Source organism: Salvelinus namaycush, chromosome 8 (genome assembly GCF_016432855.1).
Source record: "Salvelinus namaycush isolate Seneca chromosome 8, SaNama_1.0, whole genome shotgun sequence".
NCBI lineage: Eukaryota > Metazoa > Chordata > Actinopteri > Salmoniformes > Salmonidae > Salvelinus > Salvelinus namaycush.
Window position 1 is genome coordinate 11,831,526 of NC_052314.1, and position 144,179 is coordinate 11,975,704.

General features: G+C 43.7%; 5 protein-coding genes and 1 non-coding gene across 11 annotated transcripts; 2 read left to right on the forward strand and 4 right to left on the reverse strand.

Moving 5' to 3' along the window:
- Positions 1-19,255: 19,255 nt before the first annotated feature.
- On the reverse strand, positions 19,256-52,851 carry LOC120052393 (Golgi apparatus protein 1-like). Of its 3 annotated transcripts, XM_038999270.1 has the most exons (25): positions 52,487-52,851; positions 34,235-34,264; positions 33,940-34,026; positions 33,113-33,328; positions 31,834-32,037; positions 31,565-31,636; positions 31,137-31,323; positions 30,718-30,932; positions 28,837-28,958; positions 28,607-28,708; positions 27,683-27,836; positions 25,709-25,846; positions 25,378-25,464; positions 25,183-25,245; positions 24,899-25,012; positions 24,579-24,667; positions 24,272-24,482; positions 24,017-24,154; positions 23,494-23,617; positions 22,938-23,080; positions 21,926-22,027; positions 21,544-21,651; positions 21,299-21,419; positions 21,061-21,167; positions 19,256-20,791 (listed from the first exon to the last, which is right to left on the reverse strand). In XM_038999270.1, exons 1-25 carry the CDS (start codon positions 52,808-52,810, stop codon positions 20,624-20,626), a joined length of 3,426 nt encoding a protein of 1,141 aa, XP_038855198.1. In that variant the 5' UTR covers positions 52,811-52,851; the 3' UTR covers positions 19,256-20,623. The 3 variants fall into 3 exon arrangements, with proteins under 3 accessions (XP_038855198.1, XP_038855196.1, XP_038855197.1); XM_038999268.1 differs by lacking the exons at positions 19,256-20,791; positions 21,061-21,167; positions 21,299-21,419; positions 21,544-21,651; positions 21,926-22,027 and adding an exon at positions 27,452-27,490 and having other exon boundaries at positions 22,723-23,080; positions 23,494-23,737; XM_038999269.1 differs by lacking the exons at positions 19,256-20,791; positions 21,061-21,167; positions 21,299-21,419; positions 21,544-21,651; positions 21,926-22,027 and adding an exon at positions 27,452-27,490 and having other exon boundaries at positions 22,725-23,080.
- A 518-nt stretch (positions 52,852-53,369) lies between these two features.
- On the reverse strand, positions 53,370-69,321 carry LOC120052395 (E3 ubiquitin-protein ligase RFWD3-like). Its single transcript, XM_038999271.1, has 13 exons — positions 69,160-69,321; positions 66,291-66,593; positions 65,920-66,167; positions 65,765-65,823; positions 65,432-65,641; positions 64,968-65,059; positions 60,982-61,096; positions 60,542-60,767; positions 60,168-60,318; positions 59,768-59,944; positions 57,202-57,416; positions 55,788-56,005; positions 53,370-55,384 (listed from the first exon to the last, which is right to left on the reverse strand). Exons 2-13 carry the CDS (start codon positions 66,581-66,583, stop codon positions 55,241-55,243), a joined length of 2,148 nt encoding a protein of 715 aa, XP_038855199.1. The 5' UTR covers positions 66,584-66,593; positions 69,160-69,321; the 3' UTR covers positions 53,370-55,240.
- Positions 69,322-69,456: 135 nt separating this feature from the next.
- On the reverse strand, positions 69,457-78,509 carry LOC120051767 (mixed lineage kinase domain-like protein). 3 transcript variants are annotated; one of them, XM_038998658.1, is made up of 11 exons: positions 78,461-78,509; positions 74,485-74,934; positions 72,646-72,753; positions 71,942-72,119; positions 71,743-71,843; positions 71,442-71,577; positions 70,792-70,876; positions 70,538-70,692; positions 70,340-70,389; positions 70,024-70,164; positions 69,457-69,826 (listed from the first exon to the last, which is right to left on the reverse strand). In XM_038998658.1, the coding sequence occupies exons 2-11, from the start codon at positions 74,930-74,932 to the stop codon at positions 69,777-69,779; spliced, it is 1,452 nt and encodes a 483-aa protein (XP_038854586.1). In that variant the 5' UTR covers positions 74,933-74,934; positions 78,461-78,509; the 3' UTR covers positions 69,457-69,776. The 3 variants fall into 3 exon arrangements, with proteins under 3 accessions (XP_038854586.1, XP_038854587.1, XP_038854585.1); XM_038998659.1 differs by lacking the exon at positions 78,461-78,509 and adding an exon at positions 75,044-75,112 and having other exon boundaries at positions 70,136-70,164; XM_038998657.1 differs by lacking the exon at positions 78,461-78,509 and adding an exon at positions 75,044-75,112.
- A 2,413-nt stretch (positions 78,510-80,922) lies between these two features.
- etfbkmt (electron transfer flavoprotein subunit beta lysine methyltransferase) lies at positions 80,923-83,494 on the forward strand. Its single transcript, XM_038998660.1, has 3 exons — positions 80,923-81,504; positions 81,601-81,731; positions 81,816-83,494. Exons 1-3 carry the CDS (start codon positions 81,230-81,232, stop codon positions 82,163-82,165), a joined length of 756 nt encoding a protein of 251 aa, XP_038854588.1. The 5' UTR covers positions 80,923-81,229; the 3' UTR covers positions 82,166-83,494.
- Positions 83,495-83,990: 496 nt separating this feature from the next.
- amn1 (antagonist of mitotic exit network 1 homolog (S. cerevisiae)) lies at positions 83,991-89,572 on the reverse strand. 2 transcript variants are annotated; one of them, XM_038999274.1, is made up of 7 exons: positions 89,457-89,572; positions 89,157-89,289; positions 87,549-87,678; positions 86,902-87,119; positions 86,069-86,125; positions 85,609-85,720; positions 83,991-84,669 (listed from the first exon to the last, which is right to left on the reverse strand). In XM_038999274.1, the coding sequence occupies exons 1-7, from the start codon at positions 89,474-89,476 to the stop codon at positions 84,602-84,604; spliced, it is 738 nt and encodes a 245-aa protein (XP_038855202.1). In that variant the 5' UTR covers positions 89,477-89,572; the 3' UTR covers positions 83,991-84,601. The 2 variants fall into 2 exon arrangements, with proteins under 2 accessions (XP_038855202.1, XP_038855200.1); XM_038999272.1 differs by having other exon boundaries at positions 87,549-87,717.
- A 34,683-nt stretch (positions 89,573-124,255) lies between these two features.
- On the forward strand, positions 124,256-124,331 carry trnaa-cgc. The gene has a single exon. It is a non-coding gene; the product is annotated as a tRNA-Ala (tRNA).
- Positions 124,332-144,179: the final 19,848 nt, after the last annotated feature.

Sequence of the window (144,179 nt, forward strand, 5' to 3'; positions counted from 1 at the left end):
AGCAAGGAGGCCTACAAACCTGACTCAGTTACACCAGCTCTGTCAGGAGGAATGGGCCAAAATTCACCCAACTTATTGTGGGAAGCTTGTGGAAGGCTACCCAAAACGTTTGACCCAAGTTAAACAATTTAAAGGCAATGCTACCAAATACTAATTGAGTGTATGTAAACTTCTGACCCACTGGGAATGTGATGAAATAAATAAAAGCTGAAATAAATCATTTTCTCCACTATTATTCTGACATTTCACATTCATAAAATAAAGTGGTGATCCTAACTGACCTAAGACAGGGAATATTTTACTTGGATTAAATGTCAGGAATTGTGAAAAACTGAGTTTAAATGTATTTGACTAAGGTGTATGTAAACTTCTGACTTCAATTGTATGTACATGCCCTCAGTACCATGCCTATATACATTTAAAAACTGTTCAGTTACATACATACAGTACCAGTCAAAAGTTTGGACAGACCTACTCATTCAAGGATTGTTCTTTATTTTTACTATTTTATACATTGTAGAATAAAAGTGAAGACATAAACTATGAAATAACTATGATGTCTCACTATTATTCTACAATGTAGAAAATAGAAAGAAAAAAAACCTGGAATGAGTAGGTGTGTCCAAACGTTTGACTTGTACTGTACATACATCTCAAAGTTAAGAAACACACAACTACACTTTAGACACACACACACACTAAGATCAATGACTGCACACTGTCGAGCCAATGAGATCAACCACCAGCTAACTCCATTTTAATTAGAAAATCTATTTAATGATTACATTTTAATTAAACTCGTCCTATCTAATTAAGATATGATATTGAGTGGATTGTGGTCTCTTGAGTTTATTTATTTATCTGTGACGTTTACCCCTGTCAGCCAGTCCTTATCACTACTACTGCACATACAATGCATTCCACTGAGGATATGCTGCTATCAACTGAAAAACATAGCATCTCTGGTTTAAAACGAGGTTGAAAGTTCAAATGAATACAAACTGGAAAACATAGTGGAGATCACCTTGTTCTCACTTTTTTGGGTGCTACGCATTTCCTCAAGGACTGCCGTGCTGAAGAAATGCCATGCAGAGACCCAATAGATTACATTTCATAGTTCGCCCCTTTAGTTTGTACTATATAGATCGATGTTTTTTTGTGATCGAATCAACATTATATCATACCCTTTTCAATGCAACAAATCAAAACAAATCTAACTTTGCAAGATTTAGTCTGTGATTTTGTTATACGCAGAACCAGAGCGAAACGGAGTACAATTCTATTGGCGGGGGTAGCAGACCAGCGCGTTTGCACATTTGTTGATATTATGTGCTAGTTAGCGAGTTATTAGCCCAGTTATAGATACGTATAGGTCAGCAATGGGGAAATAATGCTTCCTAGAAGAGCACAAAACCTGTAGGCTACATTTCAACCTGTCTTTGAAAAGCCAGTCAGTTAAAAAGCTTATTTTAATTAAAGGGGCAGTGTTGTATTTTGAGACAGGCTTCAATGTGCAAATAATGTAGGCCTGCATTGAACACCACATATATGCTACTGAAGGCTATATCATAGAAATCAAAAGCTATTTCCATGTGAAAATGTTATGGGATTTGCTCCATTGGTATTGTTGGTAGACCTACATTATGCTTAAATAGCCGCAATAGCCTTTTGGCTACTGTCTAAAACTGTAAGGATACAGCCTTAGTATTCACTGTAAACGCGAACCGGATGTTCTTCGAAGTTTCTGATCACAAGACCTAAAATTTGCTCAGTGCCCCCGAAAGTTAGACGGAACATTGTCTACAAACTCTTTGTACAATGATTGATACAGTTTCAGAAGAAGAGACAGTCTTCAGCCAATCATCACCTGTGAGAAATGACACAACACCACAAAGCTACTTCAGTTATAGTAACACCCCCCAAATTACCACACAATATAATAGAGAACATACATCCTCATCATGGGTTTGAATGAAGAGAACCGGAAGAAACCGGTTTGTGGCTGCAAGCACTGGATCAGGATCAGTGAACTCCAGGAGGGTTCTGTCATTCTCTTCCCTAATTAATACAGCCTTCAAACAGAGCTGAGCTGCTCACCATTAATAGCTTGTCAGAGGTAGTAGGCCAGGGAGCCAGCTAGCTAACACTGTGGGTGATGATAGTTCACTGGGATGGAGAAAGAGGGCTAACTCAGCTCTATGGTCCTCTCCTTTGGAGGGAATCGTTAGTTTATACATCTGACCAGCTGTATCACGCAATCTCCATATTATCTCGGTCTTTCTTTTTTTTGTGTGTGTGTGTGTGTGTGTGTGTGGGTGTGAGTGAGTGAGTGAGTGAGTGAGTGAGTGAGTGAGTGAGTGAGTGAGTGAGTGAGTGAGTGAGTGAGTGAGTGAGTGAGTGAGTGAGTGAGTGAGTGAGTGAGTGAGTGAGTGAGTGAGTGAGTGAGTGAGAGAGAAGGTCTGTGTGTGAGAGACAGAGAAGGCCTGATAAAGGTATTGTGTGTGTAATTGGTAGTGGCTTCCTCCTCTACCCTGAAGTGAAAGTAATTAAGATACAGCGGTTTTTAGAAGAGGATTGTAACTGTAATCCCTTCCTCCAATTCTAGTTTGCCATACAATGCAGCAACCAAGAAAAAATATTGCTTGAGTTAGCCTGAAAGTTAATCCCAATGTCATTGTTCCTGTAAGGCTGTTTCCAATCATGTCCTTTTTTAATCCTCCGTTTTATGCAAGTTTACAGGTTCTCTATGCTCTGGAGAGGAGCAGCGCACGCGCACACACACGCCATCCCTGTAGACTACACTACACAGATGCCTTCTCCACATCACAGACTAGAGTGGTTGAAATGAACCTCCAACCTTCTTCGAGTTGCTAAACCGGTGTACCTATGTTTGTCCTCTGCATGCCTATCTTTGTTTGCTGAAATACATACTTTTAATAAAACGTTAATCAAATACAACCACTGACTGTTTCCTCGTTGCTGTTGCTCTAATGGCAACTCAGTGTGAATGTGCATGTGCCAATTGAATCTCAACAAGGAAACAGTCAGTGGTTGTATTTGATCAAAGTTTTATTTTAAAAAAGTATGGTTTTCAGCAAACAAAAAAAGGCATGCAGAGGACAAACATAGGTACCCGGTAAGAGTTTAAGAATTTACATTTTTGAAGTATTGATGCATAGTGACTTGAAGGAGTCTGAGGTTCATTTAAAAAACTCTAGTCTGCAAACAACTCCGGAGCAGTTGAGGTACTTGGCTAGAGCTGTTGTTTGTAAAATTGTAAAATCAAAATATCATAGCAACTATTCACAATAATGTAAGCAGTCTGTAAATCATATTATGACACGGTCCTCTAATTACAAAATGCCCAGACAAGTTTTTTGTGACTACTTCAAATCTTCCAAAAACAGAGCCAAGACAGGAGAATTCAGAGCCATGGGTGTAGTGGATATGGGTGTAGTCTAGACTCTAGTCTGGAGGAATCCAAACAAAAGGAGTCACCTTGTGGACATCTAGCAAGCTGCACCTATAAACAGGGGGGAGACTTTAAGCATGAAAGAGAGAGACTACTCAGCTTGTGGTAGATTCAGGTCCTCATTTTGACTTTAAACTGGTCGTCTGTTAAGCATGGAGAAATGTGGCATCTGCTCTCGAGGCTGCAACCAGGACTCAGCGGTGGGTGTAAGATAGTAAAAATAAATCTGGGACATGCCAATTAATTAATGTTACATGGTATGGTATATATTCATTTGTGGATGTCCATCATCCATTTTGTATGATATGTTATGAATTACAATTCGTATGATGTGTTACAAATTACAATTTGTACAATATGTTACGAATTGCAATTCATACAATATGTTATGAATTTTCAAACGGTATGATATCTTACGAATTTACTGCAAAATGGACTCAGTGGTAGGTGGCTAACGTTAACCAGGCTAGGGGTTAGGGGTTAAGGTTAGGGTAAAGGTTATGGTTATAAGTTAAACGGTTAAGGTTAGGGGAAGGGTTAGCTAACATGGTAAGTAGTTGCAAAGTAGCAAGTAGTTGCAGAGTTGCTAATTAGTTTAAATGCTAAAGTTGTCCGTGATGAGATTCGAACAATCAACCTTTGGGTTGCTAGACGCTCGCGTTATACACTGAGTGTACAAAACAAGCATTTCACTACACCCGCAGTAACATATGTGAAATATGTGTATGCGAACCTTAACATTTGATTTGATTAGGAAAACCTTCCTAATATTGAGTTCCACCCCATTTTGCCCTCAGAACAGCCTCAATTCGTCTGGGAATGGACTCTACAAGGTGTCGAAAATGTTCTACAGGAATGCTACCCCATGTTGACTCCAATGCTTCCACAGTTGTGTCAAGTTGTCTGGATGTCCTTTGGGTGGAGGACCATTCTTGATACACATGGGAAACTGTTGAGCGTGAAAAACCCAGCAGTGTTGCAGTTCTTGACACAAACCACCAGTGCGCCTGGCACCGACTACCATACCCCTTTCAAAGGCAAAATCTACACTGATTGAAGTGGATTTAACAGGTGACATCAATAACGGATCATAGCTTTCACCTGGTCAGTCTATGTCATGGAAAGAGCAGGTGTTCACCTAATACCTTTTTTGCACTATTGGTTAGAGCCTGTAAGTAAGGATTTCACTGTAAGGTCTACACCTGTTGTATTCAGCGCACGTGACAAATAATCTGATTTAATCTTAATATTTTGTGCACTCAGCGTACAGTCGCCCACCCATCCACCCCAACCAACCATCCTACTTTCATTTTTAACTTAACTAGTTAAATATAACTAAATGTAATCGAAAATGTTCTACATAGTCCCCAAAAGTAATTATTTATCATGAGAGGGCCATAAACAATAATTAGTAATACTGCATACTCAAAGAAAGGTTACAATCTCAACTTTCTGGTAAAAAAAATAGTTTGACATTGCTGAGCTGTAGTCACGTTTGAGGACACAAGGACAAGTAACACAATACAAAAATGATGAAGATATGAAAATATTTCATATGATGTATTTCATATTCAACAAAACTGTATGAATAAGGATTGAAATGACGTATATGCTTTCTAAATATAACATAATAAAATTATAAAACAACCTATAAGAATTCACCTTCCTTATATCTGTAAAATACATATTTGTATGTTTAGTGTTAGAAAAAAATGTGCATATTTTCTAAAGGTCTCCCTTGATCAAAACGGCTGACCCCATCGCTGTGTCTCACAGAGCTCTAGCTTGGCTTCCTGAACTCATTAGGAATTTGCCTTTCATCTCATATTAGTCCGTCTATAACAAATAGAAAGTGTTTTTTGATTAAAATCGACTAATTATTTTAGATTTATGGCTATAATTTGATCTCTGAATGTGTTACCATGATGAAACCACTTTCTCCTGCTGCACTACAATTGGAAGCATGTGCTTTCTCAGTGGCTGTGACGTAGGTTTCAGCCAGGAGTTGATGGACAGTCAGAAAAGTGAATGAAATGGTAGTAGGGACATCCCATCTTCAAGTGGTTTCAGATTTCACATTCTAAATCACATAAACTCAGAAAAAATATTACTGTGTCTATGGGAACCAGGGTTATAGCTCAATGCAAGCCATTTCGACCTACGGTGTCCACTGATCGATTTGAGGGAAAATGACGACCGGAACTAGTACCAGAACCACGCAGGTCCCCTAAACAGGGGACTTTACATCTAAGAGGTTTTTAAAGCTGCAATATGTAACTTTTCGGGGCGATCCGACCAAATCCACATAGATGTTATAGATCTGTCATTCTCATTAAAAGCAAGTCTAAGTGGTAGATACAGTATGTTATATGTGCATATTTCTATGCTTCCCGTTCTTAAGTCACATTTTTGCGTCTTTTACTTTCGGCATTGTACACTAGCTTCAAACAGCTGAAAATACAATATTTTCAGTTATTGAAAATATATTTCACAGCAGTTTAGATGGTACAATGTTTCTCTTGCTTGTTTTGTCACATCATCTGAAATTAGGCAAACTATTAGAATTTTGGTGATTTTTGCATACTGTACAGTGGAGGTGTCAAAATACCCATAAAACCTAGCGGTCAAACAGGGAAATTGTTCTAATAATTTTTCCAGCACTCATTTTTCCCATAGGGGATTTTAGAAACAATTAAAATAAGGGCTGTGTTTCATGTAGGCTTACCCTGGAATTATGTTTTGATAACCATGTAAATCTCTCTCGGACAAGGTGACATATCAATATATTCGTCTCAAGGAGGACTCCTACCTACAGAGCCTTCGCCCTCTGAGGAAGAGACTGAGCGCCCTGCAGAACAGCAGCACTGTCACCATCAGACACACCACCAAGGCCCACAACTGTGAGAGAGATAGATACAGTGCCTGTTTAGTTTGCATTTGCACATGACTGTTTCTTCTCTTTTACAATAATATATACTATTGCACTAGCACTTTGATAATTACTGGACTTGCCAATGTCTTGTGTTATGCTTTTCTGTCTGAATGTCTCATGATTGTCTTACTGTTTGTATGTCTCTCCCGCTCCCTCCCCAGCTACCGGTCCTGAGCCTGAGAGCCTGTCCTATTGTGGGAGGCTGGTGAGGTTGTTTGGTGTGGGGCAGGAGGTGCACTTTGTTTGTAAGGCTGGTTGTGAGCTGCTGGAGCCCCAGACCAGAGTGTTACTGGCGTCTCTGAAGTGGAGCAGCCAGCAGCCCACATGCAGGGGTGAGTCAGAGCCCTGAGCCTTTGCCGACCTCTGTCTGTGACTACTCTCCCTCCGTGCCTGGAAGGATAACATGGTGTTATTCTACTGTTATATTACCTTATTCAATATTCATGAGTGAGGAATCCCTTTTACTACTGTATGTAGACTGTATCTTATTGCTTTTACTTGCTCTGCTGTGTGGTGTAACCTTTTAGGTCTCTTTCTGTTCCCCAGTCTTAAACCCCCTGCCGCCCTACCCACGCCCTCCTACCTCTCTTCGTCCTCCCGCGTCACTTCATCCTCCTCCACAGCTCCTCCCACTGCACGTATGACACAGGCTTCAGCATAAGCTGCCGCGACAGCAACATCTGCACAGGTCAGTACGGACAAATCTTACCTGAAAGAAGAAAGAAGAGTCAACCACCAAAATGGTCAAACACCACAGGCTCCTCTACTTCAAATGTGTTTCACTTTTAAGAACCAATCGGTTCTTAGATCCACACAATCTTAGAACTGTGTGTATGTCATGGGATCTTTATATAGGAGTGAGGTCAGTGCACTGTTGGGACACACCACCAAGGCCACCAGGGGTCTTTTCACAGTCCCGAAATCCATAACAAATTCAAGAAAGCGTACAGTATTATATAGAGCCCTTATCGCATGGAACTTCCTTACATCTCATATTACTCAAATAAACAGCAAACCTGTTTTCAAAAAAGAGATAAAGCAACACCTCACGACACAACGCCTCTCCTATTTGACCTAGATAGATTGTGTGTGTGCATTGATATGTAGGCTACGTGTACCTTTAACATTTTTTTTATGTAGTTCTGTCCTTGAGCTGTTCTTGTCTAATGATATAATGTATTATATTTCATGTTTTGTGTGGACCCCGGGAAGAGTAGCTGCTGCTTTTGCAACAGCTAATGGAGATCCTAATAAAATACCAAATATTGGAAGAGGCCTTACAAAATACTGTATGTAAACTAAAGTACTATCTATATCAGTGACATATTGACAAACTGTGTTTCAGACATTGGCGAGTGTCAGTTGTTCCCACTGGCCCAGCCTGGGCGCCTGTGTACGCACACCTGTATCAACACCCCTGGTAGCTACCACTGTGTGAGTAGTGCTAATCTAGGATCAGTTTTGCTTTTTAGATCATAATGAATAATGTTATATGGACAGATCTTAGATCAGACCATTCTATTGGCAAACATGCAATCATTGGAAAGTAAAATTGATGACCAACGAGCAAGATTAAACTACCAAAGGACATAAAAAACTGTAATATCTTATGTTTCACCGAGTCATGGCTGAACGATGACATGAACATCATACAGCTGGCGGGTTTTACACTGTATCGGCAGGATAGAACGGCAACCTCTGGTAAGAAAAGCGGTGGCGGTCTATGTATATTTGTAAACAACAGCTGCTGCACGATATCTAAGGAAGTCTCAAGGTTTTGCTCGCCTGAGGTAGAGTATCTCATGATAAGCTCTAGACTACACTATTTACCTAGAGAGTTTTCATCTGTATTTTTCGTAGCTGTCTACATACTACCACAGACTGATGCTGGCACTAAGACCACACTCAATGAGCTGTGTACCGCCATAAGCCATCAGGAAAACACTCATCCAGAGGCGGCACTCCTAGTGGCCAGGGACTTTAATGCAGGGAAACTTATATTTGTTTTAACAAATTTCCACCAGCATGTTAAATGTGCAACTAAAGGGAAAAAATCTCTAGACCACCTTTACTCCACACACAAAGCTCTCTCTCTCCCTAAATTTGGCAAATCTGACCATAATTCTATCCTCCTGATTCCTGCTTACATGCAAAAATGAAGGCAGGAAGAACCAGTGACTTGATCAATAAAAAAGTGGTCAGATGAAGCAGATGCTAAGCTACAGGACTGTTTTGCTAGCACAGACTGGCTTCATCAATAAGTGCATTGAGGACGTCGTCTCCATAGTGACTGTACGTACATATGTAACGGGGTTGGTTATGTTTCCACTTGCCTCTAAGAAATGTGTATTTAATGTTCAAGCATTCTTATTGGTTAGTTCAACTCTGATGACAATAAGGTGTGTTGTGATTGGCCCCGCTTGCAGATAGGGGGAGATCGCGAACGTCAGGTCTTCCCAGTAGGAACATGTGATGCAAGGGGTAGGTCACGTTCTGAATACTGTTTTCTATTTTCTATTTTACAATGTGTACAAGTTTGCTGTACGTTACTGATTTATACATGTGTGGGTATATGGTACCTGTTAGGGATTGAGGGGCTTTCTGGGATGTGCTTTGGCATATGATTGCTGTAAATAAGTGTGTTAGCTAGCATACACCGATGTCATGGTCACATAAGCCACTGCTAACACAGTTGTCTTCATGCTACAGATTTTGCCATCGACAGCCATCAATACTGTTAAGCCCTGCACAACTAACGTGTTGTTTCCCATTTAATAACAGGTATTTACACATGTTATATTTTGTATTGTATTTTTGTATTTTGTTCGCCCAGTAGGAAAATGTGATGCAAGGGATTTTGCCATCGACAGCCATCAATACTGTTAAGCCCTGCACAACTAACGTGCTGTTTCCCATTTAACAACAGAAATAAATGATGCTCAACTGGGACCACTGGCCGAAGTGATTTATTTTGAGAAAACACAACGCATGGAGAGTACATTATACATCTGTTACACATACCCCAATCAGGCGCCATGGATTACAGGCAACATACACACTGAGCTAAAGGGACTGTAACCCGGAAGCTTATAAGTAATCCTGCTATGCCCTCTGACGAACCATCAAACAGGCAAAGCATCAATACAGGACTTACAGTGGGGAGAACAAGTATTTGATACACTGCCGATTTTGCAGGTTTTCCTACTTACAAAGCATGTAGAGGTCTGTAATTTTTATCATATGTACACTTCAACTGTGAGAGACAGTCTAGAAAATCACATTGTATGATTTTTAAGTAATTCATTTGCATTTTATTGCATGACATAAGTATTTGATCACCTACCAACCAGTAAGAATTCCGGCTCTCACAGACCTGTTAGTTTTTCTTTAAGAAGCCCTCCTGTTCTCCACTCATTACCTGTATTAACTGCACCTGTTTGAACTTGTTATCTGTATAAAAGACACCTGTCCACACACTCAATCAAACAGACTCCAACCTCTCCACAATGGCCAAGACCAGAGAGCTGTGTAAGGACATCAGGGATAAAATTGTAGACCTGCACAAGGCTGGGATGGGCTACAGGACAATAGGCAAGCAGCTTGGTGAGAAGGCAACAACTGTTGGTGCAATTATTAGAAAATGGAAGAAGTTCAAGATGACGGTCAATCACCCTCGGTCTGGGGCTCCATGCAAGATCTCACCTCGTGGGGCATCAATGATCATGAGGAAGGTGAGGGATCAGCCCAGAACTACACAGCAGGACCTGGTCAATGACCTGAAGAGAGCTGGGACCATAGTCTCAAAGAAAAAACCATTAGTAACACACTACGCCGTCATGGATTAAAATCCTGCAGCGCACGCAAGGTCCCCCTGCTCAAGCAAGCGCATGTCCAGGCCCGTCTGACGTTTGCCAATGACCATCTGGATGATCCAGAGGAGGAATGGGAGAAGGTCATGTGGTCTGATGAGACAAAAATAGAGCTTTTTGGTCTAAACTCCACTCGCCGTGTTTGGAGGAAGAAGAACGATGAGTACAACCCCAAGAACACCATCCCAACCGTGAAGCATGGAGGTGGAAACATCATTCTTTGGGGATGCTTTTCTGCAAAGGGGACAGGACGACTGCACCGTATTGAGGGGAGGATGGATGGGGCCATGTATCGCGAGATCTTGGCCAACAACCTCCTTCCCTCAGTAAGAGCATTGAAGATGGGTCGTGGCTGGGTCTTCCAGCATGACAATGACCCGAAACACACAGCCAGGGCAACTAAGGAGTGGCTCCGTAAGAAGCATCTCTAGGTCCTGGAGTGGCCTAGACAGTCTCCAGACCTGAACCCAATAGAACATCTTTGGAGGTAGCTGAAAGTCCGTATTGCCCAGCGACAGCCCCGAAACCTGAAGGATCTGGAGAAGGTCTGTATGGAGGAGTGGGCCAAAATCCCTGCTGCAGTGTGTGCAAACCTGGTCAAGAACTACAGGAAACGTATGATCTCTGTAATTGCAAACAAAGGTTTCTGTACCAAATATTAAGTTCTGCTTTTCTGATGTATCAAATACTTATGTCATGCAATAAAATGCAAATGAATTACTTAAAAATCATACAATGTGATTTTCTGGATTTTTGTTTTAGATTCCGTCTCTCACAGTTGAAGTGTACCTATGATAAAAATTACAGACCTCTACATGCTTTGTAAGTAGGAAAACCTGCAAAATCGGCAGTGTTTCAAATACTTGTTCTCCCCACTGTAGATCGAATCGTACTACTCCTGCTCCGACGCTCTACGGATGTGGCAGGGCTTGCAAACTATTACAGACTACAAAGGGAAGCACAGCCGAGAGCTGCCCAGTGACACAAGCCTACCAGACGAGCTAAATTACATCTGTGCTGGCTTCGAGGCAAGTAACACTGAAACATGCATGAGAGCATCAGCTGTTCCGGACGACTGTGTGATCACGCTCTCCGCAGCCGATGTAAGACCTTTAAACAGGTCAACATTCACAAGGCCGCAGGGCCAGACGGATGACCAGGACGTGTACGCCGAGCATGCGCTGACCAAGTGTCTTCACTGACATTTTCAACCTCTCCCTGTACGAGTCTGTAATACCAACTATGTTCCAAGCAGACCACCATAGTCCCTGTGCCCAAGAACACTAAGGTAACCTGCCTAAATGTCTACCAACCCGTAGCACTCACGTCTGTAGCCATGAAGTCCTTTGAAATGCTGGTCATGGCTCACATCAACACCATTATCCCAGAAACCCTAGACCCACTCCAATTTACATAACGCCATAACAGATCCACAGACGATGCAATCTCTATTGCACTCCACACTGCCCTTTCCCACCTGGATAAAAGGAACACCTATGTGAGAATGCTATTCATTGACTTCAGCTCAGCGTTCAACACCATTGTGCCCTCAAAGCTCATCACTAAGGTAAGGACCCTGGGACTAAACACCTCCCTCTGAAACTGGATCCTGGACTTCCTGACGGGCCACACTCAGGTGGTTAGGGTAGGTAACAACACATCCGCTACGCTGATCCTCAAAACCGGGGCCCTTCAGGGGTGCGTGCTCAGTCCCCTCCTGTACCCCCTGTTCACTCATGACTGCACGACCAGGCACGACTCCAACACCATCATTAAGTTTGCCGAAGACACAATAGTGGTATGGCTGATCACCGACAACGTCGAGACAGCCTACAGGGAGGAGGTCAGAGACCTGGCCGTGTGGTGCCAGGACAACAACATCTCCCTCAACGTGATCAAGACTAAGGAGATGATTGTTGACTACAGGAAAAGGAGGACCGGGCACACCCCCATTCTCATCGACCGGGCTGTAGTGGAGCAGGATGAGAGCTTCAAGTTCCTTGGTGTCCACATCACCAACAAACTAACATGGACCAGCACACCATGACAGTCGTGAAGAGGGCACGACATAACCTATTCCCCCCCAGGAGACTGAAAAGATTTGGCATGGGTCCTCAGATCCTCAAAAGGTTCTACAGCTGCAACATCGAGAGCATCCTGACTGGTTGCATCACTGCCTGGTACGGCAATTGCTTGGCCTCCGACCGCAAGGCACTACAGAGGATAGTGCGTACGGCCCAGTACATCCCTCGGGCCAACCTTCCTGCCATCCAGGACCTCTATACCAGGCGATGTCACAGGAAGGCCCTAAAAATTGTCAAAGACTCCAGCCACCCTAGTCATAGACTGTTCTCTCTGCAACCACATGGCAAGCAGTACCGGAGCACCAAGTCTAGGTCCAAGAGGCTTCTAAACAGCTTCTACCCTCAAGCCATAAGACTCCTCAACATCTAATCAAATGGCTACCCAGACTATTTGCATTGCCGCCCCCCCCCCCCCCCCCCCCCCCTTTTACACTGCTGATACTCTGTTATTATCTATGAATATTCACTTTAATAACTCTACCTACATGTACATATTACCTCAATTAACCTGTGTCCCCGCACATTGACTCTGTACCGGTGCCCCCTGTATATAGCCTCACTATTGATATTTTACTGCTGCTCTTTAATTATTATTTTTATTTATTTTTTCTTACATTTTTTTACTGCATTTTTGGTTAGGGCTTGTAAGTAAGCATTTCACTGTACAGTCTACACCTGTTGTATTCGGCACATGTGACAAAATCGATTTGATTTGATCCACCAACAAGAGCGACTATAGTACCCTGGTCTGAGCCACGGTTTGTTACAGAGGGATTATACTTGATACCACCTCTGATATTTAGCACTACTAGCGTCCATGGATTTTTGATGGAACAGTGCTACTTTGTAATCGTAATGGAAACTAATGGTGACTCTGTATTATATTATAAAGCCTTTCCAGTTAAACTGACGCTTTGGGAGATGTGACTTAGGCTCATTGGGGACCAGTCTTGATTACTTGTGTTTCTTGTCTTCCCCCTCCGCCTCTGGGTAGATATTGATGAGTGTGAGAGGAAACACCACAACCACACCCAAGACCAGGCGTGTGTGAAAACATACAGGGACTCCCACTGTGTGCACATGGAGGGTCCTCACATAAAAAATGCCAGGCGTATCAAGACCTCTCTTATGTAAGTAACTGGTGTAACAAAAACACCACTGGTGTCAACACACTTTCTGTTGTAACCAAACCATATCGCGGTTGCACCAGGACGGATATTCCCAAACTGGGGTACGGTTTTATATGTAACATGGTTAAATAAAGAACTAAATTATTGATTATTATATTATTATTTGTGCCCTGGTCCTAAAAGAGCTCTTTGTCACTTCCCACGAGCCGGGTTGTGACAAAAACTCACACTCATTCTTATGTTTAATAAATGTATTGTATAGTGTGTGTGTGTGGCAGGCTTACAATGATGGCAAAAAGCAACATTTGAGAGTGTGCTGACCGTGGTGCTAGAGGTGGTACGCAGCTGTAGGTTGAATGTTTGGGAACCACTGCACTATGAGATTAAAAGCTACACTGATTCAATGCAGAAAGAGATTCTCTACACTCTCAATCATTTTGAAACAAACTAACAATTTAGCTGTTTCTGTGGAGAGAGAGAAAAATATATATTTTTGAAATGTCATTGTCATCACTGTGCAGCTCCACCCATAATTTGGCTCACAACCTCATTCACCTAAATTAGCCCTTGCTCTGAACAATATTTTTTTTATTGAGCATATAAATAACTACTGAAATTAAGACAGATACACAATACCACAATAGAAAACATTTACAGGGGTTTAAGGATGTGAGTTTGGATATATTTTTTTTGTTAAGTTATATTTCCTGGGTGAAACAAGAAGAACCCTCCTCACCCTATCCCTGCCTCCTTGTACTCTGTCCCAGGCGGTGAAAGAGGAACCCGTGAGTGGTGTGGGACAAGGCCTGCTCCCAGGCTCCCAACTTTGTCTCCTTCCACTTCCTGCCTGTGGTCTCCAACATGTCCGCCCCACGGGTGCCTGCAGGCGACACGCTGTGCTTCGGCCTGCTTCGGAGTCACGGCCGCTACGCTCGGGCAGGCAGACGGGCACTCTGCTCCGGTGAGCCCCATGCAGTGCCCTCTACTCTGGAGGCAGAGGTGGAGATGAGCGATTCTAGAGTGAAGAAGAGCGAGAAGGGAGAATGAGGGGGACAGTGGGAGAGAAGAGGAGAGAGCACTGTCTGGTGTGGTGGAGAGAGATTTGAACTACTGCGAGAGCATTGGGGGTAATGGTGAGGGAGAGGCCTCTGTGTAGATGGCTATGCTGTGTTCTACAGGAAGTCCTGAACTAACCATACTGTTGTTTTTTCTCACTGGTCTGTCAATACAGGGATCATATTGTAAATCTTTTTTATTTTTTATTAGGCTTTAGGCTGCTCTCATTATCACCTTGGAGAATTTGAGGTATTTTTATGAATGAACCTCAGAGGTTGTGCATTTAATACAATGTTGTTTCTTTGGGCTATGGAATTAGTAGCTTTAGTATTACAGGCAGAGCACCTCAGGTGTAATGCATACTATAAATGAGAGGTCATTAGTATTGAGAATTACCATACTTAAGTGGTATTTGTCTATATTTGTTTTGTATGTGTTTTCTTTTTTTTAAGGCATGTGTGATTTGAGGTCCTCTTCAAACTATATGTTCTGTACTTTGTTTTCGCAATTTCTAAATGTTTATCATTTTGCTTAATTGGATATTCTCTGAAGTTGTAGGAATACGTTCATATAATAAAAATCTATCCATTTAACTACTAGTCCCTGTAAAGCTTCACTGTGCATGTAATAACACTAATATCGTTGGCCAGGGCGACTTGGCTGAGGCACTCGTCCCACTCACCAGGCTATTGGAGCTGTGTCTTGGCCAGCTGATTGCGGAGTGTTCAATTAAATCGTTCCACCATTCCATCACATTGCAAATGAAAGGAGCTGGTCCTGGTCTTCTTAACACCCAGCAACGGTCTCCAGACACTATCTAAAGAACATTCAAATGACAATATTATCAAAACGTAAATCGTTTTCTAAATGTTGTCTACTATCCAGTGCACCTGGTCCTTACAGGGAGAGTACACTATCTATCCATCTGCCCATGTATGCACTGGAAGGCAGACAAACAGGATCTATCAATCCAGCCATCCATCTGACAATGACCGGATGTGCACACACACACCAGAATGTCACAGGTCAATTCTTCAGATGGTCATGAGGCTTATCTGCCTGGTGAATAGAAAGTGTTCGTTTTTCTACAAATAAGGGTCTTATGCAAGGTTTGCCAAATTCAGTCCTGGGGACCCCAAGGTGTGCACGTTTTGGTTTTTGCCCTAGCACGACACAGCTGATTCAAATAATCAACTAATCATCAAGCTTTGATGATTTGAATCAGCTGTGTAGCATTAGGGCAAAAACCAAAACGTGCACGCCTTGGGGTCCCAAGGACTGTGTTTGGGAAACGCTGAACTAGCGGTTAGTGTTGGGCCAGTAAGGTTGCTGATTCAAATCCCAGAGCAGACTAGGTGGGAGAAGAAAAAATGTAAATGTGCCCTTGAGCAAAGCACTTTACCCTAATTGCCCCTGTAAGTCAGTCTGGATAAGAGCTTCTGCTAAATGAATAAATAAAACAAATATAAGACTTACTGGGGCCGGTCGAGCACATGAAAGGTTAAACCCCATGCAAACAGCAAGGCAGTGTGTTCCCTACAAACAGATAGGTAATTCACTACTCGTGGCCCGAGAGGACCTCTGGCATGAGTACTCATACTGAATGTAAGTTAAACTACCATGGATGGTAGTGCCTAGCACAGCCTGGCATCATCGCCAACCAGGCTACCCTAAAAAGGCATGGCAACGAAGTGAATTTAGAGGTATGGCAACGTGACTATGTACAGCCAGGCACACAGAGTAGGATGTCATGCATCCACTCTCTTGTGGAGCTGGAGAAAAAAGTTGACTGAAGTTGTGACCACTGGGTATGCTTCAGAATGTACTAAAATCAACAAGAATCTACAAATTTATGTCCATGTGTCAATACTGACTACTTTTATCCCTAGACTAGATGAACTGTGTGCAGAGGGCTGGAATGAATACCCTCCTGGCTTGGACCCTAAACTGAGGTGGTAGGTGAGTTAGTGTAGATGAACAAAAAGCTGTCCCAAGTGGGTTTTGAGGCTCTGCCTGGCACTACAACCTCCATCCTCCCAGTGTCCCAACACCTCTCTCAATAGACATTATGCTGGTACTGGTCATTCTATTCACAGTGGACAACAGTATAAAAACCTGCAGTCTTTATTATTAACAAATTGTCCAATTTCATCTGTACAGAACAAAAATCTAAACCAGGGAAATACATTATTCTGTTACATCTCAAGTACATGGCATAATCAGAGATGAAAGCAAATGGACCTCCGTAAATTTAAACACATTACAAAACATTTTTCATCAATCTTAAATCAGATGTTATAGACATTGTTAACGTTATCATTTCATTTTGACTTGATGAAAGCTTTTGACAGACAGAAATAACAGTAAGCAACAGTAGAACGACTCAACAGTATTTAATGCAGTCTGGATAGCACAAGAGAGGAGTGCTGGTAAAAAAAAAAGCCATGAGATCTCTTAGGTTACCCCTCTCCCAAGTTGGGGTATGACCGCTTTGAGGGGTGCACATACACACCTTTGCTCAGTTTGAAGGGGTGTTAGGAGTGGGCCAGGGGCCTGTGGTATATGTATATATACACACACACACTATGTACATACATGAAGGATCCCTATCTTACACACACACTTTATGTACATACATGGAGGAACACTATCTGGGATTGTCAGAGTAGGCACGCATTGACAAATCTACCTTTTGGATCGTTACAGCAGAGTCCATTTCACAAGTCAAATTATCAACTGTTTTTACAAGCAAGGAAGGAAGGACTCACACCAATTCAAGAACAAGGCAATGACATAGTAGCAATAGGAGAAAAACTACTAAAATCCCATTTACATGGCATGAGTTTGTTTTGCGAAAACGATTGTTGAATCGTCATGAAAATGCCTTTGAACTCTTCTCGTTGAGAGGGCTTTCCTCTGACTGGATTGGTTAAAGTCCCATCTGAATCAGTACTTTTGAGTAATAACTGAAACAAAAATGGCAACAGACGGAATTCATTCCCGCACTGAGGAAAGAAACTCCTGGAGTGATAACACCAAGCCCCTCCCCCCCACCACCACCCTCAGCTCCCAGGCTTCACTCGAAGGCGAAAGCCTTTGGCTATACAGGCAAGAGAGTACCACAGTATGTGTCGTAATACCTATAAAACCTAGTGGTCAAACAGGGAAATGGTTCCAATCGTTTCCCCACCATCCGCTTTTTCTATTCTATTGCATGATGTCGACTTTTATGCTAATTTGCATTTTCGAATCAGAGTAAATAGAGCCGAATATATTTATAAAAGTTACCTTGTCGGATTGAGATTTATATGGTTATCCAAACGTCACGCCAGGGTAAGCCTACATGAAACACAGCCCTCAAGTTTTTCTAAAATCCCCTGTGAAAAACTAATTGGAACCATTTCTCTGTTTGACCACTAGGTTTTACGATTATTTTGACACCACTGTGGGGCTCTGGAGAAAAGGCAACAAGAGAACATTCAAATCAAAAAAGGACTCAAACTTTGACCATTAGTAAACAAATAAATAAGGCTAGGACCAAACAATATACAGTACCAGTCAAAAGTTTGGACAAACCTACTCATTCAAGAATTTCTCTTTATTTCTTTAATATTTTCTACGTTGTAGAATAATAGTGAAGACATCAAAAATGAAATAACACATATAGAATCATGTAGTAACCAAAAAAAGTGTTAAATAAATCAATATATTTGAGATTCTTCAAAGTAGCCACCATTTGCCTTTATGACTGCCTTGCACACTTGGCATTCTCTCAACCAGCTTCATGAGGTAGTCACCTGGAATGCATTTCAATTAACAGGTGTGCTTTGCGGTCAAATTCCTGCAAAGAAACTACTACTAAAGGACACCAATAAGAAGAGGCTTCCTTGGGCCAAGAAACACGAGTAATGGACATTAGACCAGTGGAAATTTGTCCTTTGGTCTGTACAAATGTGAGATTTTTGGTTCCAACCGCCGTGTCTTTGTGAGACGCAGAGTAGGGGAACAGGTGTGCGGTTCCCACCGTGAAGCATGGAGGAAGTGTGATGGTGCTTTCTGGTGACACTGTCAGTGATTTATTTAGAATTCAAAGGCACACTTAACCAGCATGGCTACCACAGCATTATGCAACGAAACGCCATCCATTCTGGTTTGCGCTTAGTGGGACTATCATTTGTTTTTCAAAAGGACAATTACCAAACACCACCAGGATGTGTAAGGGCTATTTGACCAAGGAAAGTGATGGAGTGCTGCATCAGATGACCTGGCCTCCACAATCACCCAACCTCAACCCAATTGAGATCGTTTGGGATGAGTTGGACCAGAGTGAAGGAAAAGCACTCAACAAGTGCTCAGCATATGTGGGAACTCCTTCAAGACTGTTGGAAAAGCATTCCAGGTGAAGCTGGTTGAGAAAATGCCAAGAGTGCGCAAAGCTGTCGTCAAAGCAAAGGGTAGCTATTTGAAGAATCTCAAATATATAATTTGATTTGTTTAACACTTTTTTGGGGTTACTACATGATTCCATATGTGATATTTCATAGTTGATGTCTTCACTATTATTCTACAACGTAGAAAATAGTAAAAATAAAGAAAAATCCTTGAATGAGTAGGTTTCCAAACATTTGACTGGTACTGTGTGTATATAACTAAAATAACATACAAATGTGCAATGGTTCCAGTATAATTTCAAAACAAAAACTTCTCTATAAGCACTTGTCTTTATTTTTTTTTTTCATTGTTCTTGACCCCTTCTACCACCATTCTAACGCCGCTACAGATACCCTTGGCTTAAACTTGCTACATGGGAAGCTTTGGAAATGTTAGTGTTCAAAATTAGACTCATCTTTCTGCACCGTCTGTCACCAGTGTTGTGTCCAATCAGACCACCTAGACCCAGCTCTCCCAACTTTGAAATGCCCATTGTTAACTCTGAGTACCTTGAGAGAAATGTGTGTGACTACTCGCCTGGATGTCCAGCCATCTAGTCAATGCTAACCGTTTCTCCACCATACCACCCATTCGGTTAGCATTGGCACTGGAGCCATCTATGATACACTGCCAGGTCTGTCAGTATAATCACAAATTGAGGAATCAATAATATTTATCATCAGTTATTATAAGTGTACGACTGATCTAATATGCTGTAGGCTGTTGACTCCTCTCCTATGTGGCTCAGTCGGTGGAGGACAGTTCACACCTGGCAGTCTCATGGCAAATCAGTGAATGTAATAAACATGGGTAACCTGAAGTAAGTCAACCCCCCCACCGCCCTCTCAGGAGAATAACAATATACTAGAAAAACAGTTAACACTCCCATTTCACACACACTTTCATTCTCACAAACACTCACACTAAAAGCAATTTATCAGTACTGAAATCATTGAAAGCCTCTCAGGAAGAACATAAGTACGGAGACGTTCTTTCGGTCTCTCTCACATAACTCTTACTGTTTATTGTGAATCCACCTCCCCTTCTACCCCACTGACCCCCCCCACCCACAGAAAACATCTGTAAAGAAATATTACCTCTAAATGAGATAAAGCAAAAAAAGAAAACCACTGCAAGAGAAACCAAAAGCAGAATCCAGAATTTTAGCTTATGCCCCATCAGGCTGGCCTAACTGGGCCGCTCGACGGTATAGGTCTGTTAGCGTTAGCTGGTTAGCAGTGGAGCGATGGTGGACAAACAGGTGGCGGCAGCGTCCTTCTAGAAGTCTCCTGTATAACTTCAGAACATCAGTCAGACACTGGAGTGGAGATGGTGAAGGGGTTATGAGTCGGTCTCACAGTCAGGGCATGTCCACTCTCACACCAGTGAAACCAACTATTATAGGGTAGACTGGGTAATCTAGGCCAGGCCCGCACCCTATGTGGCCCTCAGACAGCATAGCAATGATGACAGAAGCTCGAATGGCTGGCTCCCCCTAGAAGCCAGTCTCGGGGAGGGATGTGGAAGGGGCTGGGGGGGTAGAAGAGGAGGATAAAAAGGAGATGGTTTGTACATGGAGCCAGGCTAAGGTCAGGGCAGCTGGGGCTATGTTGAGTGAGGGCCCTGTCCTGGTTCTGTGGCCCCTCTCTCTACCTGTCCTTCTGCTCCTGCATTAATCGCTTGGTGATGCGGCCACACAGCAGTCCAAACAGGAAGAGAATGCACACACTCAGGCCAATCATAGCCAGGATGTAGGTCTTGGAGGGTGAGGTCATCACCTGCATGGCCAGGTCTGAGAAGCCTTCGGCCGGGGCCACCTTGGAGGGACATAGGGGGAGGGGAGCAGGTGTGGGTGTCAAAGTATGAAACGGTAGAGATTGTTCAATGTGATATTGTGTGAGTTGAATCCTAGGCAATAAGAGGGTAGCATCCACTGATAGCTCAATTCCTGACAAAAAACATACACGCATTAAAAAGTGTGGTGGTAATGTTTGGTAGGTTCGCACTTGTTTTGAAGGGACTCAGGTGTGAGTGTTTAGGCAAGCTAGTGACGTCTTGTGGGTGTGTGTGTGTGCGTCTTGTTCACCTTGGCTGCGTAGCTCCACATGTCGATGCGGTCCTGCAGTCTCTTCTTACACTCTGGCTGCAGACGCACCCTCTTGTCCTGCAGAGCCTCCATCAGACAGGACATCTCTGACGAGAAACACAAGCAAAAAGGAAAGGCCATTCAGCACAGAGAAAAAGGCCTTTCAGGGACAGGGATGTATGTACGAAGGACAGAGGTGTTTGTACAAATGTGCAGGTGGTGTGTGTGTACTACTCACGCCGTCCTCGTCCTGGTGGAATGGCAGCACACTGGTGCTTGATGTCCAAAGCGCAGGCCGTGTGGAGGACAGGGTCCACAAAGATGTCTGCCTTACTCTCCTTCAGAATGTTCAGAACCTCCTGCAGAGAGGAGGGGGGGGGGGAGAAATAAAAGGATGTTTCTCAGACTCTTGGCTCTTAAGAAGGCTGAACATTGTCAGTTTCTGTTTACCAAGAGGAGAGGGAAGAGAACAGAACCACCCACCTTCTTGCAGCCCTCCACTTTGATCTTGAGGAGGTTGACTTTAAGACACTCCTCTACTTGACCGGTCTGCTCCTGGGCCGCAGCCTCCTCTGGACACAGCCGAGAGATCTGACACGCAGAAGTGTAATGTATAACCACCATTTCTTAACTGTGTTACAGAGCGTGTGTGTTTGTAATAGTTCTGGGGTGTATTCATTGCGACGATTCTGTAGCGAAATATTTCAACTGTTTACTCCACACGGAAAACGATTTGCAACAAAACAGAGTTTCTATTTGGCAAATTCAGGAAGGTCCCTCCCCATTTCGTTCCGTTTGGTTCTTAAAAACTGTATACGGTTTCCATTGCAAGACAATGAATACACCCCTGTTTAGACCCACTCACCTCCTCAGCACAGTGGATCTGTAGCTGGGGGTCCAGTCTGTAGTCCAGCGCCGACTCGTGAAGGATCACTCTGATCTGGTCCTCACAGTCCGGAGAGAGACGCTGTGGACACACACGTAAGAGAATGGTCTAAGTACACCCACACAGACAGTACGTGTAACCTACCTACCAATCCCTCAAACATGGTCGACTATACTGAACAAACATATAAACATGTAAAAAGTGGGTCCCATGAGCTGAAAAAAAAGATCCCAGAAATGTTCAATACCCACCAAAAGCATATTGCTCTCAAAAGTTGTGCACAAATTGGTTTACATCCCTGTTAGTGAGCAGTTCTCCTTTGCCAAGATAATCTATCCACCTGACAGGTGTGGCATATCAAGAAGCTGATTAAACAGCTACACCCTGTGCTGGGGACAATAAAAGGCCACTAAAATGTGATGTTTCGTCACACGACATGGATGTCTCAAGTTAAGGGAGCATGCAATTGGCATGCTGACTGCAGGAATGTCCACCAGAGCTGTTGACAGACAATTGAATGTTAATTTCTTTTCCATAAGCTGCCTCCAATGTCGTTTTAGAGCATTAGGCAGTACATTCAACCGGCCTCACAGCCACAGACCACGTGTAACCACGCTAGCCCAGGACCTCCACATCTGGCTTCTTCACCTGCAGGATCATCTGAGACCAGTCAGCCGTACAGCAGATGAAACTGAGGAGTATTTCTGTCTGTAATAAAGCCCTTTTGTGGGGGGAAAACTCATTCTGATTGGCTGGGCTTGGCTCCCCAGTGGGTGGGCCTTGCTCCCAAGTGGGTGGGCCTATGCCCTCCCAGGCCCACCAATGGCTGCACCACTGCCTAGCCGGGTAAATTACATATATTAGGCCTAATGAATTCATTTCAATTGACTGATTTCCTTATATGAACTGTAACTCAGTAAAAATAGTTGAAATTGTTGAGTTAATATTTCTGGTCCGTATAAGGAGACACAGTAAACATGTGTAGCCTGACCTGGTCTGCGTATTTGAGTTTGAGGCAGGAGACAACCTGTCCCTCCAGCTCACTGTCTCCTGTAGCCTTGTTCAGGATGTTCTGGCAGAATTTAGGGATGTCAGCCTTACACGACTTCCTCAGCACTGGGTTCAACCTGTAGTCTGGACAGAACACAAAAGAAGACGGGGTGAACCATAGGGGTTAGATTGGGGAGACAGGGTGAGAACCATAGGGGTTAGATTGGGGAGACAGGGTGAGAACCATAGGGGTTAGATTGGGGAGACAGGGTGAGAACCATAGGGGTTAGATTGGGGAGACAGGGTGAGAACCATAGGGGTTAGATTGGGGAGACAGGGTGAGAACCATAGGGGTTAGATTGGGGAGACAGGGTGAGAACCATAGGGGTTAGATTGGGGAGACAGGGTGAGAACCATAGGGGTTAGATTGGGGAGACAGGGTGAGAACCATAGGGGTAGGGTAATACTACAGAGGTGTTGTGTACTGTATGTTTGATGGAAGCCATAATCTCTGCTCATATTGTGAGCTATAGTGTGTGTGTATATTCAGTATCCACCTGTATTCTGTGTGATCTGTCTCTTGGTGATCATCTGTTTACACTTGGGGTCCATCAGCTCGCTGTTCTTGTTCTGCTTCAGGCACTGCAGCATGTTCTTGGCATCAGCCTCAGTACAGAACCGCTGGCAGACACAGACAACACTAGGACACTCAGAAACACAGATGAAGGCAGCGTAGCTGGTGAAACGTTGCTCTTCATTATCGATTAAATGTATTGCATCTATGCAGATGAAATACACACACTGGGAGAGAAGACACAGGGGAGAGACCAACAGACAACAAGCCAGTCATCATGTCTGTCTGGGACAGTCTTAGTAGCAGCCAGGGATCTCTCCTTCAGAAAAGTACTCTGAAATGTAACTTCATACGGACACAACGTAATCAGCAATCATGGTTTGACTGAGGCACCTTTGAGCATAGCTACATTGTTGAAAAGTTCCTTACATTCCTTGCTTTGGGTTTGGACCAGGGTCCTTGTGTTATGCATTCGGTGCTAAAATGACTCTGTGAAAAGTACATACCCGAATCATCTGCTTGCAGACCCTCATGAGTTGGAAGTCCAGCTCTGGGTCCATCATCTCTACCTCCTGCAGCTTGAACACCCTGTGGTGACAGCGCTGGGTCAGCTGCCTCTTGTTCTCCTTCAGACATTCTATCACCTATTACAAACGTCAAAGTCATCAATAGTTGCCATCAGCGTAATCAATAGTTATGAAAAATATTGTTTACACTAAATGCTTTTTCAAGGCACACAAACAGTTGTCAGTGGGCCTTACCTGGGCATTCCCGAAGGCCACGTTCTGGCACAGCCTCCCGATGTCCTGCTTACAGGAGTCGTAGAGCTCAGGCTCCAGACGGACATCCTCAGACATCTCCAGCTCCTCCACCCTCAGCTGCTTACGACACTTGACAGACACACGCTGCTCCTTGACGTCCTGAAGAGTGTCGTTCCTCACCGTGGTGCTTAGACAGAGCACTACATCCACCCTAGAGAGACAGCAAGAGAGACAACGTTTGGGTCCGTTTAAAGTTTGACTGTAGTTGGGTCAACTATGCCCAGGTTCTCTCTCAGACGAGACTCACTTCTTCTTGATGTTGGGGCAGAGTTTGAGCACATCCTCTTTGCAGGCCATCTTAAACTTGTAGGAGAAACGGAAGTCCTTAATCTGGACCTGAAAGGGAGGAGAAGGGAAGCGCAGAGAAATGGGAGTGAAGCAGCTGTCAAAGTCGTGGGTTCAAATCTCACATACTATCAAACTGGATGAACTCACTCAGTAAGTTGCTTTGGATGAAAGCGTTGGTTTAGATGCATATTGTATGTTTCTCACTTCCATCTATCCAATCATTTCAGATCGACACCAGTGTTGGGAGTTTATTTGGAATTGGGCGACAGACAGACTCACCAGTTGGAAATGTGTGACTCCCACAGCACACTTGTCGTTCATCTCCTTCTGGTGTTTGTTTTGCACCAGACACTCCATCAGATCCCCCGTGTCGATCTGGTTATCTGCCACCTCCTGGGAGAAAGAAGGGGAGAAATGGTCAGGATAACCTGATCAGTTAATGGATAATTTTACATTCTTGACAGGAGAGATATCCCAGTCATTGTTAGTGGAGTTAAAATGGGGGTTGGTGGTATGAGAAACCCTGAGAGGGCGCTCGGGGCTGTGGTAGAGGTAGGACTCACGTGACAGTGCGACTGGATGACTGGCTCACAGGCTCTCATCAGCAGGGTCTCAATCTGAATGTCCTGGTGGGAAAAGAGAAGAACGCCCTTTTACCATGTGACAAACCATAGTTTACCACAGCCAGTTCTTCTTACAGAGCAGTCAGTCGGTCAACCAGTTAGTCAGCGTGTCCCTGGTACACCTGTCTCTCTCACCTCAGACGCCAGTTCAGTCAGGTTCCCCACCACATCCCTGCACTCTGACACCAGCTCCTCTAGGTGATCCTGTAGACACTCCAGTTCCTGGAACACCAAAAAAATTCCATGTCAAACTTTTTACACCCTGGTTGTGCAATTACTGTCCCCCTGATCTAACCCCAATATGTACAGCCATATTCTATAGTAAAGGACTGTCTGCATCCAGCATTTTAAAGCAAAACCATCACGTCAGCAGTTACAGGCTACAATTCAATGAATGGATGAGATAGCTTATTATGCAAGTCATCTGAATTTGCTGTGACAGACAGCAAGCGGTCTCCTCCAGTACCTGTCCAGACTCAGTCTTCTCACTGCACCACTTCCCCAGGTCAGTCATACAGCGTCTCTGCAGCTCGGGGTCCAGCTTCACATCCAACGCCCTCTGGTGGAGGATACGCTGCACCTCCACTTTACAGTCCCGGGACAGCTAAAGAATATCAAAAGAATAGCACTCAACATTATAAAAAAAACGCAGGATCTGGATCAATTCCATTTCAATCCAGTCAATTGGACTTTCAGGAACTTCCTAAATTTACTGATTTGAAATGGAATTGAGGCCAACCCTGTTTAAGATGCAGGACAAGAGAACTAGACAGTAGGGGAGATAGGAGCCCCCAAGACAGACAAGTGTCAACACTTATGGAAGGTCCCATCAGAATTATATGTTTGCTTGTAGTGTACCTTCAGTATATTGAATGGGCATTCACAATAAATAATCCCACTGTTAACGTCACCAATCAACCATTCCAGTCAAATATTAAAAAGGCCCAATGCAGATATTATATCAATATCAAATAATTTCTGGTAAAGACGATTTACTCAGAGAATTTAGAATGATTAGAGAGATTAGAATGTGATTACAGCCATGGTCAAAAAGTGGTCACTGCTCAATAGAACTCGGACACTGCTCCGTGAGCAGAACGGCGCCAAAGTCGAGCGTCATCTGACAAGCTAACTAGTGCCTGCAGGTTCATGTGTGATAACATGGGCTTTTTATAAATGAAAAACACAGAATAAAAGAAAAACACTTGCACACACAATTAATTTACAAAGCGAACAAACAGAATCAGTATCTACCCTCCCCCATTTTTTGTTTATTTCTGAGTTTCCCCTTTATAAATCACCATAGAAACAGGCCCTCTCAAAGTTGATTGACCAGGGTTTGAGGAATAGAAAGCCATTGATCTCGAGATGAAAATGACAAAGGGTATCAAGTTGATTGGTCCAAAGCGCGGAAACGCCTCCAAATGTTACCACCTCGCAACGTCTAAATATGGAAGCGATACAACCAAGACCAGTGTGGTCTAAACTAGCAACGTTCACAACAAACAATCTTATTTAATCAACACTGTACAAGCATATTAATGTTATAATATTGTAGAGAACAATCTAATGATTCACTGCATGTGATTCATACTGACATAGGCAAAAACATAACTAGGTTTAGACACTAATTTAGTAGCACCCTCTTGAATTGGCCCGTATTTCACGTCATTCTAGAGCAAGAATTTTGCTAGGACTGTCTGGGAGTGGTTATTGGTAGACAGGTTTGGAACTCTGTTATTGATCTATTAACCAATTTACCGCCTGGTGATATCACCAGGCAAGCCGAAACTCACGCCAATCGGGCTGATGAGGTCTTGCGTAGATTGCATTTTCAACCAGCAACTACCAGGAAATACCACGGATTCCATTTCTTAACACTTTTACAGTGTTAGTTACTGCAGGAAAACATAACTTTGACTGCACTGGGCCTTTAAGGTAGTCATTCTCAAGACCATTTCGAGGAGTATAGTGATCATTACATCACATAATCCCACTGCTGATACCAATGACACATTCAACATGTAGAGGTGCATCCACTCATACTTTAAGTCGTTGGCTAAATCATTTCATTATCAAAAACGTAATCGAATTGACATTCTCCAACAAGCAAAATCTATAATATGCCCTCATTTTGACCAGAATCAACTTCAGGAATCAGAACCCAATCAAATCGTGATAATCATCCCAAACAAAACACTGAACTTACAATGAAAACACGTCTTCCTGTTTCTTCCCCTGCATTTCCCTTTTAAAAAGGACAACACCTTCAGAATGTACTGAGGACAGATGCATTTCTAAAAAGGTCCTAGATCACTTCAGACAATATTTAGGTTTTCTGTGAAAATTTTACATTTAGCTACATCTATATTGATGTTCTTCTAAATTAGCCACTGATAGCTACGTTTTGTGCAGTGCACTGCGGTGAAATCAGTCCTACCCGCCGTCCCTGCTCCTCTGTGCGGTAAGCGTGGCGGTACAGACAGGAGAAGATGGCACCAGGTGGCATCATCTCACTTGTCTCGTTCCAGCCGTGGGTGTGGCACAGACGGGAGGCATCGCCCTGGCACTTCTTATAGAGGATGGGGTCCAGTCTGGCAGACAATAAGAGGAGTGTGTGTGAGGATTAAGCAAATACATTTATAACATCCTTTTACATCAGCAATTGCCACAAAGTGATTTTACAGTAACCTGGCCTAGACCCAAAAGAGCAAGCAAAAGCACAGTGTAGGAAACCATACCAGGGCACACTGACCAGGCATACTAAAAACCCTTAATATGGAGTCTGATCAGGCCCCTAATAGGCTTTGAATGTGTGAAGCATGTGAGAGAAAAATTACAAGATTGTTTAATACTGTTTATGCGTCGAAAAGCTATTATGAGTATTCTCTCATCTGTGTCTGTGGGGCTGAGTTGGGCCTCTGGAGCTTGAGCTGACAATTGAGTTGCAGCCTGACATTCCATAGACAACATGTGGTGGGTGTAACTGAGATAGCCTGGAGGAGTAGAAGAAAACCCCTCAGTTTCTAATCATCCTGGAATCTGGGAAACTAAACCGGGGTTGGGTTAAAACAGCACCAGGTGCAGATAACCATAAGATGAACCCAAGATGGCTGATCTGCATGGGAGGTGTGGAACCAGCCATGACTAAGCATTCTTAGTGTCAGCTATATGAGAAACAGGATTCCTCTGTAAAGGTTAAGCTCTCGGCAACACACTTTAAAGTGTGCGGTCGACCAGCCTCATTATTGCAATATTTAATCAATATTGAATAAAGATGATTGTTTGAAGAAATGACAGTCTCTTACTTGATTAGAATATTCCACGACAAGCATCACCATAAACTAGTAGCATTGCTACTTACTTCCAGTCCCGTGCTATGAAGTACTGCAGCTCCAGCAGCCTGTGTTCACAGTCCTCCACCATCTTCTCGGTGTACAGGTGCTCCATCAGACAAGACAGGATCCTACACAAAAGCATGTTAGAGCTTAACAATTCCACAGATATACAAAGTACTGCATACAATTTGACATACAAATGTTCTGCTAGCTTTGTGTCAATCAAGCAGGAGAGAGTAACAATTCTGTGACTCACATGGGGTCTCCGTTGCGGATGTGTTTACAGGCGGTCTGGATGACAGACTCACAAGCCTCGTTCAGGGCCCGGTCGATACGGTAGTCTGCCCCAGGATCAGCCTCCTGGATCAGGGTCTGGAGCTAAGAGAAAGAGACCCAAACCTTCAACAACCACTGTCTGGTAATGGGAGGGTTACACAGCTAGATGACTAGGCAAACTGCACGTGTAGTAAAACTTGACAGTGGTTCTCTTTTCTGTTTGACCTCAGTGGTGGAATGTCCTAAATTAAACTAATTTTATGATGAATTCCTGGTGATTTTACAGGCATTTTTTTTTTTACTACAAAAATTTTAAATAAATTAACTTCTTATGGCTGCAATCCCGTTAACGGGATGATATGACAACAGCCAGTGAAAGTGCAGGGCGCCAAATTCAAACAACAGAAATCTCATAATTAAAATTCCTCAAACATACATGTATCTTATACCATTTTAAAGGTAATCTTGTTGTTAATCCCACCAAAGTGTCCGATTTCAAACAGGCTTTACAGCGAAAGCACCACAAACGATTATGTTAAGTCACCAACAACTCACAGAAAAATTCAGCCATTTTTCCAGCCAAAGAGAGGAGTCACAAAAAGCACAAATAGAGATAAGACTAATCACTAACCTTTGATGATCTTCATCAGATGACACGCATAGGACTTCATGTTACACAATACATATATGTCTTGTTCGATTAAGTTCATATTTATATCCAAAAACCTCAGTTTACATTGGCGCCATGTTCAGAAATGCCTCCAAAATATCCGGAGAAATTGCAGAGAGCCACGTCAAATAACATAAATACTCATCATAAACTTTGATGAAAGATACATGTTTTACATAGAATTAAAAGATAAACTTGTTCTTAATGCAACCGCTGTGTCAGATTTCAAAAAGCTTTACGGCAAAACACATTATTCAATAATCTGAAAACAGCGTTCAGCCACAAAAGCAAGCCATACAGTTACCCGCCAAATTGTGCAGTCAACAAAACTCATAAAAAGCATTATAAATCTTCACTTACCTTTGCTGATCTTCGTCGGAATGCACTCCCAGGACTGCCACAAGAAATGTTTGTTTTGTTCGGTAATGTCCATCATTTATGTCCAAATAGCTATTTTTGTAGCGTGTTTGGTAAGCAAATCCAACGTCAGGAAGCACGTTCACTAAAAGCTGACAATGTCCAAAGGTTCCGTAACAGTCAGTAGAAACATGTCAAACGATTGATTCAATCAATCTTTAGAATGTTTTTAACATAAATCTTGAATAACTTTACATCCAGAGAATTACATTGACTTCAGATGAGCGATGGAACAGAGCTCCCTCTCATGTGAACGCGCATGGTCAAAGAATCGTCAGGTCATGGCAGACCTGACTAATTCCCCTCTCATTCGGCCCCCCTTCACAGTAGAGGCATCAGACAAGGTTCTACAGACTGTTGACATCTACTGGAAGCCGTAGGAAGTGCAAACTCATCCATATCTCGCTGTGATTTCAATAGGATATTGGTTGAAAATCGACCAGCCTCAGAATTTCCACTTCCTGTTTGGATTTTTTCTCAGGTTTTTGCCTGCCATATGAGTTCTGTTATACTCACAGACATCATTCAAACAGTTTTAGAAACTTCAGAGTGTTTTCTATCCTATACTAATAATAATATGCATATATTAGCAACTATGACTGAGGAGCAGGCTGTTTACTTTGGGCACCTCTGTGCACCTTTCATCCAAACTACTCAATACTGCCCCTTCAGCCATAAGAAGTTAAACAAAACTCTGAACACCGCCCCCTTCCAGACCTCCCCCGCCCACCTTACACAGCAGCACCACTCCTGGGGAGAACCCTGTGAACTCACAGCTTTCTGGCAGAGGTTGTCGATGGTGCCCATGTCTCCTCGGCCCACCCTCATGAGGCAGTGCAGGGTGCGTCCCTTGCGGTGGAGGCCGGAGCAATGGGCCTCGATCTCCCCACGGCAGTGCAGCACGATCTCAGGGCTCAGAGAGAAGTCCTCCATCAACATCCTCCTGTAGTCCAACATCTCCCCCTGACACTCACCGCTCACCGTACGACCTGGAACACACACGTCAGGAAAAGTCACATAGGAACTACAAGTGGGGCACTAGAAAGCCATTTCATTTCATTAAGTGGAAAGAAAAATCCTCAAAGTAACAGCAGTGTGACACCGTATGAGAGAAAGACGAATACAGATTGACCAAACAGGTTGACAGGGAGAGACACAGATATAGATTAGGAAGAAGAGACAGCCAGCCTAACCTCTGTGTACGGCAGACTCCAGACAGAGCAGCAGGTAGGAGAGGCGGGCCTCGCGTGCACGGGGCATGTTGGTGTCCACACTGCAGCGGTACTTCCTCAGGTCTGTCTTGCAGGCCTTGGCCAGGGAGTAGCTCACCTTGTAGTCCTGGGTAATCAGCTTCTGACGCGTGGTCAGAGCCTCTCTGCACTGTGGAGGTCAACCAAAACACAGGGCGGGTCACAATCTCCATCTGACTCACTGACTAATAGAATGGAATTACCAGAACAGATATTCCCATTCAATGGTGTTCTCTACATTTTAGACAACCTTGCTGACAAAATGCCTTGCAATAACAGCATTATTCATATGGACAAATGACAAGTAGCAGAAGATATGATTATTTTGGCGATGACTCCGTTCCAACCAGGCTGTAGAGCAGAACACGTACCTTTTCAGACATGGCCTCCTCAAACTTGTGGTTGAAGAGACACTTGTAGACTCTGCCCTCTCCGGCTGGAGTCTAGAAATCAAAGAAAATAGAATTGGGATTCAATGATGAATTCATTTTCACATTCCCAAAGTTAGTGACAAAAACACCTTTGCAAGGAGCTTGGATTCAACTCGGATAAAAGTCTGAATGTATCTGACCCCGAATCTCAATATTTAGCCTCTAAAGAAAAGAAAGAGACGAGAAGGGAACAGGAAGAAGGTACTCACATTTTCACAGAAGCGCTCACGGTCCTCCCGGCAGGAAAAGTAGAGGTACCTGTCCAGGTGGAAGTCGTCTGAGGAGAGTTCGGCCACACGCATGATGGCCTTCTTACAGTCAGGCCTGATGGCATGGGCCCCGGGCTGCTCCTCTGCCTCCCTGACCAGACCCTTCTCCAGGCATGCTATCACCTCACCTTGGGAGTGCACGTCCTGAGGGACAGACAGGGTGGCATGGGGACAGTGAGATGGATACGTTCAAGTTGGCTACAGCACTGACAAGCCTTTGTGTACTGATGCGTCTCTGTGTGAGACCAGAAGTGTTAACACCCAGAGTTGCGCTTTGGATCCGATGTTATCAAATATTGTTTTTCAAAGGATTTCTTTTAGCAATTTAATAGAACACACAACCACAAAAACAGCCAGAGAGGGGAGGAAATACACTAGTAAATACAGAGAAGTTAAATATTTTAAAAAAGGACCAACATTTTTTTATTTATTCAGCGTCAGTAGTTATTGCCGTTGTGTTGCCCTGACAACTGGCTTTTGATTCCTGAAGGCATGGTCATTAATCATCCTGTAGAAATGAATAATTCAGAGGATGCCAGGATGAAAATATAAATTGTTTAACACTGGGAGTTTTGGGAGCGTGGAAGCTAAATTCGTCATAAATCATGACTGAAGTAGCTAAGTTACTGACTGTAGTGAGTGCAAACTCAGGAGGACTCATAGCCAGGAAAACCACACTGGATCTCTGAGCAGCACAGAGGCAGTAACTCAAGCCTGACTACATTATGCCCAAAGCAGGAAACCTCATGTAGTCATAAGCCATGGTGGAACACAAAGTGTCAAATAAAAAGGAAAACCAAACAAATTAGAAACCAGCACAAACAAAATGGGTATATCCTGCGCCTGTCCGTTTTTTTTGTTACCTCTAGAGACAGAGACCGATTCATACAAATCTAATGCTATATAAAGCCCTCATGACAAATTCCTGATTTAAAACGTGAGCAAGTTTTCCATCTTTACAGATGTGTAGGCTACTGAGTCGCCAGTGAAATGAGTTGAGAGTAGACAGTAAGAAGAGACAGGTGTGTATGAGAGTTAGACAAGGTTAGAGCTATGCCTATAGATGTGGTCCCCTGTAACTCAGCTGTTAAAGCATGGCCAGGATAGTGGGTTCGATTCCTGGGACCAAATGGATGTAAAGCGTCTGCTAAATAGCATGTACTCTGATATATCACAGAGCAATAACAGACAGGCGAGAGAAGGCCACGAGAGCAGTCACCTTCTCGCCGGTGGATATGCTGCCACAGTGCAGGCTGTTGATGTCCTCGCGGCAATTGTCCATGAAGCCACAGATGAGGCGGTAGTCGCTGAACACAATGCTGGTCATCTTGGTGATGTACTGGTTGCACTGGTACTCCGTGATGTTGCCGCGGTGATCCACCAGGCAGGACACCAGGTAGCCCTTTCCTCTCTCCTCCGCCGCACATTCTTTTATCTGAGAGGAAGGAGAGGAAAATTATGGTTAGCGTATGTCACAATATATCTTTCTTACACAATTAGTTTGCATGGGCATCAAAGGCCTGTGCACGTAGGGATTAAGCCAAAACCAATCCATGATTAAAGAATGGAAGAAACTACTATAGGCAGGCCACTTTTAACTGTAATTGAAGCTTTTCCAGTTGAGCATGGGTGTGTTAGGCCAACTTACAAACGGTGTGTTGGTACTAGGTGTTGCTAGGTGCCAGGGACAGTGACAGCATGAGGACAGGACCTAACGGTAGCTGCAGGTAGCCTAATGGTTAGAGCATTGGGCCAGTAACCGAAAGGTCGCTAGTTCAAATCCCCGAGTCGACAAGGTGAACAATCTGTCAATGTGCCCTGGAGCAATTAGGGTTGCCGTTGATAATGGCTGACCCTGGCCGCTCGCCGAGGGTGTCTCAGGGGGAGTTGGGATATGCAAAAAGCCCATTTCATGCATGTGTATAATACACACACAAGGCCATTGAGGAGAGGATATGTGAAACAGGACAAATAAGCACGCAAATAATAATAATTATTACCTATAGTCAGATGCATAAAGCTCTGCAAGCTAGCTATCCAACTTACGTCGGTGATGGTGGTCTTGCACACCTCCACAGCCACAGACTCAAACTTGGGGTCAGTCGTCAGGTTCAGCTTGTAGTTCCACAGGAGCTGGAGAAAGAAGACATTAAACAAGTCTATTGATAGCTCAGAGAAAACAGTACAGGTCCACTGTGAGTGGGAAATGGAAGCAGGGGTGTGATAGCAGGTCAGACCACAAGTGGGGCTAACAACGCTGTATTAAATCGTTATTCACATTCAGTTACACAAATTGAAAGGACGGTTTAATGATGTGAGGGAGGGAGTTCAAAACACTTACATGGTTGCAGTCAGCAGCGATCTCGGTTTCCTGGAGAGAAAAAAAGGGTCAAACTATGATTCGAACCGTAAAGAGAAGCAGGAAAATGCTGGGCAGTGAGCAATTAAGAGCACAAGGCCAAACAAACACAGTGATGCAGCACTTCAGTTGTCAGTGTGGAGTAGAGAAGAGCTGAACACAACACTTAGCCACCAGTAAGATGTAATGACTCAACAACTTGTAGGGCTGTAGAAACATACGAGTGTCACCTGTCAATATCAGTCCCATTTCACTTTATACCGTTAGTGGGCCTGTGCTTAATATAGCTACTGTCCTGACTGAGCCCACCTCCTAAATTATCACAAGGCCATTGAGGAGAGGAATGTCTGCATGCCTCTCCTTAGCACCTCTCAGGCCAGGCTGACTGATGTATGGCCTCCCTATGGGAGCTGAGCCGCAGGAGACTGACTGTAAGCAATGCAGTCCAACTAAGCACTAATCATCGCTTTAGTGTTAAAATAACACTCTACAAAATGGCCTACTACAATCTACAGGAGGGCAGGGCCACATGGAAGCCAAATCTTGTGTTAGCATTTGAAATAATGTCACTATTTGAATATCATGCATTTTTCCCCCAGTCAAAATAAAAAATACTTTGATTAAACTTTGGAACTGATTTGTTGTGCAACTTGGGAGGTGTCTCACTGCTTGCAGCAGTTCGGGGGATGGGCAGAGGTCAGTGTGTGTGTTTGACGAGCGAGCATACGGACTCTTGCTAGTTAGACAAACTTGTAGACGCCATATATCATCATCATCATCATCCCATCTGGTAGTGCCCGTCTAATGCATCAAATCGATGGAAAGAAACTAGCTAAGATAGCCAGCTATGTTAGCCAGCTAGCTAACGTTAGGCTAATTGAGGCTACTGTATTTTGCTGTGCTTCCCGTCCTTATCTACAGCAAATCCATTCAGATTCCACAGCCTACCTGATGGTTGCTCGTTGTAGCGGACTCCTCATTTAGCTAACTAAATTCCGTAACGTTAATTCCATTTAGCTTTGATTAGAGATCTCCCACTTCACTTGCTACACATGGAGCCACTTACTAGTGCCACCTTGATTGGCCAACAATAACAAACGCGTTAACTCCGTGTAGGCTACCGTAGGTCTTTATGGGGCGCAAGTCATGAAAATTCAATAAAAACAAACCTGAATGTAGTTAATAAGAATGTCATGAAATATCCTTCTGTTTAGCAATTTCATAAATATATTTAATATCGATAAAGCCTTTTCCATTGATAAAATAGGCCTGTTTTTTCCTTACTTTTTGAAGTATTCGAATACTAACGTCCGTTTGGATATTCGAATAACCCCTCCCTAGTGAGTGAGTACACACACGGGTTGCAAAGGGTCGGAAACTTACCGGTAAATTTCTGGACATTTGCCATGGGAAGTTAAGCCCGGGAATGTTGCTTAAATTCATTTTAAAAAGTTAGCTTATTAAACAGTGAAACTTTTTTTGTGGGATACACAAGGCAATTCTAGATCTTGTGGCATATTTTGGTTAAACGATCCCCAATTCAATGGAATTGCAACCTTCTGCATGCACAGTGCTTTCTTCCATCACATGTACAGCTGATTCTCAAGATCTTGCACACTAACGAGATGCTATTGAGCTAAGGACTACATGCTTTCTGATAAGTTTTGATCACAATACTGGGTGGGTTGAATATATTTTATATGACATTATTTTTTTGTTAACTAGAAAATAGTAGCCTACAGCAAAGTGTGTTTTAAATCATTTCTAACTTCCTAACAATTTCTGCTAGTTAGTTTTTGCTACCATGTGGGTTTTAGCTTGCTTAAGCCGGCTAACTGAGTGGTAATTCACTTGTTTCCATACACATTTTATTTTAAAACATGTATCTTACAAAGGAGTTGTTTAATCTAACTGCTTAACCATTTATCTGTACTTGGAATTGTATTTGTTTTTTTACTAATCTTTACAAGAAAATGCCACGGGCACTATCTGATGTGTGGAGACATTTCACTGCAGAAGGAAAATGTAGTTGGAAAAGCTGTGTACATTTGCAAATACTGTGCCAAATCATATGTGAATAATGCAACAAAGATACAGAATCATCTGGTCTAAAGTTCCCTCAGAGCTCACAATAAGCTACCTCTGACAAAAGTCCCTCTACTTCTATTCGAGGTGAAAATGATGAATCAGACACCTTAACGATAGCAACAGCTCATGGTCCTCCTGGAATCAAGTTTACTCAATGGAGGAACGTAGTCAGAGAAATGCTGATGAATGTCTTGCTCGAGCTGTGTATGCAACTGGTTCACCTCTGACGCTCACAGGCAATGTGCATTGGAAGAGATTTCTGAATGTTCTTCGTCCAACATACACCCCTCCAACCAGACATGCTTTATCTACTCATTTGCTGGATACAGAGTTCAAGTGAAGGTCAAGCAAATCATAGAGAAAGCAGACTGTATTGCAATCATCTCTGATGGGTGGTCGAACGATCGTGGGCAAGGAATAATTAACTACATCATCTCCACCCCTCAACCAGTATTCTACAAGAGCACAGACACAAGGGACACCAGACACAGAGGTCACTTCATTGCAGATGGGCTGAAGGCAATAATCAATGACCTTGGACCACAGAAGGTATACTTGCACTGGTGACAGACAATGCTGCGAACATGAAGGTTGCTTGGTCTAAAGTAGAGGAGTCCTACCCTCACATCACACCCATTGGCTGTGCTGCTCATGCATCTAATCTGCTTCTCAAGGACATCATGGCACTGAAAACAATGGATACACTCTACAAGAAACGGTTAGGTATGTGAAGGGTCATCAAGTTATAGCAAAGTGAGAAGAATAAGAGCACCACATTGAAGCTGCCCAGCAACACCCGTTTTTTTATTTTTTTATTTCACCTTTATTTAACCAGGTAGGCTAGTTGAGAACAAGTTCTCATTTACAACTGTGACCTGGCCAAAATAAAGCAAAGCAGTTCGACACATGGAATAAACAAACATTGTCAATAATAGGGTAGGGAAAAAAGTATATACAGTGTGTGCAAATGAGGTAAGATAAGGGAGGTAAGGCAATAAATAGGCCATGGTGGCGAGGTAATTACAATATAGCAATTAAACATTGGAGTGATAGATGTGCAAAAGATGAATGTGCAAGTAGAGATACTGGGGTGCAAAGGAGCAAGATAAATAAATACAGTATGGGGATGAGGTAGATTGGATGGGGTATTTACAGATGGGCTATGTACAGGTGCAGTGATCTGTGAGCTGCTGACAGCTGGTGCTTAAAGTTAGTGAGGGAGATATGAGTCTCCAGCTTCAGTGATTTTTGCAGTTCATTCCAGTCATTGGCAGCAGAGAACTGGAAGGAAAGGCGGCCAAAGGAGGAATTGGCTTTGGGGGTGACCAGTGAGATATACCTGCTGGAGCGCGTGGTACGGGTAGGTGCTGCTATGGTGACCAGTGAGCTGAGATAAGGCGGGGCTTTACCTAGCAAAGACTTGTAGATGACCTGAAGCCAGTGGGTTTGGTGACAAGTATGAAGCGAGGGCCAGCCAACGAGAGCGTACAGGTCGCAGGGATGGGTAGTATATGGGGCTTTGGTGACAAAACGGATGGCACTGTGATAGACTGCATCCAATTTGCTGAGTAGAATGTTGGAGGCTATTTTGTAAATGACATCGCCGAAATCGAGGATCGGTGGATGGTCAGTTTTACGACGGTATGTTTGGCAGCATGAGTGAAGGAGACTTTGTTGCAAAATAGGAAGCAGATTCCAGATTTAATTTTGGATTGGAGATGCTTAATGTGAGTCTGGAAGGAGAGTTTACAGTCTAACTAGACACCTAGGTATTTGTAGTTGTCCACCTAGGTATTTGTAGTTGTCCACATATTCTAAGTCAGAACAGGGCAGCGATCAGTTGAAGAGCATGCATTTAGTTCTACTTGCATTTAAGAGCAGTTGGAGGCCACGGAAGGAGAGTTGTATGGCATTGAAGCGCGTCTGAAGGTTAGATAAGTGTCCAAAGAAGGGCCAGAAGTATACAGAATGGTGTCGTCTGCGTAGAGGTGGATCAGAGAATCACCAGCAGCAAGAGCAACATCATTGATGTATATAGAGAAGAGAGCCGGCCCGAGAATTGAACCCTGTGGCACCCCCAGACTGCCAGAGGTTCAGACAACAGGCCCTCTGAATGAGTTCAGTGTGTCAAATCGGAGAAGTAGTTGGTGAACCAGACGAGGCAGTCATTTGAGAAACCAAGGCTGTTGAGTCTGCCGATAAGAATGTGGTGATTGACAGAGTCGAAAGCCTTGGCCAGGTCAATGAATACGGCTGCACAGTAATGTCTCTTATCGATGGCGGTTATGATACCGTTTAGGACCTTGAGCGTGGCTGAGGTGCACCCATGACCAGCTCTGAAACCAGATTGCATAGTGGAGAAGGTACGGTGGGATTCGAAATGGTCGGTAATCTGTTTGTTAACTTGGCTTTCGAAGACCTTAGAAAGACAGGGTAGGATAGATATAGGTTTGTAGCAGTTTGGGTCTAGAGTGTCTCTCTTTGAAGAGGGGGATGACTCCGCAGCTTTCCAATCTTTGGGAATCTCAGACGATATGAAAGAGGTTGAACAAGCTAGTAATAGGGGTTGCAACAATTTCTGCAGATCATTTTAGAAAGAGGGTCCAGATTGTCTAGCCCGGCTGATTTGTAGGGGTCCAGATTTTGCAGCTCTTTCAGAACATCAGCTATCTGGATTTAGGTGAAGGAGAAATGGGGGGGTGCAGGGCTGTTGACCGGGGTAGGGGTAGCCGGGTGGAAAGCATGGCCAGCTGTAGAAAAATGCTTATTGAAATTCTCAATTATTGTGGATTTATCGGTGGTGATTGTTTCCTAGCCTCAGTGCAGTGGGCAGCTGGGAGGAGGTGCTCTTATTCTCCATGGACTTTAGTGTCCCAGAAATGTTTTGTGTTTGTGCTGCAGGATGCAAATTTCTGTTTGAAAAAGCTAGCCTTTGCATATTGGTTCCTAACTTCCTTGAAAAGTTGCATATCGCGGGGGCTATTTGATGCTAATGCAGTACGCCACAGGATGTTTTTGTGCTGGTCAAGGGCAGACAGGTCTGGAGTGAACCAAGGGCTATATCTGTTCCTGGTTCTCCATTTTTTGAATGTGGCATGCTTATTTAAGATGGTGAGGAAAGCACTTTTAAAGAATAACCAGGCATCCTCTATTGACGGGATGAGGTCAATATACTTCCAGGATACCCGGGCCAGGTCGATTAGAAAGGCCTGCTCGCTGAAGTGTGTTTTAGGGAGCGTTTGACCGTGATGAGGGGTGGTCGCTTGACCGCAGACCCATTACGGATGCAGGCAATGAGGCAGTGATCGCTGAGCTCTTGGTTAAAGACAGCAGAGGTGTATTTGGAGGGCAAGTTAGTTAGGATGATATCTATGAGGGTGCCCGTGTTTACAGATTTGGGGTTGTACCTGGTAGGTTCATTGATAATTTGTGTGAGATTGAGGGCATCAAGCTTAGATTGTAGGATGGCCGGGGAGTTATGCATGTCCCAGTTTAGGTCACCTAGCAGCACGAGCTCTGAATATATGGGGTGGGGCGATCAATTCACATATGGTGTCCAGGGCACAGCTGGGGGCAGAGGGTGGTCTATAGCAAGCAGCAACGGTGAGAGACTTGTTTCTGGAGAGGTGGATTTTTAAAAGAAGAAGTTCAAATTGTTTGGGTACAGACCTTGATAGTAAGACAGCCTGCAGGGTTCTAACTCCGCCCCCTTTGGCAGTTCTATCTTGTCGGAAAATGTTATAGTTAGTGGATGGAAATTTCAGGGTTTTTGGTGGTCTTCCTAAGCTAGGATTCAGACACGGCTAGGACATCCGGGTTGGCAGTGTGCTAAAGCAGTGAATAAAACAAACTTAGGGAGGAGGCTTCTAATGTTAACTTCTCTAGGGTAGGGGGCAGCATTTTCACGTTTGGATGAAAAGCATACCCAAATTCAACTGCCAATTACTCATCCCCAGGAGATAATATATGCATATTATTAGTAGATTTGGATAGAAAACACTCAAGTTTCTAAAACTGTTTGAATCATGCCTGTGAGTATAACATAACTTATTTAGCAGGCCAAACCCCAGAGGACAAACTATTCAGATTTCTTTTTTTTGGAGGTCACTGTCTTTTCAATGAGTTTATTGGGAAACCAGATTTCTAAGCGAATTGCTTGCAGTTCTTACGGCTTCCACTGGATGTCAACAGTCTTGAGAAAGGTTATTCCTTGAGGTTGAGGTTATTCCTTTGTGTAATGAAGAAATACGGCCATCTTGAAGTCGAGGCACTCCAGGTGTCCTGGACATGCGCTTCAATCAAACAGAACGCATGCTACATATCGTTTTAATCCTGTATTGAACACATATCATTCCGTCTTCAATTTTATCGATTATTAACGTTAAAAAATACTTAGTTGTATTACAAAAGTAGTTTGACATTTTTTGGCAACTGTTACAGGTAACCTTTGAGATATTTTGTCGTCACGTTTGGAACCGGTCTTTTTCCTGGATCAAACGCGCCAAATAAATGGACATATATAGACGGAATTAATCGAACAAAAGGACAATTTGTGATGTTTATGGAACATATTGGAGTGCCAACAACAGAAGCTCGTCAAAGGTAAGGCATGGATTATATTTTTATTTCTGTGTTTTGTGTCGCGCCTGCTGGGTTGAAATCTCTCTTTTGTTTACTATAAGTGCTATGCTCAGATAATAGCATCGTATGCTTTCGCTGAAAAGCCTATTTGAATTCTGACATGTTGGCTGGATTCACAACCAGTGTAGTTTGGTAATTTGGTATCTTTCATGTGTGATTTAATGAAAGTTTGATTTTATAGTAATTTTCATAGTAAATCATTTTAATTTGGCGCTCTGCATTTTGCCAAGTGATACAGTAGCGTCTTGCCTAAACTCAGATTTTTGGATACAAATATGAACTTTACCGAACAAAAAAATACATGTATTGTGTAACATGAAGTCCTATGAGTGTCATCTGATGAAGATTATCAAAGGTTAGTGATTAATTTTCTCTATTTACGCATTTTGTTACTGCTCTCTTTAGCTGGAAAAATGGCTGTCTTTTTCTGCGACTTGGCTCATACCTAACAATCGTTTGGTGTGCTTTCGTCGTAAAACCTTTTTGAAAATCAGACACTTTGGCTGGATTTACAACAAGTGTAGCTTTACAATGGTGTAAAATACTTGTACGCTTGAGGAATTACAATTATGGGATTTCTGTTTTGAATTTGGCGCCCTGCAGTTTCACTGGCTGTTGACGAGGTGGGACGCTACCGTCCCACATACCCTAGAGAGGTTAACATGCATGAAACCAAGGCTTTTACGGTTACAGAAGTCAACAAATGAGAGCACCTGGGAAATAGGAGTGGAGCTAGGCACTGCAAGGCCTGGATTAACCTCTACATCACCAGAGGAACAGAGGAGGAGTAGGATAAGGGTATGGCTAAAGGCTATAAGAACTGGTCGTCTAGTACGTTTGGAACAGAGTAAAAGGAGCAGGTTTCTGGGCGCGATAGAATAGATTCAAGGCATAATATACAGACAAAGGTATGGTAGGATGTGAATAGTGGAGGTAAACCTAGGCATTGAGTGACGATGAGATATTGGCTCTAGAAATATCATTTAAACCAGGTGATGTCACCGCATGTGTGGGATGTGGAACTAAAGGGTTAGCTAATGCATACTGAGCAGGGCTAGAGGCTCTACAGTGAAATAAGACAATCACTAACCAGAACAGCAATGGACAAGGCATATTGACATTAGGGCGAGGCATGCGTAGCCGAGTGATCATAGGGATCCAGTGAGTAGTTAGGCTGGCTAGAGACACAGCTGACGGGGCTAGCAAGCTATCAGAAGGGCCATAGAGGGACGTCGCAACGGAAGAAGTCTTATAGCCTCCATGTGCGGAGCCTCCTCGTGCGGTTACGTCGGCAGACCAGTCGTGATGGATTAGTAGTGTTCTGTGTAGTAAAGGGGGTCCAGTCCAATTGGCAAAAATAGGTATAGTGGCCCAAGAAATTGGTCAATGGATCTCTTCAGCCAACAGTCCTATATGCTCTAGACAGCTAGCGGGCCGCGGCTAGCAGATGGGCATTCAGGGGACGTCGCGACGTTGTAGCCAGTTGAAGAACCCCCTCGAGCAGATTACGTCGGTAGTCCAGTCGTGAAGGATTGGTGGGGCTCCGAACAGGCAGTTAAAGGGGTCCAGGCCAATTGGCAAAATAGGTATTGTAGCCCAGGAGTGGCTGATGGACCTCTTCAGCTAGCCGGGAGATGGGCCTAGCATGGGCTAGCTCCAGGCTAATTGGTGCTTGCTTCGGGACAGAGACGTTAGCCAGGAGTAGCCATTCGGATTGCAGCTAGCTAGCTGCGATGATCCAGGTGAAAAGGTTCAGAGCTTGCGGTAGGAATCCGGGGATATGGAGAGAAAATAAGTCCGGTATGCTCTGGTTTGAATCGCGTCGTGCAAACTGGCGAGAGTTTTCCGAGCTTAAGGTTAGCTGACTACTAGTTAGTTAGCTGGCTAGCTTCTGTTGGGGTTCCGGTTCAAAAGCAAAGAAAAATACTTTAGAAAAAAGCAGATCCACAGCACATTGGGTGAGGCGGGTTGCAGGAGAGTATTCTGAAGTTCAGGTTTAGAAAAATATAAAAAAGATATGCGAAGAAAAAAGATACATACATGGGACACGACAAGACGAGGACAAAGACGTCTGACTGCGACGCCATCTTGGATAGAGTTCTATCCGTTGGGGTGGTGTTGTCATCATGTTTGACAGTCTCCTGGATGGGAAATAGTCTCTCCAAGAAATGGCCATAATCACAGTATGCCGATATGAACAGCCCCATCAAGAGGATCCTCCTGGATGATGTATTTTGGGAGAGAGTGGTAAGCAGCCTGAAACCTATAGCAGTAGCCATTGCACGGATTGAGGGAGACAATGCCATCCTGTCTGATGTTTAGACTCTGCTTGCAGATGTAAGAGAAGAAATCCGTACTGCCCTGCTCACTTCACTGTTTCTCCAAGCAGAGGAAACTGCAGTTCTGAAATCCATCAAAAAGCATGAAGACTTCTGCCTGAAGCCCATACACGCCACAGCGTACATGTTGGACCCCATGTATGCTGGCAAGAGCATCCTGTCTGGTGCAGAGATCAACAAGGCTTATGGTGTCATCACTACCATGTCTCGCCACCTTGGCCTGGATGAGGTCATGGTTCTTGGCAGTCTGGCGAAGAACACTTCCAAGCAAGGGCTTTGGAATGGAGATGCAATATGGCAGTCGTGCCAACATATATCTCATCAGCCACCTGGTGGAAGGGACTTTGTGGGTCTGAGGTTATTTCCCGTTGCCGCCATCATCCCCCAAATCCCACCAACATCAGCCGCCTCAGAGCGCAACTGGTCCTTGTTTGGGAACAAACACCAAAGCACGGAACAGGCTGACCAATACAACGATTGAACAATTGGTGGCCATCCGGGCAAATTTGAGGCTTTTTGAGCCTGACAACGAGCCATCCTCAACAAGGTTGGAAAGTGACAGTGAAAATGAGGCCTCAGAGTCTGATGTTCAAGAGGTGGACAATGAGGAGGTCCAGGGAGAAGACATGGAAGCCTGAGAGGAAGACAGTCTAGAAACTAAAGCTTTGGTTATCATTTTACAGATGCTGAAAATATTTTGGGAGATGCGATGGATCATTGGGGATCATTCAATATTCCCTTTTGTTGTTCAGTGAAATCATCCCATGTGAAGTCAACTCACTAATTAAAGTTAAATTCGTAACCAAGTAGTTTTTATTTTTATTGGTAGGATTGAATCATTTGCAATTACATCTACTTATGGCAAGGTACATGTTTATGTTTGTCTTCATATGATATGGTAAATATATCCAATGCAAAAAACTACATTTAAATGGTATTAATATAAATTTGCATATATTACCATTAATTCCCACAGAAAGTTTCCACCTCTGAATATTCCCCAAAATGTGGAACCCTAATACAGACTACAAGTTTTCACAAACTGCATTTCATCTCCCTCTGTAAAGCTGGTAAAGTGACAACCAATTCACCCCACGTAGAATCCTCTTTCTCATCTATCTACCCCTGGCAGAGATCAACTGTGAAGTAATGTGTGCGAGAAGAGCTTGAGTACCGTTATCATGCTAATCACACATTAGCTCTGCGGTCCATCTGCTATCTTCAGTTGCTGCAGCATGTTCTTTGTCTCACCCATTCATAAGGAGTGATTCACACCCTCACTAGCAGAGCAGAGTCTAGTCAGAGAGCACCGATAAAAACACTGACACATTGTGCCTAAACTGTCTAAGTAAATAGTAGGCTACACCTAACCCACACTGTTTTGGGGATAGGATAAATGGAGCAGCCACGACACCATATATGTAGGCTATACTGACACCCAGGCGAATGAAATTTCAAATCAAAATGTTTTGTCACATGCTTCGTTAACAGGCGTATACCAACAGTGAAATGCAAACTTACAGGCCTTTTCCAAAATTGCAGATTTTTTAATATATTTTTTTACAAACAATAGTAACACGAGGAATAAATACACAATGAGCAATGCTAGCTTGGCTATGTACAGAGTCGATTTGCAGGGGTATTTCCGTTATCTTCCTCAATTAAATGGGAATTATGTACATATATTAGGTATGGGTAAACTGACTAGGCAACAGGATAGAATAGATAAGACAGTAGCAGCAGCATATGTGAGTGGTGTGGAAGTGTGTGTGTGGGCGAATGTGTGCCTGTGTGTAAGTGTTGGAGTGTCAATATAAGTACAGTACCAGTCAAAAGTTGACACCTACTCATTCAAGTTTTTTTATTTTACTATTTTCTACATTGTAAAATAGACAAGATATTAAAACTATTAAATAACACATGTGGAATCATGTAGTAACCCCAAAAAAAGTGTTAAATCAAAATATATTTTATATTTGATTCTTCAAAGTAGACACCCTTTGCCTTGACAGCTTGGCATTCTCTCAACCAGCTTCACCAGGAATGCTTTTCTAACAGTGTTGAAGGAGTTCCCACATATACTGAGCACTTGTTGACTGCTTTTCCTTCACTCTGGTCCAACTCATCCCAAACGATCTCAATTGGGTTGAGGCCAGGTGATTGTGGAGGCCAGGTCATCTGATGCAGCACTCCACTCTCCTTGGTCAAATATCCCTTACACAGCCTGGAGTTGTGTTGGGTCATTGTCCTGTTGAAAAACATATTGAGTGGGCCTAAACCCAAACCAGATCGTGCAAGAATGCTGTGGTAGCCATGCTGGTTAGGTGTGCCTTGATATAAATCACTGACAGTGTCACCAGCAAAGCACCCCCACATCATCACACTAACTCTTCCATGCTTCACGGTGGGAGCCACACATGCAGAGATCATCCTTTCATGTACTCTGTCTCACAAAGACAGCGGTTAAAACCAAAAATCTCAAATTTGGACTCGGACCAAAAAGACAGATTAGACTGGTGGTAATGTCCATTGCTCGTGTTTCTTGGCCCAAGCAAGTCCCTTCTTATTGGTGTCCTTTAGAAGTGGTTTCTTTGCAGCAATTTGACCACGAAGACCTGATTCACGCAGTCTCCTCTGAACAGTTGATGTTAAGATGTCTGTTACTTTTTATTTGGGCTGCAATCTGAGGTGCAGCTAATTGCTGATTTCTGAGGTTGGTAACTCCAATTAACTTATTCTCTGCAGCAGAGGTAACTCTGGGTCTTCCATTCCTGTGGCGGTCCTCGTGAGAGGCAGTTTCATCATAGCGGTTTTTGTAACTGCACTTGAACTTGAAGTTCTTGAAATTTTCCGTATTGACTGACCATGTCTTAAAGTATTGATGGAGTGTCATTTCTCTTCGCTTATTTGAGCTGTTCTTGCCATAATATGGACTTGGTCTTTCACCAAATAGGGCCATTTTCTGTATACCACCCCTACCTTGTCCTTACAACTGATTGGCAAAAGAAAAGAAAAGAAAAGAAGAGAAACTCCACAAATGTACTTTTACCAAGGCACACCTGTTAATTGCAATGCATTCCAGGTGACTACCTCACGAAGCTGCTTGAGAAAATGCCAAGAGTGTGCAAAGCTGTCAGAGGCAAAGGGTGGCCACTTTGAAGAATCTCAAATATATTTTGAACATTTTTGGGGGTTAGTACATGATTCCATTAGTTATTTCATAGTATTGATGTCTTCACTACTATTCTTCAATGTAGAAAATAGTAAAAACTAAAGAAAGACCCTTGAATGAGTAGGTGTGTCCAAATGTTTGACTGGTAGTATTAATGCTGCAATAGTTTGTGTCGGGGGGCTAGGGTCAGTCTGTTATATTTGGAGTATTTCTCCTGTCTTATCCGGTGTCCTTTGTGAATTTAAGTATGCTCTCTCTTTCTCGGAGGACCTGAGCCCTAGGACCATGCCTCAGGACTCCTTGCTGTCCCCAGTCCACCTGGTCGTGCTGCTGCTCCAGATTCAACTGTTCTGCTTGCGGCTCTGGAACCCTGACCTGTTCACCAGACGTGCTACCTGTCCCAGACCTGCTGTTTTCAACTCTCTATAGACAGCAGGAGCGGTAGAGATACTCTGAATGATCGGCTATGAAAAGCCAACTGACATTTACTCCTAAGGTGCTGACCTGTTGCACCATCTACAACCACTGTGATTATTATTATTTGACCCTGCTGGTCATCTATGAACATTTGAACATCTTGGCCGTGTTCTGTTATAATCTCCACCCAGCACAGCCAGAAGAGGACTGGCCACCCCTCATGGCCTGGTTCCTATCTAGGTTTCTTCCTAGGTTCTGGCCTTCCTAGGGAGTTTTTCCTAGCCACCATGCTTCTACACCTGCATTGCTTGCTGTTTGGGGTTTTAGGCTGGGTTTCTGTACAGCACTTTGTGACATCAGCTGATGTAAGGGCTTTATAAATACATTTGATTGATTGACTGGTACAGTATGTGTGAGTATGTGGGTAGAGTCCAGTGTGTGCAGAGTCAAAAAGAGTTAGTGCAAAAATTGTCATTGCAGATAGTCTGGGTAGCTATTTTAACTAGGGATGCACAATATACATAAAAATAATAATAATAATAATTAAATAAATGCCAACATTGGTATCGGCCGATGTCTAGTTTAACGCCGATGTGCAAAACTGACGTGCATACCTATATAACGTAGGTACATGACGTAACAGCACGTAAAATGTTGCGCTGTATGTGCAACACAGCATTACTAAACTTGCCCACAATGTCTGCTATGTGGATCGAGCAGTCAACAAAACAACATTTCAGCGAGACAACTCAAAGGCAAAATCCACTAAAGCCAAGATAATGGAATTCATTGCCCTTGACAATCTACTATTCTCTGTCGTGGGTGATGTTGGCTTTCACCGACTGGTCGAGCACCGGTACACACTAACGTTACCAAGTGGGCTATTTTTCAGATGTTGCCCTACCGGAGTTACACAGTAATAGTGTCACTGCTATTAGCTTCACGACATATATAGTATGGAACGCCGTTTGGGTCTTCGCATGTCAAAAATTATTCTGACATTTCACATTCTTAAAATCAAGTGGTGATCCTAACTGACCTAAGACAGGGAATTTTTACTAGGAATAAATGTCAGGAATTGTGAAAAACTGAGTTTAAATGTCTTTGGTTAACCTCTCTGGGGTAGGTGGGACGCAATCGTCCCACCTGGCCAATAGCCAGGGAAAATACAGAGCGCCATATTCAAATAAAATGATATACAAATCAAACTTTCATTAAATCACACATGTAAGATACCAAATTAAAGCTACACTCGTTGTGAATCCAGCCAACATGTCAGATTTCAAAAAGGCTTTTCTGACGAAAGCATAAGATGCTTTCATCTGATGATAGCACAACAGTAAACAAAGAGAGTAGCATATTTCAACATTTACATTTAAGTCATTTAGCAGACGCTCTTATACAGAGCGACTTACAAATTGGAAAGTTCATACATATTCATCCTGGTCCCCCTGTGGGAATTGAACCCTGGTCCCCCCGTGGGAATTGAACCCACAACCCTGGCGTTGCAAGCGCCATGCTCTACCAACTGAGCCACACGGGACCACAACACTGCAGGCACGACACAAAACGCAGAAATAAAAATATAATTCATGCCTTAGACCAGGGGTGTCAAACTCAAATACCCAGTGGGCCAAAATGTAAAACCTGAACAAAGTCGCGGGCCAACATTGAACAAATGAACCTTTTAATATGGACCCAAACAAGTTTTGCTTTAACATTGAATATGGAACAAGCATCGCTTATTACCATACAATATATTATTTAATAGTGGAGACATGCAAAATCGAATTTCAAATGAAAAAACACATCAATGGCATTCATTTATTAAATAAATAAAATTTAAATAAAAATCGTATGCCTCTTTTCTATTTGCAGCCTTCTGATTTAAATACCAAAATAAACTTTTTCCACTGGCTAATAATTTTACAAATAAAATGATAATAAATCAATCAACCATTCAAGCCCATGCCTTGTAGCAAGAAAAAGTGCACAAAGAAAACGTTAATTATTGCACACTGATCTAATCTGATGTGCCCAAGCCAGATACCTGGCATCTCTTCTTGGATGCTAGTTCATCAATGTCTGGGCTCAGGCTCTGAGCTGAAGAAATCCTCAGTATCGAGCGAAGGTGTTCATCAGTCAGACGTCTCCTGTGAGTTGTTTTGGTCATCTTCATCGAGGAAAAAAGTTGCTCGCATAGATAAGTGCTGCCGAACATGGAGAGCATCTGAACAGCTTGGGTGCGGAGCTGAGGCATTGTGTCAGGGATGAACCGTGGAAACTGTGCGGCGCCCACAGCATCATACTTTGACTTCAGCGTGTCGTTGCACTGGAGTTCAATCAGCTCCATTTGGATGTTGGTTGGTGCATTTTCCACATCAACTGCGAAGGGATTACTAAGCAGTTCAAACCTACATTTCTGGACATCGAAGTCGGCAAATCGCCGGCTAAACTCAGCGGAGAGAACACTGAGTTTTTCAGCAAACTGCGCATGGGAACACGGCGGTAGAGATCTGCGCTTTTATGGTTTGGCAGCAGGGATTGATTGGCACGCGAAAACAACAGCAGAGCATTATGGGATTCGTAGTATTAGCGGTGAATGCGCTGTATAATACCGGCGGGCCAGCTCTAGTAGTAATTTGGTATTGTCTCGCGGGCCAAATATAAATTACCCCGCGGGCCGTTTGACACCCATGCCTTAGACGAACTTCTTTTGTTGACACTCCAATATGTCCCATAAACATCACAAATTGTCCTTTTGTTCGATTAATTCCGTCGATATTTATCAAAAATGTCAATTTATTTGGCGCGTTTCATCCAGAAAAACACAGCTTCCAACTTGTGCAACGTCACTACAAAATATCTCAAAAGTTGTAAACTTTACCAAAAGATTTCAAACTACTTTTGTAATACAACATTAGGTATTTTTAAACGTTAATAAATCAATCAAATTGAAGACGGGGTGATCTGTGTTCAATACAAAAAGAAAACAAACTGACGCAACTTTTCTGGTAATGTGCCTCTCTCAAACAATTTACTTCAAGTGACTCATTTAAGATGGCCGTACTTCTTCATTACACAAAGGAAAGACCTCAACCAATTTCCAAAGACTGGTGACATCCAGTGCAAGCGGTAGGAACTGCAAACAAGTCCCTTAGAAATCTTGTGTCCCAATGAACTCATTGAACTCATTGAAAAGACAGTGACCTCAAAAAAAAAAAATCTGAATGGCTTGTCCTCTGGGTTTTGCCTGGATTTTTGCCTCACATTCTAGTTCAGGTTTTATCCGTACTACGACAGTGGATATCGCTCATCCGCCTGCAGCAAACTCTAGCAGGCTTGTAACTGCGCGTGCATGTCGCACATGGCTAGTCGATTGCCAAACTCTTCTTAGATCCATGGCCAAGTTAGTGCCACATTTTCATTTGTGCCGAAATCAAAATGAAAGAAAAGTTATTGGAAAATTAGGCCTAGGCTTTTAGAAATGTCTTTATTTCATTACGTATAATTAATGCTGTCTTTGGTGTGCTTATCGCTCCTATCTGTGGAACAGGAAGTTGTCATAGACATAATCCATAGTAGGGTTTTGGAACCTCTAACCCTGGCAATTTGACGATTAAACCCATTGGGTACACTAGCAATGGCAGCCAGTCTTAACTTGAATGGGAACTGCCATATATGGATTATACAGTATGTCTATGGTTGATTACAGCTGTCTGTTTGCCTTTCACAAATAATCTGAATCCAATAGTGCAAAAGAAAATGCTGTAATTTCTAAAATGTGTTGTGATAGGAAATTAGGTATTTTAACATTAAATATTTTATTAATCAAATGTTTTAATCTGTTGTCTTACTCAAATGACGGGGATGATCTTTGCAAGGTTAGGCACATCTGATTTCATTGGTCCTCAACTCATGGCTTAGACACGTCATTCAGGGTTAATGGAGTCCTGAGTTCGCCTGCTCCGGAGCAGGTTAGTTCTGAAGGATTCGTTGCTATAGAAATGTTCCTGGCTAAAAGGTGAGCCACTTTCGTGGTACCGGTTACCCTAAGTTGAACTCAGAGTTGACCAAAGTTACCTCGCCAACACCTCAAACTGCATTTGTAGTTTAGGGCTCTGAAGCTGAAGACGTGTTCCAAAATTCCAAACCAGAACTTTCAGAACTAAACGAGTCAATCCACAAAGCCTGAAAGTAAAGCCACACTGCCATGGCCTCCTCCCTACTCTGTGAATGGACCACGTAAACAAAACCACAACTACCAGGGAGGCTGACAGTGAGAGGAGTAGCCTGGAGACAGGCAAAACACTGTGTGCCTCAAAAACTACCCACAGCCAAGAGAGCTAAGCCAAGACTGCATGACTCTCCAGCCTCCTCAATGAACAGGCCACAGAAATAGGCTCAACATCTGGTGAAAATAAATAAAAGAATACATTTCACAATGAAGAGGACTGAGATGAGAAACTACCTGTCATTAACATTAGACAAGCTCCTTGTCTCCCCCCCCCAAAAAAATCAAGGCTTAACATGTTCTAGAATAGATAGTCTAGAGTCTATGTCTAACGATCAAGGAAAGCAAACCAAAGGGACTGATGATCATCACACCAGAAAACTGCAGGTACTAGCCCCTGGAGCTCTCAGGGCCATTGTCTTGAGGCTCAGGTGCTTATACAAATCTGCCTTCTGCAAACACCGGATATGGACTGAACCAATACATGGGCTTGAAGAGACGATGAACATGACATGACCTCCTCTGATGTTCAGGATCCGTCAATTCAAATCCCAGCTCTGCAAATGTTTGAAAATAAGTTCAGTACTCACCAAAATATGAAGTTTCGCAGAGACACTATCGCCATTACAGTCGTTACGCAAGGCTGTAATACAGTTACGTTTGCAGAGCTGGCTAATGGGATCCTGGGCGTCAGAGGAGATCTCGTCATATTAATTGTCTCCTCAAGACCAGGTTGTACTGGTTCAGATTAGGATAGAGCGTCTCACCTCTAGCTTTCTGGCCCCAGGCAGAGGTGGTCCCTCAACACAGATTACTGTAGATATTGCCTTTCCCAAGCCTATCCATAACCATTGGCTGGAAGCTTAAAAACCGTCACTGAATCGCCTCCTACATCCGCCTATTCTTCCTCTGAACAGGACATTGATGTAAATGTTGGCTCTGATAGACAGTAAATATGTGTTAGACATGATTCCCAACATATCATTAGAGGATCAAGCTAGCCATTGCTAATTTAGCAATGGTCATAGCTTGGCACATCTGTAGATATTAGCTAAGTGACTTGGTAAATAACGTTAGTTCACGTGATGAAGACTTCACTTCACTAGTTAACACGGTCCTAAATGGCTGGTAAAAAAACAAAAATTCAGTATTTTCAGTACATTTCTCAAATGATGAAGTTCTCGAAGCATGTTGAATAATAAATGACCATACTTTCTTTACATATTTTTGCACCCAAGTAGCCAGCTGGCTAAAAGTTAGCATCGGATAGCTAACGATAACGTTATAGTTTGAGTAAAGCCCACACCCAAGCTCTGGACACAATATCGCTCACTCCACCATACCTCTTTCCTATCCTGGAGGCACTCAAGCACAGCCAGGTTATTGTTCCAGGAATGTTTTGGACAAAGCCTGGTCAAGTCCTCCCGACAAGCCCCCTCTTCGGCCAGCTTCCAGACGCTGGTGCGTCTACGAGGTGGCGAGGCCGCGACGACTGGAGAACCTCCATTTACAGCAGCCGGAACTGCGGCTTGATTTTGAGCCTGGATATTAACCCTAACTGCAGTATTGGCGATTACACTGTTCGCAGATTTCTGTCCTCGAATGGGATGCATATACAAAAGGACAGACATCAAAAGCAGAAGAGGAACACGTCTACAAGCCGCCATCTTCGGATAACTAGCTAGCTTGGATTGCTAGCTGCAAATTATGACTACAGTGGGATGGGACGTTTTCGTGCATACGTCGGCGTGTGCGTTGTTGGCAACCTCAAATCATAGAGCTACATTTTCTAGACTGAACATCTAATTGAGAACATTGATATGGCCCGACTCGTTAGTTTCTCTGTATCACAATCACCCTTCTAACTTGCAATAAACACAAGTAGATATAGTTTGGGACTCTGGACGGCTGCGTTTACACTGGAAACCAAATTCTGATATTTTTCCCACTAATTGATCTTTTGACCACATCAGATCTTTTCACGTAGGCTCTTTTTCAGCTGGTCTGATTTGCCAACAGACCAATTAGTGGAAAAAGATCAGAATTGAGCTGCCTGTGTAAATTCGCTATCGCAATGGGGAAATCTAATAATTTTGTTTCTATAATCTGACTTCTGTCTGCTCTCATTTGTTCCCGACATAACCCATGATACTGATATTTAATCTATGAAAATACAAAATCATTGATTACTGATCTTTAAAAGAGCACTATAGACAATGCTCATTGTTGAAGACAATGTTTATTATTGAAAAAATATGATTTATGAAAATAGCGAGCTAGCTAACCGTTTGCAGCTAGCAATCTGCAGTATGAATCACACACCAGGATAGGATTGGTCAGTACACTGTATATACCGTACAACAAGGTATTTGGAAAAAGCCACAGGAGGGTTTTTCAATGCCGCCAATACCATTGAAACAGTTACGTTTTTTAATAAATGTGAATATTTTTAAGTACATACCTGCAGTCAACTTGTGCAATATGTTAGGAGATAAAGAACATTGCATTCTTCATCTCACCTGTCACATTATTATGAAGCTTACAGGCAGTACCCAGTCACGTCACGTGGTCTTTGTTTACAAGCACACAATGAGAGACCAGAGCCTTGAGTGTCACTCACTGTTGTGCAGCATGCGCCAGGTGATGTAATTACAATATGGAACTCACAACTAAATATCTTATAACTATGAAGTCAGTCTGTTTTGTGCATGCAGCAAACTGTGTAGCATTTTTAGTTACTTGTATAGTGTAGGTCAGAAACTGTACAAAATGTTCACAATGCGGTTGTTAGTATTTAGTTAGCATTTTCTATGGTATTTTACATGTACTTGTTAGCATTGCTAACCTTTGGATTACAGCACATCAGTGGGGTTTGAAAACAGCGCCCCTTGTGTTCAGTGTCAGTATTACAAACTATCCTGGTATGGCACAAGGTCAGTATAAAGTTTAGACACTCTGGATATCACCCCAACCTACATCAGGATGAACAATAACCAATTATTTATATTTTATTACATTTGAAATTGTATAAACATTTGGTATAAAATATACATGTATATATCATTTCCTCTGGATCTAAAATAAGCAAATAATTTTTAGTACACTAAGATTTTATAGATGTCCTATAGATAATCCTACTGATTTTCATCCATGGATCCATCTCAAAGATTTCGTTTAGACAGGCAGCCCATTTCTGATATTTTCTTCACTAAATGTGTATTTTGACCAACCAGATCAACTCTGAAAAAGATATGAAAAGATCTGATATGATTGGGCTTTTGACCAATTAGTGGAACAAAGATTAGGGCCACGTTCAGTTGCCAAACGTTCTCGAACGTTGCAGATAGAAAATGTAATTTAGAGCCGATGGCATTCCTTATTCTACATATCAGAGAGACATGTTTAATCTACATAGCTTTCCTATCTAAACGTTCCAAAACGTTCAATCCTGTTGAACGTGCCACACAATTGGGCTGCCTGTGTGAACGCAGCCTAAGACCAGGAGCACATTCCGCAGGATTTAACATTTTGTAACATTCAGATAGAAATAAGCAATGTAGCTCAAACATGCCTCTGATATGTACAGAAAGGACTCACATCGGCTCTATTCATGGAATTTCTATCTGCAACGTTCAAGAACGTTTGGCAGCTGAACATGGCCCAGTGAAGAAACACAACATTGCAAAATTAAAACAAACATCAGCAGCATGGCTGACAAAAACAGATTCATCTTCACATCCAGAGGAAAAGCTACAGAGCAAAACGCTGGGTAGTGGTGAGTGGGTAGGAAACCCTTGTCTTGCTGTACTATATCTGCTGTGTCATTTTTGTTCATTTTGATGGGATGTTTTCAGTTATCCTCAAATGTAAACATTTAGGACAGTGGTGTAGCTGTACTGGCACTGCAGCTATCAGTTTGTTGATAACAGTGCAGCAGTGTGATATCTCTCCAGTCCCTCCACTGAGCATACCCAACAAAGGCTCCTCTGTAGTCTAAGAAAAGGCTGTTTTAAATGGATGCCATTTATACAGTGCAGCAGCTGCGCTACTCATACATGCTCTATGCTGATGGTGTGTGTGTTTTCCATAATCTCTCCTTATTCCCACTTGTAGATTTTGAGCATCTTCTCAGTGAGCGAGGCCAGGTAACTGCCCTGATTCACCTCAAACGGGCAGATGTCCAACACTGGGAGGTCAGCAGGCAACTTCTGAATCAGGGATCCACTCCCTGCATCCCACACCTGGAACAAAATGACATGATTAGAATCAATAGATCAATGTGAAGCTCTTGATGCCGTTTCATATTTTTCAAACAGCCTCAAATCAGTCATATGTCTCTCAGTATTATTGAGTTCTTTCAACTACAAAACAGTTGAACCATTGATTCTTCCCTAATCGCAGCAGTGGGTGAAAGTTTAGGGCTCTATCTGTAATGACTGACACAATGTGCTCCCTGTCTCCACAGTGGACCATGATTTCCTTGACCCTGTTTTCAGTGCTGCATACAGATGTTCACAAAACAATTATTATTGCCAATGCCCACGATTCTGTACACAAGTGATACACAGAATGGAAATCATTGCCAATCAATGCTCACCATTGAATACGTGTGAATACACACACACACACAAGCCAGTGGCTCACCATGGTGGAGTTAGTGGACTCGTCCCCGGCACAGACCAAAGTGGAGCCCTTCCCGGCCGGGCTTCTGAACACAGCGTTCTTGGTGAGCACTTTGCAAGAGGAGCCGGCGCTGAAGGTCTGGACAGGGTAGCAGGAACACAAGGGCTCCTGGGCCGCATCCTGCTGTAGAGTCCTGTTCAGCTCCATCAGAACACAACGCAGAGACGGGTTGGAGCGCCCTGGGGTCACACGGGGTCAAACACAGAGACTGTCAGTCAAAATACTGGTGCTAGTGGTCAACACCGACCCCGGTCCTAGAGAGCTACTGGGGAATTCAGGCTTTAGTTCATGCCGAGCTTAGAGATATTAGAATCAATCCTGCAGCCAGAAGCCAGGACTAGTGTGAGAGTGGGCAGATTTCCTAGATCCAACAAAGACTCTGGCAGCAGTATCAAGCAGAATTCTATCAGACAAAAGATTATACATTTTATTTTTAACACACATTTTTATCCACAGTTAAGTAAAGTCATACTGTATATAAAATAAAATAAATCACAACAGCTGTGATGGAAACAGGAAGTTTCAGTACAATTTTATAAATGCCAACAGAATTCGTTCATTCGACATGGGATCTTTTTGTGTCGGTAACATTAATTACGTGAGAAATGGCTATAAAAACACCGTTATGCGACATATTGATATAATAACCATCATATCAGAGTAAACTTGGAGTCACGCGATGATATGGTGTGTAGTCCTCCCACTACTACAACTCAGGAAACCATGCAATTTTAGGTTACAGATAAAATAAGTAATGATGAACATAACAGGGTGGTGAAAGTGCACGGTGATGAGCTTGATGCTGCTTCCTAATAAATATCGAGGGTCTTATTCTGGTGACATGATGATGATGGTTGCCATTTGACAAATAAAAATAATCTTGCTCTTTTGTCTATAATAATCTCATCATGTAGTAGGCTATACTTGCACTGTATCAGCACGCTGTTGGCTAGAGCACATGTGCCAAGACCAGAGTGGGCACATTCGCTATACAACGCAAACATTTTTGAAAATGCAATGAAAACCCATTTAAATAGTATTTCCTATTTGGTACATGGGAATTAAACTGCAAAAGTTGTACACTACTTCATCACGCACAACCTTTTATAACCAACAAAAAAATCTCTGGTGGAAAAATGCCCATATTGTTTTTATGCATATTTTTGGATATTCACATGAAAATCTGTTGCCAATTGGATGGAAACCTAGCCACACACACACACACACACAGTGATTCTGCTAGCACTTCGTGTTCGATTAGCTCTGAGTAGAGAAGAGCTGAACACAACCGGTTGCCAACAGTAAAATGTTATGATGACACTTCAGCTCCTTCTCTTTACTACAGACAGTGCTTCATTGTCCCTCAGTCTCTCACCTGGTCTGTAGGTGACCAGACAGTGTCTGCTCTCTGGCTCCACCTGGATGTCTGTGCAGCCTCCTGTCTCCAGGGGCAAAATGTGGGGTCTGTAAGTGGTGCTGTCCACCTGCTCCCAGAAGCAGCCCCCCTCCAGAGAACCTGCGATGAGGCCGCCACACGGGAACGAGCTGGAGGAGGCGCGAGGCACGTAGGACAGGGAGGCCACGGGACACCTGGGAGGAGCCAGAGGTCATGGTTTGGCCTTGTGGTTTTAAATCACACACTGTATATGTATTACACCATGTGAATGACATTTCACACACCATGTACATATTTCAGTTAACCATCTTTGAGAATGAGTAGCAAAACCCAACTGCTGAAAATAAAATACCAAATCTAACTTTTTCTGGTCAGATCCTGTGGTCAGGGAGGAAAATCTTTGGGCCCTAGCTACAGTGACTTCAGAAAGTACTCATACCCATTGACTTATTCCACATACTGTTGTGTTACAGCCTAAATTCAAAATGTATTTAAAATATTTTTTCCTCACCCATCTACACACAATAATGACAAAGTGAAAACATGTTTTTTAGATTCCCTCAAATGACTAGAGGTCGACCGATTATGATTTTTCAACGCCAATACCGATTATTGGAGGACCAATAAAAGCCGATACCGATTAATCGGACGATTTTTTCTCTTTTATTTGTAATAATGACAATTACAACAATACTGAATGAACACTTATTTTAACTTAATATAATACATCAATAAAATCAATTTAGCCTCAATAAATAATGAAACATATTCAATTTGGTTTAAAGAATGCAAATACAAAGTGTTGGAGAAGAAAGTAAAAGTGCAATATGTGCCATGTAAGAAAGCTAACGTTTAAGTTCCTTGCTCAGAACATGAGAACATATGAAAGCTGGTGGTTCCTTTTAACATGAGTCTTCAATATTCCCAGGTAAGAAGTTTTAGGTTGTAGTTATTATAGGACTATTTCTCTCTATACGATTTGTATTTCATATACCTTTGACTATTGGATGTTCTTATAGGTACTTTAGTATTGCCATGTGTAACAGTATAGCTTCCATCCCTCTCCTCGCCGCTACCTGGGCTCGAACCAGGAACACATCGACAACAGCCACCCTCGAAGCAGCGTTGCCCATGCAGAGCAAGGGGAACAACTACTCCAAGTCTCAGAGCGAGGGACGTTTGAAACGCTATTAGCGCGCACCCACTCGGTTACACCAGCCTAATCTCGGGAGTTGATAGGCTTGAATTCATAAACAGCAGAGCTGCTGGCAAAACGCACGAAAGACTGCTCTATCAAATCATAGACTTAATTATAACATAATAACACACAGAAATACAAGCCTTAGGTCATTAATATGGTAGAATCCGGAAACTATAATCTCGAAAACAAAACGTTTATTCTTTCAGTGAAATACGGAACCGTTCCGTATTTTATCTAACGGGTGGCATCCATCAGTCTAAATATTCCTGTTACATTGCACAACCTTCAATGTTATGTCATAATTACCTAAAATTCTGGCAAATTAGTTCGCAATGAGCCAGGCGGCCCAAACTGTTGCATATACCCTGACTCTGCGTGCAATGAACACAAGTGAAGTGACACAATTTCACCTGGTTAATATTGCTTGCTAACCTGGATTTCTATATATGCAGGTTTAAAAATATATACTTCTGTGTATTGATTTTAAGAAAGGCATTGATGTTTATGGTTAGGTACACGTTGGAGAAACGATAGTCCTTTTTCGCGAATGCGCACTGCATCGATTATATGCAACGCAGGACACGCTAGATAAACTAGTAATATCATCAACCATGTGTAGTTATAACTAGTGATTATGGTTGATTGATTGTTTTTTATAAGATAAGTTTAACGCTAGCTAGCAACTTACCGTGGTTTCTTACTGCATTCGAGTAACAGGCAGGCTCCTCGTGGAGTGCAATGAGAGGCAGGTGGTTAGAGCGTTGGACTAGTTAACCGTAAGGTTGCAAGATTGAATCCCTGAGCTGACAAGGTAAAACATCTGTCGTTCTGCCCCTGAACAAGGCAGTTAACACACCGTTCCTAGGCCATCATTGAAAATAAGAATGTGTTCTTAACTGACTTGCCTAGTTAAATAAAGGTGTAAAGAAAATATTTTAAAAAATATTTTAAAATTCGGCAAAATCGGCATCCAAAATTACCGATTTCCGATTGTTATGAAAACTTGAAATCGGACCCAATTAATCAGCCATTCCAAATTATTGGTCGACCTCTACTTCTGACCCAAAGAAATTGTGATACAGTGAATTATAAGTGAAATAATCTGTCTGTAAACAATTGTTGGAAAAATTACTTGTGTCATGCACAAAGTAGATGTCCTAACCGACTTGCCAAAACTATAGTTTGTTAACAAGAAATTTGTGGAGTGGTTGAAAAACGAGTTTTAATGTCTCCAACCTAAGTGTATGTAAACTTCCGACTTCAACTGTAGGTGTAGTGGGACAAACTGTGGTTGAGAATATAGACAAGCTGACCAATAACCCCTGGTCTGGCTGTCAGACTTACCTAGAGCGTAGTGGCTGCAGCTCCTGGACGTGTGTGCTGGTGTCTCTGGTGTCATACACCAGCACAGAGCCGTTACTGAGACCAGCGTACACATAGTTGTTGTTGTCCAGGCACCAGCAACAGCTCCACACTGGCTTACCCGTGTTGTACGTCTGCACCACTGTGTTGGTCATTAGACTGCAGGAGAGAAATAAATAAATACTGTCCTTTTAACCATCAGCGTTTTGTTTTCAATCTAGGTCTGACTGATTCTTGCAATCAAAGAATGTTCTACCTTAGCAAGTGCAATGTTCTTCTCCATCAGAGCCTGGGGATATTAAGTCAACACCATTCTGAAATAAACTGTCCTGATAAAACTCTCTGCTTGGACACTGACTGATTATCTGTCTCTTGTGGTTACCTGGTGAGTTTGATGGTGTTGTCCAGGGCAGCAGAGAGCAGGAGGCTGTCAGCTTGTCTGTTGAATGCCAGGCCTCTGATCTGTTTGACATGGATGGGAACGTACTGGCATGCCTTCAGATTCACCGTACTCACCTTCTTCACACCGTAGCCTGGCGGGTAGACACAGAGAGAGGAAGAGTGTGAGGGAAGGAGAGAAATGATTCCAAGAAATGGCTTTCATGTCTTACAAAACTCAGAAATGCTTCTTGGGAGGTAGCAAATATTTCAGACGGTTGAAAATATGCCCTCTGATATTTTCATATCTATGCAAAAATACAAAAATTCACAGTTATTCCGTACTGAAAGCATATCAAAGCTGATCAAAGGTCTTACCGGGCACCAGGGTGGTGTGTGGGGAGGGAAGGGAGGCCAGCAGGCAGCTGAGGGGTTCACAGTAGGACAGCACCCTGCAGCCCCCCGCCTGGGACACTAGCACGGCCTTGGAGAAGACGTAGTGGCCCCCCTGGGTGCTGTCCTGTCTCTGTGAGAGCCCGGAGAGAGAGGCCCCTGAGTTCTTAGAGGGCCTACAGCCAGGCTGGGCCATCAGCGTCTTCAACTCCTGGGAGAGAAGGTAGAGAGTGATCCAACTGTTCAATGGAAGTCCGTGTTCAAGCATAACAGATGTGATCAACAAAACCTTGAAATTCAAGATATGATTAATATCAATGATTATAGCATGTTGTTCTAATCTACCTGATAAACGGATGGGGGAGATAGAGGGGGGAAGGGGAATTACAGATAAATCAATAACAACATCAAAAGGAACAAAGTACCTGTATCTGCTTGCGTAGTTTCCCACATTCGTCTGTCATCACCTGCAGTTGTAGCCGGCACTGGGCTGACTCTAGTTCAGCATTCCTACGCATTGACTGCTCCTGCTCCAATGACCTGCACATATAACAAAACAACACATTCAGACTCACTGGCTGTGTCCGAATACCCATACCAGTGTACTACATCCTTAAACTGCATAATATGCACTCATCGTGGTATACTCATCGTCGTATAGTAAAAAGTATGTAGTACGCCAAGGCCACAACGCAGTAGCGGCTCCTGACTGGTTGAGAAGGTGGGGCGGGGCTGAGTGCGGGTGGATTTCTCCCAATTCAACAGACATGCATCACAGTAACCAGGCTGATAATAGATAATTTCCAATGTTATTAATTTCTCTAAGCTCTGAATAAAAAAGGAATGGAGTTACAGGCCTACTCAGGCTGGTTATAGGCAAACTATCACATTAGACCTACAGTGCATTTGGGAAGTATTCACACCCCTTCACACTTTTCCCACATTTTGTTATGTTACAACCTTAATCTAAAATGTATTGAATTATTTGTTTTCATCAATCTACACAGACAATACCCCATAAAGCAAAATAATTAAAGTACCTTTACATAAGTATTTAGAACCTTTGCTATGAGACTCGAAATTGAGCTCAGGTGCATCATGTTTCCATTGATCATCCTTGAGATGTTTCTACAACTTGGAGTCCATCTGTGCAAAATTAAATTGATTGGACATGATTTGGAAAGTCACACCTGTCTATATAGGATCCCACAGTTGACAGTGCATGTCAAAGCAAAAACCAAGCCATGAGTTTGAAGGAATTGTCCGTAGAGCACTGAGACATAATTGTGTCGAGGCACAGATCCGGGGAACAGCACCAAAAAATATCTGCAGCATTGAAGGTCCCGAAGAACACAGTGGCCTCCATCATTCTTAAATGGAAGAAGTTTGGAACCACCGAGACTCTTCCCAGAGCTGTCCGCCCGGCCAAACTGTGCAATCGGTGGAGAAGGGCCTTGGTCAGGGAGGTGACCAAGTACCCGATGGTCACTGAAAGAGCTCCAGAGGGGGAGAACCTTCCAGGAGGACAACTATCTCTGCAGCACTCCACCACAGTCAGGCCTTTATGGTAGAGTGGCCAGACAGAAGTCACTCCTCAGTAAAAAGCACGACAGCCCGGTTGGAGTTTGCCAAAATGCACCTAAAGACTCTCAGACCACGAGAAACAAGATTATCTGGTCTGATGAAACAAAGATTGAACTCTTTGGCCTTAATACCAAGCATCACATCTGGAGGAAACCCGGGCATCATCCCTAAAGTGAAGCATGGTGGTGGCAGCATCATGCTGTGGGGATGTTTTTCAGCAGCAGGTACTGGGAGACTAGTCAGGATCGAGGGAAAGATGAACGGAGAAAAGTATAGAGAGATCCTTGATGAAAATCTGCTCCAGAGCACTCTGGACCTCAGACTGGGGCGAAGGTTCAACTTCCAACAGGATAACAACCCTAAGCACACAGCCAAGACAACGCAGGAGTGGCTTCGGGACAAGTCTCTGAATGTCCTCGAGTGGCCCGGCCAGAGCATGGACTTGAACCCGGTCAAACATCTCTGCAGAAAATAGCTGTGTAGCAACGACAATTTGGTTCCATTTCAACATATTTATTACTGAAACAAAAGTGCTGTAACATACAGTACGTCAAAAGTTGACACCTACTCATTCCAGGGTTTTTCTTTATTTGTACTATTTTCTACATTGTAGAAAAACAGCGAAAACATCAAAACTATGAAATAACACATGGAATCATGTAGTAACCAAAAAAAGTGTTAAACAAATCAAAATACACTTTATATTTGTGATTCTTCAAATTAGCCACCCTTTGCTTTGATGATAGCTTTGCACATTTGGCATTCTCTCAACCAGCTCCACCTGTAATGCTTTTCCAATAGTCTTGAAAGACTCCATCACACTCCTTCTTGGTCAAATAGCCTGGAGGTGTGTTGGGTCATTGACCTGTTGAAAAACAAATGATAGTGGGACTAAGCGCAAACCAGATGGGATGGCGTATCGATGCAGAATGCTGTGGTTGCCATGCTGGTTAAGTGTGCCTTGAATTCTAAATAAAATCACTGACAGTGTCACCAGCAAAGCACCCCCACACCATCACACCTCATTCTCCATGCTTAACGGTGGGAGCCACACATGCGGAAATCAAACGTTCACCTACTGTGTGTCTCACAAAGACACGGCGGTTGGAACCAAACATCTCAAATTTGGACTCAGACCAAAGGACAGATTTCCACCGGTCTAATGTCCATTGCGCGTGTGTCTTGGCCCAAGCAAGTCTCTTCTTATTATTGGTGTCCTTTAGAAGTGGTTTCTTTGCAGCAATTAGACCATGAAGGCCTGATTCACGCAGTCTCCTCTGAACAGTTGATGTTGAGATGTGTCTGTTACTTGAAATCTGTGAAGCATTTATATGGGCTGCAGTTTCTGAGGCGGGTAACTAATGAACATATCCTCTGCAGCAGAGATAACTCTGGGTCTTAATTTCCTGTGGCGGTCCTCGTGAGAGCCAGTTTCCTCATAGCGCTTGATGGTTTTGGCGACTGCACTTGAAGAAACTTTCAAAGTTGTTGAAATTTTCCGGATTGACTGACCTTCATGTCTTTAAGTAATGGACTGTTTCTCTTTGCTTATTTGAGCTGTTCTTGACATAGCCCTATTTGGTAAAATACCATGTCCAGATTATCTTCTGTATAGCACCCCTACCTTGTCACAACACAACTGATTGGCTGAAACGCATTAAGAAGTTAAGAAATTCTACAAATTTACTTTTAACATGGCACACCTGTTAATTAAAATGCATTCCAGGTGACTACCTCATGAAGCTGGTTGAGAGAATGCCAAGCGTGTGCAAAGCTGTCATCAAGGCAACGGGTAGCTACTTTGAAGAATCACAAATATAAAATATATTTTGATTTGTTTAACACTTTTTTGTTTACTACATGATTCCATATGTGTTATTTTATACTGGGTCTTCACTATTATTCTACAATGTAGAAAATAGTCAAAAAAAATAAAAACCTGGAATGAGTAGGTGTCCAAACTTTTGAATGATACTGTATATAAATTAAAACAAATAACCTAAATGTTCAAATCAAAAGGCTATTGCATAGAAAACATGGACAGTCGGGTGCATCGCAAATTCAGAACCACTGGACAGCAACATAAACTAAAGCACTGATCATTGGCAATGAGATCAGAATGACTGCTAAGGCTTGATCCATAAATTAAATAGGTAGCCTACAAAACGAAAACAATCCATATGTTCAAATCAAAAGGCCTAACTAACATGACATCAGTAACATCCCGAGTTACCAGTGCCGACACATTCACAAATCAAAAGGCCTAACTAACATGACATCAGTAACATCCCGAGTTACCAGTGCCGACACATTCACAAATCAAAAGGCCTAACTAACATGACATCAGTAACATCCCGAGTTACCAGTGCCGACACATTCACAAATCAAAAGGCCTAACTAACATGACATCAGTAACATCCCGAGTTACCAGTGCCGACACATTCACAAATCAAAAGATGTTTAGTATTTAGTTTAAAAGCTCTGACGAATGCCAAGAGAACCAGAAACACTTCAATGCAAAAACACAAATCCCCCCCCCCCCCCCCAAAAAGACTTCAGTTTAGCCTACGATGCAATACCGTGATCATTTTAAGGAGAACAAAAACAACTTTGCCTACATTTGAACACTACCGCAAAAGCTTTGCTATTCGGCCTCTTCCAAATTAAGTAGTCTAGTTTTGTTGTTTGGCTACTTGAAGAAAACTAAGGCCTATCACTTGCAGCCCACCTCTCCCATGCATTGTGGAAAAGTGTGCATCACTCTCTCAACCGCTCCCTACACACAGCAGTGAATAAGGTCAAATCAAGAGGAGCTCAGCTACCTTACCTCTTCATATTCTCCTGCTCTGTGTTGTCCACAGCCCTCAGCTTGCGTGCGTACAGGAGGACGATATCAGAGCGCTTGGCCTTCTTGTTGCACTGCAGACATGCACAGAGCAGTAAAGGTCATTATAAGGACTGGACATAATCTGAGGGAATATTTTCTTATCAATAAATTACATCATTGTCTGTATGGTAAGTCAATGCAACTGTATTTTAGTCATTTTGTGGCAGTATTTTCTCAGATTTAAGTAATTCAGAGGGCATTTATTAGGTTTCAAATTATTTTTGACTGCTTGAGGAAATTCATCTCCAGCACAGAGTCAATTTGGTACCAGTCATTACAGTGGAACAAGGAGCATTTTGTCACCTAGGAGGGACTGCAAATACTGAGTACAGACCTTCCTGAGCAACTCCACTCCTCTGCCCCCAGACATGCCGAGGCTGACAGACAGACATGCAGACACTGACCTGGGGACACTTGGCTCCCTGGCCCTGGCCCTTCACCCAGCGGCCAATGCAGGTGTAGCCGAAGAGATGTCCGCAGCGCAGGGTGGCCAGGCGGTGCTCCCCTGACGTGGTCCAGGGCTCAAAGCAGATAGAGCAGGTCTCCCCCTCCCCCTCATCTCCTTGGGACGAACGAAGAGCCGCACCACTGGTGGCCACTGGGGCTGTTACACTCTTGAAAGGGGACCGAGAGAGCATGCCGATGGTACTACAGAAACTGCACTAGCTAGCTAATCATGGAAATATTATTCCCCTCCAAGATTCTAGGCCCATCACTGGCAATGAATGTGGTCTTACCTCAGGATTCACTTGATTTCCAGTCTCTGTCCTCGCAGCCTCTGTGGTTGCATTAGAATCTATTCACAGGATAGACATGGTTAGATTTAACTCTTCATAGGTGACAGTCTAAAATGGCAATGCGTGGAACAGACTTGAGCTCGAGGTTGGTTTACCTGAAGGATTTAGGCCTTGCAGTGGCGTGGCTGCCACAGGAGGGTTCATTCCTAGGCTGGAGGGAACAGCAGGTTCGTCAGGGTCGTGAGGGTCTACTGGCCCTGCGGGGTCTGCCTCATCCTCTGACTCGCTCGACTCAGTGGTATTGCCAGAGTCAGGGTTGGCTGCAGGGACTCGCAGCAGGAAATCTAGGAAGCGGCTAGCAGAGGGAGAGGTCTGGGTGGGGTAGAGCGCCCTGACGCCTGGCCTTTTATCACACACAGACAATACAGGAACAATAAATGAGTTGTTGGTGAAATAGGTACTCAATGAAGTATACAATGTCTCCGGTACAGTTTAGAGGGAGTGACTCCAGTCCAACCATAACTACCTGGCTCTCCGCTGCCTCAGGGCTGCTGCTGTAGTGACGCTGGGCCCAATATGACCCTCCATTCTGATCCTGGGCCCAACTTGACCCTCCACTCTGATTCGGTTCTGACTGAACGCCCAGGTGGTTGGGAGCCGTGGCGGGTCTAGGGGAGCCGCGTCTGCCTCGTCCTCAACCTCAGTTTCGCTGCCAGAGTCAGGGATGATGATAGGGAGCTCCACATTGCCTGCCATAGCATCTGATTCTGGTTCCCTCCTGGGGACCCCCAGCTGCAAGTCCACCTCCATCGCCTCCATTTGAAAAGCACTACGTAAAATATATTGTAATTATTATCCTGAATTTGTCCAATAGAAACTTGTTTTTGCTGCAAAAGGTTTTCCGTTTGGAGTAAACGGTTTCTGTTGCAAAAAAAATAAAATAAAATAAACGCAAGGGCACCCCTGTAGGGCACGCAATGCTGCCTGGAGCCACATAGCTAGGGTGACAACAAAAATCAGGTTATGTACAATGCCTTCAGAAAATATTCACCCCCTTGACTTTTTCCAGATTTTGTTGTGTTACAGCCGGAATTTAAAACGTATTTAATTGTGATTGTCACTTATCTACACACAACCCATAATTTGGCAAATTGGAAATGTGTTTTTTGAAACCTTTACAAAATCATAAAAATTGAAAAGCTGAAATGTCAAGTCACTAACTATTCAACCCTTATGTTATGGCAAGCCTAAATAGGTTCAGGGGTAAAAATGTGCTTAGCAAGTCACATAATAAATTGCATGGACTCACTCTGTCCCCCAATCCGAGCAGTGAATTTCAAACACATATTCAACCACAAAGACGAGGGAAATTATCCAATAGTTCGCAAAGGGCACCTATTGGTAGATGGGTAAAAAAAAATAAAGCAGACATTAACTATCCCTTTGACCATGGTGAAGTTATTAATTACACTTTGGATGGTGTATCAATGCAGTCAGTCACTACAAAGATACAGGTGCCCCTCCTAACTCAGTTGCCGGAGAGGAAGGTAACTGAGGGATTTCACCATCAGGCCAATGGTGACTTTAAAAGTTACAGTTTAATGGCTGTGACAGGAGATAACAGAGGATGGATCAACAACATTGTAGTTACTCCACAATATATATATTTTTTTACCCCTTTTTCCTCCCTAATTTCGTGATATCCAATTGGTAGTTACAGTCTTGTCCCATCGCTGCAACTCCCGTACGGACTTGGGAGAGGCGAAGGTCAAGAGCCATGCATTCTCCGAAACATGACCCTGCCAAGCCGCAATGCTTACTGACACACTGCTCGCTTAACCCGGAAGCCAGCCGCACCAATGTGTTGGAGGAAACCCTGTACAGCTAGTGACCGAAGTCAGCAGGCATGCACCCGGCCCGCCACAAGGATTGCTCCGCAATAGTAACCTAATTGACAGTGAAAAGAAGGAAGCCTGTACAGAACACAAATATTCCAAAACATGCATCCTGTTTGCGATACAGGACTAAAGTAATAATGCAAAAAATGTGTCAAAGAAATTGTACTTTTTGCACCAAATACAAAGCATTGGGTTTGGGAAAATCCAACACAAAAACATCACTGAGTATCACTCTTCATATTTTCAAGCATGGCGGTAGCTGCATCATGTTATGGGTAGGCTAGTCATCGGCAAAGGACTAAGGAGATTAGCATAAAAAGAAACTGAATAGAGCTAGGCACACAAAATCATAGAGGAAAACTTGGTTCAGTCTGCTTTCCACCAGAAACTGCGAGACAAATTCACCTTTCAGCAGGACAATAACCTAAAACACAAGGCCAAATATTCACTGGAGTGGAGTTGCTTACCAAGACAACATTGAATGTTCCTGAGTGGCCTAGTTACAGTTTTGACTTAAGTCGGCTTGAAAATCTATGGCAAGACTTTAAAATTGTTTTTTTTTTTTTAGCAATAATCAACAACCAACTTGATAGAGCTTTAAGGATCGTTTAAATAAATGGGCAAATATTGTACAATCCAGGTGTACAAAGTTCTTAGAGACTGACCCAGAAAGAATCACAGCTGTAATCGCTGCAAAAGGTGATTCCAATGTGTATTGAACACTTATCTAATCAATAGTGTTTTATTTCCATATTTTTGTGTATATATATATATATATATATATATATATATAATCCCCCCCACGTTGAAAGAGTATTTTGTGTAGATCGTTAACAAAAAAATGACTAAATCCATTTGAACAAAACTTGGAAAAAGTCGAGGGCTGTGAATACTTTCTGAAAGCACTGTAACTTGCATGCAATGCTAACTAGTTCACTAAATTGCCACGCAACGTTACTTGAAAAATGGTTAACACAAGCTAAATTGGATGGACAACCTAACGTTACGTTAGTGATAAGACCAGTTATGTAAATGAGAATACATTAGCTATCTAGTTAGCTATTTAAGATAAATGTTAGGTGACAATTGGCACAGTTAATAGGTAGCCAGCTAGCTAGGTAACAATGATAGCTAGTTAACTAGCCAGCTGCTAGGAAGTGCAAAACACAAAGCGGGATTTTGGAACTAGCAGTCACCGTACATTGAGACGGAAACCGAAGGCCGCTCTGCTAACTAGCTAGCTACTGTAGTTACTTGAAACCGTAAACATCACAATTAGCTAGCTAGTTACGGTACATTACCGATGTGGATATTTCGTGACAGTCTCGAATGTGATCAATGAAAAAGTACGGAGTTTTCATATATAGCAAGTGGCTACTCTTTGGAAATAACCTCCTTGCTAATAAACTAGCTAGCTAGTTATAATGCTAGCTAGCTCCACTCAGATCAGTCTGCCGCTTGCCGGGCAGTGTAAATTAGCAGCTCGCCTCTTCCTACCTTGGAAAATCGCGTTTTACCAAAACGATCCTTGACAGTGTCAAACTTCGTGAGTTACCATGACAAGCTAAATGGTTAAACTATATTACTCTTAAAGCATGACATTTGATGTAATTATAATCCGTTCCTAGTTTCGTTGCTATCTCCGTCGTCATTTGGAAGGCTCGAATATCCCCGCCAGTCTTCAATGGCCCGCCCCATAATGTTTCAACACCACCATTGGTGCGGCGCCAGACTACTAAATATTATGCTAATGCATACTGGCCTGAATACTGTAAATTGTCACTCACAAACAAATCGCTTCATTATTAAATATTTTATTTATTTTCAAAGCTTTGTACCATAGTAGCACACATTTGATGGTGTTGCTTTAATAGTTTGTCAAATCAATTGCAAATCATTTCACATTTTCAAAGTTATTCCTGATTAATGATGTGAAAATGTACTAGGCTTAAATGACATCACAGGCACTTGATCAACCGTCTGTAGCTGTGGTGTTGATCATCCCATGATGAATTTGGGGCGGTCAGTTGATGTCTTTAAACTGGAGCTGATAACTGTTCTTGTTTATCCTCTTCTCCAGCCATGTTTCTGAGAACTCTGGAGATGAAACTCTGTTAGTCCTCCTCTAACTGCTCCACCACTTTGCGGAGCTTGTCCACCAACACTGAAACAGACAGACTTGATTACACAATCTGTCCTGGGTATTATAACACCTCTTAATGATGATGATCAGAATGGAAATAAGAAACAAGGATAACAGGACAAATAGGAATCAATATGGAACAGGTGAAATAATTGTATGTAGGCCTACAGTATGTCATAATGTCTAGGCCTATTAGTTGTGTGTGTTGAAGGTATTACCTCCTGCCGTTGGCCTGTGGAAGCTGTCATAGGAGCGACAGGCGTTGATCAGTTCTCCCAACTGTTTTGGGGAGTCTTCAGGAAGAGGTTCAGTATATTTGTCTTTACTCACCCTCTTTAACACCTCTTCTGGTAAGCAGTCTGATCAGAAGACAAGAGAAAACAGAAATGGAATGACAGATGTCTAAATATTACAGAGCAACCATATGCTTATAGAGAGAGAGAAAACCCAACCATGCTATTTTCAGATGTATCATTGGCATTGCTGTTAGTAGAAAGGCTGTGTTTAATAAACACTAACAGAGTTGACACACACCTCTGAAGGGAATCTCGCGGGTTGCAATCTCCCACAGGACAATGCCAAAACTGCAATGGACACAATTCAAACAGAGTGAGCTTGCAGTAGACTGAGGGCCTACATTAGACTAACAAATACCATTTCAACATAAAAAATTGAATGGGTTTGTGATTTTACATTAATTTACAATATCTGAGTGTGTGATGGAAAGCTGACCTGTACATCTCACAGGCTTTGTTGTAGGGGTTGTTGATACTCTCAAGCTGCTCCGGGGAGCTGTAGCATAAGGAGCGGCAGCATAAGGAGCAGCTCTTCCGGTCCTTAGACTTCTTCAACGAAGTCTCTGTTTTCGCCAGCTCCAAACCTCCTAGCTGACCACACAACAATTACATTGAGGTGGAGTACTTCGCCTATCACTTTGTAGTGCCAAACACACATGGATGTGTAGTGGAATGCATTAAACCTCATACCTTCACTCTGTACCCGGTATCTACTAGGAACTTGCTGCTGTTGATGCATCCATGCACTTGAAACTTCTTCTCAGACTGGTGTAATCTACAGTGAGAGAGGGATTAGCTAGTCATGTCAGGGTAGCTCAGTGTGATTAGGATACACTTTCTTGTTCTGTGAACTTTGGTGAGCGAGGCACAGGGCACAGATACAGTGTACCCATTATTTTAGTGAAGGGGAAACACCAGAGCATACTGTATATTATTGGTGGGTAGAAGTTAATAGGTGGATCATAAGATGCATGAATAGCATCCAACGTTCCTCTGTTGAATTTAGCCAAATTGTACCCGATGTGTACCCAGTGACATTTGGCTGTGGCAGGGGTGCGACCATCAGAGGTGTGACTTTATTAGCCAGCTTTTGGTGTCGCTTTCCACCACGCTGGTGGAACCCTTTCATGTCCGCCAACATTTCATGTTGAAGGTGTCTGTACTGGTTGCGACAGAGACCTTATTTAACATAAATGTATGATAGGCCAATTCCTTAGTTCAAATTGTATAAATATAACACATTTATGGCAACGATATGGCAGAGATGGTGCTTCATGTGTAATAGGTGTACTGTCTGGTCTACGTGTGTAAGGCACAGGGTAAAGAGTGATATACTGTACCTGTAAAGGCCTTGAGCTGCATCCAGACTCATGCGGGCCCTTCTGTCCCAGGGCAGCTTACTTTGGGAATCCAGCACCTCTCTTAGACTGCCCTTCTCACAAAACTCCATCACAATAAGGTAGTTTGGATTGGGACCTGCAGGACAACAAGGGTAGAGAAAAGGATGATTAAATGCAACAAGGGCACATCATCATCACATTTTGATATCATATCCTGCAATCACATGGTGATTATATCCCATCTCCTATTTGTTCAGCAACTATTTCACATACTGTAAAACAAATAGAGTAGCCCACTCACCGCACTCTTGCTGGACACAGATCCCAAACATTCGCAGGATGTTTGGCGACTCAAAGCGCTTCATAGTCTCCACCTCCTTTTTGAAGATGCTTCTCACCTGACTGCGTGGGACAAACATTACCGATTAGGAAAATAGATGTTTAGAACTGAAGTTTATACTACAATAATTCTGAGATGTCTTGTATGCTACGCTACATACCTTGGGCTTGTGCTCCTTGGGTAGGTGTATCTTTTGATGGCTACTGTGAATTTGTTATACTCTCCTTTGTACAAAACTGAGTTTTCATTTTTTAATATGGGCTCTTTGGGCATGTCGTAGGTCAGCTCCTCTGGCTTAATCTCTCTGATGTCTTGAATTAAAATGCTGGGCTTTTGTACTGTAAATGGATAACACACAACAAAGCCAATACGATAAAGTCACACAGGCACTTAGGAACATAACACATCAATTACACAGATAACTCAAGGTACCACAGGACAACACACAGTGTTGTAAAATACAGTGCGGATGGAGGGTGCTTGCCTGGTGCAGGATGCAAAACTGTGCTGTGTTTTGGGATCTGATTTGAACGACACATTGTTTACCATCCCATGCACATAATGTATCTGTGCAGAGTGCCGTCAATATTGTTTGTGTGAGTGGAACAATAGTGCTTGTAGTATCAAACAAAAACGTAGAAAGGTGTAAACCACACAGGAACAAACAGACTCTCAGCCCCTTTTTATCACCTGGTGCTAGTTGGGGAATGTGAGATTAATGAACACAGCAGTTGCTCAGAATCCAAATTAAATAGTAGTTACCAAATGCCGTATGATGTTTGAATGTGATCAATTGGCAACAACTAAGGACAAAACTTTTTTAGTTACATTAAATTAGACATTTATCTATATAGGCTTACTCACAGGTTTCCAACATTGCTTTGATGTCTTTCACATCCTTTTTGGTGGAGTCCATTTTCTCATGCATTGTGTCCAATCTTTCCTTGGTGCCCTCCGCCAGAGACTGTAGCACTGTGGGTTATATTGGCACCGATATGACATTTGTCTCATACTGATACTAGATATTTTCCTTGCCAAAAAAACCCAGATACTGATAACCAATATTAAAAATGTTAGCTGCCTTAAGCATTCTAGTACAGTTAAATAGTTAACACACACACACGGACGCAGCGGTCTAAGGCACTGCATCTCAGTGCAAGAGGCGTCACTACAGTCCCTGGTTCAAATCCAGGCTGTATCACATCCGGCCGTGATTGGGAGTCCCATAGGGCAGCGCACAATTGGCCCAGCGTTGTCCGGGCCATCATTGTAAATAAGAATTTGTTCTTTACTGACTTGCCTAGTTAAATAAAGGTTACATACACACTGACCAAATAGTTATTTTGTTGGCATTTACCCATGTCCCCATTACCAGTAAAACATAATATAAACCTATTTCTTTCACTTACTTGCTGTGATGTTTCATTGTTCCTTTTTTCCAGGATTTCTATGGAACGCCGTTTAGGTCTTTGGGTGTCAAAAAAGATACACGTCAAATAACACGACATAATCTGTTTCAGTAGCTATAGTTAGCTAGCAAACTATATAGCTATGTGTCATCATCTAAAATAACCCTAATTTATAAAACCGTTCTTATTTGATTAATGGTGGTCGGACCCATCTATGTGAAACTAGCCACAATAAGGTTTAGCCACAATAGTGGACTTTGTGGTTAGCCTTCAAAATAAAAGTGTGGTATAATTCTACTATTTGTATTCATTTGCATCACTGTGAATGACATACATTTATTTTGAAGGCAAAACGCAAATTCCACTATTGCGCTTAATCCTTATTGTGTCTAGCTTCACAGCACATAACCCGGTCCGGTCGAGCCTCACTAGCCAGATGAAGCGAGCTGGCTGCTTATAACGTTAGGTTTGGGCAACAGGGTTTAGTAGCTGGCTAGCTATTTATTTGCATGAACTTAAGTTCAATTTCAATAGGCAACCTAGCTAATACTTACTCACAAGGATTCCTAAATCATTGATAAGAATAATGAAAATGACTGCAGTTTCTACTGGTAATGGTTTTCAGGCTGGTTGTATTGGTGCTAGCTAGGTAACGTTAGCAAGCTAAAGCTAGCTACCCCAGCACAAATTATGCTTTATTACCAACGCGGTATTGTAAACACATCGTTCGTGGCCGGTGTTTACTTGTTTGCTGACTTTTTTTGTACAGCTTTGACAGTGCTACTGTATCTTTTTTTGACAGGCAAATACTCGGCGTTCCATCGGAAAAATAGTGCACTTAGTAGTGTTAACCGGTGCTCGACCAGTCGGCGAAAGCCAACATCACCCACGACAAAGAACGGTTCATTTTCAAGGGCAATGAATTCCATTATCTTGGCTTTAGTGGATTTTGCCTTTGAGTTGTCTCGCTGAAATTTTGTTTTTTTGACTGCTCGATCCACATAGCAGACATTGTGGGCTAGTTTAGGAATGCTGTGTTTCACGTATAGCTCAACATTTTATGTGGCGTCATTACGTCACGTACCTTCGTTATATTAGGCACGTACGTCAGCTTTGATATCTGTTTTGCACATAGGCGTTAAACTAGACGTCGGCTAATAACGACGTTGGCATTTTTAGCAAAAAAATAATTGGCCGATAACGATATGTTCACCGATATCGTGCATCCATAATTGGCACAATGTCACCTGCCTGAAATTGCCCCACCCCACATATGGTGTACCCTGTGTCTCACATTTTTGCAGCTCCAGACAATCAATCTCTCTGTCTTCCTCATCCTCTCTCCATCGTGTCGCCTCTTGAAACACCTGCTGTAGCTTCTGTCTCTGGTCCACCTGCAGGGCAAGCGAGAGCACCTGAGCTGCATCGTTCAAGCGCTCATTCAAACTCTCAAAATCATCTCCCTGGTCGTAGGCCTTCAAGATGCGCTTCAGGTAGCTGGCACTGGCGTATTTCTTAACCACATCCTGGGCAGATTCTAAGGTGAGTTTGAGCTCACTCAAGCCGTTCTCCACATGGGCAGGGTATTCCCCCAGCCCCTTCACCTTTACCGCCCTCACCAACTCTTCCAAGGCTTTTACGCGCATACCCAAACGCTGACATCGCTTCTTGTTGGCTTTCACTTCACCGCATAGAGAGTAGAGCTTCTCCGCTATGCCCAAGATGGGATCTACGATGTCCATGGCTGGAGAAAGAAGAAATGGTTTTAAGAAATGCATTCGACAAGGTCTTCCCAAAACATAGCTCTGAGAAAGTATTTTATGTGCAGGTTGTATGTGTGTAGGCATTGTTACCTGGGGGCATTGATGATATCAGCTGAAACGACTACATCAGGTTTTCAGGGGTGTATTCATTACGTAAACCGTTTCCCATATAAAAAGCAAACGGAACGAAACTGGGAGTGACCTACCTGAATTTGTTCAATAGAAACTCATATGCGTTTTGTTTGGAGTAAAGTTTGTTGCAAAACATTTAGCAACAGATTAAATGTTTGGCAAAAGTATCGGCGTAATGAATACAGCACGGGTGTTTTCTTGACCATAACCACTTATTTTAAGGCTATTTTGGCACTGAGTAATGTCAGATAATGTCTTTTGAAAACTAGTCAGAAAGAGGAAGGGAAACTTGCTTATCCCTGATACACATCCGATGTGAGGTACTAATGAGCTGTTTGAGTTCTTGCGAAAGCTGAGGGAAGTTTATTTCGCCTTAATTTCAAAAGAAATGATCACCAGTCTTGACAAACAATAAGGGCTGGTTTCCCGAACCCAGTTTAAGCTCTGGCCTAAAATGTAATTTAAATTGAGAAAATTGCTGTTGATGACATGGATATGATGTGGCTACCTCTTGAAAAACCAAAAAAGTGTTTTAGATGCATGCCAGCAAACCCACTACACAACACTAAACAATACATTAATTTCACGATAACAGTGACAAACGGTGTCCACAAACTGTTAGGGCCTACATAAAGCTGTCCCAACCACAGAGTTGCAACAGCAGTCCCAACACCTTATCACTGCTACACCTGGCTATCAGCGGAGCCTTGTCTGGTAGCGAAACAGTTCATTCAGCCTCATTTACTGCCTTTTAAAAAAACATAGCTGACATGGCTGACTTGCTTAAACAAATGTGGTTTCTACTGACAATTGAGATGTACCAACTATGGAATAAGTGGACGAAGAGTGGATAAGAGACAATCTGTAATTTCAATGAAGACAATGAGCGAGCTAGGACGGACGTAGTCAATATAACTATTTGTTCACCACTTTTGAAATGTACAGCGACAGAATTCAGAACATGGGCTGTTCTTACATTATTCTGCCTGTCCACCAAGTCAGAAGCGTAGGATAAATATAGGGGGCATATAAGTAGACAAAGAAAGCTCTTACAATATTTGACAATTACATTTCTCTAAAACAGGCTATAGGCTACATGTGCACCACCAAGTCAAAACAGTAGGTGAAATTAGGAGGGGAAACGGGACCAAATTATAAGGGTGAGGCACATAGGTTACTAACAGCTTACTACACAACATACACTTAGTATTACTTTCTTAGTGTCACGTTCTGACCTTAGTTCCTTTTTTATGTCTACAGAAGTATTATATTTATGCAGCAGCATACAAGACATTTTTGGACTCACCAAGCTGCTGTAGATATAACGTGATTTGACGAAATTTTATCTGTGACCAATGACCTCTGGCATTCTCTGGATTTATGGTGATTTCAAGACAACTGGGAACAAGGTTGAGTCATGAAGACGTCAGGTCAAGGCTCTAGAAAGAGGCCCGAGTCCCCGACTTGCAATTCCGAGTTGGATGACCGTTCAAACGTATTTTCCCAGTCGGAGCTCATTTTATCCCCCAGAGTTCCCAGTTGTCTCAAACTCACTGAAATCAGATTTCTGAGTTTCAAGTTGTTTTGAGCACGGCAAAAGTCATGCTGGATTGACACTATGGCCAATGTTGAATGTTTATCCCTTTAAGATGTGAAAAGAGACCATTGAACCCAGACTCGGGACCACACACCCACTCCACTGAATTTGAGTTTTACCCTTAGGTTTGGCGGTGACATAGTGTCCCCATGAGTGACAGAACACTGAGCCAATCACAACACAACTAGAGAACATTACTAAAGCTCTGTATTTTCCATTGGCTGACCCACCATCACAGAAAGCACTGAGCTTGGCTGAAATACCTGCATTTTGGAGCTGCCTTACTCAAGGCAAAAAAGAGACCAAGTTTGTATGCACATTTTTCACACAAAAAATACTTTGTTTGCAAACTTAAATCTGGCACGTATTAATGCCAAAGTAACATGCAAAAAAGGTGGGTCGCCACTGAGTTAGAGTGCAGTATAACGGCAGATATTCTGCAATTAATGCATCCAAAATACCAGTGACTGAAGTTACTGCAGTTTCAAAACTGCAATCTTTTTTTTGTAAGGGCTGTGATATAGTCGTTTCAACATATCAGATGGTAGCCTACAATGCCATAGAAAGTAATAGGCTACTTGATAGCTAACAGATGCAAATGTATCATTCTCCACATTTAATGTCAGTTTCATTGAGGACTTTTCCCCATTACAGAAGCACGCGAGGGAGTTCCATAACTTCCATTTAAAATGTCCACTCACGCAGCCCCCAAGAACTGAGCATGCGTAAAACACTAAATATTGTGAAGCATCAGCTCTAGTGTAAATGTTTTATTGGAAAACGGTTGGAAAAAAACTACTGTCGGCATAATGACAATCTAAATAGCCACATATGACTGTTAAAAAGATGTCTCCTCTCACTCACGTGACTCAGCCAATAGTGGACTAACGCTACGCTTCGAACACCGACATCGTTTTGCGCAAAATAGTATGCAGCATCATCTGGATATGTATGTGTAACGGATGTGAAATGGCTAGCTAGTTAGCGGGTACGCGCTAGTAGCGTTTCAATCAGTTACGTCACTTGCTCTGAAACCTATTAGTAGTGTTGCCCCTTGCTCTGCAAGGGCCGCGGCCTTTGTGGAGCGATGGGTAACGATGCTTCGTGGGCGACCGTTGTTGATGTGTGCAGAGGGTCCCTGGTTCGCGCCCGGGTCGGGGCGAGGGGACGTACTAAAGTTATACTGTTACATATGCAACAATAGTTCGTTTTCAAAGTAGCCCAATTAGCAGAAAACTGCAGACATGGCAACCCTGCTTTGACTAGCCGTTTAGTCAGCGAATCAGGGCGTCACCATGGAAACTAGATTGTATGGCAGAAAGACTTGCTTCAAGCTAATGTAAAAAAAAACTTAAGTATGCCCTTACCTTTTATTTTACCTTTATTGCAAGTCAGTTAAGAAAAATTCTTATTTACAATGACAGCCTACCCAGGCCAAACCCTAACAACTCTGGGCCGCCCTATGGGACTCCCAATCACAGCCGGTTGTGATACAGCCTGGAATGTAGTGACACCTCAAGCACTGAGATGCAGTGCCGTAGACCGCTGTGCCACTCAGGAGCCCAAGGAAATATTTGAGGGTCTATGCAACGCCTTTAAACAATTCACTTAGGTAAAGGGAAATTATTCCATACCAGACTCCATTAGATCAAAAATTCTGAACCAACTATATTAATTTGGGAACATGTCGAAAAGTATTAAACATTCGTGGCAATTTAGATAGCTTGCTGTTGCTAACTAATTTGTCCTGGGATATAAACATTGGGTTGTTATTTTACCTGAAAGGCACAAGGTCCTCTACTCCAACAATTAATCCACAGATAAAAGGGTAAACCGAGTTTGTTTCTAGTAATCTCTCCTCCTTCAGGCTTCTTCTATGAACTTTATATGGTGGTTGGCAACCAACTTTAATGTGCATTACCACTACTGACTGGAGTGTGGACCTCAGTTCATCTTTCAATCACCCATGTGGGTATATGCTCCTAAAAACCACTGAGGAGATGGGAGAGGCGGGACATGCAGCTCATCAAGCGCCTGGCTATGCACACACTCGTTGATTGCAGTGTGGTGCAATGATTGAATAACAAGTATGTGCACATTTATTTTGCAACGCTCGCATGTGGTCAGCATGTTACAGTATTTGTCAACTTCTACTCTTACTTCACTAAATTCCTAAAGAAAAAAACTCTGTAAAAAGTACCCAAAAGTACTGACACTCAAAAGTACTCCTTACATTTTTACAGGAAAATGGTCCAATTCACGCACTTATCAAGAGAACATCCCTTGTCACCCCTGCATCACAAGCACTTGTTATTGTTCTCTGGTCAACCTCAAACCTATTGTAAGTTTGAAATGAAACATACCCTGAAAAGCTGTTGTTGTCAGTGCTGAGACTTCACTGACATCTGAAACTCAATGTGATCTCCTTTCAGTTTCAGATGTCAGTGAAATCTCAGTACCAACAAAACAACAGTCTCTCAAGGTATGTTTCATTTCAAACGTACAATGTATGGAAGCCCATTCCCACCACCAAAAAAACATTACAATGTCAATACTATCTCAACATTGCAAGATACTAACTTCAAATTTCGAGATACTAACTTCAAATTTCGAGATAGTAGAACATATATATATATATATATATTCCTTCATTTGTAGCATTATGTGGCCATTTTCATCTATCCACGTTGCAGTGATCAGCACAGCACAAACTACTAGCCAGATGGCATTTGCCCCAACACTTTTGATTAAAAAAATATTGACACAGTAGCGTTGAAAATAGGGACAAAGTACTGTTGTTTAGACTGATTTTCATCATGATTTGTCAACTCATGCACAATTAACAGGGTGCTTCAGTCTGATCTACTGTAGCCAACTGATAACAACCACAGCTGCAGGTAGCCTAGAGAAGCCTATGCACTCTTGATTTCCTCTGGCCAGGGGAAACAAAGCGGTAATGTTATGTATTTATAGCCTAAAATGTGCCTATTTATACGTGTATGTGTTAAGAGAAAATATGAATGTGATCAAATTTGGTTTATATTTAAACTTTGGCTGTCTAGGCTACCTAGACTTTATCAATCCCAAATTATTGGTTTGAATTAATTAAATATGTGAAATTGAATTAAACAATAATGTATGTTGATGCTAATATTATGTACAATATTCAATTATGTTTGCATATGATAACAATAGCCTAATATATTTCATATGCCATAAACTACTGTTTTTTAACAGTTTCACTCAATTCATTCTAATTAACTTAATCATTATGACACACCCCTCACTATTGTCATTGGTTGCACTAATTGCACTGTTTGTCTACATAATCTTGTTCAAGTATTCATGATGTTATCCTGAAGAAGGCACAGTGATGCTGAAACGTTGGTGATTTACCCAATAAATTACTGGGAGTTTATATATGGAGTGTGCAAATCTTTTTATTTTTTATAGTTTATTGAATTAATCAATCAACTCAAAGGTGATGACATACTGTGTGATTAACCTTTACATTACAGATGCAAAGTCCTACACTATGCAACCCTGCATAAAGCAAGTTCAGTTCTATTATCCAATCGCAGTTGTCTAGTTTTTTTTTTAAACAATATGACCTGCTTCGAAAACATCTAGTCCCATCATAGCCCATATAAAACTCTTTAACAGCTGATTTATTTCTATGTCATACCCTAGAACTAGGGTCTGAAGTTTTACCTGGTTAGGTAGCCTACCAGATCCGGAACCACCAGTCTGGGACCTGTGGTGTCACCTCTGAAATCACCACATACTGTTACAAATGATGAAACATTTCCTATAAGTATGGTCTACTATCTCAAAATTTCGACTTAGTATCTACTCTTTTTTTTTTTAGATAGTATCTTGACATTTTTTTGATAGTATCGACATTTTTTTTCAATGGCGGGATTGGGCTTCCGTACCCTTTGTGTACACCTACACCACTACTACGCACAGTAGAGCTGTGCACTTCCTGTGATTATTTCCGTTCATGTCTACTTATCTAATTTCTTTCCTAACAATAGTAATAGCATGTTATAATATGTTCTGACATGCATGCCTAGGATTCTTACTCAATCAAGAGACACCAAATTACCCAATTTTTGAATAAATACATTTGCCCAGTCAAATGTTATGAAATCTGCCTAAAATGGCGCTGAGTGTGCAGTGGGAAGATGATGCTGCCTTGGCCCCATCCACATTGGCTGAGGTTGGCTGAAAAAAATATACAGAGCGGAACCAAAAGTACTATTCGCTATAGTGCAGTGGCGTCATATACGCGTTGTACATTTATTTGGTCCTGTCATGTTTTGCTTCCGTGTGGGAACAACGCTCTTGTGCCTTCCTTGGTTAGGATTTACATGTTGACATTTCTGTGTGAAATGGGTAAAAATACTGAACCGTCGGTAGCTATATAGTTGGTAGACTTGCAGCTAATTAGCTTACTGTGAACGTGTCTATGTACGTTTGCGTTTGATGGAATGCTTTTTTAAATGTAATACGTTAATTAGCTAGGTAGCTAGCTAGCTAACAAAATGTTAACCAGGCTTGGAGTTTTTGGTTATATGAACATTGTCAAAACACTTTGCACTAGTACAAATAGGTACCTTCAAGGCTTCGCCTCGGATAATGATATAAAGAACTTTATTATAGAAAACACTGAGATAGTAAGAAAGCATAACTTGACCCCAGAAATCCATTTGAGACTGTTCACCCCAAATTGTCGGTTTTGGCATGCAAGACCAGAACTGTGGCCTTTCTCTGACCCATTCTGGGCAATATACTGGCCAGGGGGACAAGCACTCGCCAGGTACGTTATTGTTTTGAAAGCACTATTGTATTCAAATGAAATGGATCAAATTAATTACCACTAATAAGCCCATAATATAACCCACCACCTCTCCAGGTATCTATTGAGTAACCCTGGAGTGTCGCATGGCAAGAGAGTGTTAGATCTGGGGTGCGGCTGTGGAGCCTCTGCTATAGCTGCCAAGTTCTGCGGTGCTTCTCATGTAGTAGCCAATGACATCGACCCTGGTAAGACAACACTTTTGTACATTTCACTGATTGATTCTATCATTGGGGTATGAAGACCTCTGTCCTGATTCTCCCTCGTTCCAGTTGCAGCCATCGCAACCCAGCTGAACTGTGAGCTGAATGGCCTGAACCCCCTCCCTTGTGATACGGAGAATGTGATTAGTTCAGAGCCCAAGGAATATGACCTCATCCTCCTGGGAGACATGTTCTATGAGGAGGCGTTGGCAGACAGCCTTCACAGCTGGTTAAACTGCTGCATCCAGACCCACGGGACACAGGTCCTGATAGGAGACCCGGGGAGGGCCCAGTTTGAAGGACACGGCATCAGGAGGCTCCTGCGTCAGGAGGCTCAGTTTGAACTGCCTAAAGCTGTCAGAGAGGAGAACTATGGACTGACCTGCAGCACTGTGTGGCGCTACCTGCCTGAACTCTGACAGACATCTTTCACAAAACCATATTTGTATGTGCTTTAGAGCACTCGTGACACTTGACATATGATTGTGGAATTGATATCAGTAAGTGCCTGGCATTGACACAATCAAAACTTGTCAATCTTCTTTGCCATGAATTCAAATGTACTGTCGTTAAACAACCACCTCTTTTGACATCTCAAACCTAACCGTATCTCTTTTATACAAAACCCTGCAATAATGCCACAGTAGTATGGGTCTGTGTACAACAAAGTTGTACACAGATCTATGAATTGAAAATGACAAGTAACAAATGTAATACAGTACATATTTCAAATGCAATCAATCACATCTGTGTAAACAATAAAGCATGTAAACTTACACTGCAGTCAGACTGCAATCCAATGACCTAACAGTAGGGGGCATCCACACTCCTTACTCTCATTCATGACATGTCCTGATTTAGCCACTACCTCCTGACCCTGAGTTGGCTCTAGAAAAATTATACTCCATATTTATTCCTCTGGCAGATAAACACACTCTTTTTAAATAATTCAGAGTCAAATATAGATTAAACCCTTGGTTTTCTTTGGAATTATTTGAGCTCATTCAGAGGAGAAATCAGCCTTGGGCCAAAGCAAGGAAAACCGACTAGTGGACTGGCAATCCTTCAGACAATTGAGAAACAGATGTACTACCTCATTTAAGAAAGCTAAATCAAGCTACTTTTTAAGCTCTGATTTTGGAAAACAGTAAATGCACTGAAGCGTACAAATTCCTCTTCGTTCTGCCTGACTGGCATCATAACTGAGAAGAATGTGATAAGTGATGCTTTTAATCATAATTTTATCTCGGCAGGCTTTTTATTTGAGAGAAACGGTGGTGTAGTTGACCCTGGTCAGTCAATCATCTGCTCTTCCCTCTGCCAGACTCGACGGTTAATCTGTCAACTTCTAGGGAATCTTTGTTTTCATTTCAACAATTTACTATCTGTTATGTGCTAGATGCCTTGCTTAAGATTGATGTAAAAAAAAAAAAAAAACATCCTCTGGTGCTGATATGCTTGATACATTTTTGCTGCAGCTCTCTGCCCCTCTGATTGCTGAATCATTAACCCTTATTTTTAACCTGGTACTATCCCAAGGGTTTGTAAGGTGGTCCATGTATGCCCCTTCACAAAGGTTATGACCCTTGTGACCTAAATAATTATCGGCCTTCTTGCCTAGCTAAAATATTTGAATCTTTGATTAATTCTCAGCTACCATCTTTGCCTTTGTACTTTTCTTATCTTTGAAATGTATTCTAAATGTACAGTGCATTTGGAAAGTATTCAGATCCCTTCCCTTTTTCCACATTTTGTTATGTTACCGCCTTATTCAAAAATGTATTAAATAAATGTTCTCACATCAATCTACACACAATACCCCATAATGAAAAAGTGCAAACAGATTTTTTATTTTGCTAAATAAAAAAAAGTACCTTAATTACATAAGTATTCAGACCCTTTGCGATGAGACTCGAAATTGAGCTCAGGTGCATCATGTTTCCATCAGCATACCTTCTGTAATGAAGGTCATGTATACATTGGTACATCTTATCTTCTTTGTTTTATATAAGAAGTACAAAGGCAAAGAAGCCCATACCTTCCTAAGAAGAGCCTTTACCTAACATACATGCAATGAACCTACTACTATGTGAAGGGTCCAAACAGATATTAGAGAAGCATGTTTTTTCCATGTTACAAAATACAAATATTTACATGGGCCTGTTTTTATTAAGTGTGATAATAATAATGCATCATATAGTTAAACAGGCAGTTCCCATCACAGTGTACCTGAACAGACTTTGCTCCAACATATTATTTATTTCCAAATGTAAGATTGTATCACTACTTTCGTGCTTACATATTTACAACAAAAACTGAGTAACAATTTCTAAATCGAGGACAGGGTGCTGCGTGCATACAACCAGGTTACAGCAAGGACATCTCAAATGAAGTACAGTGAAAAGAAAGTCCTAAGTGCATTTACAAAAAAAAAATGTTAGAGAATAAATAAATATGAAATGTTTTTGTGTATAAATTGCAAACATTGACAGAGAATACAACACTGAGCAGCACATCCAACTAACTATCGAGGTTTGATCTTCAACCACTGTTATTGATGATAATCACACTACAAAGCTAAGATTTACTGAGACCGGTGTTTTTTTCTTTAGCGGACTGTAAATAACAACCATTAGCCTAGTTCAGTCACTTTGGTCCCAGAAGCTTCGATCATTTTAAGGAGTTTGTGTGTGTTCTTTCCATCCCTCCTCCTGCCATCCTCTTCAGTGCTCCCTTGGAGTAAGTACAAGTTGCTCCTAATGCCTTGATCCAGGGTCAGATAATCTAATGGGTAGGTTAAGGATTGTGGGTAGGGTAATCTGTTCCTAGGTCTGCATTTATGGGTAACTTTTCCCTCAGTACACTGTCCATGATAACTGTTGGAACTTATCTGGGTCTAAAAGGTTATGCAGGGCCTCTTGATCTGAAAGGCAAAGGAGGTTAAGGTTTTAGCTGTTGTTGGGTTTTGAGAATGTGAAATATACTTATTCATGTCACTGATGGAGTGCTAAGATTTAGAGGGTCTACACCAGAAGTTAGGGGTTATTGGAGGAAGGTATATAGTGTGTGCAACTAAGCTTGGAATGTGTTGAGTGCAGGGAAGCAATAACACGTGGCAGGCATTGATAAGAGGAGATGGGTGGAGATTTTAGAAACTAACAATGTCCCTGTGGGAGAGAGTGTAATGCATAACGTTTACATTATGTCAGGATATGTTATTGTTAGCCATCAGAGATCCTCTGGGAGGAGAAGAGAGACAGTCTGGTATCAATAACCATGACAGCCTTGAGTTAGGGAGGAGTGAGCACTTTTTGGTAGAGGTCAGGTTAGATGAAGTGAGGAAGAACAGATATCACTAAGGTTCTGTCTAGCAACAGAGATGCATTGGCTGTTCATATGTGGAGGAGGAGACTCAGCCTCGGAGAAAGGGTTAAATATCAGTGCTTGTGTGAAATGTCGGTTGTCTGAATTACAACTGTATCGACCCTTTGGGAAGAATTAAGCTTCTCTAGTGTCCGTGAGGTTCTAATTTTCAGAGTAAATAACTAACACTATACAGTTGAAAATTTACCACACTTGTCTTTTGAATACCAATTTATAAACACACATACAGGTCTGGACTGGGCTAGTGAAACAGACGGTGCTGCTAACAGTACATTTTCCTCCACTGTCCCGGTCCCCATACCAGGCTCTCTGCTCGCAGACACACGTGACCACCCTCAACCTACCAACTGTTTGAGCTATCAAAAGATCTAATTGGATAACTCCATCGGCAACATTTCTAATCAGCTGTGGAGTGAGCTTACGGTACATTCTTAACGCTGTTATAGTAGACGACTTATACTTTGAGCTAAAGGCTCACCAGTGATGAGAGGACATCCGTCGAAGGTAAAGATGCGGACGTTGGGGCAGTTTGTAAGCACAGCCCTCACTGCCTTGCCTGTCAGGTTACGACATCGGGCCAACTGGAGTTCCTACAACACATCCAATCACATAGTTTATAGATCCCTGTCTGCATAGACATAATACTCTGGCTCCAAAATAACAGGAAGTCTTTGTATAAAAACAAATAAGACTTGAATCAAGGTTGGACGTTATCTTTCCAAGTGTGCTTAGATACTAAGTTGCTGCCATAGCCATCACCTTGAAGAACTTGTGCACATAGCTACTTTTTTGCACACTTATACTATACTAGGGGTATTAATTGATCCTTTTAAGTTTGAACAAACAAGATCTACACAACAACAAAAGCATAAAGGGACAGAGTTTATTGTCCTCTATGAGGAAATGATTTTCATATGCACATTTGTTGGTCTTCTTACCTTCAAACTATTAGAGCACGGTGCAGTAGCCAGCCCAATGACACCCTCATCTGTAACCTGAAACAAAGCGCATATGAACTCAGTTTTGCTGAGGTGATTGTCAACTAAATACTTACAAGCAATAAGCAGTGTACATTAGCTACATCAGAAGTTTGGTACTTCTAATGTGCGTTGTGGTGGAAAAACCTCTCAGAAGTCAGTTGGATCTCAATATACAAAAGCTTTACTACGAGCATGCATGCAAGGGAAAAAACAATTAGACTCACTCTTTGTTCACCCAGACATTTATAGAAAAAAAATGGGGAGGGGTGTGGGGGGGGTGCCATATGCCACTTGGATGAGTCAGTTACTTCTACATATCACTAGGTAACAGTCCCAGAGGTAGCAGACAAATCATACCAAGGACACACAACCTCAGTTAACAGAAACCACAAAAGATTGTTTCACAAAAAGTTATAACATGGCAGTTTAGAAACAGTTATAAAACAGACTGATTAAGTGAAAAGGGCAACTTGAAACTGTGTGATTGAGCAATCTTACAGATACTAAGAGGAACAGGCTGACCTGTTCCTTATTCAGGCCATATAAGATGACAAATTAAATGTTCCTCTTCCAAAGCGTCAAAGTACCAACCTGGCAATGCTGCGTTCCAGAGGGATAAACCATAAATTCCTGTTATACTAAGATAATCTAAATCTTAGGAATAGGAGCGCAGCCTTCACAAAGTATTCAGTCCTAAACCCAGGGTTTAAGTTTATTAGAGAGATATGTCATCCAATCTGTGCGCGAATCTGAAGTGAAAACGTAATAAGCATCTCACTCAATTGAATTACCTGGGTTCCCGAGAGATTGAGGCTATGGAGAAGCCTGCAGTTTCCTGCCAGTGCCAGCAGGGCGGCGTCTCCCACAACAGAGCAGCCCCAGAGGGAGAGGACCTCCAGCGAACTGCAGCCGTGGGCCAGCGCCAGGACCCCTTCATCGGTCACTGCAGCACACTCAGTCAGGTCCACGACCTGCAGGCCTGGGCAGGAGGCCGCCAGGGCCCTCACACCTACAGAGAACCGACCAATCAACATGTTAGTTGTATAGAGCAATGTAATTGTATTAGATCACATCAAATGTCATATTGTGTTGTAATAATAATTACTTTGTGAGTGCTTAATTTGACCAGTTTCACACATGTACAAGTCTGTATTATATGCATGTGTAAATTGGAAATGTGTTTTTTGCATATCCCAACTCCCCCTGAGACAACCTCGGAGAGTGGGGTCACAGCAAGGGTCAGCCATTATCAACGGCGATGTATTGTATTATGATGTTCATTACATTGTAAAGTACTGTATTGTAAACAAAGAGATGGTCCAGTAAAAAGCATGAGCTGGTGCATATCCAAGAATGTTGGTAGAGGTGCTGACTAACAATAGTAAACTGATTTTGGATTTTTTTAACACAGAAATTGTTACATTTGGTAGGCAGGTACCATCTGAGGTGATGCTGGGGTGGCCCCGCAGAAGGATTGTCCGGAGCTGCGGACAGCAGATCTGTTGCAGGGTGGAGTCAGACACTCTGCAGTTCACCATGTCCAGCTTGTGTGTCCCAAGATGCATCAGCTGAGGGCAAACACAGTAGGAAGTGTGCAGGAGTTGGTTCTATCCCAGTAGTAACACAGAATGAATAACATGACTTTGATTAGAATCATGTGTGTTAGTGCTGGCCAAACCAGAGAGGAAGAGAGAGGCCCAACTCGGGGGAAAATCTGTCTCCCTCCAACAGGTCTTTTTTTGTTTCGCCCACCAAGCAAGCAGTTTTTGTATGGAGGTCAATAAGAGTGTGTCGAATTTGGTCATCAAAATTTTGGGGGGTGGATTTTATCAAATAGAAGTTTTGTAATGCTTAAGTTGTTACAAATGTACTGATAAATAGGACACGTGACATCCCGGCAACTCTGAGAAAAAAAACTTCATATCGGAGTTGTCTCAGGGTAGCTATGCATATTCATGGTATGAGGCTAGTAGCATAGCGCATCTCTCCATTGAATACAAGCAGTTCACCTCAACCACCCTCATCGAATATTCAAAATAGGATTACTATATTGAATTGTATCCACCAAGCCAAAAAAAATAATAGGTGGGAGGTAAACAGCTTGTGTCGTGGAAATATTTGCTCAATCATATTTCTCAGATACCGGAACTTGTGAATTCAAATAGACTTTATTACAAAGTAACAAGCCGAGCTGGTTCATGGATCAACTGACTTTCCAGCCTCGGCACACACTTTCTATTCAGTTTTCATCCTTACGTCACACACATAGTAACTCCTCTTTATGTTAATGACTCATCCCCCTGGCATTTAGCCACCATTATCTTTTTGCCTTGCACTCATTTCAGCTTGGTTTCCATTTTCTTATTGGAAGATTCTATTGGTGGCGTAACCATAACAATGATACAAAAATAAACAGACTCCTAATGCATGTGCATGTCTAATGGTGCTTAAGTAATGCAAACCTATGCTCATAATGCACGTCTAATGAAACTCACTGGACTAGGTAATGGCTTCCATTAGCCTAATGACCTAGACACACATATAGAGTGCACTGATTCTGCTTACTACTCTAAGATGTATAATGTGCACATGTAACGGATGTGAAATGGCTAGCTAGTTAGCGGTGGTGCGCGCTAATAGCGTTTCAATCGGTTACGTCACTCGCTTTGAGACCTAGAAGTAGTTGTTCCCCTTGCTCTGCAAGGGCCGTGGCCTTTGTGGAGCGATGGGTAACGATGCTTCGTGGGTGACTTGTTGATGTGTGCAGAGGGTCCCTGGTTCGCGCCCGGGTCGAGGGGACGGACTAAAGTTATACTGTTACACACACACGTACTGGAAAATTCCCAATGTCAGTATATCCATAATCCTTGGCTAAACACATGCCCTAGCTCAATTGAGGGCGCTGCTGGTGGATGATATATGTACTGCTGGGCTGGAACAAAAACCTGCAGACAGTCAGAACTGAAAGTGTCCACTGTGGTTCCAGAACAGGAATTCTCCAGAACCACAGTGGACAACCGTATTTCATATAACACACAGCTAATACCTGGCTGATGTTTCGGTCGGTCACCGTGCCCTGTGATGACATGATTCGTAGCAGCGTGTCTTTTATGCCCGCAGGTAAAGCCATGAAGTTACTGAGGTATCTGTCCGCATAGATTGCGACATATACGGCGCTTCTGCAAGAATGGAAATGTACATCAATGAACATGTAACTATCTAACTAGTAGGTGACGTTAGCTACACTAGACACCTAGCAAGCTAGCTAGACGAATTGTTACAAATCACATTTCATAGACGCTCAAAAAACGACCATTTCTGTAACCTGTCAGAGCTACCCACTCACATATTCAAAAGCGAATCCATTGCCAAAATGGCACTCCTGTGTCTGTGCAAGTAGGTATGGAGAAGCTAACCTCCTAAAGCTAGCTCCCTGACAGGTGATCCAAACACAGATAAAACAATGAGCCAGATATTTCACCGGATGTATAAATGTGAAGCATCCGGTCGGCGTTTCCACTCACTACCAAATATGGTGACGACAGGAAGCCCAGTGGTCGGCTGTGGGAAAAGATGGAGCAAGATTTTGGCAGAAATTCAGCAAATGTTTTCATCGATGAAATATTTGATCTCCATACAGGTTTCTGTTTCCAAAATTATAATCTGTAACAGAGTGGACTGCGTTTTTGACAAATTGTAAAAAAAATAAAAAATAAAAATGCGTTGTTTAGAAGGAGTGCAAGGGCGAATTGAATGATTGCAGCCTCGCTCTTCACAGAATAGGCGAACTTCCCATCACTACGCAATGTCGAACAATCCCAGTCAGTCACTTTTCACCCGGGGCAAACTACACCTACCCGGGGAGAAAAAGTGTATTTTATGCCTTTGTCTTTTTAAATTATTTTAAATGTTTTATTGTAATCAGATTGCAGATACTTTTGAAAAATAATAACTTTTAGCCAGCAGAAAATAGGAGTATTGCGCCGTGATTGGCTCAGTCTTCTGTCACTCATCGGAACACCACCTCATCGCTAAATGTAAGTCCTTAGTAAGGGTAGACAGCCAACATTTCAGCCCTTTGTGTCCTGCCACTGCCATAGCTATATTACAAGTGCCCTTCCAAGAAGGCTCGAGGTCATTGGTCACAGATAAAATGACGTCAAATCACGTTATAGTCGTCATCATCATGAATCAAGTTCACAATCTACTGGCAAATTATTTTTAATCCTTGTCATATGAAGAGAAATAATGAAGAGAAATTATAGATCGGTACTCATCGGCCATTGGACATAAAGATTACACAACAAGTTGGAAATCGCAAATTCAACAATGAGTCGTTTGGAAGGAATCAGTGGCTAACTGCAAGCATTTCAAAGCAATCATTAGCCTTGCTTTTCATTGGCGTGGCTGTGCTTTTTTTCTTCCCATTTCCCACCATAAATTCAGAGAATGCCAGACATTGATGACAAAATCTGCCCACAAAGGACCGCCACGCCAGCCACCTTCCTGTTTAAATGAGCATATCACAAGGTCAGTCCAAAAATGTCTTGCATGTGTAACAGTATAGCTTCCGTTCCTCTCCTCACCCCAACCTGGGCTCAAACCAGGGACCCTCTGCACACGTCAACCACAGTCACTCACGAAGCATCGTTACCCATCGCGCCACAAAAGCCGCAACCCTTGCAGAGTAAGGGGAACAACTACTTCTAGGTCTCAGAGCGAGTGACGTCACAGATTGAAACACTATTAGCGCGCACCACCGCTAACCATTTCACATCGGCCACACTCACCCCCCTTTTGACCTCCTCCTTTTCCGCAGCAACCAGTGATCCGGGTCATGGCACCAATGTAACAGTATAGCTTCCGTCCCTCTCCTCGCCCCAACCTGGGCTCGAACTAGGGACCCTCTGCACACAACCACAGTCACTCATGAAGCATCGTTACCCATCGCGCCACAAAAGCAGCGGCCCTTGCAGAGCAAGGGGAACAACTACTTCTAGGTCTCAGAGCGAGTGACATCACCGATTGAAGCACTATTAACGTCAAATAGTGTTATGACATGTATCTTTTTTCACATGCAAAGACCCAAAACGGTGTTCAATGTGCCTCATCCTAATAATTTGGTATATACTGTGGGCTAAATCAAGGGGAGTAATCAAGGAGATAATGATGACCAGGTGTGCGTAATGATGAGGAGCAGGTGTGCGTAATGATTTGGAGCAGGTGTGCAAAATAATTGTTGCCAGGGCCGGTGGTAAGTAGACCAGCGACGTCGAGCGCTGGAGCTGGAGTAGGGGTGACAATGTGGGAAGGAAGTTTGTGACAAACCAGGGAAAAAAAGGGGGAAAAGTCATGGCATTCTTTTGGGAGTTGCCGGGGACCTCACAATACATTATCACCATTCTATATGTATTGCCAGGGACCTCACAATACAATATCCCCATTCTATATTGCGATTCGTTACTGTGATTTTATTGTGATTCAATGTTCCAAACATATTGCTAACTATATGTCTGCTGCAGATGGACAAGAGACCCATGGAAAAAGGTTTTATCAGTCATGGAAATGCAAGAAATATCGCACAGTAAAAAGGCCTCGTTCATTATTTCATTCTGGCTTCCATTATTGTCACGTTGCCATGCCAAGCTAGAATTTGTACATTTGTATTGTCAGTAATGTCAAGACAAAGAGGTCTGTGAAAAGGGGTGGGTTTCTTTAGGATTTATATTAGGCATAGATGCTTGTAATGTCCAACTGGTTTAGTCATGATGATAATACTGACATGACATCGTGACACGCCTCCAGGTCAACACCTACAGTACCTCATCATGTATATTCCAAACGCCGTTCTGTTTGGGCTGTACATTGTTAGATGAATATCTTACAAAATGCCCTCTTTCGTAGTTTCATTATGTCTTTAGTTATTGTCCTGCATGATATTTGGATGCAAATGGGAAACCATCAGACCAGGCTAAACATTTGTGTGATTTTGAGAGTCCGTCTATCACTACTTGTACTGCATGTAAAATCTGTGGTTCAGGATTGTCTAGCTTAAGCTGAATAGGCAATATGATTTATTTATAATGTTTATTTGTCAGGGACAATGTACAGTACAACAAAACACCAGTTTTAACATTAACATTTCATCAGGTGTAAAGCTTAATGTTTTCCACGATGAATATGTAATTCTTTCATTCAGGACAGATCATTGTTTTAAAAGGTTTAAAATATCTGGCTCAAGGTTTACTTTATTGTCCCTGTAGGAGTAAATGAGACACACTAATAATAAGAGGAGATACAGGGCCTATACATAATCCTAAAGGGCACACATACCAAAGAACAAGTGAGACACTGAGCCAAGTACAAGGCCTATACATAACCCTAAAGGGCACACATACCAGAGAACAAGTGAGACACTGAGCTAAATACAGGGCCTATACATAGGCCTACAGGATAGATGGACATATATTATTTTTAGGACAAACAAAGGGCTGTCCACCATTATAATCTAAGGAATGCAGATATGGGCGTTATTGGGCGTGAACAAGCAGAAAGCCTGAACTAAAAAGATAATGGTGGCAGGAAAGATTAGGGGAGTATGCTTATTTGCATATAGGTTGGACCTATATGCTATATGTGTATAAAAGACTGAGGCCGGGACTGGAAAGCGGTGTGTGATCCGCGGACCGCTCCAGGCTTGATATACTTTGTATTAAAAGCCAATTGATTTCACAAGTTCTTGCAGCGTTGTATTTGAACCGATTTTCCACGACATCCCCAAGGGGAAATAGGTATTGTACACACATAGCTGCTCCATACAGTAACAATACAAACATTAAAGTACTTCCAATCACAAATACTGCACATCTCCCTATCATACGTAGCCGACCAAATCACAGATGATTTAATCATATATACAGTACCAGTCAAAAGTTTGGACACACCTACTTATTCCAGGGTTTTTCTTTATTTTACTATTTTCTACATTGTAAAATAATAGTGAAGACATCAAAACTATGAAATAACACATATGTAATCATGTAGTAACCAAAAAAGTGTTAAACAAATCAAAATATATTTTATATTTGAGATTCTTCAAAGTAGCCACCTTTTGACTTGATGACAGCTTTGCACACTCTTGGCATTTTCTCAACCAACTTCATGAGGTAGTCACCTGGAATGCTTTCCAACAGTCTTGAAGGAGTTCCCACATATGCTGAGCACTTGTTGGCTGCTTTTACTTCACTCTGCGGTCGGGTGATTGTGGAGGCCAGATCATCTGACGCAGCACTCCATCACTCTCCTTCTTGGTCAAATAGCCCTTACACAGCCTGGAGATGGGTTTTGGGTCATTGTCCTGTTAAAAACAAATGATAGTCCCACTAAGCGCAAACCAGATGGGATGGTGTATCGCTGCAGAATGCTGTGGTAGCAATGCTGGTTAACTGCCTTGAATTCAAAATAAATCATTGACAGTGTCACCAGCAAAGCACCCTCACACATCACACCTCCTCCATGCTTCACGGTGGGAACCACAAATGCGGAGATCCTCCATTCACCTACTCTGCGTCTCACAAAGACATGGTGGTTGGAACCAAAATCTAAAATTTGGACTAATCAGACCGAAGGACAGATTTCCACGGTCTAATGTCCATTGCTCGTGTTTCTTGGCCAAGCAAGTCTCTTCTTATTATTGGTGTTCTTTTAGTAGTGGTTTCTTTGCAGCAATTAGACCATGAAGGCCTGATTCACGCAGTCTCCTATGAACAGTTGATGTTGAGATGTGTCTGTTACTTTTTATTTGGGCTGCAATCTGAGGTGCAGTTAATTGCTGATTTCTGAGGCTGGTAACTCCAATGAACTTATCCTCTGCAGCAGAGTTAACTCTGGGTTTTCCTTTCCTGTGGCGGTCCTCATGAGAGCCAGTTTCATCATAGAGCTTGATGGTTTTTGAAATTTGTATGGTGGTTGAAAAACTAGTTTTAATGACTCCAACCTCAGTGTATGTAAACTTCCGACTTGAACTGTATATATACTTGTTTTTCAATCACTCCACAAATGTCTTGTTAACAAACTATTGTTTTGGCAAGTTGGTTAGGACATCTACTTTGTGCATGACACAAGTCATTTTTCCAACAATTGTTTACAGACAGATTATTTCACTTATAATTCACTGCATCACAATTCCAGTGGGTCAGAAGTTTACATACACTAAGTTGACTGTGCCTTTAAACAGCTTGGAAAATTCCAGAAAATGATGTCATGGCTTTAGAAGCTTCTGATAGGCTAATTGACATCATTTGAGTCAATTGGAGGTGTACCCGTGGATGTATTTCAAAGCCTACCTTCAAACTCAGTGCCTCTTTGCTTGACATCATGGGACAATCAAAAGAAATCAGCCAAGACCTCAGAAAAAAAGTTGTAGACTTCCACAAGTCTGTTTATCTTCATATCGAGCTATCCACTCTATATAAAGTGTTATTTGATTTTCTCCCCTTGGAGTGGTCGTGATTATAGCAGCCGCCACAAACACTACCCCAACTAAAAATGTCCCTATGCCCCACATTATTGCCCTTTTACAGTGTGATCTACACTCCTCCTTCTTTTCCATCATCACCTCCTCTATCAAATCCTGCTCTAGCCTCTCCATCTTGCTCGGCCTCTCCCAAGTCAGTAGGTGTTGGTGCAGTTTTCACCTGGGACACGTGGATCCAGGTCTTCCTTCCCGACACCTTCACTGCTGTGTCAGTCACTAGTAGGACAATGTGGGGTCCGGTCCAACTCGGCTGAAAGGGTACCCGGTTGATGGACCTTCAAGTACACCTCGTGTCCTGGCTGTAGTGAGTGTGCTTTCCAATCCTGGGGGAGTCTATGGTGGGCCTCTTTCACCTGGGAAGATACAGTACAAGTACAAGTGTAAGTTGTACAAGTGTAAAGTACAAGTGTAAGTTATTTACAATAGTTTAGCAGTTTGTCTCCCATTCCTTGAAGATCACATAGCTCCAGCTGAGATACTGGTGCCCCTGGTACCCTCATGGGTCTACCCATGGCTATCTCGAATGGAGACAAGTGAGTCCTAGCATTTGCTGCCGCCCTGGTGGTCATCAGAACTGCGGGTAGATGGTCTACCCATGAGCCTTGCTCCGACAACAATGCTTCGTGAGTTTCTCCTTCAATGTTTTATTGCTGTGTTCAACATTTGCTGCTCCCATAGGCTGATATGGAGTTTGGAGGGATTGTTTAATCTTTAAAGCCTTACACACGGCCTATACCACCATTGAGGTAAAATGAGTCCCTCTGGGAATGATTGGCAGTAATCATTCCCAGAGGAACACTTTTGACACGTAGTCAAAAGTGGGCTCTGATGCTGTGGAGCAAATGGTTATCTCTGAAACAAAACACTCTGGTACAGAAACATAACCATGCCCGTAGTGCATGGACAGACATAATTGCAGCAGCGGTGCGGGCAGAGTCAGGGCTAGAACAAGTGGGGAGCCGAGTCAGAGTAGTGGTGGATAATTTCCCAGCTGGGGAAATATATATATATATACAGTGGGGAGAACAAGTATTTGATACACTGCCGATTTTGCAGGTTTTCCTACTTACAAAGCATGTAGAGGTCTGTAATTTTTATCATAGGTACACTTACTTGTTGGTAAGTGATCAAATACTTATGTCATGCAATAAAATGCAAATTAATTACTTAAAAATCATACAATGTGATTTTCTGGATTTTTGTTTTAGATTCCGTCTCTCACATTTGAAGTGTACCTATGATAAAAATTACAGACCTCTACATGCTTTGTAAGTAGGTAAACCTGCAAAATCGGCAGTGTGTCAAATACTTGTTCTCCCCACTGTATATATTCACCCCCCCTTGGCATTTTTCCTATTTTGTTGCCTTACAACCTGGAATTAAAATATATATATATACATACACTACCGGTCAAACATTTTAGAACACCTACTCATTCAAGGGTTTTAATTTATTTTTTACTATTTTCTACATTGTAGAATAATAGTGAAGACATCAAAACTATGAAATAACGCATATGGAATCATGTAGTAACCAAAAAAGTGTTAAACAAATTAATATATTTGATATTTGAGATTCTTCAAATAGCCACCTTTTGACTTGATGACAGCTATGCACACTCTTAACATTCTCTCAACCAGCTTCACCTGCCTAGAATGCCAGCATCCCGGAGTCACTTCTTTACTGTTGATGTTGAGACTGGTGTTTTGCGGGTACTATTTAATGAAGCTGCCAGTTGAGGACTTGTGAAGCATCTGTTTTTCAAACTAGACACTCTAATGTACCTGTCCTCTTGCTCAGTTGTGCACCAGGGCCTCCCACTCATCTTTCTATTCTGGTTAGAGCCAGTTTGTGCTGTTCTGTGAAGGGAGTAGTACACCGCGTTGTACGAGATCTTCCGTGTCTTGGCAATTTCTCGCATGGAATAGCCTTGATTTCTCAGAACGAGAATAGACTGACGAGTTTAAGAAGAAAGTTATTTGTTTCTGGTCATTTTGAGCCTGTAATCGAACCCACAAATGCTGATGCTCCAAATACTCAACTAGTCTAAAGAAGGCCAGTTTTATTGCTTCTTTAATCAGGACAACCGTTTTCAGCTGTGCTAATATAATTGCAAAAGGGTTTTCTAATGATCAATTAGCCTTTTAAAATGATAAACTTGGATTAGCTAACACAACGTGCCAATACAATAGTCATTTACAACATTAACAATGTCTACACTGTATTTCTGACCAATTTGATGTTATTTTATGGACAAAAAAAATTGCTTTTCTTTCAAAAACAAGGATTTTTCTAAGTGACCACAAACTTTTGAACGGTAGTATATATTCACCTGTGGATACTTGCATCAAATACAGCTCTCACCCATGAAAATCAGCACACAGTCATTGTTTTTACCTATATTAAATACAAGTCTCCACTCCAGTATCCCCTTCCCTTGAACCCTGTCTTTGCACCAAGCACTGGGCAGCAGGTAGCCTAGTGGTTAGAGTGTTGGACTAGTAATCGAAAGGTTGCAAGATCAAATCCCTGAGCTGACAAGGTAAAAATCTGTCATTCTGCCCCTGAACAAGGCACTGTTCCTAGGCTGTCATTGAAAATAAGAATTATTTCTTTACTGACTTGCCTAGTTAAATAAAGGTAAAATCTTCTCTTTTTTTTTTAACAACCGCGCATTTATTCTCTGATAGGAACGCACACCTACCTGAATCAATCACCTAATATGACCCTCCTGCGTTGAACGACCCTCAAACAACAGCACATTATGGTGAGACTCTGTATAGTGAATTCCCACCCCAGACCATACAATGATACAACCCGACTGTAATGCCCTCACCCGAGCACCTAGGCCCCCACCCGGAGACCCTCTATAGATCTGTGCCGGGTATGTCCTAGTCACAGTCCTTCCCCCAAATTCAAAACTACTACCAATAGTCTGCACCCTTATGATGACCAGACTCTATTTCGGGGTACCACCAACAATGGTTTCACATAAACTAATTGAAACTTCACTCTCCTACAGATTTTTTTTTTTAGCAACCTCAAAAACATGGGGCACAGGAGGTATTGGTAAGAAACTAGCTTACCTTTTTTATAATTTTTTTACCATTATTTTAACAGGTAAGTTGACTGAGAACACATTCTCATTTACAGCAACAACCTGGGGAATAGTTACAGGGGAGAGGAGGGGGATGAATGAGCCAATTGTAAGTTGGGGATGATTAGGTGACCGTGATGGTATGAAGAACAGATTGGGAATTTAGCCAGGACACCAGTGTTAACACCCCTACTCTTACGATAAGTGCCATGGGATCTTTGGTGACCACAGAGCGTCAGGACACCCATTTAACGTCCCATACAAAAGACTGCACCCTACACAGGGCAGTGTCACTACCCTGGGGTATTGGGATATTTTTTTAGACCCAAGGAAAGAGGGCCTCCTACTGGCCCTCCAACACCACTTCCAGCAGCATCTGGTCTCCCATCTAGGTACTGACCAGGTCAAACCCTGCTTAGCTTCAGAAGCAAGCCGGCAGTGGGATGCAGGGTGGTATGCTGCTGGCTGTTAGGCCAGCCACCTCCACTACCAATTCTCCTTCCCACCAAGTCTGTCTCTCAAGGGTGAATCCTGTTCATCCGACGCCAATTGTTAAAACTGAGGATTGCTTCGTCAGTGCCACGTTTGTATTTGTAAGCAAACTGAAATGGGTCCAACAGTGTGTTTAGTCTGACCGAAGCGTACACACCATGATCTCTTCAATACACTTCATTATAATGGAGGTCTCTACAGTCTTTGTTTTCTTTGGGAGAAAGCTTTTGGGGAAGAGGGGTGATGAATGTACAGACCTCTGAAAGACAGGGACCCAGGCTTGTGTAAGTTCCTCTGCACAAATCAGAGACGCCATCAGGACCTGTTGCCAGACTTTCGTGACCATGCTAATTTGGGGCTAGCTGTTCTAGCATTGATTGATACACTCACAAAAGCTTGGATTGCTTTCGCTGCAAAGCATATTTTCAAAATCTGACACGATAGGTGGATTAACAACAAGCTAAGCTGTGTTTTGGTATATTTCACTTGTGATTGCATGATTATAAATATTTTTTGTAATATTTTGCGCCCTGCAATTCAGCGGTTGTTTAGGAAAATGATCCCGCTAAAGGGATCCGTAGCGCAGAGAAGTTAAAGACTCTTGTGGCCTCTCTAGGGTTAAATTCTAACTTGGTGTCAGGCCATCAATAACAATGGTGTTGAGCATGTTAACACACTTGGCAGAGAAGTAATGTCAGTCACTTTATGTAGAGGTCATTAAGTTCATTTGCCATTGTCTTTCCGTCTGTTGTGTACAGTGGTTTTCTCATGTGAGGCATGCTAGTAATGGATTTTTTTTGTTAACCCTTGTCCTTGAATACACTTCATTCTAAGCTGGTTTGCTGCCTAATTTTACAAGATTAATTATATTTAGCCAAACACTATTTTATTGTCATCATCTGATGATAGTCAAATAGATGCCATGAGTTATAATAATCAAACTGTCACGCCCTGACCTTAGAGAGCCTTTTTATTTCTCTATTTGGTTAGGTCAGGGTGTGATTTGGGTGGGCATTCTAGTTTGTCTGTTTCTATGTTGGCCGGGTATGGTTCCCAATCAGAGGCAGCTGTCTATCGTTGTCTCTGATTGGGAATCATACTTAGGCAGCCTTTTTCCCACGTGTTTGTGGGTAATTATTTATGTTCTGTGAGTGTATGTGTGCGCGCCACGGTTGCGTCACGTTCGGTTTCTGTTTACCTGTTTTTTGTGAAGGTTTCACTCCGATTAAAGATGTGGAATTACATGCACGCTGCGCCTTGGCTCATTTATGACAGGGAGTTTGAAGAAAGCGATCGTAACACAAACATAGATTTATTGGTAAATGAAAAAACGGTAGGCTGCCCAATTACACAAGAGTAATTATAATGAGCTTTATTCACAAAACACAATTTTATTGTCATCATCAGATGATTGCTGAACAGACGTCATCATGAAGTATAGGCCTAATAATAAAGATTTACTGGTAATAAATGAAAAACTGGTAGACTAATAACCGAAGTGAAAATTATTTTTATTTTCATAAGTGAGGTGTTGTGTGTTTTGTTAACATTCAAGTGACACAGTATGATTCTCTATTAATACAGTGGCTTTTAGCTCTCCCAGTTTTGTTTCACACGGTCGGGAACTGACCAATAAAAATGTGTTAAACGAAAAACAACACACTCAATCAAAACCGTCTAACCAATTACAGAGCTCTGGTGTAACGCCTATCACTGTTGAGCCTCCCACTTCTGTTGACACGCCCACTTTCAGACACACCCCACGTATGCAGCAAAGATATTTATAACTAACCCAAGATAGGTCATCAGTGTCGTTTACAGTGGGAGCAAATTAAGCATAGTGGACGGAACAAGCAAGGAGGTGAGCAAAGCCAAGCATGAGCTAGCGAGATCCTATTGGCGCATTGTAACATGTGCTGCGTCAAGTCTATAAAACTTAGTGCACTGTAACAGATTCTAGTTTTGGGAACAGAAACTTTTATTGAGATCAGACTTTTCATCAATGAGAAAATTTGCAGAATGTCGGCCCAATTTCACCTAGTCCCATTACTTTTGACTGGACTTTCTCTCACTACCATATGTGGTGGTGATAAAACGTTCTAAATGGATGCTTCAGCTTTATAGCCCCTGTGACGTGTCTGGGTTACCCCTTCTGTCTGTGAATGCAATTTTCCATACTTGGCCAGCTGCCACTTCTTCTTCTTCGGTGGGGTTTAACGGTGGTTGGCATCACCACCACCTACTGTACTGGAGTGCGGGCCAGAGACAGGGAGGAACTAAATCCTACCTGCCAGCACCGTTTCTCTTAAAAAAATATTCGATATTTAAGACTGTATCTAATGATGTTCTACTCAGTATGCTCTTTAAACTCAATTCCTGTTGACCAGTCTCCCTCATACTGGATCTGTGCTGGATATTTTAATCAATAATGAGAAGAGACAAGCTCCATCACCAGTCAGGATAATAACATTATTAAAAACGTATCGATAAGGGAGCTGGTCACACCACTCACACAGTGAATGGAGTGAGAGCCCACTGAGTGGAGTGAGCCTCTGGGTTAGATACTATCTCAGGATAGGTGCAACCTCAGAGATGACGTACAATGGTTCCAAACACTAACCCCACACATCCTGTGCCACACCTTGGCCCCAAATACAAAAAACTTGTTGTTTTGTTCAGTACTAAGAATTTAAAAGGACATTTGTTGTTACTTAGTCTCCACCGTGCTAAAAAGGGAACCAGTGGAAAGAACAATCTCCCCCAAGTCCCAAGGAGGGGGTGACTGACGCACAGACATTGTGGAGACAAGTGATTGGTTCCCCATTACTCACGCCATCCTTTCACATGGTTTGCAATAGGTAAAGACACATTCATGTATGGAAACAATGTTCCCTTCTGACCTCCTTTGCCCTATTTTCTTTCTGATGTTCTGCACAGCAACAGGGACAAGTGATAGACAATTCTGACTTCTTCTCTCTCCTCTCTCCTCCATATGAGGGAGGAAGTGCAGTCGCCAACACCAGAGTCTGAAGGGAGACATATCAACAGTAAATAAAACATATTTAGCAAATGAGACCTTAATTATGTTATGTTACTTAGCTAATTCTGATTTCCTCCAGAAGATCTCAGTCGCTCTCTTTCCCTCACTGCCCACACTGTATCAGTACATGTTCCACTGTCTCTGTTTCCTGGCAGTAATCATACCTTCCTGTTGGATGATTTCCTATCACATTTAATGTCTTATTCAACCGGCTGTGTTCCATCCTTAGTCTTGTTAAGATGGCCTCCTCTCTTCTGTCTCTTCCTGCCGTCCTCCCCTCCCCGACTTTTCTCTGTACCTGGAATAGATGCCTGCCCTTAGTGTCTCTGTTCCACTGCCATCTCTGCCATATTGTCCAAAGCAGAGAGGGAGTGCCCTTCTCAAATGGAACAGAAGTCTGTGCCACTCAGTCATGTTGTCAACAAGGCAGCATGGTGCATCATCCAGAAACTTACAGTGCGTTCGGAAAGTATTCAGACCCGTTGACTTTTCCCACATTTTTTTTACGTTACAGCCTTATTCTAAAATTGATTAAAAAAAATGTTTTGCCTCATCAATCTACACACAATACCCCATAATGACCATGCAAAAACTGTTTTTTAGAATGTTTGCAAATGTATATATATATATATATATATATATATATAATGAAATGTCACATTTACATAAGTATTTAAACCCTTTACTCAGTACTATGTTGAAGCACCTTTGGCAGCGATTACAGCCTCCAGTTTTCTTGGGTATGACCCTATAAGCTTGGCACACCTGTATTTGGGGAGTTTCTCCCATTCTTCTCTGCAGATCCTTTCAAGCTGTCAGGTTGGATGGGAAGCGTCGCAGCACAGCTATTTTCTGGTCTCTCCTTTGGGTGAATTCTGGCAAACTCCAAGTGGGCTGTCATGTGCCTTTTACTAAGGAGTGGTTCCGCCTGGTCAATCTACCATAAAGGCCTGATTGGTGGAGTGCTGCAAAGATGGTTGTTCTTCTGGAAGGTTCTCCCATCTCCACAGAGGAATTCTGGAGCTCTGTCAGAGTGACCATCGGGTTCCTGATGACTACCCTGACCAAGGCTCTTCTCCCCCGATTGCTCAGTTTGGCCGGGCAGCCAGCTCTAGGAAGAGTCTTGGTGTTTCCAAACTTCTTCCATTTAAGAATGATGGAGGCCACTGTGTTCTTGGGGACCTTCAATGCTGCAGAAATGTTTTGGTACCCTTCGCCAGATCTGTGCCTCAACACAATCCTGTCTTGGAGTTTTACGGACAATTTCTTCGACCTCATGGCTGGGGTTTGCTCTGACATGCACTGTCAACTGTGGGACCTTATACAAACAGGTGTGTGACTTTCCAAATCATGTCCAATCAATTGAATTTACCACAGGTGGACTCCAATCAAGTTGTAGAAACATCTCAAGGATGATCAATGGAAACAGGATGTACCCCCACATACACTGAACAAAAATGTAATTGCAACATGTAAAGTGTTGGTTTCATGAGCTGAAATAAAAGATCCCTGAAATTTTCCATGTGCACAAAAAGTTGATTTCTTTCAACTTTTATGCATACATTTTAACAAGATAATCCATCCAACTGACAGGTGTGGCATATCAAGAAGCTGATTAACTTCTTATGGCTGCAGGGGCAGTATTGAGTAGCTTGGATGAAAGGTGCACAGAGGTGCCCAGAGTAAACGGCCTACTCCTCAGTCATAGTTGCTAATATTTGCATATTATTATTAGTATTGGATAGAAAACACTCCGAAGTTTCTAAAACTGTTTGAATTATGTCTGTGAGTATAACAGAACTCATATGGCAGGCAAAAACCTGAGAAGTTCCTGTTTGAATTTCAAATGAGGGTGGCAGATTTTCAACCAAGCTCTCATTGAAATTACAGCGAGATGTTGATGAGTTTTCACTTCCTACGGCTTCCACTAGATGTCAACAGTCAATAGAACTTTGTCTGATGACTCTAATGTGAAGGGGGACCGAAGGAGACAGGAATTAGTCACCACTGCCACGAGCTGTCAAAGTCAATGTAATTCTCCGGTTGGAATGTTATTCAAGATGTATGTTAACAACATTCTAAAGATTGATTCAGTACATCGTTTGACATGTTTCTACTGACTGTTATGGAACTTTTGGACATTTCGTCACGTTATAGTGGACGCGCTTTGTGACTTTGGAATTGTTTACCAAACGCGCTAACCGAAGTAGCTAATTGGACATAAATAATGGACATTATCGAACAAATCAAGCATTTATTGTGGACCTGGGATTCCTAGGACTGCATTCTGATGAAGTTCATCAAAGGTAAGGAAACATTTATCATGTATTTTCTGGTTTATGTTGACTCCAACATGGCGGCTAATTTGGCTATTGTTCTGAACGCCGTCTCAGATTATTGCATGGTTTGCTTTTTCCGTAAAGCTTTTTTGAAATCTGACACAGCGGTTGCATTAAGGAGAGGTATATCTATAATTCCATGTGTATAACTTGTATTATCATCTACATTTATGATGAGTATTTCTGTTGAAACGATGTGGCTATGCAAAATCACTTAAGGAGAAGTATATCTATAATTCTGTGCATAATACTTGTATCTTTTATCAAAGTTTATGAGTATTTCTGTAAATTGATGTGGTTCTGTGCAAATTCACGGGATGTTTTGGAGGCAAAGCCAAATGTAAACTGAGGTTTTTGGATATAAATATGAACTTGACCGAACAAAACATACATGTATTGTGTAACATGTTGTCCCGGGATGATATCATCATCTGATGAAGAATATCAAAGGTTAGTGATTAATTTTATCTCTATTTCTGCTTTTTGTGACTCCTCTCTTTGGTTGGAAAATGGCTGTATGCTTTCTGTGACTAGTTGCTGACCTAACATAATAATATGTTGTGCTTTCGCCGAAAATACTTTTTGAAATCGGACACTGTGGTTGGATTAACGAGAAGTTTATTTTTTAAATGGTGTCTAATACTTGTATGTTTGAGAAATTTGAATTATGAGATGTCTGTTGAACCCCGTTCCCAGACAGGTTAAACTCAGTTTTTCACAATTTCCTGACATTTAATCCTAGTAAAAATTCCCTGTCTTGGGTCAGTTAGGATCACCACTTGATTTTAAGAATGTGAAATGTCAGAATAATAGTAGAGAGTGATTTATTTCAGATTTTATTTCTTTCATCACATTCCCAGTGGGTCAGGAGTTTACATACACTCAATTAGTATTTGATAGAATTTCCTTTAAATTGTTTAACATGGGTCAAACATTTCGGGTAGCCTTCCACAAGCTTCCCACAATACGTTGAGTGAATTTTGGCCCATTCCTCCTGATAGAGCTGGTGTAACTGAGTCAGGTTTGTAGACCTCCTTGCATGCACACACTTTTTCAGTTCTGCCCACAAATGTTCTATAAGATTGAGGTCAGGGCTTTGTGATGGCCACTCCAATACCTTGACTTTGTTGTCCTTAAGCCATTTTTCCACAACTTTGGAAGTATGCTTGGGGTCATTGTCCATTTGGAAGACCCATTTGCGACCAAGCTTTAACTTCCTGACTGATGTCTTGAGATGTTGCTTCAATATATCCACATCATTTTCCTTCTCATGATGCCATCTATTTTGTGAAGTGCACCAGTCCCTCCTGCAGCAAAGCACCCCCACAACATGTTGCTGCCACCCCCGTGCTTCACGGTTGGGATGGTGTTCTTCGGCTTGCAAGCCTCCCCCTTTTTCCTCCAAACATAACAATGGTCATTATGGCCAAACAGTTCTATTTTTATTTCATCAGACCAGAGGACATTTCTCCAAAAAGTACGATCTTTGTCCCCATGTGCAGTTGCAAACCGTAGTCTGGCTGTTTTAGAGCAGTGGCTTCTTCCTTGCTGAGCGGCCTTTCAGGTTATGTCGATATAGGACTCGTTTCACTATGGATATAGATACTTTTGTACCTGTTTCCTCCAGCATCTTCACAAAGTCCTTTGCTGTTGTTCTGGGATTGATTTGCACTTTTCGCACCAAAGTATCTCTAGGAGACAGAACGCGTCTCCTTCCTGAGCGGTATGACAGCTACGTGGTCCCATGGTGTTTATACTTGCCTACTATTGTTTGTACAGATGAATGTGATACCTTCAGGCATTTGGAAATTGCTCCCAAGGATGAACCAGATTTGTGGGGGTCTACAATTTTTTTCTGAGGTGTTGGCTGATTTCTTTTGATTTTCCCATGATGTCAAGCAAAGAGGCACTGAGTTTGAAGGTAGGCCTTGAAATACATTGTAACGTCCTGACCAGAGTTCGTATGTGTTTTGCTTGTTTAGTGTTGGTCAGGACGTGAGCTGGGTGGGAATTCTATGTTGTGTGTCTAGTTTGTCTGTTTCTATGTTGGGTTAAATGTGTTGCCTGATATGGTTCTCAATTAGAGGCAGGTGTTTGACGTTTCCTCTGATTGAGAACCATATTAAGGTAGGCTGTTCTCACTGTTTGTTTGTGGGTGATTGTTCCTGTGTCAGTGTTGGTGCTACACGGGACTGTGACGGTTAGTGTGTTTTGTCAGTTTGTATAGTGTCTTGTTTTGTTTGATTAAATTCATTATGTCTAATTACCACGCTGCGTATTGGTCCTCTGATCCTTCTCGCCTCTCCTCGTCTGAGGAGGAGGACGACGTAGACTGCCGTTACAGAATCACCCACCAAACTCGGACCAAGCAGCGTGAGTACGAGCAGCAGCGGCCCACTACACAGGAATCCTGGACATGGGAGGAAATTCTGGAGGGTAAAGGACACTGGGCTCACATTGGAGAATATCGCCGCTCTCGGGAAGAGATGGAGGCAGCGAAAGCCCAGGATCGGTGGTATGAGGAGGCAGCACGGAAGCGTGGCTGGAAGCCCGTGAAGAAACCCAAAAAATTTCTTGGGGGGGGGGGCTAAAGGGTAGTGTGGCGAGGGCAGGTAGGAAACCTGCGCCCACTTCCCATGCTTACCGTGGAGAGCGGGAGTACGGGCAGACACCGTGTTATGCGGAAGAGCGCACGGTGTCTCCTGTACGGGTGCATAGCCCGGTGCGGGTTATTCCACCTCCCCGCACTGGGCGGGCAAGATTGAGCATTGAGCCAAGTGCCATGAAGCCGGCTCTACATATCTGGCCTCCAGTACGTCTCCTCGGGCCGGTGTACATGGCACCAGCCTTACGCATGGTGTCCCCGGTTCGCCAACACAGCCCAGTGCGGGTTATTCCACCTCCCCGCACTGGACGGGCTACGGGGAGCATGCAACCAGGTAAGGTTGGGCAGGCTCAGTGCTCAAGGGAGCCAGTACGCCTGCACGGTCCGGTATATCCGGCACCACCTTCCCGCCCCAGCCCAGTACCACCAGTGCCAACACCACGCACCAGGCTTCCAGTGCGTCTCCAGAGCCCTGTTCCTCCTCCACGCACTCTCCCTGTGGTGCGTGTCTCCAGCCCGGTACCACCAGTTCCGGCACCACGCACCAAGCCTCCTGTGCGTCTCCAGAGCCCTGTACGCACTGTTCCTTCTCCCCGCATTCGCCCTGAGGTGCGTGCCCTCAGTCCGGTACCACCAGTTCCGGCACCACGCACCAGGCCAATAGTGCGCATCGAGAGTCCAGTGTGCCCTGTTCCTGCTCCCCGCACTAGCCTTGAGGTGCGTGTCTCCAGTCCGGTACCACCAGTTCCGGCACCACGCACCAGGCCTACTGTGCGCCTCAGCAGGTCAGAGTCGGCCGTCTGCCCAACGCCGCCTGTACTGCTCGTCTGTCCAGCGCCGTCTGAGCTGCCTGCCTGCCCAGCGCCGTCTGAGCCATCCGTCTGCCCAGCGCCGTCTGAGCCATCCGTCTGCCCAGCGCCGTCTGAGCCATCCTTCTGCCCAGCGCCGTCTGAGCCATCCGTCTGCCCAGCGCCGTCTGAGCCATCCGTCTGCCCAGCGCCATCTGAGCCATCCGTCTGCACAGCGCCATCTGAGCCATCCGTCTGCCCAGCGCCATCTGAGCCATCCATCTGCCACGAGCCTTCAGAGCCGCCCGTCTGTCCCGAGCCTTTAGAGCCGTCCGCCAGTCAGGAGCAGCTAGAGCCGTCCGCCAGTCAGGAGCCGCCAGAGCCGCCAGCCAGTCAGGAGCCGCCAGAGCCGCCAGCCAGTCAGGAGCTGCCAGAGCCGCCAGCCAGTCAGGAGCTGCCAGAGCCGCCAGCCAGTCAGGAGCTGCCAGAGCCGCCAGCCAGTCAGGAGCTGCCAGAGCCGCCAGCCAGTCAGGAGCTGCCAGAGCCGCACTCCAGTCATGAGCTGCCCTCCAGTCATGAGCTGCCTTCCAGTCATGAGCTGCCCTCCAGTCATGAGCTGCCCTACAGTCATGAGCTGCCCTACAGTCATGAGCTGCCCTACAGTCATGAGCTGCCCTACAGTCATGAGTTACCTCTCTGTCCTGAGCTACCTCTCTGTCCTGAGCTACCTCCTAAATCAGGTGGGGGCCTTGGGGAGGATTCTTAGGCCAAGGTCGTTGGCGAGGGTCGCCACTCAAAGGACGCTAAGGAGGGGGACAAAGACAGTGGTGGAGTGGTGTCCTCGTCCACCGCCGGAGCCGCCACCACGGACAGATGCCCACCCAGACCCTCCCCTTGAGTTTTAGGGGTGTGTTCGGAGTCCGCACCTCGGGGGGGGGGGGTACTGTAACGTCCTGACCAGAGTTCGTATGTGTTTTGCTTGTTTAGTGTTGGTCAGGACGTGAGCTGGGTGGGAATTCTATGTTGTGTGTCTAGTTTGTCTGTTTCTATGTTGGGTTAAATGTGTTGCCTGATATGGTTCTCAATTAGAGGCAGGTGTTTGACGTTTCCTCTGATTGAGAACCATATTAAGGTAGGCTGTTCTCACTGTTTGTTTGTGGGTGATTGTTCCTGTGTCAGTGTTGGTGCTACACGGGACTGTGACGGTTAGTGTGTTTTGTCAGTTTGTATAGTGTCTTGTTTTGTTTGATTAAATTCATTATGTCTAATTACCACGCTGCGTATTGGTCCTCTGATCCTTCTCGCCTCTCCTCGTCTGAGGAGGAGGACGACGTAGACTGCCGTTACAGAATCACCCACCAAACTCGGACCAAGCAGCGTGAGTACGAGCAGCAGCGGCCCACTACACAGGAATCCTGGACATGGGAGGAAATTCTGGAGGGTAAAGGACACTGGGCTCACATTGGAGAATATCGCCGCTCTCGGGAAGAGATGGAGGCAGCGAAAGCCCAGGATCGGTGGTATGAGGAGGCAGCACGGAAGCGTGGCTGGAAGCCCGTGAAGAAACCCCAAAAATTTCTTGGGGGGGGGGGGGGGCTAAAGGGTAGTGTGGCGAGGGCAGGTAGGAAACCTGCGCCCACTTCCCATGCTTACCGTGGAGAGCGGGAGTACGGGCAGACACCGTGTTATGCGGAAGAGCGCACGGTGTCTCCTGTACGGGTGCATAGCCCGGTGCGGGTTATTCCACCTCCCCGCACTGGGCGGGCAAGATTGAGCATTGAGCCAAGTGCCATGAAGCCGGCTCTACATATCTGGCCTCCAGTACGTCTCCTCGGGCCGGTGTACATGGCACCAGCCTTACGCATGGTGTCCCCGGTTCGCCAACACAGCCCAGTGCGGGTTATTCCACCTCCCCGCACTGGACGGGCTACAGGGAGCATGCAACCAGGTAAGGTTGGGCAGGCTCAGTGCTCAAGGGAGCCAGTACGCCTGCACGGTCCGGTATATCCGGCGCCACCTTCCCGCCCCAGCCCAGTACCACCAGTGCCAACACCACGCACCAGGCTTCCAGTGCGTCTCCAGAGCCCTGTTCCTCCTCCACGCACTCTCCCTGTGGTGCGTGTCTCCAGCCCGGTACCACCAGTTCCGGCACCACGCACCAAGCCTCCTGTGCGTCTCCAGAGCCCTGTACGCACTGTTCCTTCTCCCCGCATTCGCCCTGAGGTGCGTGCCCTCAGTCCGGTACCACCAGTTCCGGCACCACGCACCAGGCCAATAGTGCGCATCGAGAGTCCAGTGTGCCCTGTTCCTGCTCCCCGCACTAGCCTTGAGGTGCGTGTCTCCAGTCCGGTACCACCAGTTCCGGCACCACGCACCAGGCCTACTGTGCGCCTCAGCAGGTCAGAGTCGGCCGTCTGCCCAACGCCGCCTGTACTGCTCGTCTGTCCAGCGCCGTCTGAGCTGCCTGCCTGCCCAGCGCCGTCTGAGCCATCCGTCTGCCCAGCGCCGTCTGAGCCATCCGTCTGCCCAGCGCCGTCTGAGCCATCCTTCTGCCCAGCGCCGTCTGAGCCATCCGTCTGCCCAGCGCCGTCTGAGCCATCCGTCTGCCCAGCGCCATCTGAGCCATCCGTCTGCACAGCGCCATCTGAGCCATCCGTCTGCCCAGCGCCATCTGAGCCATCCATCTGCCACGAGCCTTCAGAGCCGCCCGTCTGTCCCGAGCCTTTAGAGCCGTCCGCCAGTCAGGAGCAGCTAGAGCCGTCCGCCAGTCAGGAGCCGCCAGAGCCGCCAGCCAGTCAGGAGCCGCCAGAGCCGCCAGCCAGTCAGGAGCTGCCAGAGCCGCCAGCCAGTCAGGAGCTGCCAGAGCCGCCAGCCAGTCAGGAGCTGCCAGAGCCGCCAGCCAGTCAGGAGCTGCCAGAGCCGCCAGCCAGTCAGGAGCTGCCAGAGCCGCACTCCAGTCATGAGCTGCCCTCCAGTCATGAGCTGCCTTCCAGTCATGAGCTGCCCTCCAGTCATGAGCTGCCCTACAGTCATGAGCTGCCCTACAGTCATGAGCTGCCCTACAGTCATGAGCTGCCCTACAGTCATGAGTTACCTCTCTGTCCTGAGCTACCTCTCTGTCCTGAGCTACCTCCTAAATCAGGTGGGGGCCTTGGGGAGGATTCTTAGGCCAAGGTCGTTGGCGAGGGTCGCCACTCAAAGGACGCTAAGGAGGGGGACAAAGACAGTGGTGGAGTGGTGTCCTCGTCCACCGCCGGAGCCGCCACCACGGACAGATGCCCACCCAGACCCTCCCCTTGAGTTTTAGGGGTGCGTTCGGAGTCCGCACCTCAGGGGGGGGGGGGGTACTGTAACGTCCTGACCAGAGTTCGTATGTGTTTTGCTTGTTTAGTGTTGGTCAGGACGTGAGCTGGGTGGGAATTCTATGTTGTGTGTCTAGTTTGTCTGTTTCTATGTTGGGTTAAATGTGTTGCCTGATATGGTTCTCAATTAGAGGCAGGTGTTTGACGTTTCCTCTGATTGAGAACCATATTAAGGTAGGCTGTTCTCACTGTTTGTTTGTGGGTGATTGTTCCTGTGTCAGTGTTGGTGCTACACGGGACTGTGACGGTTAGTGTGTTTTGTCAGTTTGTATAGTGTCTTGTTTTGTTTGATTAAATTCATTATGTCTAATTACCACGCTACGTATTGGTCCTCTGATCCTTCTCGCCTCTCCTCGTCTGAGGAGGAGGACGACGTAGACTGCCGTTACATACATCCACAGGTACACCTCCAATTGACTCACATGATGTCAATTAGCCTATCAGAAGCTTCTAAAGCCATGACATCATTTTCTGGAATTTTCCAAGCTGTTTAAATGCACAGTCAACTTAGTGTATGTAAACTTCTGACCCACTGTAATTATGATACAGTGAATTATAAGTGAAATAATCTGTCTGTAAACAATTGTTGGAAAAATGACTTGTGTCATGCACAAAGTAGATGTCCTAACTGACTTGCCAAAACTATAGTTTGTTAACAAGAAATTTGTGGAGTGGTTGAAAAACGAGTTTTAATGACTTCAACCTAAGTGTATGTATATGTAACTGATGTGAAATGGCTAGCTAGTTAGCGGGGTGCGCGCTAATAGTGTTTCAATCGGTGACATTACTCGCTCTGAGACCTTGAAGTAGTTTTCCCCTTGCTCTACAAGAGCCGCGGCTTTTGTGGCGCGATGGGTAACGATGCTTTGAGGCTCACCCTATTACAGGGGCTGAGTCACTGGCTTACTGGTGCTCTTTCATGCCGTCCCTAGGAGGGGTGCGTCACTTGAGTGGGTTGAGTTACTGACGTGATCTTCCTGTCTGGGTTGGCGCCCCCCCTTGGTTTGTGCTGTGGTGGAGATCTTTGTGGGCTATACTCGGCCTTGTCTCAGGATTGTAAATTGGTGGCTGAAGATATCCCTCTAGTGGTGCGGGGGCTGTGCTTTGGCAAAGTGGGTGGGGTTATATCCTTCCTGTTTGGCCCTGTCCGGGGGTATCATCGGATGGGGCCACAGTGTCTCCTGACCCCTCCTGTCTCAGCCTCCAGTATTTATGCTGCAGTAGTTTGTGTCGGGGGGCTAGGGCCAGTTGGTTATATCTGGAGTACTTCTCCTGCCTTATCCGGTGTCCTGTGTGAATTTAAGTATGCTCTCTCTAATTCTCTCCTTCTCTCTTTCTTTCTCTCTCTCGGAGGACCTGAGCCCTAGGACCATACGTCAGGACTACTGGGCATGATGACTCCTTGCTGTCCCCAGTCCACCTGGCCTTGCTGCTGTTCCAGTTTCAACTGTTCTGCCTGCAGTTATGGAACCCCTACCTGTCCCAGACCTGCTGTTTTCAACTCTTAATGATCGGCTATGAAAAGCCAACTGACATTTATTCCTGATTATTATTTGACCATGCTTGTCATTTATGAACATTTTGAAAATCTTGGCTCTCTCTAATTCTCTCCTCTCTTTCTTTCTCTCTCTCGGAGGAACTGAGCCCTAGGACCATACGTCAGGACTACCGGGCATGATGACTCCTTGCTGTCCCCAGTCCACCTGGCCTTGCTGCTGTCCCAGTTTCAACTGTTCTGCCTGCGGTTATGGAACCCCTACCTGTCCCAGACCTGCTGTTTTCAACTCTTAATTATCGGCTATGAGAAGCCAACTGACATTTATTCCTGATTATTATTTGACCATGCTTGTCATTTATGAACATTTTGAACATCTTGGCCATGTTCTGTTATAATCTCCACCCGGCACAGCCAGAAGAGGACTGGCCACCCCTCATAGCCTGGTTCCTCTCTAGGTTTCTTCCTAGGTTTTGGCCTTTCTAGGGAGTTTTTCCTAGCCACCATGCTTCTACACCTGCATTGCTTGCTGTTTGGGGTTTTAGGCTGGGTTTCTGTACAGCACTTCGAGATATTAGCTGATGTACGAAGGGCTATATAAAATAAACTTGATTGATTGATTGATTGATTGAGGGTGGCTGTTGTCTGTGTGCAGAGGGTCCCTGGTTTGAGCCCAGGTAGGGGCAAGGAGAGGGACGGAAGCTATACTGTTACATATACTACCGACTTCAAATGTATTTACACTGAGCTGCGCTTCGATAGATGGGTCGAGATGGAAGACTGGTTTGCCCAGCAGAGATCGCCATTGTCCTTTGAAGAATCTTTCTGGTCGTAGTGTTGCAGAGCGGATACGTTGTACTCTGTCGTTCTTATTAGGAGATTGTTTGTCCTTTCCTAGGTTACGCACGTTTACACATGCAGCTGATAACTTCACTTCTAGGATGTATCAGTTCTTCTTTCGTGAATAAGAGTTCAAAGTTCATACCATTTTGCCATAATCAGCTCGTGCTGAATTCTGGCTGGTCTAGTAGAATTTCATCCTTCCAGCATGGTGATCGTCACCTCCACGTGATCTGGTCTCATGTAAATTTCGCTATGTAGAGTGGATGTTTAACCCTTCGCAACCACAGCTCACGCTGGGTTTGCTTAGTCTGACGTGAATTGGGTCACGGGGGCTTTTATACTGGAGAAGAGAAGGGCGTGTTTCATCCCTTTCCAATCAATGTCTGTTCACTTGGGTGTGGCCACTGAGTGAGCGTAGCTTACTGATGAAAACAATTCTCTCATTTAGAAGGCTAAAATTAACATTTAATCTTTTCACAAATAGTTTAATATTTAAACATTTAAATTGTACAACAATTCCATGTGAATCTGATAACTAGAATGTGATGACTTTCCAAGATACAATTTATGTCGTCCTGTCATCAGTAATAATGTACCAGACAACAACTGATCTGACATCATATTCTTTCAGTACCAACGGATACTTTCAACTGTTTGGATTACAGAAATATTGTTCCGTTCCCAACCTTTTGATGTTACTGTATTGCAAAGTCTCTCTCTGTGGTAACAAAGGATTTTCAAAAGTGGAGAGAAGGGGGAAAGGTATTTATGGGGGGGTCATAAACCGGTGAGGTGAAGAGAGGGAAAGGGGGTTTTATGACCCTCACCCAACAGGGCAAAGTCATGATAGATGCATTGGCTAATGGCCAACAAGATAAACCATAAACTAAAAGGACAGGTATCATGCTTGTAAACAAATGATAAATGAGCCATTATCCAATGGTTGTGAATGCATCCAACTGGTATTTACGACTTGGTAAATTCCCAACTCCCACTTGGTTACGAACGCATCATTAATGGAAGTGAGAATTTAATATGTATGACTGAGAAAAATCCACTCGAACGGCCCTCCAACTGGTAATTAGTAGTGGGAAATGTGCCTTTCATCCTGAGCTCCCACTTCTCCCACATGCTGACCTCTGACGTGACTTACTAAGTAAAGGACGCTGATTACTGCATTTTTTGGCAGTTAAATACAACAGCAAAACATTATTTATATAAAGCAATCTATTAATATGTTTTTTAAACACTATAATTTGTTTACAAGCATAATAGCTGTCCTTTTAGTTTATGGTTGACACAGCTTATTGGCAATTAGCATATTGGTGTTCAAAGCACCTGAATACATCCAACTGGTATTTACAACTTCACAAATGGTAATTACCACCTTTCCACTTGGTTATGAATGTAGTATAATCCTCTCGCTTTGCTTCTTTCTCTCTGGTATGGGCGATTGGGTGTGTGTATGGAAAGCAAAACGGCTAATTGGGCAGATTTGTTGCCACTCAAGACCGTTTTGCGTGGCTGATTGGGCTGCGTGGCAAGTTGATAAAGGTTACTACAAGCTCTACTCCTTTGATCTATGTGTGTGCGTGCATGTGGTTGTAGTGAGATTTTTGCAGTAGCGGACACCTTTTAGTAACATGATTTCTTCACCGTTCCCATTCCCATTCACAAGGGGGCGATAGAAAAGTATTTTATTTTTGTCTTTTCATTTTGTTGCCTTCCCTTGCTAGTAGTAGCTAGTGATAGGAGGTTCGGCTCCTTTAACTGATTCTGATATTTTCGACTTGTTCAGTCATTTCATTCAAATGTCTCTTTGTTTTTCAGTCCAACAGGAGTGTATCCCTCAGACTTGTGGCTTGTGGCTTGTTTTGTGTTTGTTTTGTGTTGTGTATCCCTGTGGCTTGTTTTGTGTTGGGGATTGTGGGTGGTTGTTTCCTGTCTCTGTGTTTGTGTTCTGCACCAGATAGGACTGTTATCGGTTTGCCACATTTTGTTATTTTGTTATTTGTTAAGTGTTAAGTGTTCACTGTTTATTAGTGTTATTAAACATGTTGAGCACTGGCTACGCTGCGTGTTGGTCCGATCCCTGCTACACTCTCTCTTCTAGTGAAGAGAGGGAAGGCTGCCGTTACAGAACCACCCACCAAACCCGGACCAAGCAGCGTAGCAACGGGCAGCAACGGCAGCAGCAGCAGCAGCGGGACCAGGAGAAATGGACTTGGGAGGACGTATTGGACGGAAAGGGTTGCTACACATGGGAGGAGATCCTGGCTGGTAAGGATCGCCTTCCATGGGAACAGGTGGAGGCAGCTAGGAGAGCGAAAGCAGCTGAGAAGGGGAACCGGTGTTATGAGGGAACACGGCTGGCCAGGAAGCCCGAGAAGAAATCCCAAAAATTTCTTGGGGGGGGGGGGGGGGGGGGGGGGGGCTAAAGGGTAGTGTGGCGAAGTCAGGTAGGAGACCTGCGCCCACTTCCCATGCTTACCGTGGAGAGCGGGAGTACGGGCAGACACCGTGTTATGCGAAAGAGCGCACGGTGTCTCCTGTACGTGTGCATAGCCCGGTGCGGGTTATTCCACCTCCCCGCACTGGCCGGGCTAAATTGAGCATTGAGCCAAGTGCCATGAAGCCGGCTCAACATATCTGGCCTCCAGTACGTCTCCTCGGGCCGGTGTACATGGCACCAGCCTTACGCATGGTGTCCCCGGTTCGCCTACACAGCCCAGTGCGGGTTATTCCACCTCCCCGCATTGGTCGGGCTACGGGGAGCATTCAACCAGGTAAGGTTGGGCAGGCTCAGTGCTCAAGGGAGCCAGTACGCCTGCACGGTCCGGTATATCCGGCCCCACCTTCCCGCCCCAGCCCAGTACCATCAGTGCCTACACCACGCACTAGGCTTCCTGTGTGTCTCCAGAGCCCTGTTCCTCCTCCACGCACTCTCCCTGTGGTGCGTGTCTCCAGCCCAGTACCACCAGTTCCGGCACCACGCACCAAGCCTCCTGTGCGTCTCCAGAGCCCTGTACGCACTGTTCCTTCTCCCCGCACTCGCCCTGAGGTGCGTGCCCTCAGTCCGGTACCACCAGTTCCGGCACCACGCACCAGTCCTATAGTGCGCTTTGAGAAACCAGTGTGCCCTGTTCCTGCTCCCCGCACTAGCCTTGAGGTGCGTGTCTCCAGTCCGGTGCCACCAGTTCCGGCACCACGCACCAGGCCTACTGTGCGCCTCAGCAGGTCAGAGTCGGCCGTCTGCCCAACCCCGCCTGCACTGCTCGTCTGCTCAACGCCGTCTGCACTGCTCGTCTGCCCAGCGCTGTCTGAGCTGCCTGCCTGCCCAGCGCCGTCTGAGCCATCCGTCTGCCCAGCGCCATCTGAGCCATCCGTCTGCCCAGCGCCATCTGAACCATCCGTCTGCCCAGCGCCATCTGAGCCATCCGTCTGCCCAGCGCCATCAGAGCCATCCGTCTGCCCAGCGCCATCTGAGCCATCCGTCTGCCCAGCGCCATCTGAGCCATCCGTCTGCCCAGCGCCATCTGAGCCATCCGTCTGCCCAGCGCCATCTGAGCCGTCCGTCTGTCCCGAGCCATTAGAGCCGCCCGTCTGTCCCGAGCCGTCAGAGCCGTTCGTCACTCAGGAGCCGCTAGAGCCGTCCGTCAGTCAGGAGCTGCCAGAGCCGCCAGCCAGTCAGGAGCTGCCAGAGCCGCCAGCCAGTCAGGGGCTGCCAGAGCCGCCAGCCAGTCAGGAGCTGCCAGAGCCGCCAGCCAGTCAGGAGCTGCCAGAGCCGCCAGCCAGTCAGGAGCTGCCAGAGACGCCAGCCAGTCAGGAGCTGCCAGAGCCGCCAGCCAGTCAGGAGCTGCCAGAGCCGCCAGCCAGTCAGGAGCTGCCCTCCAGTCAGGAGCTGCCTGCCAGTCATGAGCTGCCCTCCAGTCATGAGCTGCCCTCCAGTCATGAGCTGCCTTCCAGTCATGAGCTGCCCTTCAGTCATGAGCTGCCCTCCAGTCATGAGCTGCCCTCCAGTCATGAGCTGCCCTCCAGTCATGAGCTGCCCGCCAGTCATGAGCTGCCCTCCAGTCATGAGCTGCCCTCCAGTCATGAGCTGCCCTCCAGTCATGAGCTGCCCTCCAGTCATGAGCTGCCTTCCAGTCAGGAGCTGCCTTCCAGTCATGAGCTGCCCTTCAGTCATGAGCTGCCCTTCAGTCATGAGCTGCCCTCCAGTCATGAGCTGCCCTCCAGTCATGAGCTGCCCTCCAGTCATGAGCTGCCTTCCAGTCATGAGCTGCCCTCCAGTCATGAGCTGCATCTAGTCCGGAGCAACCATTCAGTCCAGAGCTGCCTCTCTGTCCGGAGCTGTCCTTCAGTCCGGAGTTGCCCCTCTGTCCTGAGCTACCTCTCTGTCCTGAGCTACCTCTCTGTCCTGAGCTACTTCTCTGTCCTGATCTACCCCTCTGTCCTGAGCTACCTCTCTGTCCTGAGTTGTCTATATTTAGGAGGGGCCTTGGTGAAGGTTCCTGGACCATGGTCGGGGGCGAGGGTCGCCACTCAAAGGACGCTAAGGAGGGGGACAAAGACAGTGGTGGAGTGGTGTCCTCGTCCACCGCCGGAGCCGCCACCGCGGACAGATGCCCACCCAGACCCTCCCCTTGAGTTTTAGGGGTGCGTTCGGAGTCCACACCTCAGGGGGGGGGGGGGGTACTGTCACGTCCTGACCATAGTTCTTATGTGTTTTGCTTGTTTAGTGTTGGTCAGGACGTGAGCTGGGTGGGAATTCTATGTTGTGTGTCTAGTTTGTCTGTTTCTGTGTCCAGCCTAATATGGTTCTCAATCAGAGACAGCTGTCAATCGTTGTCCCTGATTGAGAATCATATATAGGTGGCTTGTTTTGTGTTGGGGATTGTGGGTGGTTGTTTCCTGTCTCTGTGTTTGTGTTCTGCACCAGATAGGACTGTTATCGGTTTGCCACATTTTGTTATTTTGTTATTTGTTAAGTGTTAAGTGTTCACTGTTTATTAGTGTTATTAAACATGTTGAGCACTGGCTACGCTGCGTGTTGGTCCGATCCCTGCTACACTCTCTCTTCTAGTTAAGAGAGGGAAGGCTGCCGTTACACAAGAACAGTTTTTCCATAAACTTTTAATTGTTAACTTGGGATTTTATCAATTGACATATCATTCATATAATGGGAAGGATCCTGTAAAACAACTGTGTTGAGGAAAACTTCCAGGAATTAGGCAAAACATATTTATTAGCAATAACAGTTTATTCAAGCAATTGCAGGGAAGTTCACTCTTGGGATATAATGGAGAGGAATTATTACAGAATCACAGTCTTTATATACTTAATCTACACAGGGCTCCTGAGTGGCGCAGCGGTCTAAGGCACTGCATCCCAGTGCTAGAGGTGTCACTACAGACACCCTGGTTCGAATACAGGCTGTATCACACCCGGTTGTGATTGGAAGTCCCATAGGCCGGGGTGGCACATAATTGGCCCAGCGTCATCTGGGTTTGGCTGGCGTAGGCCGTCATTGTAAATAAGAATTTGTTCTTAACTGATTTGCCTAGTTAAATAAATAAAAAAATACACAAAGAGCTGCTTAAATGAGAGACAAGGGGTACTTGTCTCCATTTCCTTAAAGTACTGTACAAACAAGAACAGTTTCTAAACAGTTCTCACAGTCTATGTGTCTAAGATAGGGGAGTGATAAGATCTTTAGAGCCTAAACAGATAGAACAAGAATTCACCCTGGCTGGGCCTATAGTGCCCTAAAGATAAGGAGCCAGTAACAAATCACTCCTTTGTGTGCTGTGAAGAGGGTACTGGACAATGTGGAGAATTACCAGAGATATAGTACTATTCAACTTAAGCATTTACAAAGCATTAGACTGTAACAGAACCATTTTGAATTAATGTACCACTCCGAATATATAAATACTGTGCCTTTGAAGATTTGTCTCTGGTCATGCAAGTACAATGCAGGCTGGATGTCAAAACAAAGTCAATTCTGAATGTGAATAGATTTTTTGATTCATTCTCATCTTTGACAACATTCTAGAACTGAGTTATCCGTCATCGACGTCTGGTATCCTGGGCAATCTGGTTAATGATTATATCATTGATTTAGTGGCTCTTTCCTTGTAGAATGTTGACAGTTGTATAGAACATATTTTATTGCTAAGATGCTCAAACTTAACTTAATAGCTACACTCACCGATACAGGATAAACGTTATCCCTCATGCTGGCCCTGACCAAGGCGGTAAATTTCCCCTCACCAGAGTTGTGGACTTAAGTTACATGACTTGGTCTCTAGTCTGACTCGAGTCACAAATTTGATGACATGATACTCGACTTGTTAGAAAATAACATAACTTGAGACTTGACTTGGACTTGGAGGCTCAAAACTCGGAACTCGACTTTGACTTGAGACTGATGACTTCAAACTATCTGGCCAGGTTTTGTCATGTTTTGTCACACATTTTGTGGAGGACTGGGCAGCCCAACCCTCTTCCTGGAGATCTCTGGCCACCCCTCACTGGCCACCCCTCATAGCCTGGTTCCTCTCTAGGTTTCTTCCTAGGTTTTGGCCTTTCTAGGGAGTTTTTCCTAGCCGCCGTGCTTCTACACCTGCATTGCTTGCTGTTTGGGGTTTTAGGCTGGGTTTCTGTACAGCACTTCGAGATATTAGCTGATGTACGAAGGGCTATATAAAATAAACTTGATTTAATTTGATGATCTCCAGTCCGGTGGGTTTTCAGTCCAGCCCTAATTTAACACACCTGATTCTACTAATTAGCTGCTCAACAAGACCTTAACTAGCTGAATCAGATACGCTAAATTAGGGTTGGACTGAAAACCTACAGGATAGTAGATCTCCCGGAAGAGGATTGGGCAGCCCTGGGCTAGTGAAATGCACACTCAGCACTGATTGGATCAGCAAACTGTCAATCAATACAGGTTCGGTGAGCAATCGAACAGATTGCTGATTTGCTGTAGTGTACAGCTTTAGGATCGGGTGCAGCGCAAACGTCAAATTGTAGGAAGAGAAAATTACCATAATAAATAAATATGCATCTCCAAAAATTGATTGGTGATCAACAATATTAACTGTTTAATTTGCAAGCTCACCAGCAATGGGGCAACAATTACCAGGAGGCTTACTGGTCTTTTGGTATGTGACAATTGCTTGAAATGTTTAATTTACTCATGAAGCCTGCATTTGGAATTTGTTGTTAAAATGAATTATTACTGTGGCGAAGACGCACCATAGACGAGGATCTTCACTTGTGTCATATATACATATATTCATATACATAGCTCATAAATCAAGCACATATATTAAACATCATTTAGGTGGCCTCCGGCTGCTTTAGAGCCTGCTTGTGACCATAGGATTAAATCTTGCACAACACACCCCATTGCTAAGACACAAGATTGTTGTTGCATAACACATGGTTCCCCATTTTGTCACAAAGACACTAACCGCACAAGACAGTATTAGAGCGCCAAACTAAACCGCCTGACTTAAGTAATTGCTCACATCCCTCTAATCAGGAAACCCCCTAGCCCCAGACAGTAACGGCCAGTTACAGTTCCCCTTATCTCATGACTCCTGGACACACAAATATTTCATCATCGCATGAACACACACACCTCACTCCCATCTCTACTGGTCGGGTGCCAAGAGCAGAGGACTCTGCTGTGCACCAATGGGGCTACTGCTATGGCCAGAGCAGACCCACCTCCAACTCTTCAGGACCAGTCAGAAGACCAAGACGAAGAGACTCTACCTACATTGTTCCATGTATAAAATCTGCTGTAATCTCTGTTTAGGCTACCCTTTTCAGCTGACTCCTTAAGAGCCATATGATTAGGTCCGTGTCACGCTAAACTGCCGGACAAAATATCTTTGACTTAATAAACCTGCCATTTTGCTACAACTGAAATCCACTCTGTCCAGTGTCCATGATTTGGTCTCACTCTCCAGTAAATGAAACACCAACACTTGCCCTCTCCAAACTCCTGCCAGTGGAGAGTGCTTTTTTTTCTCTTGTTGAAATGTTTGCTGTTGCTTTCACACATCTAAATACATAGGCCCAATGTGGTAAATCTATATATTCCATCTACTACTACAATAATTGCTAGTGTTTCATCATTCCATCCCGGTACCATTTATTGCCACCCGTAGACATTTCTGTTTCATGTTGTCACGATCGTCTATAGGAGAGAGAGAGGACCAAGGCGCAGCGCGTGAAAAATACATCTTCTCTTTAATATAAGAAGAAAAAACGAAACAAAACAACAAACAGACGACCGTGAAGCTATAAATACAAATAGTGCTGACACAAACACTACACATAGACACAGACAATTACCCACAAAAACCTAGTGCCTATGGCTGCCTTAAATATGGCTCCCAATCAGAGACAATTAATGACATCTGTCTCTGATTGAGAACCCTTCAGGCAACCATAGACACAGCTAGACATCTATACTAAACATAAACCCAACTACTCTAATAAACCCCCTAACCTTACAACCACCCTAGACACTACAAAAACACATACATTCACCATGTCACACCCTGACCTAACTAAAATAATAATGAAAACAAAAATAACTAAGGCCAGGGTGTGACATAACCCCCCCCCTTAAGGTGCGAACTCCGGGCGCACCAGCATAAAGTCTAGGGGAGGGTCTGGGTGGGCGTCTGTCCACGGTGGCGGCTCTGGTACTGGTCGTGGTCCCCACCCCACCATAGTCACTACCCGCTTTCGTAGCCTCCTCCAACTGACCACCCGCCAACTTAACCCCACTGGATTAAGGGGCAGCACCGGACTAAGGGGCAGCACCGGACTAAGGGGCAGCACCGGACTAAGGGGCAGCACCAGGATAAGGGGCAGCACCAGGATAAGGGGCAGCACCGGGATAAGGGGCAGCACCAGGATAAGGGGCAGCACCAGGATAAGGGGCAGCACCAGGATAAGGGGCAGCACCAGGATAAGGGGCAGCTCCGGACTGAGGGACGGCAGCTCCGGACTGAGGAACGGATCCTGGCTGGATGACGGCTCTGGCGGATCCTGGCTGGACGGCTCTGGCGGATCCTGGCTGGACGGCTCATGGCTGGCTGACGGATCTGGCTGCTCATGGCTGGCTGACGGATCTGGCTGCTCATGGCTGGCTGACGGATCTGGCTGCTCATGGCTGGCTGACGGATCTGGCTGCTCATGGCTGGCTGACGGATCTGGCTGCTCATGGCTGGCTGACGGATCTGGCTGCTCATGGCTGGCTGACGGATCTGGCTGCTCATGGCTGGCTGACGGATCTGGCTGCTCATGGCTGGCTGGCGGCTCTGGAAGATCCTGTCTGGTTGGCGGCTCTGGCAGATCCTGTCTGGTTGGCGGCTCTGGCAAATCCTGTCTGGTTGGCGGCTCTGGCAGATCCTGTCTGGTTGGCGGCTCTGGCAGATCCTGTCTGGTTGGCGGCTCTGGCAGATCCTGACTGACGAATGGCTCTAGCGGCTCCTGACTGACTAACGGCTCTGACGGCTCGGGACAGACGGGCGGCTCTAATGGCTCGGGGCAGACGGATGGCTCAGACGGCGCTGGGGAGACGGATGGCTCAGACGGCGCTGGGGAGACGGATGGCTCAGATGGCGCTGGGGAGACGGATGGCTCAGATGGCGCTGGGGAGACGGATGGCTCAGATGGCGCTGGGGTGACGGATGGCTCAGATGGCGCTGGAGAGACGGATGGCTCAGATGGCGCTGGGCAGACGGATGGCTCTGGCCGGATGAGACGCACTGTAGGCCTGGTGCGTGGTGCCGGAACTGGAGGCACCGGGCTAAGGACACGCACCTTCAGGCTAGTGCGGGGAGAAGGAACAGGGCATACTGGACCCTGGGAGCGCACATTAGGCCTAGTGCGTGGTGCCGGAACTGGTGGTACCGGACTGGGGACACGCATCTCAGGGCTAGTGCGGGGAGCAGCAACAGGACGCACAGGACTCTGGGGACACACAGGAGGCTTGGCGCGTGGTGTAGGCACTGGTGGTAAAGGGCTGGAGACACGCACCATAGGGCTAGTGCGTGGAGGAGGCACTGGTGGTACTGGGTTGGGGCGGGGAGGTGGCGCCGGAAATACCGGACCGTGCAGGCGTACTGGCTCCCTTGAGCACTGAGCCTGCCCAACCTTACCTGGTTGTATGCTCCCCGTCGCCCGACCAGTGCGGGGAGGTGGAATAACCCGCACCTGGCTATGTAGGCGAACCGGGGACACCATGCGTAAGGCTGGTGCCATGTAAGCCGGCCCGAGGAGACGCACTGGTGGCCAGATGCGTTGGGCCGGCTTCATGACATCCGGCTCAACGCTCAATCTAGCCCGGCCGATACGTGGAGCTGGAATGTACCGAACCGGGCTATGCACGCGTACAGGAGACACCATGCGCTCTACTGCGTAACACGGTGTCTGCCCGTACTCTCGCTCTCCACGGTAAGTACAGGGAGTAGGCGCAGGTCTCCTACCTGACTTCGCCACACTCCCTTTAAGGCCCCCCCCAAGAAATTTTTGGGTTGTACTCACGGGCTTCCAGCCTTGCTTCCTTGCTGCCTCCTCATATCGCCTCCTCTCGGCTTTCGCTGCCTCCAGCTCTTCACGAGGGAGGCGATATTCTCCCGGTTGTACCCAAGGTCCCTTTCCATCCAGTATCTCCTCCCATGTCAATGAATCCTGTGTAGGTGGGTCCTGTTGCCGCTTGACACGCCGCTTGGTCCTGGATTGGTGGGTAATTCTGTCACGATCGTCTATAGGAGAGAGAGAGGACCAAGGCGCAGCGCGTGAAAAATACATCTTCTCTTTAATATAAGAAGAAAAAACGAAACAAAACAACAAACAGACGACCGTGAAGCTATAAATACAAATAGTGCTGACACAAACACTACACATAGACACAGACAATTACCCACAAAAACCTAGTGCCTATGGCTGCCTTAAATATGGCTCCCAATCAGAGACAATTAATGACATCTGTCTCTGATTGAGAACCCTTCAGGCAACCATAGACACAGCTAGACATCTATACTAAACATAAACCCAACTACTCTAATAAACCCCCTAACCTTACAACCACCCTAGACACTACAAAAACACATACATTCACCATGTCACACCCTGACCTAACTAAAATAATAATGAAAACAAAAATAACTAAGGCCAGGGTGTGACACATGTTTGATAGGCCTGCAAAACATTTTCATTTAGCCAACCATTTCGTACCCTGCTCTGAGTGGACGCGATGTTTATAGTGCACATTAACGTTCACAAGACTCATGAGGTTGAAGTTCGGTTTATTTTTGTATAATTATTTTAGGGGGTAGATCAGCTTTAATATTGCAGATAGTTTGGACACACCTACTCATTCAGGGTTTTTTCTTTATTTTCACTATTTTCTACATTGTAGAATAATAGTGAAGACATCAAAACTATGAAATAACACATAGAAACATGTAGTAACCAAACAAGTGTTAAACAAATCAAAATACATTTTATATTGGGCCCCGTGTGGCTCAGTTGGTAGAGCATGGCGCTCGCAACGCCAGGGTTGTGGGTTCGATTCCCACGGGGGGCCAGTACAAAAAAAGTATGAATGTATGTACTTGTAAGTCGCTCTGGATAAGAGCATCTGCTAAATGACTTAAATGTAAATGTAAATATTCTTCAAAGTAGCCACCCTTTGCCTTGATGACAGCTTTGCACACTCTTGGCATTCTCTCAACCAGCTTCATGAGGTAGTCACCTGGAATGCTTTTCCAACAGTCTTGAAGGAGTTCCCACAAATGCTGAGCACTTGTTGGCTGCTTTTCCTTCACTCTGCAGTCCAACTCATCCCAAACGATCTCAATTGGGTTGAGGTTGGGTGATTGTGGAGGCCAGGTCATCTGATGCAGCACTCCATCACTCTCCTTCTTGGTCAAATATCCCTTACACAGCCTGGAGGTGTGTTTTGGGACATTGTCCTGTTGAATAACAAATGATAGTCTCACTAAGCGCAAACCAGATTGGATGGTGTGTTGCTGCAGAATGCTGTGGTAGCCTTGCTGGTTAAGTGTGCCTTAAATAAATCACAGACAGTGTCACCAGCAAAGCACCCCAGGACCATCACACCTCCTCCTCCATGCTTCACGGTGGGAACCACACATGCGGAGATCATCCGTTCACCTACTCTGGGTCTTCCTTTCCTGTGGTGGTCCTCATGAGAGCCTGTTTCATCGTGGCGCTTGATGGTTTTTGCGACTGCACTTGAAGAAACTTTCAAAGTTTTTGACATTTTCCAGATTGACTGTGTGGTGGAATTATTGTAATCAAAAGGAGAGACTTTTAAGATTTCTTCAAAGCAATCAAACTTTATTATTTAATTAGTGCAGTAATGGAGCTGGTCGGTAATCAACCCTGGAGGTGATCACTGAGAACTCAATAAGCTGGTTTGAGCCAGTATTTTATAGCAAAGTCCATCCTCCTTCAGTCTACATGACACACAACAGATGTATGGAATGGGTCACAAGGTTAAGATTTGTATGAAAGATAATTATAATTCACAGCAGACAGTATCTGTTGTAAAAACATCAGAACTAATCTATCTCCCTGGTACCGTATAGAACAAAAACATTAACTCATGCTCTGGAATGCGGTATCCCCAAAGACATCGTAAATCTTCCAGAGTCCCATCCTCAGTAGTACACACACAGATGAGCATTCTAACAAACCCTTATTCTGTTGAATAAAACAACCATTTGATGCAATAACAACATTATAACAATCTTGTAATTTCCACCATAACTGATCTTCATGTCTTATAGTAATGATGGACTGTTGTTTCTCTTTGCTTATTTGAACTGTTCTTGCCATAATATGGTATTTTACCAAATAGGGCTATCTTCTGTATACCACCCCTACCTTGTCACAACACAACTGAGTGGCTCAAACGCATTAACCTGTTTGGGATATGGGGCGGTATTTTCACGTCCGGATGAAAAGCGTGCCCAAAGTAAACTGCCTGCTACTCAGGCCCAGAAGATAGGATGTGCATATAATTGGTAGAGTTGGATAAAAAACACTTTAAAGTTTCTAAAACTGTTATAATTCTGTCTGTAAGTATAACAGAACTCATTTGGCAGGCGAAACCCTGAGGACAAACCATCCAGGATTTTTTTTTTTGAGGTGACCATGTTTTCAATAGGTTTTCTATGGGAATCTAGATTTCGGAGGCATCTGGTTGCAATTCCTTGGGCTTCCACTAGATGTCAACAGTCTTTAGAAATTGGTTGATGTTTTTCTTTTGAGTAATGAAGAAGTATGGCTATTTCAGAACGAGGGTCGAGACTAGTGTACTGTTGTGTTTGGGGCGTGCAACCTAGCGCTCGCTCCACTTTCATTTTATCCGCTATTGAACGCAGTTTATTCCGTCTTAAATTTTATTGATTATTTACGGAATAAAATACCTAAAGTTGTATTAGGAAAGTTATTTGAAGTGTTTGGACCAAGATTACAGGTAACTTATTAGATAATGTGTAGTCATGTTGGGCGAGTTGGAACCGGTGTTTTTCTAAATCAGACGCGCCAAATAAATGGACAAAATAAATGGACATTTTGGGAATATAACGACGGAATTAATCGAACAAAAGGACCATTTGTGAAGTTTATGGGACATATTGGTGGGCCAACAGAAGATCATTAAAGGTAAGGCATGAATTATATCGTTATTTCTGAGTTCTGTGTCGCACCTGGCGGGTTGAAATATGATTGTCATGTGTTTGTTTGATGGGGTGCTGTCCTCAGATAATAGCATGGTTTGCTTTCGCCGTAAAGCCTTTTTGAAATTTGACACAGTGCCTGGATTAACAAGAAGTTAAGCTGTATTTTGGTGTATTGCACTTGTGATTGTATGAAAGTTAAATATTTCTAATAATAATTTATTTTGAATTTCGCGCTCTGCAATTTCACCGGATGTTGTCGAAACGTTCCGCTAGCAGAACCTCTAGCTGTAAAAAGGTTTTAAGAAGGAAAGAAATTCCACAAATGTGACTCGTTTCAGGAAACTAAACATATGTCGCGGGTCACTACTTCACAGGAGAGCCATTTGAACGTAAACTTCTTTTTTTTAAATCAAAATGCGTTTTTTGGCAGAAATTACTTCTGGAACATGAACTTTTATGTCCCTTAATAACAGATTTGTATGCCATCTGTAAATACGAATAAAATGGTTAAATTACGAGCCTAGTTGGATTAGCCACAGAAAAAGGTAGAAACCTTCCTGCTAACCATGAATGGCTGAGATAATGAGTTGGCTGGACATGCCAAGAGATGAGTTCAGATTGGTCTGCCATATAGCGCGCTTCTGTCTATTTGAGCTGTGTAGGTAATCCTGTCTAACGCTGCTTTTTTAATGTATTGCTTAGTAGAACTGCATAAGTGTTGCTCTCCACTTTCTGGAGGACCGAGTTTTGAAATCAGTGGAATTAGAGTATGATAGCTAAGGAGATGGAGAAAACACCTGTCTCCGGATTACATCTTCAAACTAAGGGCAACCATGGCATCCGTGATAGGGAGAGGCGTCCATCCATGATGTATATAGGTAAGAGTGTCTAGCTAGCTTCATTTTCAGACATTACACGTTTCTAATTTTGTCAGAAAGTAATTTTCATTTCAAGTTAAAGTGTACTGTTAGCTAGCTAGCTAACATGTTATTATTCATATCTCAAAGCCATTTGCTTTGCTAGTTATAGCCTAATGTTAACTAGCTAACATTCAACCTAGTTGGTTAGCTACCTGCAGATTCATGCAGGGTAGTAACGTCATGAGTTGAAATTATGTTTCATTGTTTACCTAGCTAGCTAGCTACATCTTAACAAAAGACTCCACTATGCATATAACCATTTCAATAGAAAGCCAGAGCAGCTGTCACAGTGACAATCTACTTCGATTTCAGAGCAGTTTTGTCTGAGTGTGCCAGAGCGCAGAATAATTGATGAATTTACAAACACTCAACACCTGTTGAATATGGTCGGTGTCAGTAAACGTTGCCAGCAGCACAGTTGCAGTGACCAAAGCTCTGAATAACATAAAAACAGCCTAACTAGCTCTGCTAGGCCGAGTAAAATGGTCAGTTCTCAAATTTTTGTCTGTCAGCCAGTTAGCTTGGGTGCTTGACTGTTGTTGTTAGGACAGAACGTTCGGATCAACCCTTAAAAAGATGGGTGTGGCTAAAGCTTATAAGGGTGTGAACGATGCTGAATGGGTGTAGACAAAGAAGAGCTCTCCAGTAGGTACCACAATATTCAAAGGGCATTTTCTCAAAAGTGAGGTTCTAAGTTTGTCAACTTTCAAAGCAGAATTACTTTGCCATTGTTCTTCAAATACAGTGTATGATATACCATTTTGTAGCTATGTATCTCTGCTTTTATCCAATGTAAAAAAAACACAATTTCAAATTTTGCTACATAAGACCGAATCAAGGCGCTCGGTCACAAATTAACTTTTAACAAAGCACACCTGTTAATTGAAATGCATTCCAGGTGACTACCTCATGAAGCTGGTTGAGATAATGCCAAGTGTGTGCAAAGCTGTCATCAAGGCAAAGGGTGGCTACTTTGAAGAATCTCAAATATAAAATATTTTGATATGTTGAGCAATTTTTGGTTACGACATGATTCCATATGAGTTATTTAGTTAGTTTTGATGTCTTTACTATATTTCTAAAATAGTAAAAATAAAGAAAAACCCTGGAATGAGTAGGCGTGTCCAAACTTTTGACTCATCTTTTTAAATATATTTTCCTTCTTTATAACCTTCCCCTAACCCTACCACCCCTCGCCTAACTAATGGACAACAATACTTAGTTTTCCACTTCGAGCTTAAACATACTACATACTACTGTCAACCCCTCCCATCTGTCTCTGAAGACCATCCTGTTGATTTCTAGCTGCCAAATATTTTTCCACCGTGCTGTGATGTTTCACAAAACTTCTGTACCTTCTATTCTCATGGTATCTACAGATTCTAAATGAAAGAAAAACACCTTTTGCGAAGAGTATTTTATAGTACTGATCTATTGACTCTGATTTTTCAAATCACCCAGCAGTGCTATTTGCAGAGTTAGCTCAAAGTCAATTTTGTAATTGTTCAACCATTCCTGAACCTCCGACCAAAAACAAGTGATCTAATGATTCTGTCTCTTCGCAGCAAAATCTGCAGAGCTGGGATGGTTGTATCCCCCATACACAGTGCATTCGAAAAGTAACTGAGCAATCGGGGGAGAAGGGACTTGGTCAGGGAGTTGACCAAGAACCCGATAGTCACTCTAACAGAGCTCTAGCGTTCCTCTGTGGAGATGAGAGAACCTTCCAGAAGCACAAACATCTCCACCAATCAGGCCTTTATGGTAGAGTGGCTAGATGGAAGCCACTCCTCAGTAAAAGGCACATGACAGCCTGCTTGGAGTTTGCCAAAAGTCACTTAAAGACTCTCAGACCATGAGAAACAAAATTCTCTGGTCTAATGAAACCAAGATTTAACTTTTTGGCCTGAATGCCAAGCGTAACATCTGGAGGAATCCTGTAACATCCCGACAGTGAAGCGTGGTGGTGGCAGCATCATGCTGTGGGGATGTTTTTCAGCAGCAGGGACTGGGAGACCAGTCAGGATCGAGGGAAAGATAAACGGAGCAAAGTACAGAGAGATCCTTGATAACAACTTGCTCCAGAGCGCTCAAGACCTCAGACTGGGGCGAAGATTCACCGTCCAACAGGACAACGAACATAAGCACACAGCCAATACAACGCAGGAGTGGCTTCGGGACAAGTCTCTGAATGTTCTTGAGTGGCCCAGCCAGAGCCCGGACTTGAACCCGATCGAACATCTCTAGAGAGACCTGAAAATAGCTGTGTAGCAACGCTCCCCATCCAACCTGACAGAGCTTGAGAGGATCTGCAGAGAAGAATGGGGGAAACTCCCAAAATACAGGTGTGCCAAGCTTGTAGTGTCATACACAATACGACTCGATGCTGTAATCGCTGCTTCAACAAAGTACAAAGTAAAGGGTCTGAATACTTACATAAATGTGATATTTCCGTAAAAATAAATTTAAAAAATGCTAATATTTAAAAAAAATACTGTTTTTGCTTTGTCAAAACAAAGCACAAAACAATTGAATCCATTTTAGAATAAGTCTGTAGCATAACAAAATGTGGAAAAAGTTAAGGGGTCTTCATACTTTCCGAAGGCACTGTAGATGTATTGCAGTTACGCAATAAGAATACAATTAACAAATGATACATACCAGAAATCTTCCAGATAAAAATAATAAAAAATGTAAAAAAATACAAAAACATTAAAACAAAGGCATGAAAACAACACACACATTCTTGGATCTAATCATCACAACTCAAATGTATTTATATATCCCTTCTTACATCAGCTGATATATCGAAGTGCTGTACAGAAACCCAGGCTAAAACCGCAAACAGCAAGCAATGCAGGTGTAGAAGCACGGTGGCTAGGAAAAACTCCCTAGAAAGGCCAAAACCTAGGAAGAAACCTAGAGAGGAACCAGGCTATGAGGGGTGGCCAGTCCTCTTCTGGCTGTGCCGGGTGGAGATTATAACAGAACATGGCCAAGATGTTCAAATGTTCATAGATGACCAGCATGGTCAAATAATAGTAATCACAGTGAACAGGTCAGGGTTCCATAGCCGCAGGCAGAACAGTTGAAACTGGAGCAGCAGCACGGCCAGGTGGACTGGGGACAACAAGGAGTCATCATGCCAGGTAGTCCTGAGGCATGGTCCTAGGGCTCAGGTCCTCTGAGAGAGAGAAAGAAAGAGAGAAAGAGAGAATTAGAGAGAGCATACTTAAATTCACACAGGACACCGGATAAGACGGGAGAAATACTCCAGATATAACAGACTGATCCTAGCCCCCCGACACATAAACTACTGCAGCATTAAAACTAGAGGCTGAGACAGGAGGGGTCAGGAGACACTGTGGCCCCATCCGATGATACCCCCAGACTGGGCCAAACAGGCCGTATAAAACCCCACCCACTTTGCCAATGCACAGCCCCCACACCACTAGAGGGATATCTTCAATTACCAACTTACCATCCTGAGACAAGGCCGAGTATAGCCCACAAAGATCTCCGCCACGGCACAACCCAAGGGGGGGGCGCCAACCCAGACAGGAAGACCACGTCAGTGATTCAATCCACTCAAGTGACGCACCCCTCCTAGGGACGGCATGGAAGAGCACCAGTAAGCCAGTGACTCAGCCCCTGTAATAGGGTTAGAGGCAAAGAATCCCAGTGGAGAGAGGGGAACCGGCCAGGCAGAGACAGCAAGGGCAGTTCGTTGCTCCAGTGCCTTTCCGTTCACCTTCACACTCCTCACACTCCTTACAGGCGTGCTTCTCTCTCACCACAGCAATGGCCACTAGTTGGTCTATATACTGTAGGTTACAATGTTGAGCAAACCATAAACCCGGACGGCCTAACATGAATTAATTATTAGAATTTAAGGCACGTTATGTTTTTTAAGGAGCAGGAGAATTACAGAGGAGTCAAAATGTAATTAACTCAGATTTTTATTAGTATTTTTTACATTGCAAACAGTGAAAAAAAATGTTAATGCCACTACAGGTAAGCTACCTTATCCTGGCAAATGGGTTCCAAAACGAAACAGTGCAAAACAGGATCCGGCTCAAATTAAGCACTAGTGATAAGTAACCTGACGACTACACCACGATCTCACCGACCATGTCAGTACGTTTTGGTACACCAGAAGTACATTCATTCATTTTCAATGGAATGCTGTGTTTGTCTTGCAGTATTGCGTTCCAGAGGCAGTTGCAGCAGGGCCGGCAATATGGGCAGGCCTTAGAGGTTCTGGCCTGCCCTACTGTACCTCCTTGCCCATCCGAAATAAAACATTGAAATATTGATCATTAATTTGCCCGAGACTCGCGCCGACAGAAAGACGCATCAATCTCAGTTAAATCTCAGATAAAGCATCCGAGTAAGCGAAACAGCGCCCATCTGTCTCAGTATGTGTAGACCATGTGTCTGATGTTGTCTGGACAGCGAAACAGCGCCCATCTGTCTCAGTATGTGTAGACCATGTGTCTGATGTTGTCTGGACAGCGAAACAGCGCCCATCTGTCTCAGTATGTGTAGACCATGTGTCTGATGTTGTCTGGACAGCGAAACAGCGCCCATCTGTCTCAGTATGTGTAGACCATGTGTCTGATGTTGTCTGGACAGCGAAACAGCGCCCATCTGTCTCAGTATGTGTAGACCATGTGTCTGATGTTGTCTGGACAGTGAAACAGCGCCCATCTGTCTCAGTATGTGTAGACCATGTGTCTGATGTTGTCTGGACAGCGAAACAGCGCCCATCTGTCTCAGTATGTGTAGACCATGTGTCTGATGTTGTCTGGACAGCGAAACAGCGCCCATCTGTCTCAGTATGTGTAGACCATGTGTCTGATGTTGTCTGGACAGTGAAACAGCGCCCATCTGTCTCAGTATGTGTAGACCATGTGTCTGATGTTGTCTGGACAGTGAAACAGCGCCCATCTGTCTCAGTATGTGTAGACCATGTGTCTGATGCTGTCTGGACAGTGAAACAGCGCCCATCTGTCTCAGTATGTGTAGACCATGTGTCTGATGTTGTCTGGACAGCGAAACAGCGCCCATCTGTCTCAGTATGTGTAGACCATGTGTCTGATGTTGTCTGGACAGCGAAACAGCGCCCATCTGTCTCAGTATGTGTAGACCATGTGTCTGATGTTGTCTGGACAGTGAAACAGCGCCCATCTGTCTCAGTATGTGTAGACCATGTGTCTGATGTTGTCTGGACAGTGAAACAGCGCCCATCTGTCTCAGTATGTGTAGACCATGTGTCTGATGTTGTCTGGACAGTGAAACAGCGCCCATCTGTCTCAGTATGTGTAGACCATGTGTCTGATGCTGTCTGGACAGTGAAACAGCGCCCATCTGTCTCAGTATGTGTAGACCATGTGTCTGATGCTGTCTGGACAGTGAAACAGCGCCCATCTGTCTCAGTATGTGTAGACCATGTGTCTGATGTTGTCTGGACAGTGAAACAGCGCCCATCTGTCTCAGTATGTGTAGACCATGTGTCTGATGTTGTCTGGACAGTGAAACAGCGCCCATCTGTCTCAGTATGTGTAGACCATGTGTCTGATGTTGTCTGGACAGTGAAACAGCGCCCATCTGTCTCAGTATGTGTAGACCATGTGTCTGATGTTGTCTGGACAGTGAAACAGCGCCCATCTGTCTCAGTATGTGTAGACCATGTATCTGATGCTGTCTGGACAGTGAAACAGCGCCCATCTGTCTCAGTATGTGTAGACCATGTATCTGATGCTGTCTGGCCCAAAAGAGTATGACATGTTATTATATTTTTGACCAGACAGCAGCAGATACATGGACTACATTTAGAGGGGCAATGTTTTGCTCGCGCTGATGCTTACAATTCAATTGAATTTCAGTTGAAGGGTTTATTGGCATGGGAAACACATGTTAACATTGCCAAAGCAAGTAAAGTAGATAATAAACAAAGTGAAATAAACAATAAAAATGAACAGTAAACATAACACTCACAGAAGTTCCAAAAGAGTAAAGACATTTCAAATGTCATATTATGTCTATATACAGTGTTGTAACAATGTGGAAATAGTTAAAGTACAAAATGGAAAATAAATAAACATAAATATGGGTTGTATTTACAATGGTGTTTGTTCTTCACTGGTTGCCCTTTTCTTGTGGCAACAGATCATAAATCTTGCTGCTGTGATGGCACACTGTGGTATTTCACCCAGTAGATGTGGGAGTTTATCAAAATTGGGTTTGTTTTCGAATTCTTTGTGGATCTGTGTAATCTGAGGGAAATATGTGTCTCTAATATGGTCATACATTTGGCAGGAGGTTAGGAAGTGCAGCTCAGTTTCCACCTCATTTTGTGGGCAGTGTGCACATAGCCTGTCTTCTCTTGTGAACCAGGTCTGCCTACGGTGGACTCTCTCAATAGCAAGGCTATGCTCACTGAGTCTATACATAGTCAAAGTTTGGGTCAGTCACAGTGGTCAGGTGTTCTGCCACTGTGTACTCTCTGTTTAGGGCCAAATAGCATTCTAGTTTGCTCCGTTTTTTTGTTAATTCTTTCTAATGTGTCAAGTAATTATCTTTTTGTTTTCTCATGATTTGGTTGGGTTTAATTGTGTTTCTGTCCTGGGGCTCTGTGGGGTCTGTTTGTGTTTGTGAACAGAGCCCCAGGACCAGCTTTTATGGGACTCTTCTCTAGGTTCATCTCTCTGTAGGTGATGGCTTTGTTATTGAAGGTTTGGGAAGGTTTCGCTTCCGTTTAGGTGGTTGTAGAATTGAACGTCTCTTTTCTGGATTTTGATAATTAGCGGGTATCGGCCTAATTCTGCTCTGCATGCATTATTTGGTGTTTTACGTTGTATACTCAGGATATTTTTTGCAGAACTCTGCATGCAGAGTCTCAATTTGGTGGTTGTCCCATTTTATGAATTCTTGGTTGGTGAGCGGACCCCAGACCTCACAACCATAAAGGGCAATGGGTTCTATAACTGATTCAAGTATTTTTAGCCAGATCCTAATTGGTATGTCGAATTTTATGTTCCTTTTGATGGCATAGAAGACCCTTCTTGCCTTTTCTCTCAGCTCGTTCACAGCTTTGTGGATGTTACCTGTGGCGCTGATGTTTAGGCCGAGGTATGTATAGTTTTTTGTGTGCTCTAGGGCAACGGTGTCTAGGTGGAATTTGTATTTGTGGTCCTGGCGACAGGACCTTTTTTGGATACCACATTATTTGTATCTTACTGAGATTTACTGTCAGGGCCCAGGTCTGACAGAATCTGTGCAGAAGTTCTAGGTGCTGCTGTAGGCCCTCCTGACAGAAGCAACAGATCATCAGCAAACAGTAGAGATTTGACTTCAGATTAGTAGTAGTAGGGTGAGGCCGGGTGCTGCAAACTGTTCTAGTGCCAATTCGTTGATACATGTTGAAGAGGGTGGGGATTAAGCTGCATCCCTGTCTCACCCCACGGCCCTGTGGAAAGAAATGTGTGTTTTTTTCCAACACCACTTTCCATCAATTTGTATAGCAGACCCTCATGCCAAATTCAGTCAAAAGCTTTTAAAATCAACAAAGCATGAGAAGACTTTGCCTTTGTTTTGGTTTGTTTATTTGTCAATTAGGGTGTGCAGGGTGAATACGTGGTCTGTTGTACGGTAATTTGGTAAAAATCCAATTTGACATTTGCTCAGTACATTGTTTTCACTGAGGAAATGAACTAGTCTGCTGTTAATGATAATGCAGAGGATTGGTTGCTTACTCTCAAACACATAGATCCCCTGAATGCAGCTCACTCTCCAGATCCCAATCCCCTGAATTCTGATCACCTGTTCACACACCTGTATGTCATTATCACACAATATTTAGTTCAGTTCTTTGCACCTCATCATTGTGAGGTTTTGTGGCACGGAGCTCTGTTTTTCCCGTAATTTACTCCTCCCCTGTATGATAGTTTTGGCCTGCCTCACTAATGACGCTTTTGCCTATTCTCTGCCTGTACTTTAGCCTATCGGATTTCCTGTTATTCACCTATTGCTTGATCTCCCGGATGACATTACTAGCCTTTTCTCTGCCTGTACTGTTGCCTTTTTGGACCCCCTGTGTATGACCTTCTGCCTGCCCCTGGACCCAGCTACCTGCGTCCTCCTGCGTTCCTTTACAATTAAACACCTGCTGTACCCTGCGCTTGAAACCTGCACTTGTCTTGAATAACATTCCAACCCGGAGAATTACATTGACTTCAAATGAGCGATGGAACAGAGATCCCTCTCATGTGAACGCGCATGGTCAAAGAATGGGCAGGTCATGGCAGACCTGACTAATTCTCCTCTCATTCGCCCCCCCTTCACAGTAGAGGCATCAGACAAAGTTCTACAGACTGTTGACATCTAGTGGAAGCCGTAGGAAGTGCAAACTCATTCATATCTCGCTGTGATTTCAATGGGATCTTGGTTGAAAATCGACCAGCCTCAGAATTTCCACTTCCTGTTTGGATTTTTTCTCAGGTTTTTGCCTGCCATATGAGTTCTGTTGTACTCACAGACATAATTCAAACCGTTTAAGAAACTTCAGAGTGTTTTCTATCCAATACTAATAATAATATGCATATATTAGCAACTATGACTGAGGAGCAGGCCGTTTACTCTGGGCACCTCTGTGCACCTTTCATCCAAGCTACTCAATACTGCCCCTGCAGCCACAAGAAGTTAATACTTAAGGGAGGGGTGACAGGTGTTAGATCAATGTCAAGCTCTTGTACTAGCTGGTGATCGATAAAATTACCTGCTGCTCCCGAATCTATCAAACCCTCTAGTACTTAGTAACCCCCTTCACAGTTATCAATACTGGGATGGAGAATTGCTTCTGGGAGATATTTAGAAATAACCCACCCTTACCAGGATGGCAGCGGAGGGACCCTTCTCATCTCTTCATGGGGGGGGGGGGGGGGGGGGGGGGGCGAGCAGGGTAATGGATGAGTAGATGATCTTTCCCTCCACAGTATAGGCAGAGCCCTTCTTGGATCCGCCTTTGACGTTCGATACACGTGAGAGGAGCATGGCCCAACTGCATGGGCTCTGGAAGACTCGGACGGGATGACGGAATCATGGAAAGAGAAGGTTTCGGGTTCATGGGTGGCAGAGTTCTTCGGCGGTCGGCGATGAGGTGGTTGATGGAGATGGACATAAGAATGTATTGATTTAAATCTTGCTCAGTTTAGATTATATTGATGGCGACACCACAGTTTTAATAAATAAATAAAATACATTTATTACATACAGTTGAAGTCAGAAGTTTACATACACTTAGGTTGGAGTCATTAAAACAAATTTTTCAATAACTCCACAAATTTCTTGTTAACAAACTAGAGTTTTGGGAAGTTGGGTAGGACATGTACTTTGTGCATGACACAAGTAATTTTTCCAACAATTGTTTACAGACAGATTATTTCACTGATAATTAATTGTATCACAATTCCAGTGGGTCAGAAGTTTACATTCACTAAGTTGACTGTGCCTTTAAACAGCTTGGAAAATTCCAGAAAATAATATCAAGGTTTAGAAGCTTCTGATGGGCTAATTGACATAATTTGAGTCAATTGGAGGTGTACCTGTGCATGTATTTCAAGGCCTACCTTCAAACTCAGTGCCTCTTTGCTTGACATCATGGGAAAATCAAAAGAAATCAGCCAAGACCTCAGAAAAAAATTGTAGACCTCCACAAGTCTGGTTCACCCTTGGGAGCAATTTCCAAACGCCTGAAGGTACCACGTTCATCTGTACAAACAATAGTACGCATGTATAAACACCATGGGACCACACAGCCATCATACCGCTCAGGAAGAAGACGCGTTCTCTCCTAGAGATGAACGTACTTTGGTGCGAAAAGTGCAAATCAATCCCAGAACAACAGCAAAGGGGCGTGTGAAGATGCTGGAGGAAACAGGTCCCAAAGTATCTATATCTGTCACGTTCTGACCATAGTTCTTTTGTATTTTCTTTGTTTTAGTGTGGTCAGGGCGTGAGTTGGGTGGGTATTATCTATGTTTTCTGTTTCTATGTGGGGTTTCTCGTTTGGCCCGATATGGTTCTCAATCAGAGGCAGGTGAATGTCATTGTCTCTGATTGGGAACCATATTTAGGTAGCCTGTGTTCTATTGTGTTTTGGGGGTGGTTGTCTTCGGTCTTTGTGTGTCTGCACCAGATAGAACTGTTTCGGTTTTCACGTTTGTTGTTTTGTATTTGAAGTGTTCAGTTTTTGGTTTATTATTACATTTAAGATGAACACTAACTACGCTGTGCTTTGGTCTTCTCCTTCCACCGACGAAAGCCGTTACAATATCCACAGTAAAACAGGTCCTATATCGACATAACCTGAAAGGCCGCTCAGCAAGGAAGAAGCCACTGCTCCAAAACCGCCATAAAAAAAGCCAGACTACGGTTTGCAACTGCTTATGGGGACAAAGATCGTACTTTTTGGAGAAATGTCCTCTGGTCTGATGAAACATAAATAGAACTGTTTGGCCATAATGACCATCGTTATGTTTGGAGGAAAAAGGTGGAGGCTGGCAAGCCGAAGAACACCATCCCAACCGTGAAGCACAGGGGTGACAGCATCATGTTGTGGGAGTGCTTTGCTGCAGGAGGGACCGGTGCACTTCACAAAATAGATGGCACCATGAGGCAGGAAAATGATGTGGATATATTGAAGCAACATCTCAGGACATCAGTCAGGAAGTTAAAGCTTGTTCGCAAATGGGTCTTCCAAATGGACAATGACCCCAAGCATACTTCCAAAGTTGTGGCAAAATGGCTTAAGGACAACAAAGTCAAGGTATTGGAGTGGCCATCACAAAGCCCTGACCTCAATCCTATAGAAAATTTGTGGGCAGAACTGAAAAAGCGTGTGCGAGCAAGGAGGCCTACAAACCTGACTCAGTTACACCAGCTCTGTCAGGGGGAATGGGCCAAAATTCACCCAACTTATTGTGGGAAACTTGTGGATTGCTACCCGAAACGTTTGACCCAAGTAAAACAAATTAAAGGCAATGCTACCAAATACTAATTGAGTGTATGTAAACTTCTGACCCACTGGGAATGTGATGAAAGAAATAGAAGCTGAAGTAAATCATTCTCTCTACTATTATTCTGACATTTCACATTCTTAAAATCAAGTGGTGATCCTAACTGGCCTAAGACAGGGAATCTTTACTAGGATTAAATGTCAGGAATTGTGAAAAACTGAGTGTAAATGTATTTGGCTAAGGTACAGTGGGGCAAAAAAGTATTTAGTCAGCCACCAATTGTGCAAGTTCTCCCACTTAAAAAGATGAGAGAGGCCTGTAATTTTCATCATAGGTACACTTCAACTATGACAGACAAAATGAGAAAAAAAATCCAGAAAATCACATTGTAGGATTTTTAATGAATTTATTTGCAAATTATGGTGGAAAATAAGTATTTGGTCAATAACAAAAGTTTATCTCAATACTTTGTTATATACCCTTTGTTGGCAATGACAGAGGTCAAACGTTTTCTGTAAGTCTTCACAAGGTTTTCACACACTGTTGCTGGTATTTTGGCCAATTCCTTCATGCAGATCTCCTCTAGAGCAGTGATGTTTTGGGGCTGTTGCTGGGCAACACGGACTTTCAACTCCCTCCAAAGATTTTCTATGGGGTTGAGATCTGGAGACTGGCTAGGCCACTCCAGGACCTTGAAATGCTTCTTACGAAGCCACTCCTTCGTTGCCCGGGCGGTGTGTTTGGCATCATTGTCATGCTGAAAGACCCAGCCACGTTTCATCTTCAATGCCCTTGCTGATGGTAGGCTTTGTTACTTTGGTCCCAGCTCTCTGCAGGTCATTCACTAGGTCCCCCCGTGTGGTTCTGGGATTTTTGCTCACCGTTCTTGTGATCATTTTGACCCCACGGGGTGAGATTTTGCGTGGAGCCCCAGATCGAGGGAGATTATCAGTGGTCTTGTATGTCTTCCATTTCCTAATAATTGCTCCCACAGTTGATTTCTTCAAACCAAGCTGCTTACCTATTGCAGATTCAGTCTTCCCAGCCTGGTGCAGGTCTACAATTTTGTTTCTGGTGTCCTTTGATAGCTCTTTGGTCTTGGCCATAGTGGAGTTTGGAGTGTGACTGTTTGAGGTTGTGGACAGGTGTCTTTTATACTGATAACAAGTTCAAACAGGTGCCATTAATACAGGTAACGAGTGGAGGACAGAGGAGCCTCTTAAATAAGAAGTTACAGGTCTGTGAGAGCCAGAAATCCTGCTTGTTTGTAGGTGACCAAATACTTATTTTCCACCATAATTTGCAAATAAATTCATTAAAAATCCTACAATGTGATTTTCTGGATTTTTTTTCCTCATTTTGTCTGTCATAGTTGAAGTGTACCTATGATGAAAATTACAGGCCTCTCTCATCTTTTTAAGTGGGAGAACTTGCACAATTGGTGGCTGACTAAATACTTTTTTGCCCCACTGTATTTGTAAACTTCCGACTTCAACTGTATATTTGTTCCCAATATAAGTGCATATTCAATAGTACTTGATTAATACAAACATATCTTCCCAATACATGTACATGGCTTGTGGTGCCTGTATTGATTAACTAACGTACATATTCAATGGTCTTCGCCAGTTCAGGCCTAGTTGCCTATGAAAGATTAACCCATGTGCATGTTCAGCAGTTTTCACAGGACCAGACATCACTCAGAACAGGCAAGTCTGTATTGATCCAGCCTGCCGGATCTACATAGATTCTGCTTACGTTCTGTTTCTTCATGTCTGATGATCAACCTTATGTTGATGCTGCTCTGTCCACTCACATGAAGTCATCCATTCTGCTTACACATGTCTAATAGTTGATCCCATATTAATTCTGCTTACTGCTTCTGGAAAACGGTATAGGTAATGGAAAATCCCCATTATGTCATGGAAATTCTCCTACAAGCCCTCTTCGGTAGACGGTAAGTAAAGCAGCCTCACTCCGTCCACTCCCAGCAGCCATGGTGCGGAACTCGAGGGCACACTCGGCAGCTGAATTGCGTCCTTGTTGAAGTTCTATGAGGAGGTCTCCTATAGAACGACCGGAAGGAGAGTGATCGAATACCTCTTTGAAGAGGGTGTGGAAATGGGTCTTGGATCCGAGTTCTGTGCTGTTGACAGTCCATATGGCGGTGGCCCAATCCAGGGCTTTGCCTGTGAGTAGTCACAACAAAATCCACTCTGCTCTTGTCGGTGGCGAAGTTAGTGGGGTTGTGCTCAATGTATTTGCTTCATTGCATCAGAAATCCCTGACATTTCCCAGGTGAACCATCATATTTTCCAGGCATGGATATGAATGAAGGAGGGCTATGGGTTACGATACCTGGCATCGGAGGAGTAGGGATAGGCTGGCAGAGAAGACGGCAGATTTCCTCCATAAGCTCCTCTTGCTGGGTTAGGTGTGGCTGTAGCTCCGCTGAATCTACTCCATTTTTAGGTGAGGTATTCTGTAATGAATACTCAGGGACAAAAAGGTGTAGGTTCACGTGCAGAGCGTGGCAGGTGTTTATTTAGCCTTCGCATAAGGCAGGAATCATGGTCACAGGCAGGCAATGGTCATACATAGGTAGTCAAACAAGCAGGTGAATCAAAACTAGGACTGAAGGCTATAACTGGTTCTCACAAACGAGCTAGGAAAAGGCTTACTAGAGTCAAAACTTTAAGGTTGCTGCTCCTATAATCGCCAAGCCTATCTGACCTTTTTAAAATGTTACTCCTCTCTGGGGAGGTTCCCATTGCTTGGAAGGCAGCCACGGTTCGTCCTTTATTTAAAGGGGGAGATCAAGCCGATCCTAACTGTTATAGGCCTATTTCTATTTTGCCCTGTTTATCAAAAGTGTTGGAAAAACTTGTCAATAATCAACTGACTGGCTTTCTTGATGTCTATAGTATTCTCTCTGGTATGTAATCTGGGTCCCGCTCAGGTTATGGATGTGTCACTGCAACCTTAAGGTCCTCAACGATGTCACCATTGCCCTTGATTCTAAGCAATGTTGTGCTGCTATTTTTATTGACTTGGCCAAGGCTTTTGATACGGTAGACCATTCCATTCTTGTGGGCCGGCTAAGGAGTATTGGTGTCTCTGAGGGGTCTTTGGCCTGGTTTGCTAACTACCTCTCTCAAAGAGTGCAGTGTACAAAGTCAGAACATCTGCTGTCTCAGCCACTGCCTGTCACGAAGGGTGTACCCCAAGGCTCGATCCTAGGCCCCACGCTCTTCTCAATTTACATCAACAACATAGCTCAGGCAGTAGGAAGCTCTCTCATCCATGTATATGCAGATGATACAGTCTTATACTCAGCTGGCCCCTCCCCGGAATTTGTGTTAAACGCTCTACAACAAAGCTTTCTTAGTGTTCAACAAGCTTTCTCTGCCCTTAAAACCTTTCTGGCGCAGGCGTTCCGCTAGCGACCCACCTCGGCAACATCCGGTGAAATTGCAGAATGCCAAATTCAAAATACAGAAATAGTCATAATAAACATCAATAAAAAATACAAGTGTTATACATCGGTTTAAAGATTAACTTCTTGTTAATCCAGCCGCTTTGTCAGATTTCAAAAAGGCTTTATGGCGAAAGCATACCATGCGATTATCCTTCGGACAGCGGCCCGCTTACAAAAGCATACAAACATTTTACAACCAAGTAAAGGAATTACAAAAGTCAGAAATAGCAATAAAATTAATCACTTACCTTTGAAGATCTTCATATGGTTGCAGTCACAAGAGTCCCAGCTACACAATAAATGTTCGATAAAGTCCCTCTTTATATCCCAAAAACTCAGTTTTGTTGGAGCGTTTTGTTCAGTAATCCACTGGCTCAAAGCCGGTCAAAACATGCAGACGAATACATCCTAATAGTACCGGTAAAGTTCGTTGAAACATGTCAAATTATGTTTATAATTAATCCTCAGGTTGTCAATCGTCTAAATAATCGATAATATTTCAACCGGACAATAGCGTCTTCAATAGAAAGGAAAAACAACAAAGGGCGCGCACTCGGTCACGCGAGCAAACCAGCTCTGCATTCTTCCTCAGTCCACAGACAGAAAGGTCTCGTTCGTCTTAATTTTTCAGAAAACAAGCCTGAAACAATGTCTAAAGACTGTTGACATCTAGTGGAAACCATAGGAACGGCAACCTGGGTCCTAACCCATTAGATACTCTATAGGCATTCAATTGAAAACTACCCACATCAAACATATCCCACTTCTTGGATGGATTTTCCTCAGGTTTTCGCCTGCCATATCAGTTATGTTATACTCACAGACATTATTTTAACAGTTTTGGAAACTTTAGACTGTTTTCTATCCAAATGATATGCATATCCTAGCTTCTGGGCCTGAGTAACAGGAAGTTTACTTTGGACACGCTTCTCATCCAGACGTCGAAATACTGCCCCCGAGCCATAAGAAGTTAACCTGGTTCTGAACACCTCCAAAACAAAGGTAATGTGGTTTGGTGAGAAGAATGCACCTCTTCCCACCGGTGTGATTACTATCTCTGAGGGTTTAGAACTTGAGGTAGTCACCTCATACAAGTACTTGGGAGAATGGCTAGATAGTACACTGTCCTGCTCTCAGCACATATCAAAGCTGCAGGCTAAAGTTAAATCTAGACTTAGTTTCCTCTATCATAATCGCTCCTCCTTCACCCCATCTGCCAAACTAACCCTGATTCAGATGACCATCCTACCCGTGCCAGATTATGGAGACGTAATTTATAGATCGGCAGGTAAGGGTTTTCTCGAGAAGCTAGATGTTCTTTACCATTTGGCCATCAGATTTGCCACCAATGCTCCTTACAGGACACATCACTGCACTCTATGCTCTTCGGTAAACTGGTCATCTCTGTATACCCGTCGCAAGACCCACTGGTTGATGCTTATTTATAAAACCCTCTTAGGCCTCACTCCCCCCTATCTGAGATATATGCTGCAGCCATCATCCTCCACATACAACACCCGTTCTGCCAGTCACATTCTGTTAAAGGTTCCCAAAGCACACACATCCCTGGGTTGCTCCTCTTTTCAGTTCGCTGCAGCTAGCGACTGGAACGAGCTGCAACAAACACTCAAACTGGACAGTTTTATCTCAATCTCTTCATTCAAAGACTCAATCATGGACACTCTTACTGACAGTTGTGGCTGCTTTGCGTGGTGTATTGTTGTCTCTGCCTTTTTGCCCTTTGTGCTGTTTCCTGTGCCCAATAATGTTTGTACCATGTTTTGTGCTGCTACCATGTTGTGCTGCTGCCATGTTCTGTTGCTACCATGTAGTTGTCATGTTGTGTTGCTACCATGCTGTGTTGTCATGTGTTGCTGCCATGCTATGTTGTTGTCTTAGGTCTCTCTTTATGTAGTGTTGTGTTGTCTCTCTTGTTGTAACGTGTGTTTTGTCCTATATTTTTATTGAATTTATTTTTATTTTTAATCCCAGCCCCCGTCCCCGCAGGAGGCCTTTTGCCTTTTGCCTTTTGGTAGGCTGTCATTGTAAATACGAATTTGTTCTTAACTGACTTGCCTATTTAAATAAAGGTTAAATAAAATAAAATATTGGTTCCGCAACACCAAGACTACTCCATGGCTATTCTAAATAATATAAAGTTCCCATCGAGGAGTGGAATAATGACAACCAATACTATCCATAGTAGGGATTGTAAAAAAATAAACAAATGCAACAATTGATAAAGAATGTAAACTACAAACACACTATTCCATTCAAGATAGGGAATGTTGTAAAATAATTAATATTC

Bases quoted from the DNA above. Each gene is read 5' to 3' on its own strand.
- amn1 (XM_038999272.1), bottom strand. From the start codon at position 89,476: ATGGATTCGCTTTTGAATAT. The intron at 86,126-86,901 runs GTAATTCAATTG...GCTTTGTTTCAG, and splicing joins TCAATCTCTCGGGAACCCAG to GTTACAGATGAGGGTGTCAT. The intron at 84,670-85,608 runs GTGAGCCTTTAG...TTTGCCTTTCAG, and splicing joins CGGATGTCCTCTCATCACTG to ATCAAGAGGCCCTGCATAAC.
- LOC120052393 (XM_038999270.1), bottom strand. From the start codon at position 52,810: ATGGCGGCTTGTAGACGTGTTCCTCTTCTGCTTTTGATGTCTGTCCTT. The intron at 24,483-24,578 runs GTGAGTCTCGTC...CTGTCTCTCTAG, and splicing joins TGCCCCAACATCAAGAAGAA to GGTGGATGTAGTGCTCTGTC. The intron at 23,081-23,493 runs GTGGATACTGAA...TGTTCTGTCCAG, and splicing joins ACAGATCACACAGAATACAG to ACTACAGGTTGAACCCAGTG.
- etfbkmt (XM_038998660.1), top strand. From the start codon at position 81,230: ATGTTAACCAGGCTTGGAGTTTTTGGTTATATGAACATTGTCAAAACA. The intron at 81,505-81,600 runs GTACGTTATTGT...CCACCTCTCCAG, and splicing joins GGGGGACAAGCACTCGCCAG to GTATCTATTGAGTAACCCTG. The intron at 81,732-81,815 runs GTAAGACAACAC...CCCTCGTTCCAG, and splicing joins AGCCAATGACATCGACCCTG to TTGCAGCCATCGCAACCCAG.
- LOC120051767 (XM_038998657.1), bottom strand. The intron at 72,754-74,484 runs GTGAGACACAGG...TATAACCCACAG, and splicing joins TTGTCTGGAGCTGCAAAAAT to TGCTACAGTCTCTGGCGGAG. The intron at 70,165-70,339 runs GTGTGTGTCAAC...TCTTCTGATCAG, and splicing joins CCGCGAGATTCCCTTCAGAG to ACTGCTTACCAGAAGAGGTG.
- LOC120052395 (XM_038999271.1), bottom strand. From the start codon at position 66,583: ATGGAGGCGATGGAGGTGGACTTGCAGCTGGGGGTCCCCAGGAGGGAA. The intron at 59,945-60,167 runs GTAACCACAAGA...TCTCTCCTGCAG, and splicing joins AACACCATCAAACTCACCAG to TCTAATGACCAACACAGTGG. The intron at 55,385-55,787 runs GTGAGCCACTGG...ATTTTGTTCCAG, and splicing joins AGTCCACTAACTCCACCATG to GTGTGGGATGCAGGGAGTGG.